The sequence below is a fragment of the Ophidiomyces ophidiicola genome, assembly GCF_022830035.1.
Source record: "Ophidiomyces ophidiicola strain CBS 122913 chromosome Unknown scaffold_1, whole genome shotgun sequence".
NCBI lineage: Eukaryota > Fungi > Ascomycota > Eurotiomycetes > Onygenales > Onygenaceae > Ophidiomyces > Ophidiomyces ophidiicola.
In genome coordinates, this window is record NW_026054641.1 from 1662309 (window position 1) to 1797095 (window position 134787).

At 48.1% G+C, this 134787-nt stretch overlaps 43 protein-coding genes across 43 annotated transcripts in view; 20 read left to right on the top strand and 23 right to left on the bottom strand.

Moving 5' to 3' along the window:
* Positions 1–24636: 24636 nt before the first annotated feature.
* On the bottom strand, positions 24637–26670 carry LOZ57_000570 (uncharacterized protein; the record flags this gene model as incomplete). Its single annotated transcript, XM_049249669.1, has 1 exon — positions 24637–26670. The coding sequence occupies one exon, from the start codon at positions 26668–26670 to the stop codon at positions 24637–24639; it is 2034 nt and encodes a 677-aa protein (XP_049111863.1).
* Positions 26671–27808: 1138 nt separating this feature from the next.
* On the top strand, positions 27809–29407 carry CPY1 (carboxypeptidase C; the record flags this gene model as incomplete). The annotated part of the gene is made up of 2 exons (XM_049249670.1): positions 27809–28199; positions 28257–29407. The coding sequence occupies 2 exons, from the start codon at positions 27809–27811 to the stop codon at positions 29405–29407; spliced, it is 1542 nt and encodes a 513-aa protein (XP_049111864.1).
* Positions 29408–30459: 1052 nt separating this feature from the next.
* Positions 30460–32847, bottom strand: PRT1 (Translation initiation factor 3 subunit b; the record flags this gene model as incomplete). The annotated part of the gene is made up of 4 exons (XM_049249671.1): positions 30460–30876; positions 30935–32474; positions 32535–32727; positions 32778–32847. The coding sequence occupies 4 exons, from the start codon at positions 32845–32847 to the stop codon at positions 30460–30462; spliced, it is 2220 nt and encodes a 739-aa protein (XP_049111865.1).
* Positions 32848–33534: 687 nt separating this feature from the next.
* On the top strand, positions 33535–34595 carry LOZ57_000573 (uncharacterized protein; the record flags this gene model as incomplete). Its single annotated transcript, XM_049249672.1, has 5 exons — positions 33535–33541; positions 33612–33748; positions 33808–34257; positions 34307–34357; positions 34410–34595. The coding sequence occupies 5 exons, from the start codon at positions 33535–33537 to the stop codon at positions 34593–34595; spliced, it is 831 nt and encodes a 276-aa protein (XP_049111866.1).
* Positions 34596–35368: 773 nt separating this feature from the next.
* LOZ57_000574 (uncharacterized protein) lies at positions 35369–36272 on the bottom strand (the record flags this gene model as incomplete). The annotated part of the gene is made up of 4 exons (XM_049249673.1): positions 35369–35571; positions 35651–35741; positions 35809–36128; positions 36185–36272. 4 exons carry the CDS (start codon positions 36270–36272, stop codon positions 35369–35371), a joined length of 702 nt encoding a protein of 233 aa, XP_049111867.1.
* Positions 36273–36616: 344 nt separating this feature from the next.
* LOZ57_000575 (uncharacterized protein) lies at positions 36617–37343 on the bottom strand (the record flags this gene model as incomplete). Its single annotated transcript, XM_049249674.1, has 3 exons — positions 36617–36744; positions 36798–37079; positions 37139–37343. The coding sequence occupies 3 exons, from the start codon at positions 37341–37343 to the stop codon at positions 36617–36619; spliced, it is 615 nt and encodes a 204-aa protein (XP_049111868.1).
* Positions 37344–37488: 145 nt separating this feature from the next.
* Positions 37489–38162, top strand: LOZ57_000576 (uncharacterized protein; the record flags this gene model as incomplete). Its single annotated transcript, XM_049249675.1, has 4 exons — positions 37489–37669; positions 37725–37823; positions 37893–37979; positions 38059–38162. 4 exons carry the CDS (start codon positions 37489–37491, stop codon positions 38160–38162), a joined length of 471 nt encoding a protein of 156 aa, XP_049111869.1.
* A 546-nt stretch (positions 38163–38708) lies between these two features.
* On the top strand, positions 38709–39789 carry LOZ57_000577 (uncharacterized protein; the record flags this gene model as incomplete). Its single annotated transcript, XM_049249676.1, has 3 exons — positions 38709–39029; positions 39091–39185; positions 39243–39789. 3 exons carry the CDS (start codon positions 38709–38711, stop codon positions 39787–39789), a joined length of 963 nt encoding a protein of 320 aa, XP_049111870.1.
* A 769-nt stretch (positions 39790–40558) lies between these two features.
* On the top strand, positions 40559–41941 carry RYP3 (Velvet complex subunit ryp3; the record flags this gene model as incomplete). Its single annotated transcript, XM_049249677.1, has 4 exons — positions 40559–40804; positions 40922–41001; positions 41092–41592; positions 41647–41941. 4 exons carry the CDS (start codon positions 40559–40561, stop codon positions 41939–41941), a joined length of 1122 nt encoding a protein of 373 aa, XP_049111871.1.
* Positions 41942–42426: 485 nt separating this feature from the next.
* On the top strand, positions 42427–44441 carry LOZ57_000579 (uncharacterized protein; the record flags this gene model as incomplete). Its single annotated transcript, XM_049249678.1, has 3 exons — positions 42427–42583; positions 42669–43310; positions 43372–44441. The coding sequence occupies 3 exons, from the start codon at positions 42427–42429 to the stop codon at positions 44439–44441; spliced, it is 1869 nt and encodes a 622-aa protein (XP_049111872.1).
* A 254-nt stretch (positions 44442–44695) lies between these two features.
* LOZ57_000580 (uncharacterized protein) lies at positions 44696–45729 on the bottom strand (the record flags this gene model as incomplete). Its single annotated transcript, XM_049249679.1, has 4 exons — positions 44696–45071; positions 45125–45324; positions 45380–45424; positions 45484–45729. 4 exons carry the CDS (start codon positions 45727–45729, stop codon positions 44696–44698), a joined length of 867 nt encoding a protein of 288 aa, XP_049111873.1.
* Positions 45730–46235: 506 nt separating this feature from the next.
* On the top strand, positions 46236–47265 carry LOZ57_000581 (uncharacterized protein; the record flags this gene model as incomplete). Its single annotated transcript, XM_049249680.1, has 3 exons — positions 46236–46491; positions 46549–47129; positions 47203–47265. The coding sequence occupies 3 exons, from the start codon at positions 46236–46238 to the stop codon at positions 47263–47265; spliced, it is 900 nt and encodes a 299-aa protein (XP_049111874.1).
* Positions 47266–53940: 6675 nt separating this feature from the next.
* Positions 53941–55405, top strand: LOZ57_000582 (uncharacterized protein; the record flags this gene model as incomplete). The annotated part of the gene is made up of 3 exons (XM_049249681.1): positions 53941–54049; positions 54107–54810; positions 54866–55405. 3 exons carry the CDS (start codon positions 53941–53943, stop codon positions 55403–55405), a joined length of 1353 nt encoding a protein of 450 aa, XP_049111875.1.
* A 946-nt stretch (positions 55406–56351) lies between these two features.
* On the bottom strand, positions 56352–57707 carry LOZ57_000583 (uncharacterized protein; the record flags this gene model as incomplete). The annotated part of the gene is made up of 2 exons (XM_049249682.1): positions 56352–57427; positions 57494–57707. The coding sequence occupies 2 exons, from the start codon at positions 57705–57707 to the stop codon at positions 56352–56354; spliced, it is 1290 nt and encodes a 429-aa protein (XP_049111876.1).
* A 3751-nt stretch (positions 57708–61458) lies between these two features.
* On the top strand, positions 61459–62535 carry LOZ57_000584 (uncharacterized protein; the record flags this gene model as incomplete). The annotated part of the gene is made up of 1 exon (XM_049249683.1): positions 61459–62535. One exon carries the CDS (start codon positions 61459–61461, stop codon positions 62533–62535), a length of 1077 nt encoding a protein of 358 aa, XP_049111877.1.
* A 116-nt stretch (positions 62536–62651) lies between these two features.
* LOZ57_000585 (uncharacterized protein) lies at positions 62652–63369 on the top strand (the record flags this gene model as incomplete). The annotated part of the gene is made up of 3 exons (XM_049249684.1): positions 62652–62703; positions 62757–63053; positions 63113–63369. The coding sequence occupies 3 exons, from the start codon at positions 62652–62654 to the stop codon at positions 63367–63369; spliced, it is 606 nt and encodes a 201-aa protein (XP_049111878.1).
* Positions 63370–64196: 827 nt separating this feature from the next.
* INDA1_1 (Amino-acid permease inda1) lies at positions 64197–66195 on the bottom strand (the record flags this gene model as incomplete). The annotated part of the gene is made up of 5 exons (XM_049249685.1): positions 64197–64451; positions 64512–64652; positions 64716–65266; positions 65324–65768; positions 65872–66195. The coding sequence occupies 5 exons, from the start codon at positions 66193–66195 to the stop codon at positions 64197–64199; spliced, it is 1716 nt and encodes a 571-aa protein (XP_049111879.1).
* A 4060-nt stretch (positions 66196–70255) lies between these two features.
* Positions 70256–71248, top strand: LOZ57_000587 (uncharacterized protein; the record flags this gene model as incomplete). Its single annotated transcript, XM_049249686.1, has 1 exon — positions 70256–71248. One exon carries the CDS (start codon positions 70256–70258, stop codon positions 71246–71248), a length of 993 nt encoding a protein of 330 aa, XP_049111880.1.
* Positions 71249–72034: 786 nt separating this feature from the next.
* LOZ57_000588 (uncharacterized protein) lies at positions 72035–74801 on the bottom strand (the record flags this gene model as incomplete). Its single annotated transcript, XM_049249687.1, has 4 exons — positions 72035–73902; positions 73956–74102; positions 74155–74552; positions 74626–74801. The coding sequence occupies 4 exons, from the start codon at positions 74799–74801 to the stop codon at positions 72035–72037; spliced, it is 2589 nt and encodes an 862-aa protein (XP_049111881.1).
* Positions 74802–75560: 759 nt separating this feature from the next.
* On the top strand, positions 75561–79100 carry IRE1 (bifunctional endoribonuclease/protein kinase ire1; the record flags this gene model as incomplete). The annotated part of the gene is made up of 2 exons (XM_049249688.1): positions 75561–78589; positions 78644–79100. The coding sequence occupies 2 exons, from the start codon at positions 75561–75563 to the stop codon at positions 79098–79100; spliced, it is 3486 nt and encodes a 1161-aa protein (XP_049111882.1).
* Positions 79101–79480: 380 nt separating this feature from the next.
* PAM17 (TIM23 complex component) lies at positions 79481–80337 on the top strand (the record flags this gene model as incomplete). The annotated part of the gene is made up of 2 exons (XM_049249689.1): positions 79481–80080; positions 80164–80337. 2 exons carry the CDS (start codon positions 79481–79483, stop codon positions 80335–80337), a joined length of 774 nt encoding a protein of 257 aa, XP_049111883.1.
* Positions 80338–80670: 333 nt separating this feature from the next.
* On the bottom strand, positions 80671–82336 carry CCT2_1 (T-complex protein 1 subunit beta; the record flags this gene model as incomplete). The annotated part of the gene is made up of 2 exons (XM_049249690.1): positions 80671–82176; positions 82232–82336. 2 exons carry the CDS (start codon positions 82334–82336, stop codon positions 80671–80673), a joined length of 1611 nt encoding a protein of 536 aa, XP_049111884.1.
* Positions 82337–83041: 705 nt separating this feature from the next.
* On the bottom strand, positions 83042–84805 carry CCT2_2 (T-complex protein 1 subunit beta; the record flags this gene model as incomplete). Its single annotated transcript, XM_049249691.1, has 4 exons — positions 83042–83101; positions 83158–84532; positions 84602–84756; positions 84803–84805. The coding sequence occupies 4 exons, from the start codon at positions 84803–84805 to the stop codon at positions 83042–83044; spliced, it is 1593 nt and encodes a 530-aa protein (XP_049111885.1).
* Positions 84806–85123: 318 nt separating this feature from the next.
* cyp15 (Peptidyl-prolyl cis-trans isomerase cyp15) lies at positions 85124–87132 on the top strand (the record flags this gene model as incomplete). Its single annotated transcript, XM_049249692.1, has 3 exons — positions 85124–85208; positions 85263–85640; positions 85697–87132. The coding sequence occupies 3 exons, from the start codon at positions 85124–85126 to the stop codon at positions 87130–87132; spliced, it is 1899 nt and encodes a 632-aa protein (XP_049111886.1).
* Positions 87133–87952: 820 nt separating this feature from the next.
* On the bottom strand, positions 87953–89444 carry GAL83 (galactose metabolism- protein; the record flags this gene model as incomplete). Its single annotated transcript, XM_049249693.1, has 3 exons — positions 87953–87994; positions 88055–88664; positions 88714–89444. The coding sequence occupies 3 exons, from the start codon at positions 89442–89444 to the stop codon at positions 87953–87955; spliced, it is 1383 nt and encodes a 460-aa protein (XP_049111887.1).
* Positions 89445–90448: 1004 nt separating this feature from the next.
* Positions 90449–91615, top strand: MNN2_2 (mannosyltransferase; the record flags this gene model as incomplete). Its single annotated transcript, XM_049249694.1, has 1 exon — positions 90449–91615. The coding sequence occupies one exon, from the start codon at positions 90449–90451 to the stop codon at positions 91613–91615; it is 1167 nt and encodes a 388-aa protein (XP_049111888.1).
* A 549-nt stretch (positions 91616–92164) lies between these two features.
* On the bottom strand, positions 92165–94389 carry LOZ57_000596 (uncharacterized protein; the record flags this gene model as incomplete). The annotated part of the gene is made up of 3 exons (XM_049249695.1): positions 92165–93258; positions 93311–93581; positions 93634–94389. 3 exons carry the CDS (start codon positions 94387–94389, stop codon positions 92165–92167), a joined length of 2121 nt encoding a protein of 706 aa, XP_049111889.1.
* A 683-nt stretch (positions 94390–95072) lies between these two features.
* On the top strand, positions 95073–95723 carry LOZ57_000597 (uncharacterized protein; the record flags this gene model as incomplete). Its single annotated transcript, XM_049249696.1, has 1 exon — positions 95073–95723. One exon carries the CDS (start codon positions 95073–95075, stop codon positions 95721–95723), a length of 651 nt encoding a protein of 216 aa, XP_049111890.1.
* Positions 95724–96136: 413 nt separating this feature from the next.
* On the bottom strand, positions 96137–98628 carry BRE1 (E3 ubiquitin-protein ligase bre1; the record flags this gene model as incomplete). The annotated part of the gene is made up of 6 exons (XM_049249697.1): positions 96137–96310; positions 96359–97432; positions 97488–98035; positions 98089–98137; positions 98191–98334; positions 98437–98628. 6 exons carry the CDS (start codon positions 98626–98628, stop codon positions 96137–96139), a joined length of 2181 nt encoding a protein of 726 aa, XP_049111891.1.
* Positions 98629–99026: 398 nt separating this feature from the next.
* Positions 99027–100795, top strand: LOZ57_000599 (uncharacterized protein; the record flags this gene model as incomplete). The annotated part of the gene is made up of 2 exons (XM_049249698.1): positions 99027–99054; positions 99120–100795. The coding sequence occupies 2 exons, from the start codon at positions 99027–99029 to the stop codon at positions 100793–100795; spliced, it is 1704 nt and encodes a 567-aa protein (XP_049111892.1).
* Positions 100796–100961: 166 nt separating this feature from the next.
* On the bottom strand, positions 100962–101855 carry LOZ57_000600 (uncharacterized protein; the record flags this gene model as incomplete). Its single annotated transcript, XM_049249699.1, has 1 exon — positions 100962–101855. One exon carries the CDS (start codon positions 101853–101855, stop codon positions 100962–100964), a length of 894 nt encoding a protein of 297 aa, XP_049111893.1.
* Positions 101856–103655: 1800 nt separating this feature from the next.
* MMM1 (ERMES complex subunit mmm1) lies at positions 103656–105226 on the top strand (the record flags this gene model as incomplete). Its single annotated transcript, XM_049249700.1, has 3 exons — positions 103656–103671; positions 103725–103752; positions 103807–105226. The coding sequence occupies 3 exons, from the start codon at positions 103656–103658 to the stop codon at positions 105224–105226; spliced, it is 1464 nt and encodes a 487-aa protein (XP_049111894.1).
* Positions 105227–105552: 326 nt separating this feature from the next.
* On the bottom strand, positions 105553–106205 carry ADI1_1 (1,2-dihydroxy-3-keto-5-methylthiopentene dioxygenase; the record flags this gene model as incomplete). Its single annotated transcript, XM_049249701.1, has 3 exons — positions 105553–105675; positions 105746–106114; positions 106176–106205. 3 exons carry the CDS (start codon positions 106203–106205, stop codon positions 105553–105555), a joined length of 522 nt encoding a protein of 173 aa, XP_049111895.1.
* An 822-nt stretch (positions 106206–107027) lies between these two features.
* On the bottom strand, positions 107028–108835 carry LOZ57_000603 (uncharacterized protein; the record flags this gene model as incomplete). Its single annotated transcript, XM_049249702.1, has 3 exons — positions 107028–107938; positions 108012–108689; positions 108748–108835. The coding sequence occupies 3 exons, from the start codon at positions 108833–108835 to the stop codon at positions 107028–107030; spliced, it is 1677 nt and encodes a 558-aa protein (XP_049111896.1).
* A 263-nt stretch (positions 108836–109098) lies between these two features.
* On the top strand, positions 109099–111201 carry MTO1 (Mitochondrial Translation Optimization; the record flags this gene model as incomplete). Its single annotated transcript, XM_049249703.1, has 2 exons — positions 109099–109202; positions 109260–111201. The coding sequence occupies 2 exons, from the start codon at positions 109099–109101 to the stop codon at positions 111199–111201; spliced, it is 2046 nt and encodes a 681-aa protein (XP_049111897.1).
* A 2697-nt stretch (positions 111202–113898) lies between these two features.
* On the bottom strand, positions 113899–115094 carry LOZ57_000605 (uncharacterized protein; the record flags this gene model as incomplete). The annotated part of the gene is made up of 3 exons (XM_049249704.1): positions 113899–114001; positions 114406–114670; positions 114749–115094. 3 exons carry the CDS (start codon positions 115092–115094, stop codon positions 113899–113901), a joined length of 714 nt encoding a protein of 237 aa, XP_049111898.1.
* Positions 115095–117163: 2069 nt separating this feature from the next.
* On the bottom strand, positions 117164–118768 carry sge1 (Global transcription regulator sge1; the record flags this gene model as incomplete). Its single annotated transcript, XM_049249705.1, has 1 exon — positions 117164–118768. The coding sequence occupies one exon, from the start codon at positions 118766–118768 to the stop codon at positions 117164–117166; it is 1605 nt and encodes a 534-aa protein (XP_049111899.1).
* A 1593-nt stretch (positions 118769–120361) lies between these two features.
* On the bottom strand, positions 120362–121595 carry LOZ57_000607 (uncharacterized protein; the record flags this gene model as incomplete). The annotated part of the gene is made up of 3 exons (XM_049249706.1): positions 120362–120589; positions 120646–120834; positions 120918–121595. The coding sequence occupies 3 exons, from the start codon at positions 121593–121595 to the stop codon at positions 120362–120364; spliced, it is 1095 nt and encodes a 364-aa protein (XP_049111900.1).
* Positions 121596–125170: 3575 nt separating this feature from the next.
* LOZ57_000608 (uncharacterized protein) lies at positions 125171–126724 on the bottom strand (the record flags this gene model as incomplete). The annotated part of the gene is made up of 4 exons (XM_049249707.1): positions 125171–125335; positions 125387–125851; positions 125905–126160; positions 126213–126724. 4 exons carry the CDS (start codon positions 126722–126724, stop codon positions 125171–125173), a joined length of 1398 nt encoding a protein of 465 aa, XP_049111901.1.
* Positions 126725–127767: 1043 nt separating this feature from the next.
* LOZ57_000609 (uncharacterized protein) lies at positions 127768–128688 on the bottom strand (the record flags this gene model as incomplete). Its single annotated transcript, XM_049249708.1, has 1 exon — positions 127768–128688. One exon carries the CDS (start codon positions 128686–128688, stop codon positions 127768–127770), a length of 921 nt encoding a protein of 306 aa, XP_049111902.1.
* A 1557-nt stretch (positions 128689–130245) lies between these two features.
* On the top strand, positions 130246–131968 carry LOZ57_000610 (uncharacterized protein; the record flags this gene model as incomplete). The annotated part of the gene is made up of 2 exons (XM_049249709.1): positions 130246–130317; positions 130406–131968. 2 exons carry the CDS (start codon positions 130246–130248, stop codon positions 131966–131968), a joined length of 1635 nt encoding a protein of 544 aa, XP_049111903.1.
* Positions 131969–132102: 134 nt separating this feature from the next.
* ADI1_2 (1,2-dihydroxy-3-keto-5-methylthiopentene dioxygenase) lies at positions 132103–133279 on the bottom strand (the record flags this gene model as incomplete). Its single annotated transcript, XM_049249710.1, has 2 exons — positions 132103–133086; positions 133151–133279. 2 exons carry the CDS (start codon positions 133277–133279, stop codon positions 132103–132105), a joined length of 1113 nt encoding a protein of 370 aa, XP_049111904.1.
* Positions 133280–133616: 337 nt separating this feature from the next.
* The window catches only part of VPS45 (vacuolar protein sorting-associated protein 45), a gene marked incomplete at both ends in the record, with an annotated part of 1889 nt that continues 718 nt past the window's right edge, over positions 133617–134787 (bottom strand). Inside the window, 2 exons of the mRNA XM_049249711.1 lie at positions 133617–134255; positions 134311–134787. The exon at positions 134311–134787 is cut by the window's right edge and continues 549 nt beyond it. Coding sequence (XP_049111905.1) covers positions 133617–134255; positions 134311–134787 — 1116 coding nt within the window. The remainder of the gene's footprint in view (positions 134256–134310) is intronic.

Here is a 134787-nt window from a genome sequence, read left to right on the forward strand (position 1 = left end):
TTGAACACTCAATTGACACTTTCAGTAAGTCAATGAATGTTAACACTTCAGAGAGAGTAACTTCAAAAGAACAGACATCAGAAGCTGTCATTTTAAATCAGAAAAAGAACATTACAGTTCAGAATCTTCTTCATGATGCAGACTAAATCATCATGAAGCTTGAGACAAAGCTCAATCTCATCAAGAAAAAACAAGAGATTCAAAGATTGGAAAATCTCATTAAGAATAATGAAATCTTCAACAATTCTTCACTGAAGAAAAGAACTGAATAAAATCAAGAAACAATATCTCCTACATCTTTCTTCAATCTGACACTCAGAACACAATCAATTTCTCCAGAATTAATCACAGAGAATGCCAAAGGCATAACAGATGCATGAGTGACAGCACTGAAAGTGCAACAGAAGAACTCTTTCTGCAACAGAAGTGCAAAAGACATAGATTCTGTGTGTACTCTAATCTGAAAAGTGAAAAAAAGATTCATTGCCTGAACTCTCAAGAATTTAGAAGAGTTTATCACTGCCTCTGAAGTCTTCCATCTCTATCAAGAGAGATACTTCAAGAACAATGATAAACACAAGATATTGAAAGCCATTCAACACTTTGAATCAAAGCTATTGATCAAGTGATCACATAACTTTAAGAACTCTGAGAAAAGAACCTCATGGAAAGACTTAAAAGCATGATTGAAATGTCAAATTGTGAACTCAGAATGTGCTCTTAGAAATGCAGAATGTAAATATCTGACACTGATGCAGAAGAAAAATCAAAAAGTGCATGACTTTGCCATGCAATTAGAAATTCTAGAACACAGACTGAAACACAAATATGATGAACATCAGAGAAAGTCACATCTCTATTTAAAGATGCTCAGTGAAGTATGTGCTGAATATGATAAGTATGCAGATAACTTTGATGCACTTGACTATGACACACTGATATAAAGATTTACCACTGCAGAGAGAAACATCTCAGAAAAGTACAAGAAATTAAAGTCCAAAACATTTTCTTCATTCTTCTTCCATCAGAAAGGTAGTAAGAAAATCTACTACAAAGAAAAGAAAAAGAGCAAGCCATGGAACAATAAAATAGATTAAAACTCAGAGTATGGTAATTTCTTGACAGACAAAAGCAGTGGAAAGTGCAAGTTTGATAACAAATTGGTATCATATTGTACTTTCCACAAGTGAAAAGAACACACAATCAAAGATTGCTTGGTTCTGAAGAAACAGAAATTGACAGACACCATGTCAAAAAATAAATAAAAGAGTTCATTAACACCACAATGATCTTAGATTTATGTAAGAAGCAGCAAAGCCTCATGTCTTTTCTGATCATAGTACAGATTCAATCAGCAACAGAGAAAGAAACAGTTCTGATCTTAATGAACTCAGAAGCAGAAGCAAACTTCATTGATCAATACTAAGTCAAATCAAAAGAACTGATTAATGATGGAAAACTCTCCAAACTAGTCAAAGTAATTGATGGACATAAGATATGCATCTATGGAACTCATCATCTTGCTGTCAGCACAATCAACAGTAATGAGATTACACAGTCAGTGAGTCAAGAGTTTGAAAGTGTTGATCTAATCAATTACAATATGATCTTAGACTACTCTTGGCTCAAAGAAATCAATCCACTGATTAACTGACAGAAGAACAACTGAACATATCAGTAAAACATCTCTGAAGATCTTCAAGAATCAGAGATTATCTCAGCTGAAGAAGCTATGGCAGAAGTTATCACAGAGACTTAAACTTATATGATCTTAATTAATGAACTTCTTACCACAGACAATGATCAAGATATCAGCACACTCTACAGCACAAACATTGTGAACACTACATCAAAATCTCTCAACTACATTATGCCACTCATGCAAAGTTTCTTCAAAGATAATGCTGACATCACAATTAATGGTGCAAACATTGCAGATTTCATGTCAGTATTGTCTGACTACATTACATCATATGTGCACATCTTCTTCAAAGAAAACACTGCCAATTCATTCAGACCACCAAACACTGAACATGTCATAGATCTGAAAAAAGAAAAGAAATCATCATTCATGCCAATCTATAATCTGTCAGAAACAGAGCTTGCAGTACTTCAAAAATACATAATTGATATACTGAAGAAGAAATGAATTCAATTCTCAAAGAGTGCAGCTGAAGCATCTATACTCTTTACATCAAAGAAGAATGGAGGTCTCAGACTCTGTGTAGACTATAGAGATCTTAATTGCATTACACTAAAGAATAGATATTCATTATCATTAGTTAGTGAAATGTTAGACAGATTGTCTGATGCTAAGATCTACACAAAACTTAATCTCAGAGATGCTTATCATTGTATCTCAATACACAAAACTGATAGATGAAAGACTGCATTTCACATCTGTTATGGTCATTATGAATATAGAGTAATGCTCTTTGATCTTATCAATGCATCTGCCACTTTTTAAGCTTACATAAATGAAGCTCTTGCAGATTTACTAGATATGTGCTGTGTAGTCTATTTGAATGACATTCTTATATATTCAAATAGCATGGAAGAACATAAGGTGCACACACATATGATATTAGAGCACTTGAAGCATGCAGTACTGTTTGTCAAACAATCTAAATGCAAGTTTGCAACAGAAAAAGTCTTCTTCTTGAGATTTGTCATAGAATTCAAAAGTATTTCAATGAAAATGAATAGAGTGTTAATCATTCTAGACTAATCAACTTCCAAAAGCATTAAGAAAGTTCAATTCTTTCTTGAATTTGTAAATTTCTATCATCACTTTATTCATGTCTATTCACACATAGTAAATGCACTCTTTGAGCTCATCAAAGAGGATACAAAGAAGAAATGATGCAACTTTGACTGAATAAAAGATATTCAAAGCACATTTGAAGAACTAAAAAGAAGCTTTATCTCAGCATCTTGTCTAGCACACTTTGACAATCAGCAGTGCATTCAGTTAGAACTAGATGCATCTGATTATGCAGTAGCAGCTATTCTTACACAACTTCAAGAAGATGGACTATGGCACCCAGTTGTCTTCTGAAGTAGAAAGCTAATTGACACAAAAATCCACTATGATATTCATGACAAAGAACTTTTAGCTATAGTAGCTGCATTCAAACACTGAAGACACTATCTGAAGAGAAGTCAGAAATCAGTACATGTCTTGTCTGACCATGTCAATCTACAGTTCTTTATAACAATCAAGAGCTTAAACAGACATCAGACAGGATGAGTGGAAGCACTTAGTGCATATGACTTCATATTACTGCACCACTCAGATAAATTAAATCCAGCAGATGCACCAAATTATTGATCAGATTACAAAGACATTTACCATGATGAGACTCTTCTATCTACTCTGCAACAGAAGATCAGGCATGATGTTCAACTAGAATGAAATCTAGAGAACAACAAACAGTTGGCTTCTATAGTAAACTGCATCAGAGTGCATGATTGAATGCTAAAAGCACAAGAAATAAATAAAAACACAGATGTTGATGCAAATTCTTCTCTTGCATTGCACTCAATACAGACAATAACATCATTAGAAGACATTAGAGAATCAATTCTTGTGTCAAGACTCATGATTAATGCTGTCATGAAGTCTGAGACAGTCTACACTGAAATGCCTGAATTCTTAATCTCTCTATTGCTGCAGCTCCAAGGGCTGGACACATTTGTGTCCACTCAAAGAAGAGAGGTGGAGAAGAAAGATGTCTTCATGACTGAAGATGTAACATGAAGACAGCAGAAGCACAGAGTGTGACTACATCAAAATTGATTAGTGAATGTTCACACAAGTCCAAAAACCAAGACACCAAAAACACTGTGAAGGACATAAACAAAAGCAAAAGTGAATATATCACAAAAGATTAATGCTAACAGTGAATAGCATAGATGAGCCAAGAGCCATTAGCAAAATTAAAATAACAGTAGTAAATGCTACTGCACAATAATGTTGTGAATTGATGATCTACAACACACAAAAGCAAAATTCTCATCACACTGCTTAGCATCAATAAGAATGTCAAAGCAGCACAAACAGATCAATTCAGTACTCACACAATGTGAAGAATGACAGACAGTGAGACAGTGTGGCAAGAGAAGTGGTGAGACATAATGATAGTGATGATGTGATGATGCTTGAGTGAAGAAAGAAGAAGAAAAAGCTCACACACTGATGTTATTGATATTCACTAAGCATTAGTGCCACACTAATGCTGATGACTACACAATCATCAACCACACTAATGCTTGTGCTAACACTGGCAGTGTGACACCACTAATTATTCAATTGATGTCAGCACAACAAAACACTGACACTCAATCAGCATCAGTGTAACAAAACACCAACACCCAATTAACATCAGCACAACAAAACACTGACACCACATCTCAACACCACAACACTGCAGACTTCACCCACATCAACACTCAACACTATTGCAAATTATTAATCATATGCTTTAATATTCCAAAATTAGGATGCTGATAGTGCAATCTGATGTCTAATTATATCACTATACTACATTTTAGAGTCTCAAGAACAATGTCTACAAGAAAGAGAGGCAATTGTCATGCCCACTGTAGACTAGATCTGCTCTAAGAGCTAGTATCTTATTAGTTAGCATAGTTCTAACCTCACTAGTACTTAAAGCCATGCTGGCCTTCTCTCACAGAAGGTCAGCAATGAGTTCTTCTCTTACTGCACATATAGCAATACTACTTTGATACTATAAGTGCAACTGTTACCTGGTCTAACTGAGCTACAGAATGTCCATGTGATTTTGATTGTGTAGTAGAAGATGATCTTGTTCTTCCTTCTCCAAGCTTTCTCAATAGGCTCAGAATGCTGACTAACTAACTACTATCTTTATCTAGCTACTTCCATAAATATGTACATGTCAGTTGCCAGAAAATATGTTTTTTTTTTAAAGATCAGTGTTCTCACTGAAAGTGTGTGCACTGAAAGCTTGTAATGTTGCTAGAATTGATAATCATAGTAGAAGAAGTCAAAAAAGAATGACATTCTCTCAATGATGACTTTGTTGATCAATTTTGCATGCATCATTGGATATAGAAATTTTTTCCAAGCTAGAGTGGACATGATCAGCCTCATTAAAGCATATATTTTGATTTGGTGTTGTGGATACCATTCTTCATCTAGTGCAAAGTTTTCCCATAGCTGTAGTATATTCTTTGAGTTCTGTTCTAGTATGTCAGTGTCATCAATTTAAGTCAAGTGTGGATAGTTCTCAGCTGCTGCTTTAAGTGCTCATAGACAAGCTGGATGGGCTTTCCATTGATGATTAGAGAGATGCAGTAGTTTACATCTAATGAAGTCATTTAGAAGAAATCATCATTCTCTGTAGAAATTCTGTTTGTCATTCATGCTCAGAGTGAGTCATTCTTGAATCTCTTCTGTAGTTATAATGTCATCTTCATCTAATGCTGTTCAGGTTTCTGTGTTTATTGTGTTTGGTGGTTGGATCTGAATGAATTCTTCAGAGAATTGACACAGGAAGTGGAGAAGTTCATATTTAGTAGACTTTGTTAATAATGTGAGTTGATAAGATTGAAGTTTATTCAGTGTGTCTTTGAAATAAGAGTTAACAACTGCAATAATAAGTGCTTGAGACACTGGGTGTTGTTTCTTCAGATTTGATAAGTTTATGTGGTGTTGTTCAGAGAAGAATTGAAAGAATTCAAGATGTTGATTCATGATCATTGCATATCAAGTATTCTTGTACTTGATGAGAGTTGCTGTTTGTTCACTTGAAATTGCAGATCATTTAATTATAGCATTCAGTTCATCTGTGATAAGAATGTCATCATCATTTTGCACTGAAAAGTCTGTAAGCAGATAAAATATAGAGAATTGCCTGTTTTGCAGATAGATAATTTAATTTTGATGAGAGTGTTGTGCTATTAGTTCTTGCTTTCAAGAGAAAAGATCAGTGAAGTCAGAGAGATTGTCATTATTGTTTTTGAATGATGATTTCATTTGCATTTGAGACTCTGAGTCTTTGTGCTCTTTGTGTTTTAAAATTTCTATAGCAAAAGCTGTTGCTGTACTTTGTGGTGAGATTGCCATTGCAGTTGGTTCAGAGAATAGATGACTTCATGGTGTATCTCAATCAAGAGAACTATTATTGTGATAGTCTGATAATGTTGGAGATTTCATGTTATCATTGATGAAGACTTCATCAGTGTTAAGTTCTTGTTCAGAGATATCATCTTGTGAATTGGCTTTTTTTACTGATTTTTGTAGATGTTGACTTTTTCAGATTGAAGTTTGTTTAGCCAGAGTTTTCTTTTTGTGTGGGGTGCTTTTCTTTACTGAAGCTTTACATTTGCTGAGCTTTTGCTTTGGGGTGGATGTGAAGGGGACTGTTCATGGACTAGTGTCAGTATTGTCAGATGACAAGTCATCAAGAAATGCTAGAATATTATTTTCAGATTCAGAGAGATCAAAGATGTCTTCTGAAGCTTTCATGTTGTATTTTTTTGTTCAAATTTCTTGTCTTGCTGAACAGTCAATGTATTCAATTGGCAATTTCTTTTGGAAGTTTTCTTCAGAGAGATTTTTCAGATGATTGATTGCTTCATTAATAATGATGTCTGTTGTTTCTGAGACTCAGATTACAGTGTTGTTGTTTTTGAATCATTTGTGTTGAAGAAATTTTTGTTTTCATATAATTTGACTTTCTTGCCACTGAATCATTTCTTCTTCACATTTTCTATTCATTTCTGTTTATATCATTTCAGCTCATGTTTGTAGAGCTAGAGCAGCTGTTGTTCATTGCTGTAATGTGGTAAAGTTCTCATCATATTGAACATTGTCATCATCAATGTTATGTCTGACTGAATCACACTGCTCAAAGAAAGATGCTCTGGCAGATAGATGAATATAAATTTATTCATTGTGGTTTCAAGTGATTGTTTTGTTTTCAGTATGTTTGTTTGTCATAATCTTATCTTTCCATGCATCTGTGGCCATTTCTATCTTAATTTTGATTAGATGGTGTGGTTCAGAGATGATTGATGAAGAGTTTCAAGATGAAGAACTCTGGAAATTCCATTCATTAGCAGAGTGAAGTTGGACTTGAGCATTTTCAGATACAAAATGTAGAATATATTCTGCTTGAAAATCTGTTTTTTTCTCTGATAGTTCATGTTGTTCTTGCAGTTTACATTGTTCTTTGGCACAGAAGAGAATCTTAGCTGCAGACAAGATGATAGATTTTGATGCTCTGATTGAGATTTTTGGAGATGCATTGGTGTTTGGGGGGGTATTCATGTTGGGCTGTTGCTAAGATACAAGAGAATTTTGTGCAATGCTTGAGATATGCTTGTAAGCTGATCAAATGCAATATGAGCTTCTGTGATTCAAGAGAATTCTGTGAAATGCTTGAGATATACTTGTGCTTGTATGCTGGTGAAATACAATATTCTGTGGTTCAAGGGAAGATGTAATATGTTGCTTTGTGGATGAGAGTTGTAGAATGAAGAATGTTTGGGAGGGAAATATATATATTTACTTAGTGTGTGTGGGCTGTTTGTGTTGTTGGTGTTGTTGTTGAATATTATATAGATTTGTCAGCAAGTTGATATTGCTGTAAAAGTTCTTTGATGTTGACTAGTTCTGATTCTTTTAACCAGAAGTCTTCTTGGAATCTGTAGTCTTTTCAGTGAACTAGATATTCTTTTCATGCTTTGATATCTTTGTCTTTTGTATATTCTGCAACAATTTGTTCCAGTTCATATTCTTCATGACCATCAATTTGTATTGGTAGGGGAGGCTGGATTGTTCATTTAAAAAAGTCTGATATGTTTGAAACTGGTTCCAAATGAGTGATGCTGACTGTTTTATGAACTTTTCATGTGTCTGGCAGATTCAGTTCACAAGCTAACTTTTCTACTTTTTTTGTGATGGTGAAAGGTTCTGCATATTAATTGCCAAATTTTTGGAGTTATTTGCTGAGTGCAGTGATATATTCTTTGCAAAGTTGGAGATAAACTTAATTTTCTTTCTTGAATTCTGGGTAGCAATGCTTTTTGTCAAAATAATGCTTTGCTACCATTGTTGCTTCATCAAGAAGTAAAGCTGCATCAGCTCTGACTGTGAATCAAGATTGATCATCTAGTGATCAATTCAATACTGTTAGAGATGATATATCATAGAGAATTTCATATGCTGATGTCTTTGTGCTGATATTCATGGCTGAATTTAGATATCTTTGCAACATAGGCAGAAGTGTGTGCCATTGTAATGAGTCAATGATGCTTAGTAGAAGATGAATGAGTGCAATTTCAACTGTTTAATTAGTTCTTTTGGACTGACCATCTGTTTGTGAGTGATAGACTGTTGAGTATAGTAGCTTGATATCCATTTGAACTAGAAGTAAGCATCATAACTGTGATGTGAATTTTGGATCTCTGTCAGAGATTATCACTTTAGAGATTGCCCAATCTGCTATGCTGAGTCTGATGTAGAAAGCTATAGCCCAGTCATGGACTGTCCATATTGTGTGGTCTGGAATCAAGGCAATTCTTTTGGTGTACTTGTTGATTATTGTCAGAAGCATATTATATTGTTCATCAGATAGCTCTTGTATAAAATTCATGATGATTGTGTGATGGAGAATCTTTAATGTTAATATTGATTGATAGTTACTGAATGATCTGTGACATCTAGAGCAAATGTGATTACATTGTTGACAATGTTGAATATAGATTTGAACATTATGATGCATTTAATGAATGAAAAGTTCATGAAGTCTTGCTAGTGTTTATTTAATGCCAAAGTGAATTGGATCATGTGCTAATTTAATTATCATAGATATACTTACTTTTAAAATGCATAGACTATTGTGTTCATTGTCCCAACACCATATGAGATCATTCTGTATATAGAATGGCAGTTTAACTGTTGTTGATGAGTTGAGTGTTCAGAAGACTTTCATGAAGAATGGATCTTTAATATATTCTTCTATTAGTTCAGCACAGAACTTTGAATTAAGTTCAACAATTGTGGCAGTGTATGAGATGAGAAAGATGTGTACAGATGTATCAAGATTTGATTTCAGTTAAGATAGTGCATCTGATATTATGTGCATTTTTCCAGATTTGTGATATATAATTAGTCAATATTGCTGTATATATGCTGCTGCTTGAATCAGATGTAAATTCAATTTATCTGTGGCTGTGATGTTCATTGAAGTCTGTTTAGCTATAGCTAGAGTGACAGCATGGTCCATGTATACTACTGTTAAGTTGTGATTATTCAGAACTAGATGGTGAGTTTTCTGAAGAGTTCAGACTAGACAAGAAACTTTAAGTTCTGTTGGTCAGTAGTTTCATTCTGCTTTGCTGAGTAGTTTGCTTAGAAACATGATTGGTTCAACTAATGTTGAAGATGGTGGTATAGCAAATTGCTTATTAATTATGTCAGTCCATGTGCTCTTGACATGAAAAATCATAACTTCAAAGCCTCATTTCTTTGAAGTGTCAATGTCCATAAATAATTCATGATTGAGATCATGGTGGGTGAGGAAATTTTCAACAGTGAAATGCTTTTGAATTTTTGCAAAAGCATCAAGTTCTTGTTGCAATGAATTGTCCATATAAGTTTTATTAGTGTAGTTCAGTTGCTTTTTGCTCTTAGTTGGTGTCTTTGTATTGAGTTCCATTTTCCTGATTTGGAGTGGTTCACTGAGTTGTGCATAGTAAGAAATGTATTGGTGTAGCCATTCTGTTAAACCAAGATACATTTTCAGTTGGTGTAAAGTTTTTGGAAATTTCAATTGAGCAATCACTTCAAGTTTTTCTTTTGCTGTGAACATGTCTAGGCTGGTAATCTATTGTTCTAGGAGGTTGATTGATGGGAATCCAATGAAGACTTTCTTTGAATTCAGAGAAATGTTCAGAGAGTCAAGATGATTAAGAATGATGTGAAGATGCTGAATATGCTTCTCTAGTGTTTTGGAGAAAATGACTATGTCATCTATATATATACAGACAAATTTTTTCCAATGTTGAAATTCATAATCCATTTGACATTGAACATAAGAGACACTATTAATGTATTTCATGACTGCAACATTAAAAACTTTCTGTTCTCTGTGTGTTACCACTGTTAGTTTATCTTGGTCATCAGGGTGTACTCACCATTGATAAAAAAAGAATGTGACATCTAAAACTGTAATGTAGAAACAGTCAACTATGGCTGCTATTATATTCTCTTGTTGATATAGTGGATAGATATCTGAGACTGAATGGGCATTTAATGAGTGAATGTCAATCACTGGGCAGTCTTTGGCTATTTGCTGCTCATTTTTCATGATTCATTGATATGCTATAAAGACTGAGTAAGTGTACTTTGCATGATGTAGACTGTGCATCATATGATCTTTGTGGTGAAGTTCATCAAATGTCTTGTCAATTATGATTTCTTCTTATTTGAAAAGAGAATACTTTCTTGCAGATTCTTGTGATTTAGCAGTGTCTTTAATTGAGATTCTCATTCATCTGTGTTGTGAAATGTCCACAAATGTCTCTTTGTCTTTCCATACATTGTGATGAGCCATGACTGCATCAGTCAGTTTTTGGGTGTCTGATGATTTGCTGAATATGATGACTTCATTTGATAGCTTGGTTTTCTCTAGTACTGGCATGATTAATTTTATTATTGATGATTGTTGTGCTGATATGTGAGCTAAAGTTTCTGACATTGAGATGTCAACATGATATGCAAAGCCTTTCTGGGCTTTCTCTAGATATTCAATGCAGGCATGATGTTTAATAGTGTAGAGGGTATTAGTATTGTTTTCTAAAATAGTGAATGAGAGATTAGTCTGCATTACTTGATTATAGTATGTTAAAGTAGAGCATTGAGAGTGAAAAATATAGTCTCTATCTGTTGATAGTGATTGTTTGTTCTGAGTTCTAATTGATAGTTCAATTCAAGAATGTGATGAAATGTTCATGATCAAGATGGTGTACAATGTTTGTTTTGATTGATGATTAGATTTTGGGGTGACAGTCAGTCATGTGTGGGCATTATCTGTTCTTGCAAATATTGCACATCATTGAAGAAGATCAAGAATAATGTCTTCTGATGCCAGATTGTTGACTCTGATGAGTATGTTAACTGACAGGATATTGACAACTCAGACCATTATCATGATGTGAATGATGATTTTATTGTCTTTTGAGTTGAAATCTGAAAAGTGTAGTGGAAAGCATGCTGAGGCATGGAATATCAATTCCTCACCAATTCCACTAACAGACAATGATGTTAAATCTTGGATAATTATCATCAGATTCTGTTTCTGAAGAAATTTACAGTTAACTAATGTAGGGTTGCACTCTGAGTCAAGACAACAGACTGTTAGTTTGGAAGAGTTCTTAATGTAATCTTGTGCTGTTGTGTGTTTTCAGTGATGAAAGTTCCATTGCATGTCTGAAATGAGATCAATGTGTTGTGATGCCACTATATTATATTCAGAACTAGTGAGATAGGCTGATGATTCACAGATATTTAGATGTTCAAAGAGCTGATTTCATGAAGGAAAGACTTCTTCACAATGATAGCAGATAGTGTGAGAATCAGCATTCATCTGATTCATTTTAGATTCTAAAGATGTATTGTCTTCAGAGATAATTGAGTTTTCTTCTGATTCATATGAATAATCTTCATCAACATTTGTTGGGTCTGAATCTGTTATATATGCTTGTTGCAGTCCTACTGTATTATAAGATGGAGATGATGGACTTTGTTCAGTTGACTTGGACTGAAATTTTTGGAACTGATTGTTTGACCACATCTTTCATGATTGATTATTCTGTGGATGACTGAACTGTTCATAGAATCAATCTGTAGTATACTGATGTTTTGTATTTGGTGTCTGGAATGTGACAGCTCTGTACAGAGAGCAGTATGTGGGTGTTATGTTATATTGATCAAATCAATTGATTTCTTTGTGAGTCAGCAGTTCATGAAAGATGTCCATTGTTGTGTCTTCTAGTGATTCATCTATTGTGACTCATAGAGAAGTTTCAAGATAATGCCATGCATGCAGTACAACTGCAAATTCTGAAATGACTAGTTCACATTGATGAGCTACTGTCATGATATCAGTGAGATAGAATGCTGTTGACTTGCTGTTGTGAACATCTGCAACTGTATAGTGAATGCTATTAAATTTAGATTGTGCTTGTGCTGATGATATTCAGAAATGTTTTTCAAGAGCAAAGCATCAATTCTGAATGTTAACTGAATCATGAGCAAGAGCTTTATGTGCTAGATCATTTAATTCAACTGTTCATCAGATCATAACATTTTCATGAAGACATGAGTGCAATTCAGTATTTATCTGCAGTGAGTCTTTAATAGCAGCTGCAGTCTTAATTCTGATGATAAAAAGATATACATCTTTAATTCAGATCTTTTCTTCTTGGTCTGCAATGTCTTGGCCCCAATGATGTGGCATATCTGAGTAGAAATAGCCAATATCAGTGATTTTCCAGCTTTGCTGAGGTGCATAATTACTTGTAGTAGAATGTTGAGCTGATAAAACTGCTGTTGGAAGAGAAGTAGTTGATTCTCTGTGTAAGACTGCTAATTCTGAATGTATAATTGTATGCATATTTACTGTAACTGCATCTATGATCTGTTGCATATTCATGTCATTTGTACAAGATGCATGTTTTCTCAGAACTTTAATTGATGGTTCTGAAGAGTTGTCAGCATTTGAATCTTTAGAGAACATGATTGTAATAGATTGTTGAATGATTATGAGTTGTTGATTTGCTGTAGTTGTCTGGTCTGAAGATGAATCTTCATATGTCATTGAGGTGAGTAGTTCCTGCTGCATTTGATTGAAAGTTATTGATGAGATGTTGTTTAAATTATCACTTTCAGATGAAAGATTCATGATCAAGTTACTTGAGAGATTGCTTGAGAATCTGTCTGACATGACTTGCTTGCTTGATAGTGATGCTCTATAGAAAGTTAGCTTTGTAACTATCATTATGTTCTGAATGAATTTGTGAATTGCCATTCTGATTATAGATGAATTCAGATTTCAGTCTGTGGGGTAAAATATGTCAGAGAGCTCTGATTCTGATCAAGTCAGCTGTGAGTTGTTCAGTGAAAGTACTTTTGAATTCTCTTTTGATATACAAGATTGATAAATGTTAAAGATTCAACTTTGTGATAATGATATTCCATTATTCTTGATGATGAATTCTGCTAAATGCTGGGTGCTGAGTGAAATTACTCAAGAGCTAGGGTTACTTTGACTATAGTTAAGTATGTATTTAGCTATTTGCAATACAGACTTTGAGAGAGACTCAATAATCAATCTGATTTTGTTTGCTGATTCCATTATTTCAGGGAATTTAGTTATTTAGTCATTAAATATGTTTAGAGTTCATGCATAATTTAGCAAGAAATTTTAAAATTTTGGGCTGCCCTCAGAGTCTCTGATCAAGCAAGACATGCTATCAGTTTGTTATCTGGTCTAACTGAGCTATGAAATGTCTGTGCAATTTTGATTGTGTAGTAGAAGATGATCTTGTTCTTCCTCCTCCAAGCTTTCTTGATAGGCTTGGGGTGCTGACTAACTAACTACTATCTTTATCTAGCTACTTTCATAAATATGTACATGTCAGCAACTTAGTTATCTTTCTTACACTGTAGACTTGATACATTGTTCTTTAGCACCTATCTTATAGGCTGCCACCTTACAGTAATGTAGTTGCTGTAGTGACTGTCATTTTTCATAATTCATCTAGTGATACTCAGCAATCTCTTAAATATAAATATCTCTTTCTTGATCTTCTCTCTCTCTCTCTTTCTTTTTCTCTTTCAACAACATTCTTCTTTATTTTGATAAGAGTTTCAGACAAGCATTCTCTTCTTAATGATTATAAATCTTGAGAGACTTCATAAATGACTTTTCTCAGTGCTAACATATTATGTAAAGAGATAATTTTGCTGTGTCTTTCTTCTGTTCAAAATTAAGATGTCAAAATGTGAGCAACAATGACTCAATAAGTTTGGAAGTAAAACTTCAATCAGTCATTGTCTGAGACTCTTTTCAGAAACAATGCAAGAGATGTTTTCAGAATCTTCTGCTTTATCTGAAGCAGAGTTCTCAATCACTGTCATTTCTCAAGAAAATTAAAGTGAAGGGGCATCATTGCCATTGATTTTCATTTATGCAACAGAGAGTTATGTCTCTGAAGACTTTAAAATCTCTTCTTAGACATCACAGTTCAGTCAGTCTGATTTCAATTATGATGATGTAAGTGATATTCTTTCATTTCTTCTTCTTTTAATGCTTTATAATTGCTTTTACAAAGTCTGAAATATTCTTTACAAAGTGTTTCCTCACTCCATAATCCTCTTTTCTGTGTGCATGACTGATGGCATATTCAGAATGCTAATATTTAAGCTTGACAGAAACACTTAATGATGTCTACTGTGTCTAGTAATGATTCTTTTTCAACTACTAGCTCTGTTGCCTCAGTTGATCAGATCTTGAGAGAGGATGGCCATCCATCTTTTAAATCTAAAACTTTTGTTGATAATGTGTTACTTTGTTTTTCTCAGTCTGATTCATTTCTATCACATTCTCATTCTCAGTCTGTGCTCTTTTCTATACTGTGTTCATTCTGAAGCATTGATTCTGTCTTCAATGCACTCAAGATATGTTGAGTTACTTTGTAACATGACTTATAAGACAGTTTCTGCTTCATAAACTTATTTATGAAGTGATATTGAGAGTCTCAGCTAATACTTTTCTTTCTTTAGAAGTCAGTCTCATTAACTTCTTCTCTGTCTACTGTGTCTGCTTCTGCTTCTGCTTCTGCTCTCACTTCTCTGATCTCTGTCTCAGCTGTTAACTTACTGATCAGAACACTGATTACTATGAGCCATCTTTCACTCTTAATTTCAGATCAGAATTCATCTGATTGTGAGAGATGACTTCTTGCTTTTCTCTCTCTTCAGTTTGCAACTCTTACTGATCCAACAGACTCTGTTTGGCTGAGAAATAGAGCCCAGCTCTGGAAAGAAATTCTGATCATCATGACAGATAATTATCTTCAGCAGTCATGTACAGCATGCTGAGATAACTTAAGTCTCTCATTGAGACAGTGTGTTATAAGTCTTCTTGATAGAGACAGATGTAATAACTGTGTCTATCAGACACACAAAATTTATTCTTTCAATTCTTAGAGTTGTCTTCTTGTTTTCTTTCTTTTATTACTGTGAACTTTGATCACTAATAGTCTAGTTTTCTCTTTCTCTTGCAGACTTTGATCATTAATAGTCTAGTTCTTTCTTTTATCTTAGAGTAAATTCACTACTTCTGCTTCATGAATCACTTCTTGACAGTTGTAAATGCTTTTACAGACTGAGTTTTCTTCTAAATCAATTCACTACTCAGATCACTGCTCTTCTGCTTCATGAATCATTTTCTAACTACTTTGTAAATAACTTTATGAATCTAACAAAATCTCTCTAAGTGCACATTCTCAGAATATGATGTAGACTGAGCTTGTCTGAATGTTTTCTATAAAACTTAAACAGCTTCTTCTCTAGATGTCTTACATTCTTTGAAGACTTTCAAGTTCTTTTCTCATATTTCTACCACTGCATAAGATATTCAATCACTTGATCATTTTTATGAGAGTCAACAATCTTCTGTATCTGATACTCTTACTTCACAGAGAATATCTCATAAATTGAATGATGTGATTGACTATTCACTTTCTTCTGTTTCTTGTGTTTAATTAGAAGAGACACATGAAACATATTGTGTACTTTCAGCTCTGATGATAGTTTCAATTGATAGATTTGGAGTCTCAATTTTTTCACAATTTGACATGATCTGTGCTGAAGAACATCTAACTTCTTGCTAGAATGAGCTGTTCTAATGTTATGAAGATCTAATCACATCTGATCATCTTTGTAAAATGATACTGCAGTATGTTTCTTGTCATAGTAGCTCTTTTAATAGACTTATGTCTTTGTAAGACTCTCTCAAGTCATCTTATGCAGCTCTTTCAACTAATCTGTCAGTTTATGAGACTCAATTATGACTGATGCTGATATTTCTGCTTTCAGAAAATTCATTCATGAATGACTTGCTGTCAAAAGCTCAAAGAGACTCTTCTCTGTTGAGAATTGTCTAGAGTTGTTGTAAGTAAACTCTGCATGAGACAATTTTTCAATTCAGTCATCTTGTTCATAATTGATGAAGCTTTATAAGTACTGTTCAAGAGTACTATTCAGTCTTTTAGTCTGATCATCTATTTGAGAATGAAATGCTGTGCTCATTCTTCTATCAACTTTAAGAAGATATAACAGATCTCTTCAGAACTCACTTGTAAATATTAATTCATGATCAGAGACTATACTTGAGAGAAGTTCATGCAATCTGACTAGCTCATGCATAATTAATTCAGCAAGTTGTTCAGATGTCAGCTCTTTTCTGACTGAAACAAAGTGAGACATCTTTGTAAATCAGTTCATAATGATCAGAATACAGTTGAATTTCACTTTCTCAAAATTCTGACTTGATGAAAGATTCATAATCACATTCATTGTGATGTGTTCTCAAGACTTTTCAGAAATTGACAAAGAAGACATCTTCTCTTGTGGTTTTACTCAGATTCATCTGAATTTCAAGCAAACATCACAGACATCAATACATTCTTTCACAAGCTTCTTCATTCTTGGTCAATAGAATCTGTGTGCTAGCAGTTCATAAGTTCTTTCACTCACAAAGTGATCTGCCAGAGATAAATCATGATGTCTTTTAATCAATTCAATTTGCAGAGCTTTACTTATGAGTATATAGAGATGCTCTTTCATAAAGAGATAGTCTTTCTTCTCTGTTTAGTTCATGAACTTAATTGAGTCTAACTGAAGACTCTTTCTAATCTCTATTGTATGATTGTCATCAGCAAGCATCTTAGATAACATTATTATTAGATTCAGAGATGCAGTCTTTTATGAGTCTGTTTCATTCAGAGCATCACTGAGAATGAGCTGCTTGACATCTCATAACTCATTCTCAAATCTTTGAATACTGTGAGTATCATTCAGAAGCAGCTTTGTGTAAGTCTACTCTGATTTATAACATGTCTTTCTGTTCACAGAGTGCACATTTCTATTAGACAAGACATGTTCTGAGTCTTTCTTTTCAGCTTACTGATCAGAATAGATCAGCATGAAATGAAGCTGTTCAGCTGCTTCACACTCTTGAATATTCTCATATCTTAATGCTTCAGCATAGTCTGATCTTCACAAAGAATCATCTGCTGAATTCTTTGATTCTTTCACATAATTAATCTTAAATCAGAAAGCTGACAACTTCTGAGCCCACCACACTTATTGTCTTGACAGCTCTTGTGTGGTTTCAAAATGTCTGAGACTGTCATGATCAGTTAGAACAGAAATGAATTGAATTGATCTCTTTAGTCAGCATCTTCATTGATGAAATGACTCAACTATGATCAGTAACTCTTGATCATAAATGTTATAGTTGTATTCAGCTGAAATCATCTTTCTTGAATAGAATCTCACTGATCTTCACATGTCATCATTCTGTAGCTGAGAGAGAATTCCACACACAGTGAATTCAGATGCATCTGTTTTCAGCTTGATTTTCTTCTTTAAATTAAAGTGATATACCATCACTTGCTTCATAAATGTCTTCTTTAAGTTATAGAAGAATTTATGAGTGTCTTCTGTGAGAAAGCTGAATGAACTGCCCACTTCTTCATCTCTTCTTCTTTTCTTTCTGAATTGCTTCTTCCCTGACTTCCCACCCTTTAACATGCTAGTTAAACCAAGTGTGAGCTTGGAGAACTTGGGAATGAACTGTCAGTAGAAGTTAGTAAATTTCAGAAAGACTTGAATATTTCAGCAATTTTTGAACTCTGATCAAGAAATGATTGTGTTCATCTGGGCTTTTTTCATTGAGACATCTTCTGGCAATATCACATATTTCAGAAAGTCTATCTCTGTAACACTGAACTGACACTTAAATCTCTTGCAATAGAGTTCAGTCTCTTTCAGTGTCTTGAGCACTTTACAAACATATTCAGTGTGTTCTTTCTCATTCTCAGAATACACCACAACATCATTCAGATACACCACCACAAAGACATCTAAGTACTCTCTCAGTGTCTTGTTGATGTATGACTGAAATGTCACTGATGCATTTGTAAGTTCAAATAAAATCATCTGATATTTAAACATTTTCAGTGAAGTCTGAAAGACTGTTTTTCATTCATCTCTCTTTTTTATTTGTAAACAATGATACACATTCTTCACATTCAGCTGAGTATAGATCTTAGCTTTCTCAATCTGATTCAGAATGTCTTCAATCAGTGGAAGTGAATATTGATTCTTTACTGTCTTTGAATTTAAGTTCTGATAATTCACACACATTCATAACTCTCCATTCTTCTTCTTTGCAAACAGAATGAATGACCCAGCTGATGATCTGAAGAGTCTGATGAATTCACTTGACAAGATGAAGTTGACATACTCTTGTAAAGCCTCTGTCTCTGTTTCTGAAAGCTGATAAATAAGATCAAACTTTGACACTGTTTCTGACAACAACTTAATGTCTAGATCATTCTTCTGATGAGAGAGCAAGAAAGCATCTTTTGCATCACTAAATGCATCAATCAAATCTTTATAACTGTCTGATATCTGCAGATTCACATTTATGGTGATAACTTGTTCACTTTTATGAACTCTCATTACATAGAAGAATTTACCACCATTGACAAGTTCATTTAGAGAAACTGACTTGATTTTTGTCATAGAGTCTAATTCACTCTGTTTATGAAACTTAAGTGACAGATTTCTAAATGAAACAACAGAATCATAATAATGTAGTCAGAAGAGATCTAACATTATGTTCTCAGATATATTAGCAATTAATGCTTGCTCATTAAACATCTGTCAATTACTCATAGTATCTTGTGTCTCAAAGAAAATGTTTATAATTTCTTCAGATACTAACTTTAAATGATTCTTTTCTGCAGTCTCCATCTCAACATTCATCTTATGAATCTTCAGATTCAGTCTTACTGCAAGCTTCAGACTTATGATCAGAAAGAAATATAGTGAGTCTGTCACAGCAGTTCACTTAACTTCTTTTTCTACTTCAGAGTTACAAACTCTGACAGACAATGTGATTGAAGAAACAGCTTATAGTTCAAACAACTTCAATTGCTTGATATTTACTTTATCTACAGACTGCTCTTCAAGTCTCTATTTCTTCTTTGATTTGATGCACTTATTCACATAGTGATCAGTTTTGCCACAATTGTAGCAAGCATTCTTATCTGATTTTCCTTCTCACTTTGAATTTGTAAACTGAAAATTGAAGGTTTTCTGATATTGATTTTCTTTCTGTTGCAATGAGATTCAGATCTTGTTTCTATAACTCTGATCTTGTGATCCATGGGCTCAATTTAAATAGAATGGTGTTCCACAATGATTGATATTTGTCTCTGAGATGGATTGTAACTTTGAGTTGGGAGTGAAATTCTTGACACTAGATTGTAATCACATTACAACTGTCTGAATCTCATTCAGTTTCTCTGAGAGATTCTTCTGTTCATTCAGCTTGTTGCACATAGATTTGTCATATTATCATAGAAAAAGATGTTTGATGAACTTATTCACACTCTGTGTCTCTTTACTCACTTGTTGCAAATGTTGTTGAAATTGTTGCAATCAGTCAAAGTCTGATTCATCATCTCTTTTACAAAGGTGAAAAAGATTTCTTCAGACTAATCAGATTTGATTTTCAGAATCATCTAGTTGTAAAAGTAGAAATTGTTTGAGTTCAGTCTAGATGTTCAGAGTAGAGTTCTGAGCTGAGTGTGATTTTCAAAGATCTTTCTTATTATAGTTCAACTCTGTGACTGCATACTTCAGAATTTCATTGTCATTTAGATCACTAGCATCTTGAATGAATTCTATTTGAGAGATAAACTGTTGGTAGGCTGCATAGTTCTTGATCTGATAGTTAATCTTATGTTGTGGAGACTTGATGACTGAGCTCTTCTTTGAAGAATTTAAATTAGAGATCAGAACATCAAGTGATTCTGTTCACTCATGCTTTTTATTCAGAGTTTGTAAACTCTGCTGTAGTTCTTGAATTCTTTTCATGAGATGTATTCACTCTCTTAAGTTCTCAAGAGATTTCATGTTCTCTGAAGATGATTTCTCAGTCTGAGTTATGCTTTCATTCAGATTTATTGTTGCACTTGATGTCTCAGTTAACTCTGATACTGAGAAAAGAGTTGAGAATTCAGTTTGGTCTCAGTTATTCTGTCTTGTGAAAATCATTGTCAGATCATCTGCTTATTTGAGTGGCAAACTGTGAGAATTACATGGTTGCAGATAATGTGACAATGACTTACAGTCTTCATAAATGAGATTAGATTGAGTGAGAGGTGGTTACAAAGAGATCTAAGCATGAGAAAGAGAGAGATAACTTATATTGCTACAACAGTATCTAGAGTCTCTAGATATGTTGCCACTGATCTTCATAAAGAAGTGTCTGTGACAGATTTTGTGTGTTCAGTTTTGCTAGTAAGATTATGTGATCAGTTATGAAGTTTATGAATCTCAGATGTCATGAAGCATGATCATTTAAGCATTAAGAAGATTTTACAAATCTCTTTTAGATGATGAAACAAATGTAAGAAGACTGCAGCATGAAGTCTTACAGCATCTTATTCTAGCACTTCATCTAGAAGATTGCTCTGTGCTTAAGCTCACATCAGCTGAGTCATTCATCACTTTCATGACAAAACAATTGACTGTCAAAATCCCATCATTAGTGCTCACTGTCTCTGCAGCAGAACAATTGACTATTAATTGTCTGTCATTTGTGCTCACTGCCCCCATAGAGCTAGTGGCAGAAAGTGTAGTAGATGTTATAATCTCAGACAGCTCAATTACAACATCACTTACCATCTCCATAGCTTCTGTGACAGAATGATTGACTGTCATTGAAAGTTGATTCAGCATCTCTATTTCAGTCAATGACATTGTTGAGTCATTCAGAAGAGATTGAGTGTAGATGTCTGAAGTCAATAGTTCTGATATTGACTCTGATGTTGACAATGCACATGTCTCTTCTAATTGATTAGTTAATGTCTTGGTCATTGTTTTCATCAATTTTATTGACTGATCAACAGTCTTCTGACTTTTACATAGTGTATTCTTCTCAGAGTCTTCATCTTCACTGTCATGCTCACTTAAGTTTGTCTTGTTAATATCACTTACTTCAACAAAAGATATTGTATCCAGCACAACAAAGCTCTTCTGCAATAAAAGCTTGCTGCTAATCTCTTTAGAGTTGAATAGCATATCTTCATTGAATATAACATCTCTTGTTAATATAATCTTTTGTTGTACTGAAATTCAAATGTGAAAAATATTTATTGATTCATATTCAACAAAATATTCAACTTCTGCTCTAGAAGTCAGCTTCTGATTTCTTTCATATCATGCATTCTTAATTAAAGAATACACTCTACAGCCAAAAACTCTTATATGTCTAATTTCAGTTAAAGAAGTTGCAGTTCAAAGATATTTCTCTAAGAATTCAAGAGAAGTGTTTCAATCAAGATCTTTAACTGAAATTCTGTTTAAAATATACACTGCAGTCTTGACACATTCTGACCACAAATTCTCAGATAAATTAACTTCAATTTACATTGTACACACTACTGTTGTTATTAAAGCTTCTGCATGCTCTGCAGCTTCATTTTGAGCTGATGTGTAGAGTGCCAAACATTGAACAACTATATCATATGTTTGAGTCAATGCTGTCAGTTCTGACTGCATAGAGATTTCTCTGTCAATTTAAATAGTCAAGATAGTCAATTGATATAAATTGAGAATTACCCATATCATTTTTGCTGTGCATGTCAAACTTTTGAATTTTCACTGCATCATTTTCATGTAGTGCAGATGGATATAATCACAATATAAGTGAACTGCTCATCTATCTCCATTATAATCTGAAGTAAACTATATGAGATCAACAAACATCTTCATGAACAGATATATAGATTTTTCTGATGGCATTCTGCATATAATTTGCTTTGCTTTTGAAAGAGTGCAAGATCTGCACTTTACTGTTAGAGAATTCTGAGAAATCTTTTCAAATTTCACATCAGTAGACATTTTTAGAAGATGAGTCAGAGACTTTCTTTCTAGATAATTAAGTCTTAAATGTCAAATATTCATTGTTTCTAACAAACTGAAGATCAACATCATCATCAGTTTTTTAACTGAATCTTCATTCAACAAGACAGTAAAGACACTTTTTGTTATACTGTCTGTTGCAACATTAATAGATCTGTATTCTACAATCATTTTTCTTTCTTTAACAGTCAAATTGAACAAGATATCTCTTGTGCCAGTGTAGTAAATCATAAGAGACTTGTCATTCAAATAACAATTCTTCACAAACAGTAATCTGTGCACTACTAGATTTATATGAAAGTCAGAAATGTAGAGAACATTCTTTAGTAATATCTTATCAGCATCTGTCAGTGTTTGAATATAAACTTCAACATCATCATATTTATGAATTTTACAATAAGTATTTCCAATGAGCACAATATCTGAAGAATCAGCATTTCAGTAGTTTTGAAATCTTGTAAAATCATTGCAAATATGTGCATCTGCATCTTCATCTAATATGAAGCTGTTCTGTAATGAATAGAGTTCATATTTATTGCTCATGTTACTGAAGTTAAAAATCATTACAGAAGCAAAAATAGTTGAATTAGAGAATGTCTTGACAATAGCTTTATTAGCATCATCATCTATCACATCATCTGAAGCACTAACTTCTTCAGTAGTATTTAAATTCTTCAATTTCTTTCAATTTGCAATCTTCTTCTTTAATTTTCTTTCATTCACTGAATTCTTCAATGCTTTCTTGATCTTATTATCAATCTTTGAATCTGATTTTCAGTCTGTTGATTGAATAAGTGAATTAAAATATGAACAGTATGCCCAATCATGATGCTCTTCACAAAAATATGCAGAGTTTGTATTTTCATTATTCTTTCCCAACAGCTTATTTTAAACTATCTTTTTGATGAAATATGCTGACAGCTTATTCTGTTGATCTGACTCAGAATTCTTCTTTAATGTCTGTCAAAATATTTAAATATGTCTATAAACATTCAGCTCATGCTTCTGATTCAAATTCTCTTCAGTTAAAAGCTTTGACAGATATATATAGAAGAACTCTCTGTAATTCTGAGAGATTACTCTCAGAAATTGTTTGAAGATAAAAGACTTGTGAATATATTCACACATATCATACACAGTCATCTGATTTAATGTTTCTTTATAGTTCAGTAAATATGCTTCAATTGCTTGATTCTTTGACTTTTCTTCAAGAGTTTTGAATTTCTCTACTAATCTAGCTTTTAATTAAGAAGCATTCATCACATTTCTAGCATATAAAGTCTTTAGATGTTTTTTTGCAGTAGCTTCTACATCACTCAATTCACTTATTGTAAGAATTCTCAGAGACAGATCTACACAGTCTCTTATTGTTTTCTATAGCTCTTGCATCACTAAGACTCTCTTCTATTAAGTTTTATATCAATCTCTTTGCATATTTCTTGCATGTTTCATATCTGCAGAAGTTGCAGTTTCTTCAGTTTTCTCAGAAGAAAGAAAATTCTCTATAACAGATTCTCAAAGTTTGAAATGCATTTCTTTTGTCAGATCAATATACAGTCACAATCAGTGAAGATTTACTAAATGCTTAATGTCTTTGATTCATTCTTTTCAATCATCAGAACTATTCAGCATAACAACTATTCTAGACAATTCATTTATTTTTAATTAATTATTGAAGTGAGATATTGACTCTAGATTATGATTTTTCATAGACTTAGATTAATAAAAATTATATAGATGCATTAGATCTCTGCAAACTCTGTAATTAAGATTTAAGCTTAAATAGAGAATTCAATGTATGATCTCAAGATACTTAATAGTGATCTCTATTTATATGAGTAATAAGAGTAAAATAAAGTATCTTGAACATATCTTTAGATAATAATCAAATTCTTGAAAGAGTCTGGACTCATAACTATCAGATAACATAGAAGCACATGATGATTATGTAACTGAGCATTTATAATATTGCATCTGATCTTGCTTCTAATAAATGAGACACAGATACTTATAGATGAACATGCTATAATCAAGACTATGAGAAAAACATATGAAAAACCCCTAGCAAACCTTCACCAGCCCAATAGACAAAGATAATGAAATTGGTACTGTGGTTGAGAAGAGGAGGTGGCAAACCTACGGTTCTCTGGTTCCTCCTTCAAAGACCTGGTCACCTGACAAGTCACCTGACTCCTGCTCAACAGGAGGCCTGGCACTCCGCACTCCAAGACCTCACCAGCTCCAGAGATACCCAGCCATACATATCATGCCCCAAAACAGATACTGAATTCTATGGTCTAAGAAATGCTAAAGCCATTCTAACAGCTACTCTATCCTTCCCCATCCTACCTGCCTCAGTGCGCCATCAGATCGACCGTGTTGAACAGTCGGTTGCCCGTATCTGTGCTGCCTTTGCCAGTGAACTTGTTGTCAGAAAGGCGCAGTGCAACAATACTAAAATGCTTGTCTGCGCCCAAAGCCTTGGTGAGGCTGCCCTCTGCAGACACCGCGCTTGCCTGGACGACACCGGCAACCACGACTAGGCGAATAGTGAGGTGCACCGCGCGGATGTGTTGAGCGAACTCCAGGATAGATCGGCCGCTGTTCACCACTGAATCGACTAAAATAACAGTATTCTTCCCTCGCAGATGATCGCTGCTTATATCTGTTGGGTCATGGGCATGGAGAAACATCGCCAGCGGGAACGCATCATGGACGCCCAAAGCCATCGGCTCGCCACCTCGCATGAGTGGCACAATCAGCGTGTCTTTCTCGTGCAGCAACCGATGCCCATTCGTTTGATTCCCTTGAACGTGGCGGATGGGAAACTCCTCGAGGCCGATGAGGTCGGCAACAAGGTCCGTTGCCAGGAATCGCCCTGCTCGCCGGTGGGCGCCCCTTAGCATCGGGCCTGCATTGGCTGCATCTCGCATTGGCGTCATAAGTAACTTTGCCGTACTTTTGTCCGTTGCATGCAGGACCTGAAGACCAGAAGCCTTATCGTAGTGGCGAAATATTGAATTTATCACCTCACTGTCAGTTAGGCTGATTAAAGGGAGCCTAACGAGATCCAGCCGCGGACACACGGTGCTAGGCAGCAGGAGTTGACGTGCCTGAAGGCCTTCGGCGTCAATGGCATGCATTAGAGTTGATTCCATAGACCTGCTCCGGTTACATTTGTCTCCAACAACAACTACTGCTTGGTCAGCCTTGTGCAGCATGCTCAAGTCCATTGGGGAGTCTCCAAACGCCCAAACGTGCAGCCGGTAGACATTTCGCAGCCGGTCAATCAGTGCACCTTTAACGGTGGGTGTGACGACAAATCCGTCGGTAAGGCGTCCGCCGCCAATTACGCTCACCGACCTGGATAGTCCTGCTCTCTCCAAGACGATTTCCCAAACACGTCGCAGCCCGCATGTAACCACCACTGCGCCAGCATGCTTATTATCTGCCAGCCTGTTTAATAGGTCTTTGAATTCAGGATATATCCTGATTGCTGACGCGGCTTCCTGGCAGATAGTTTCAAACGACTGATCATCGGTAGCTTCTTCATAGAGAAGTGTAGCTTGCTGAAATGCAGTGTAAGAGTAGCCGAGCGGGCTTGAAAATAGCAGTTTTAACGGGCATTCTTCACCACTTTTCCTGTGAGCACTAGAAGTCTGCCAAAACAGAGTACTAGCGTCTTCGGCAGCCAATGTCTTGTCTGCGTCTAGGACCAGCATCGTCCCCAACCCGTGCCTAGTACCCATGATGTCATCCAGCTTCTTTTCAGCACAGGAAAGGTTATACTTCTCATTATACCGCTGGAAGTTGTTCAAAAGTGTGGCAACACTGTCGATAGCCACTTGGTGTGCAGACAATAGCATGAACAGGATGCCATGGATCCGGCAGGAATAGCGCAACTGGCTCTTTTCGGCCTGCTGCCATTGTTCTAGATGCAAGACGGATACATTTGGCCGGCTTCTTTCAGCGTCTTGCGAGCGTCTTTGAGCAACAACATTCGCGGGGACATCGAGATACAATATATGGGTGAAGGTATCAAGATCGCGGCTGGTGCAGACGACGGTACCCGTCGAACTGTTCTCTGACCAGAACATGAAGTGGCCAGCGACTACTCCAACTTTCCCAGCATCCGCACATTTCTTCTTGATGCTATCAATAGCACGTTCTCGCCAGCATGCTTTGTCTTCTTCTCCTAGCTTGACGAACGCATCGAGGCCACCAGGAACGATGTCAGCGATCACCTTAGACCCCTCAAAGAACGCGAAAACATCTTGCCCAAGTGCCAGTTCAAGCCGTTTCAGCAGGTATGATTTCCCCGAGCCGGGGACCCCATAGAGACCAACAACAATCGGTTTGCCAGGGCGGGTGCCGGCAACAGCAGCCATTGCTTCCCGTCGCTTTGAGGATAAACGGAATGTAACTGAATCTCGACCCCACCAGTAATATATGTTATGTAGTTATCAGGTAGGAATGCGGTGTATCCATGCCAAACTTTGTGGATGTATACAGCGCCCGCTAATGGAGGGCATATGTGAGGCTTTATAGCAGGTCATTCCTGTGCAGGACCTGCCATTATTATCGCCCGATTGCCTGATCAAACACGAAACGCTTTTCTCGCGTCGAGCGTGGTGATGTATGGAGCAGCTTCTGCTTGCTGACAGGCAAACCAGCGATCGTTGCTTGTCAAACCGTCAAACCCAGCCGTCGTGTGGCTGTTTGCCAAAACAACCACACCCAGCAGGCTCTCTCTCAAGCTTTCAGCCAACCTAGCCATGTGTCGTCTCTATTTCCAGCCCAAAAGCTTGTCTGCACCCCCATGTCTGGATCAAGCCGGCTGCGACGATGCCAGCACGAACGAGGCACGCAACGCTCGGGTGGCTGCTGGCTACAACGTGGGGTCACGGAGCACAGTATGGACGGAGTATCATTATTGATTACGGAGTAAGTCCTGCTGATAGTCGTGCAGCACCGTTGCCGCAGTCGCCTTCGGCCCATCAGAGCGTTTCAGCTTCCCTGCTGATCACGTTTCCCATGGCTCGCCAGATGACCGCCGATGCAACCTGCCAGGATGGCCCATCCTTCACGCCGGCTCCTTTGCGGCGAAGGCCCGACATTTTCCAACTTCCGGGCCTCTCATCTCGCAATTGATTTCCCATGGCTCCCAAGGTCCATGTTTGCCAATACGACGGACTCCGCATAATATATTGCTTCTATAGACAGGCGGCGAGGATTATCCCCAAGATACCCCCGGCTCCACTGTGATATGCTTCTATCAAAGGGCACCAACCCAAAATATGGAGCCACATTACTGCAATTAATCTGCTCTTCCGGCTATGCACGGTACGACCTACGTTCCGCGCCGTCGATCGTCTTGATGAGCGCCCTGCTCGCCGCCTCGCTTACGGGCATGAGAAATGGTATATTACCCTCATTTCCCATGATGGATTGGATTGAAGTTCGGCACACCCAAGATCCTTTCCTCACCTTCAATCTTCTTTCCTATACCCTTCATCGAGGCCAGCTATGAAGGGCTTCCTATCTTCGCTCCTGTTGGGAGTGGCTGCCACGCAAGTTGCTGCCGCTCCAGCCGATGATGTGTGGTCTGCCGACATGCTCGATGAAGCCGGCAAGGCACACTGGGCGGATATCAAGGCGGCGCTCCCAGACGCCAAAATGGCGGACTTCTTCGTCAAACCCCAAGAACATTTCCGCCGCCCCGATAGCGAGTGGAACCACATTGTGCGCGGATCTGAGATGGACGCTGCTTTCGCTGGCAGAAACGGCGCTGAGAATCTCAATGACTATTCGCTCCGTGTGAAAGTTGTTGACCCCAAAAAGCTTGGTGTTGACCCAAATGTCAAACAATACAGTGGTTATCTAGATGATAATGGCAGTGGAAAACATTTGTTCTTCTGTACGTATACCAATTGTCCTTTATCTTGAGTAGTTACTAACGCTGGGCCGGAATAAGGGTTTTTTGAATCTCGAAACGACCCGAAGAATGACCCTGTTGTGATTTGGCTCAACGGTGGCCCTGGATGCTCCTCCATGACCGGCCTCTTTATGGAACTTGGACCCTCGCGCGTGGACAAAAATATTAAGCTCGTATACAACCCACACGCCTGGAACAGCAACGCCTCCGTCATCTTCCTTGATCAACCAGTCAACACTGGTTTCTCGTACAGCACTTCTTCTGTTAGTAACACTGCTGCTGCCTCGAAGGACGTTTATGCCTTCCTGAAGATGTTCTTCCAGCAATTCCCCGAGTACTCCAAGCTGCCCTTCCACATTGCTGGCGAATCCTATGCTGGCCACTACATCCCACAGTTCGGTGCAGATATCCTTGCTCAGGGTGGCATCAACCTCAAGAGTCTTCTCATTGGCAACGGCCTTACAGACGCCAAAACTCAATACGCTGGTTATCAGCCCATGGGCTGCGGTCAAGGAGGTTACAAGGCTGTCCTTAGCCAGAGCACCTGTAACCAGATGCAACAGGCTCTCCCTGGATGCCAACGCGCTGTTCAGGCTTGCTACGACAAGCAGGACACCAGCAGCTGCGTCAACTCAGCCAACACCTGCAACGGGGCCTTCCTCAGTCCATACCCTCGGGGCCGAAATATTTATGATGTCCGTAGCCCTTGCGAAGACCAGGCCAATCTCTGCTACTCTATTGTAGGCTGGATCAGCCGCTGGCTCAACCAGAAGGATGTTCTTGAGGGTATCGGTGCCGAAGTCCGCTCCTTCAGGTCCTGCAATACTGCTGTCAACAGAGCTTTCTTTAACAATGGCGATTGGTCTCTCCCATTCCACCGCAAGATCCCTGGTATCCTGGAGAAAATCCCTGTCCTTGTCTACGCTGGTGATGCAGACTATATTTGCAACTGGGTCGGAAACAAGATGTGGGTCGATGCTCTGGATTGGCCTGGCAAGGCCGAGTTCTCTCGAAAGCCCTTGACCGAGGTGAAACTTCCAAGCACCTCCAAGGCTTACGGCCAGTTGAAGACACACCAGAACTTTGCTTTCTTGAAGATCTTCCAGGCCGGCCACTTGGTTCCATACGATCAACCCGAGGCATCCCTGGAGTTCTTCAACAAATGGCTCGCTGGAAACCTGAAGGAGTAGAGGAAGGCTAGAGCCATTGTTTCTCTACACTTTTTTTAACAAGTTCTCTGTACATATGTATCCCCGGCACATATAGCCTGAATATATTTTATTTGACATGCTTTCACGGGATTTGCTTGAATGATAGCTTGATAGAAGGAAGAGCTCAGACCCCGAAATCCTTTTAGACGTGGCGTCCTGTGCCTTGTGCTGCGCAAGGATGCACATTAATTAATTATGGCCGCCCGTATGTCCGAGCTCCTCTGACCCCCGACATCCAATTATCATGGAATTGGGTCGAACCAGCGCTATTGGCCAGGATGAGTACTGTTTTGCTTTCAAAATGCTACCTGAAACCAGATTCTTCCTTCATTGATTGTCCAAGGCCCGGTGCGGATGCTTGATAAAGAAGTGATATATAAGCCCATGGCTGATGAAATCCTCCAGTTTCCAGCTATATCTGGTTGCATTCTCAGCATGAACATGCAACTGACTAACTTCTCGGCTTAAAAATGTAATATAAAAAGAGGAATACTGCCCTATAGAAGCACAGAAGTATGGATATTTTTAATCGTTGATTTGGAACCCCCCTAAACGTAATGGCACGATCCCTCGTAAACGTGGTTGCTCTGTTTATATCAGCTGTCTCACTGGTAATAGCGATTCCCGCGCCGGACAGCTGGTACTCCCTTAAGGCTCTTCAAATTTACGACAGGTTTCGGCTCCTTATCGACCGAAGGCCAAAGCAGTGGAGACAGGGAAGGCCCTACATATGTTTTGGCAACAAATAAAATGGTTGGAGTTATGCCAAGTCTTTGATGTGTTCCGAGGGCGTTTATGCAGCAGTGGCCGTCCGAATACACGCATATATTGACTGGATTACTCAGAACGCTGGGCACTAAGGGGTGTAGGTGGTGGAATTCGGACAATGGAAGTCTATTATGACATAAAGTCTGAAGAAGTAGCTTCAATTTTCTCTTGCTGATCATCAGTTTATGACATTTCACATTAGCTCTTGGTCTGATAGAAATAACAACAGCGAATAGTCACAGAAAGCCGCTTTTGCACAATTATCATGCCACAATCTCTTCTGACTCCTCAATGATCTCCTCGACAATCTCTTCAACCACGGTGTCATCTTCTGCCCCAGGAGCGGGCTTAGCAGCTGGCTCCTCCTCCACCTCAGGCAGGCCCAAGGCTTCACGTTCTTCTTCGACAATTTCTTTCTCTTTCTGAAGCCAGGCGGTCCATTCACTAAGCAGTCTCTTCCGCATTTCCACAATAGCGGTGTTTGCGATATCAACGGCATACTTGTCTTCTTCGTCAAATTCACGAGAGTATTCGCGGAGGTTTCGGCGGACTTTCTTTTGCTCTTCCTTGGAGAGAAGAGTTGCTGGGCGGGGGCGCCACAATAGCTGCTTAAACTTTTCAATGGAGTGTTCAGCGAGCGTGTTTCCGGAAAATGTGTGAACATGGAACCCGTTTTCAAGCTATGTATTTTATTTTATTAGTTCAAATACTTCAAAAAAAGTTTTAGCTGATACTTACCGAATGAGTCCACGCGCTCGCACTGGAAACTACATATCGGCCGGTAGGGTCCCAGTCAACATCAGTCACGCCAAAATGCTCCGCAGATTTCATAAGCTGCAGGTTCGCACTCAGATCCTTTTCACTTTCTGGTTTCTCGCCTTCGAAGTCGAGATCCCAGAAGTCGAGGTCGAAATTTTGTTGCGAATGTACAGTGGCAACAACAACAAAGCGGCCTTTTGGAGACCAGTAAATGCCATTGCTGGTCTTTTTCTCAATTGTTCGCACAAGTTTGAAGTTTCCTATGGCGCCGCCCTTCGTCTTCTCTGGGGCAAAGAAGGAAACTGCAGTTTTAGGAGCCACGGCAGCACCTGCGGGGGCTTCACCAGTGGTAATGAGCACAAATCGATCGCCCTTAGGTTCCCACGCAAAATTGATAACAGTATCTTTCAGTGAATCAACGACTTCGACTGGAACACCCTTTTCGCGAACACGAAAGATTTCGAGATTTGTAGCCAATGACTTCTTAGATTTTGAGTGTCGATCGACCTTAACACAGACGTATGCCCCTGAGGACTGCCAGTGCAATTTTACATCTGAAACGTTGAACAGGTTTCTTGTTCGGACGATCTCTTTGGACGGCACACTCATTAAACCGACTTTCGCGGGGTTGTTTCCATCTTCAGGGGTCCAAAATGAGAGCAACTGCTCGTAATGTTTGATGCCATCTCGCTGGACCGTAGCCGGGGACCACTCGAAGTCTCTCACGCCTTCAATTTTGACGGATGTCTTATCCAAAAGGTTCATACGAGGTAGCTCATAGATAGAAATCGACTGTCCAGGAAGCATTCGAGCGACAAACTTCTCATCAGGCGACCATTTAAAGGCTGGCCATTGTACCTTTTTCTTAGCCTGTGCGGCATCACCTTCGCTGCTGGGTGCGACGGGAAGATCATGAGAAACGAACGAACGCAAAGGTTTTCCAGTAGCTATGTCCCAAATAATTATATTTTTCCCTTCTTCTTCGTATGAGAGTGCTCCAGGAGGGCCATCTAGCGCGATGGGACGGCTGGACCAAGTGGTCATGTAGCTTTCGCCAGGGGAAAATTCCATCAAGGAGACAAAGGGGTGTGGAAATTGTTTCTGTTTACTGAACTGAGGGCCTCCCCAGAGCTGTACACCTTGGGGATGCACCGAAGAAAGATATGTTCCTTGAGGGGACCATTGTACAAACAGCTGAGTCCAATGATCGCGATCGACGACGTTCTCCGGTGGGTTATTCTTCATGTTCCAGAAAACGCCAACCTTGTCACCGCGGTACATGGCAAACTGGTCGCGCGCACCGTGGTCACCTAACCAGGATCGCAAGTGCTCTTTCTCCTGGAATGGCTCGATTTTGGGTGGGTTGTACTCCTCTTCAATGCGGCCCTCTCGTCCATATCGGTCAATGTCGGTCAATTTGTTGACAGCCAGCGTGTGTTTTTTATCTAACGGTGTGCCATGCAGGTGTTTTGTGGCAGCGATCGCTTGTTCGGGTGTATCATATTCAACAAAGGCAAAGCTAAAGACGAGTAAGCAAAAAGAGTAGCATTAAAAGAAAAACTAAGGAGGGCAGCAGTACCCTTCAGACATGCCCTTCTCATTAAGGGGCATAAAGATGGAATCTTCCCGTGTTCTGCCAACGGTGTTTAATTTTTTCAACAAAAACTTGATCAGTCGTGATTTGTTGTCCTCAGGTACGATGGGGAGCCCGTCGATGACGACGAATGCATCGAGGCCCTCTTCTAGACGGACTTCATATTGCGCTTTGAGATCTATACCAGAATTAGCGAGGGAGCGGCAAGGCGGGCTGCTGGCGACAGACCGGAAAAATCGATTTCAACCTCCTCCTCATGGAGGTCCTGTTCGGACAGGGTGTCGAAGCTGGGCGCCATGCTGGCGACGCGATGGCAGGTAGAAGACGCGGAGGGAATAGTCACCGCAAAGGGACCGTCGTGCCGTATGCTGTCGTCGTCGCCTTCTCGCTATCTCTGCTCTTGCGGTCCCAAAACGAAAATCCCGTGCAGCCCTGTTTCGGGCGCAGTTAGGGCTTAGGGCTGCCGCCAAGGAATCAGCTGACTCAGCAGGTCACCTGCGCGGCTGTTCAGCGCCGCCAAGCCTGCGCGCGCAACGACGAGCAACCGAGATCGAACGGCGAGACCGCGCTGCGATGCTCCTCTGCTGCGCTGCTGCTGCCGCTGCTGTTGCTGGCGACGACCCGGCTACCACTGCAATTGATCTCTTTCTCCGCCATCTTTCAGAATAGATGGTACCTTTCTTTGACCTCCTTTCACTGAGAGTGTCTTGCTCCTTGCCCTTGCTAAAGCAGCCAGCCGCATCTTCCTGCCCAAGCGCCTGTCCCCTTCTATACCCGCTGCGTACCATTCACCTTACAACAGGCTCCACGCCTGATTTTCTTCCTATCAACGGCTGCCAGTTTGTGCTCTCAAACTTCTCGTCGTTAGAAAAGCGATTCTGGCCCCTTTAGAAATCATATAGATAGTCAGCCGCCCGCGGCACTAGACGGGAGCTTCCCTAGACATTCCCTGTCCACAAGACCCCTAACTTTCTTGACTTCCAAGATGGCGTGTAAGCTTATATCTCTCTCTTTCGCTTCCAAGATGTCTGCCTTGGACCCAAAACTGACCCTACTTCTTAGTGTCACAAGATGTCAAGCAATCTTACGTCAAGATTATTGACCAGATTCTTGCCACCAGTGACATCAATACCGTTTCAGAGAAGAGAATCCGAAGAGGCCTCCAAGATGCTACCGGCCATGATCTTGTACCCCATAAGGTGCCACAACCCCACCCGCGCCTCCCTATAAGTTCTCATCGTTAACTCCGAATTGCTAGGCTGAAATTAAGCATTTAATTATGGAGCGATTTGATGTCTTCGCCGCTGAGGCGGATGCACACTCTGCTGTACCTCCTGGCCCCCCAACTACGAATGGCCACACGCCAAACGGAACGGGAGCCCTTCCTTATCAAGGCCCGTCAGCGAATTCACCAAACAAAAGCGTGGAAGCAGAAGGTGGCCCCGATGTCACTGAAACGCCACCTCCAGCTAAGAAACGCAAGTCTGAATTGATCGACGCTGATGCAGCATTCGCGGCTAGGTTACAAGCAGAGGAAAATTCACGCGCAAGGCCGGTGAGGGCCGCCAGAAAAGCCGCCCCCATCAAGAAAAAGAAGCCGGTGAATAAATCGAAGACTTCCAAAAGAGTCAAAGCCTCCGATGACTCCGAAGTTGATGTTTCGGGAACGGAAACTAAGAAAGAAGTGAATAGAACTGGGGGGTTTCATGTGAGTCGTTGCGACTCCTATCCCCTACCTATTTACTCATCTGATCTAGAAACCAATGAACCTGTCGCCCCCTCTTTCTGCGCTCTTGGGTGAAGTGGCGGTAAGTCTACCAAGTAAATTGCCATACATTTCCCCCACCTAATTGATGATAGCTGTCTCGGCCTCAAGCCGTGAAAAAGATATGGCAATATATCCATGCCCATGAGCTTCAGGACCCGGCAGACCGCCGCCAAATTATGTGTGACGATCTCATGCGTGCGGTCTTCAAACAAGACCGCGTGCACATGTTCACAATGACCAAGATTCTCAACCAAAACCTTTACAACCCCGACGAGTGAGATTCTGTTCCTGCATGTTGCCATCTACTGGTATCTGAGCTGCCTTCGCCGTGTCATGCAAACGGAAAAAAATTGCGTTTCGAGCAACGTTTAAATTTTCGGGGGTTGTGGTAAAATCTTTTGGATATCTTTGCCTTCGGGCCTTCGTTTCCAAGCCGCGGTGCGTCCGCCATCTGAGATGCCCTGTGCATCCAAAGCTGCACCTATTTTTGGTCTCTCGTGTATCATTTAAGTACCATTTTGCGAATGTCAATCGCAGTGGCTCTCTTGGATGCATGAGCTATGGTAAGTCCATCTGGCGTTTTGATAAATTTTGGTTATTTTTGTTATTTGCTTTGCATAGCGCCTTAGTTCTGTTGTTGCACTGCCTCATTTTGAGCCGAAGGAGTTGGAGGGATTGATTAGGGTACTACACTCATCCATGGTAATGGGCTGTGCAGGTTGTGTAATTTGCGTCGTTTTGGTTAGGATTCTTTTTTTTGCGACACAGTGATATTGGCGATGCTCCGGCATTTATTTTGGTACTTGCCATTTAGCGCTTGTCTTCACTTGCTCTTGATGTAACCCAGGCATGAACCAGGTAGTTTTTATCAGACGCCTGGTGGTCGGCTCGGAAAATATATAACATTGGAATATGGCCTAGGATGCGAACTCGTAAAGACAGACCTACAGGGGGCAAATTGATGCATGAATAGGTAGTTTAGGCGTCGTTATGAAGAGTTAAGAAACGACTACTCCGTGGGAGCATTGCCTATTGTACGTAGATACAGTGTCTAGAGGTGCCATTTGATCCATGTGGCAGCCTGGGTGAAAGCCTGCTCTCTGGCGAATGTGACCGGCCTGCTGTCCAGGTCGCCGCGAACCGCAAAACCATGCTCCACGCCGCTGAAGAGGTTGATCTGGTAGGGCAGCCCGGTCTTCTGAAGAATTTCCTCGGACTCGTGTCGTTTCTCCGATGGGAAAATGGTGTCGTTTTCTATACGGCCGAGGTTAGTGGGGATCGCCCAAGCAAACTAGGGAATACGTGCCCGCGGCGGAGATGGATAGAGGTCCACCGATGCCGGCAAGTTCCTCGGGATCGACGAAGGATGGATGCGCAGTGTAGCCGACGTCGATCTGGCCTTCCTTTAGGAAGCGGCAAACGTACTACATGGACGCCGGCTGTATATTAGAAGCTAAAGCTCCAGGTACTCTAACGGGGGTGGGAGCTCACCTTGCCACCAAAACAGTAGCCAACGGCGGCGATCTTCTTGATACCCTTCTTCTCACGAAGATATTTGATGGCGGACGCGATGATAGGGTCAACCACGTCCGTGGAATAGCCCTTGATCCAATCCATCAGGCCTTCAAAGCCGGCATTGAGCTTCCACGGCTTGCCGGCGAAGAGATCCGGGATGATGGTCAGGTAGCCGTTAGCGGCAAAGGCGTCGGCCAGGAGCTGGCTGTTGTTGTATATGCCCATGATATCGGTGATGTAGAGGATGGCCTGGTCGGGCTTCACATCGCCCTTGGGAAGGGCGAAATACACCTGAGCTGCCGAGAGTCAGTTTGCGGGGCATGATAAGCGACCGACGATGGGAGTTGCGTACTGCCATCGATGTCCTGGATCTGTCCTGTAGGCTTGCCCTCATGCTTGAAGCCTTGGGCACAGCATGGGCCGGGTTGATGGGAGGCCATTGTGAGTTGATGTTGCGGCAATAATTGTTTGTCCAGCAGCGAACAAGCCCCCTGGCCGCAGCCAGTATATATACCTCAACGGCGGGAGGGGCTGTTCAGCCAGGGTTCCGGCTTTTCCGACGCGTCAGCCAAACAAGAGGCCGCCCTTCGACTGGTCTGGCTAGGCAGCTAGCATAGAAATACACACATATGGGCCGCGGCCGGCCAGCATTCTGTACTACAGGAGGAGCTCTTATGTTTCCCATCGACTGTCGCCCACGTCGCCGCGTCTGAACCGGAAGCTCGACGCTCGTCCGCACACAAAGGGAGCAACACGGCTTTGCAGCGCCCGCGGCTGGCCCGGGCTAGTGTTCCATCCAGTCTTCCGCGTCGTCGTCAAAAGCCTCATCGTAGGCGTTCTTCTCCATCCACTCGCCAGCCGGCGTCACAACGCCACACTCGGCATAGAACGCCGTCAAATGGGCATTCAGCGCTACAGGCAGGGTCAGTTGAGAGGCCGCGATCCAGCTGGGCGTTGGTATCTACCGCTCAAGGACACCGGCTGCGCGGGCTGTAGGGAGAACCGGGCGCTTCGCTCGCGGACGAGGGCCAGAGACGGTGGAATCGGCGTACCTATACGGGTGGAACGTGAGTCTTTGTTTGGTCCCTTTGTTTCCCAGCTCGCAAACTTGCCTTTTGGTATGGTCAGGTAGCATAGAGCGGCCGACAGGCCGCTGGCCTGTGCACGCTCTATGTACTCGTCGAAGGCCGTCCGGGTCAGCTCCTGCATGTAGAAGGTATTGGGCATGAAGACGGCGCCGGGCGATGCTGGACGACAGTTAGCATGAGCAACAACGCCACACGCGGCAGCTGGAGGCAGCGCGTACTTCTAGTCCTCGTCCCGGGTTGCACCAGGCCATCGTGCGAGACGAGCACGGCGTCCAGCGGCAGGTCGGCTGGCGAGCGCAGTTGTTCGTCGTAGAGACGCGACTCGCGGCGGTGCTGCAGGCGGTGCAGCGTTGCTGGGAAGCTCCGCGGCGAGGCCGCAGTCGAGAGCTGGCGGCGTGTCGCTGCGAACAGGGCGCGATGCATCTCGTCGCGGTGGAGTGGTTGGTTGTGGGTGAGGCCGCACGTCGAAGAAGGATCGCATCCTCGCGATGCTCTCGCAACACCAGGCTCCCAACACCAGTTAGTTACATAGTTAACTACTCAACTACGCCGCACCTCCTACGCCAGCATGCGCGTGCGATTCATCCAGGCCTTCGCCACGGTGCCGCGAGAGCTGTTCCGCCTCAACAACGGACCGGCGGTGCGCCTGCGGGCTCGACCAGGCCCGACGCGACCGCAGGGGGTGTTCGACCTGTTGACGCACAACGGCATGGTGCTGCCCAAGGCATTGTCGCCGGAGACATACCAGCGTAAGCGAGAGAGAACAAGCTTCTTATGTGATGCCACTGACGAGAATCGCCACAGCACCCAACGAAGCGTCGCTGCGTCCCAACACACCGCGGCAGCGCGAGCTGGTCGACGATGCCTGGGGAGACGCCGCGTGCGTCTACGCCATTCCTGCCGGTATTAAACTACCTAAGCTACTGATATGAAGATTTCTTGAAGGTGCAAGCTGACTGTGACGGCGCGCAGGGACTCGGCTGCCTGACGATCTGATCCTCGTCCATGAGTTCCGCACGCACTACTCGCTGCAGGCGAAGCGGAAGATGACCGTCGAAGGTATGTAAACTAGTCGACCATGGAGACAACCAGCCAGCGTTGCGCTACTACTCCGGTGCTAATAACCAATGTGGAGCAGAGCTAAACGACACGATCACCCGCTTCCTGCAGTCCGACGCCCGCTGCCTGACGAAGCAGCAGTGGCTGCGGGAATATCCACAACCAACCGAGGACGAGGTGTGAGGTGATAATGACCAGTGATATGGCTGTGGGATGGCAGTCTGTGTTACCTGTACTCCGTATGTATACTAGGAAATCAAGCATCTCTGCTCTACGCTAGGCCTTCGGCTTCCTTCTAGCCCAGAAAGCCAATTTTAAGTTAAGTCAACCCTGCAGTTCGCTTTGATGCTGGCAATGTTCCTCCGACTTTTGTCAGCATGCCGGACACTTTCAACTTGCAAGCGCCGTCGTCGACGACCGCGAGATCAAGACGCCGGGCATCAGGCGTGCCTTGCTGCCCTCCATGGATTTGTCAGGGCAGAGTTATTTGGCTCTGAGCCGGAATATAAGAGTGACGGCTGCCCGCCACACTTGCGGCCTGCAGTTCCGTCCAGCCATCTCAAATTTCAGTCGTGAGGGCGAAGCTGGACTGAGATACGAGCCTACCAACCCCTACTCCATACCGCATGCAGATACGCTGCCGGGCCTGAAGAAATACGGAAGCGAGATCCCGACCGAGCTGTACACCGCCGGCCGCCATTCCGGCCCCGAGAGTCCCTGGCTCCAATAATGTCCAAGGTTCCGTTCCTCGTTTCTGGAGCCAGCTCTGGCCTGGGTGGTGCAGTGCTGGCCACCCTATTCAAACACGTTCCAGATCCAGCACACCTTGCAGCCGCGTCATCCCGCCCCGAGGCCGCCGAGGGTCTGCAGCGCGAATACCCCGGCACTCAATTTCGGGTGCTGGACTATAACGATGCGGAGCAGATGGTGCCGGCACTGACGGGCGTGGAAAAGTTCTTTTTTGTGTCAAGCCCGGAAATCGATACCCTCAAACGGGAGAGACAACATGAGAATGCGGTGGCAGCGGCGAAGCGGGCGGGCGTGGGCCATGTATGTCTTGCGCAGTTGGCGACGGAGAAAAATCCCCCCAGACACTGACTGCGTGGGACAGGTGTACTATGCCAGCCTCGCATTTGGGGGTTATGGATCGGACAGCAAGGTTGGCGTGCAACAGGCGCACCTGACGACGGAGCGTTTGCTGGCAGAGTACGGTCTCGCAGGACTGAGTAGTAGATGTTGCACTCACTAACTAACGATGTGCAGGTCCGGGCTGGCATACACGGCAGTGCGCATGGGCCTGTATACCGAAGCGTTCCCCCTGTTCACGTCGTGGTATCCGGACTCGACGACAATATACGTGTCCAGCGACGGGCCCATGGTGCTGACGTCTCGCGAGGAGCTCGGCGAAGCCACAGCGCAGCTCATGCTCCGCGACGTCCGCTGCTTCCCGCACAACATCGCGCTGCTCACGGCGGCGCGGGCGTACACGCTCCGCGACGTGGTGCGGGCCGCAGCGGCAGCCAGCGGGCAGGCGGTCACGGTGCAAACGGTGGCGCGGGGCGATCTGCCAGCGCTCCTGACGGCGGCGGACGCACGAGCCGGACGCGGGCGCAAGTCGAGGCAGTTTTTCGACGCGTGGGCCGGGGTGCTGGATGCGCTTGCGGCGGGCGAGGCGGCGACGGTGGACGGGCTGATGGCGGAGCTGCTGGGTCGCGCGCCCCGCGATGGGCTGCAGCACGTTGGGCAGCTGGTGAGCGAGGGCGCGGCGGCCGGGGGCTACCGCTGGCACCAGAGCTACATGCGGCGCTGAGAGATTTATCAGTAGTACTAGTTTCGCTGGGCAGTTGTGAATGGCAGATTGGCGGCGTTAAGCTTTGTCGGGGGTTGCAGGCGATGCCAGGTCGCGGGCTACGCGGGGTTTGGTCTCGTCTTCTTCGTCTCTTTGGCCGTTTTTTGTCTCTTTGTTGCGTGTTGTGCGTGCCGCCCGTACAGCCGTATACGGGCTGCGGACGGGCGGTTTGCGCGGTTTGCGCGCGCCGCAAAATTAAGCCTCCGCCGGCGCGCGCTGATTGGCTCAGAACAGCCCCCACCTTCCGTTGTTGGGCTTCCCGGTGCATTGGGACCGGTGCCCGTAACGCGCGCTGATTGGCTGAGAAGCGAGTCCGGTGCTGCGCGCGGTGGGGGCAGCTAGTCCATATGCAGCAACGTAGCCCACTCTCGGCAGCGCATGATTGGCCGGGGGGCGCCCCGACGATCGCGCGGCCAGAGCTTAGCGGCTGACATAAGCGACGGGCGTGCTTAAGAAAGGGTCATTGACGCTGCTCTGCCCGGCTTCGCCCTTACGTTCCTGCGACCACGTCACGTCGACTCGCCCGCTGCTGTGCTGCTCGCCTGCTGCTCTACACTGCTCTCGCTGCTGCACTGCTTGTCGTCTGCGCTGCCGTCGCCCTGCTCCGTCTTGCTGCGCTCCCCCACGCCCCCCTGCCCGCTGCTGCTGGTGCGCTTCCCGCCACCCGCTGCACCCGCTTCCGCAGCCGCTGCCCACGATGTACAGCATCGAGCCCGAACGGCAGCACGCCATGCCGCCGCCGCCGCTGGCCTTTGAGGCCGTGGTGCCCGGCCAGCCTCCACCGCACCCACACGCCTACCACCCCGGGGCCGCCGCGCCGCCGCCCTCCGCCCGCACGCCGCAACTCCCACCCCCGCAGATCCGACATCCGCCGCCGCCGCCCACGCCCGTCACCACGCTCTTCCAGGGCCGCATCTTCGCGCTCGATGTCGTGCAGCAGCCCATCCGCGCCCGCATGTGCGGTTTTGGCGACAAGGTGAGTTGGACCGTGCCCTCCCCCCGCGCCAGTGGCGGGCATGATACCAAGCCCCCCCCCCCGGGTCCTGTTGCAGGTTGTCTCTGCTCGCTGTGCTAACCGCATCCGCCGCTGCAGGATCGTCGCCCCATCACACCACCCCCATGTGTCCGCTTACGGGTGATGGATAGCGAGACGCATAAGGAAATCGACGTTATGTAGGTAGCCCCGCTGACCGGCGAAGGATGAGATAGGATGGGATGGGATGCATGCTGACCGTGCGGGCTGGGGCGCGCCGGGGGTACTAGGGAAATCGACACCTCGTTTTTTGTGCTGACCGTGGATCTATGGAACGCCGACGGCGACCGCGAGGTCAACCTGGTGCGGCACTCGGCCACGTCACCGTCGATCTCGACCGCCAGCGCGTCGTCCTTCCCGCCACCACCACCGATGCCACAATACCCGCCGTACGCGCCGGCCATGTACGCCGCATCGGCGGGCTACGCACCGTACTACACGTCGCCGCCAGCGGCGTATCCGTCGCCCGCTCTGGCGTACTCAGCCGCGCCCGGGCAGGCGTACTACCCAATGGCCGCGGCGCCGGGTTACTACGCGGCGGGCGGGCCGGCGATGGCGCCACCATCGGTGATGGCACCGCCGCTGGCACCGACGCAGCCGACGGGCATGTTCACGCGCAACCTGATCGGGAGTCTGAGCGCCAGTGCGTTCAAGCTGACGGACCCGGACAACAAGCTGGGCATCTGGTTCATTCTGCAGGACCTGAGCGTGCGCACCGAGGGCTCGTTCCGGTATTGCCTGGCTCCCTTTTTTTTCTCGTTATCTGATATACTAACAAACGGCAGGCTGAAGATGAACTTCGTCAACGTGGGCGCGGACCCGGCGGACTCGATGGAGTCGGGCCCGGTGCTGAACCACGGGTCGGCGCCGGTGCTGGCGAGCGTGTTCTCGGAGGTATTCCATGTGTTCTCGGCGAAGAAGTTTCCGGGCGTGATCGAGAGCACGCCGCTGAGCAAGTGCTTTGCGATCCAGGGCATCAAGATCCCGATCCGCAAGGACGGCGTCAAGGGCGCGCGAGGGGCGGCGGCGGCGTTGGCGGCGGTTAAGGACCGCGAGGACCTGGACGACTGGGAGGACTAGTTAGCCGCGGTCTGGCTGTTGTGTTTGCGTACTGCGTGTACTGTCTGCTTGCCTGCTTGTTTGTGTGTTTGCTGGATCGCGGGCGTTGGGCGTCTGAAAAGCGAGTCCGGGCGAGGCAGCCGGGGTTTAGAGAGAGGGTTTTGGGGAGCCAGCGTGCGTGTGAGCCTGGCTGCCGTGGCGTCCGGGAGTCTGTCGTAGCAGGTAGTTAGTTATTAGCTATGTATGTTGTGCCTTGTCCAGGCTGTCCGCATACTTAGCCAGCTAACGAGTTGAGTTCACTAACTATAACTAACCACCCAACTAACCATAACTCTCTCCTCGCTCACTAGCCCGCCCGCCACCCGGGCCTGAGCGCGAGGCTGTCTTTCCTCTCCCCTCTCTACCTCTCTCTCTCCCTTTCTCTCTTTCTCTGTCTGTCGCTCTCTCTGTGAAAATTTCCATCCTGTCTTCTCTGCTGCCTGTTTCTTGCGTGCGGGGCCCGCTGGATGCGCCGCACGCCGCACGATGCCGCGGCCAAGGAAGCCGGGAGCGCCGGAGCCGAAGCGCAGAAGCCGGACAGGCTGCTGGTGAGTGCTGCAGTCCGGGAGAGTGTGCGGGCGCGTGCTGACCGGCCAGGCCGTGCAAGGCGCGCAAAGTCAAGTGGTGAGCGATGCCGTGTTGGAGTCCTGGGAGTTAGTTATGTCTGCATGTCTGACTGACTGACGGCGTAGCGGCGAGGAGAAGCCAGGCTGCGCCAACTGCCAGCGCCAGGGCGAGCGCTGCGACTACAGCATCCGCCTCAACTGGGACGGGCGTGTGACGAAGACGACGGCGGCGAAGAAGAAGAAGATACCCCAGACGAACCGGCATGGCCAGGCAGCGAGCCCGCCCGCGCGCCAGCTGAGCCACACGCCCAACGGCACGCCGTTCTCCATCACCGACTCGTCCGACTCGCCCGACGAGCCCGCCCACGATCTCCTCGATTATGACCCGCTCGACGCCGCGCGCGTGCCCGTGCAGTCGCTGCTGTCGCCGCCGCCGCTGCCGCCCGCGCCGTGTCCGCTGCCGGGCGCTGCCGTCGTGCGTTTCGGCTTTGACGGCGGGCGCGCCGACCTCGACCTGGGCCGCAATGACGACGCCGGCGCGCTGGCCTGCGCCGCACCGCTGGAGCTGCCTGCTGGCCCGCTCGCCCGCCGCGAGTTCACGCGCGGTGGCTACTATGCACAGCCCGTGGCCATCGAGATCCCGCGCGCGCTGGTACCGCTGCCCGCCGGCCTGCAGGGCAACGCCATGAACCTGCTGTACTTCCACCACTTCCTCAACCACACCAGCCGCATCCTGGTGCCGCACGCCTGCGCGCGCAACCCGTTCGCCGCCGTGCTGCCCGCCAGTACGCCCCGTCCCTCAAGCCTACATGGACATGCTGGCTGACTCTGTCTCTCTCTCCACAGTGGCCGTGCAGGACCCTAGCCTGCTGACGCTGCTGCTCGCGTACGCCGCCAGCCACCGCGCGCGCCTGCTCGGCCACCCCAAGCCGTACGTGCGCATCGCCCACTGGACGCGCCACGTCTTCCCGCAGCTGCGCACCGCCCTCGACGATCCGCGCGCCCGCGTCTCCGACACCCACCTGGCCACCGCCATCATGCTTGTCTCGCAGAAGATCATCTCGCCCAGCACCTTCGAGGTGCCCACGCCGTGGGAGAGCCACCTCGCCCTGGCCCGCGGCCTCTTCCGCGCCCGTCGTGCCGTGCCGCGCCGCCCGCCCGCCCCCGCTGTCGACTTCTTCCTGTGTCGCTGGCTGGGCTACCTCGACCTGCTCGGCAGCCTGTCCTCTCGCCGCACGGACGCGCCCCTGTTCGGCGGCACCTACTGGGCCGCCGGCGACGGCCCCGACGACCCCGCCCACGCGCTCGACGTCGACTGCTTTTCCGGCTTCACGCCCGAGACCCGTGCGCTGCTGACCCGCCTCGCCGAGCTGGTGCACCACGTGGAGTCCGCCCCGCCGCCCCACCCCGCCCCGCCTGGCGCTCAGACCACCCCCTCACCACCCTTCCGCCCCGCCCCGCCCCCCACCGCCGCCGCCGCCGCCGCCGCCGCACTACTGGCCGACCTGACAGCCGCGCTCGCCCGCCGCCCCGACGGCCGCACGCACCACGCCGCCGCCGCCGACCTGCTCGCGCTCGACGACGCATACCGCCTAGCGGCGCTCGTGCAGCTGCACCGCCGTGTGCTCGGCGACCCAGCTGGGGCAGCGCCTGTGCGTGCAGCTGTCGCCGCACTGCTGGCTGCGCTGGACCGCGTGCCGCGCGGCGAGGGCTCCGACGTGTGCGCGCTGCTGCCGCTGTTCACCGCCGGCTGCGAGACCACCGACCCCGCCGCGCGCGTGCGCATCCGCGCCCGCCTCAAGGCTCTCGAGCAGGTCGGCATGAAGCAGATCCGCCGCGCGCGCAAGTTGATGCAGCGCTCGTGGAAGGAGCAGCTGCCCTGGACGGCCCTTGCCGATGGGGAGTTCTTGGGCTGATACGTTCCACCTTTCTCTCTTTCTCTCTTTCTCTCTCTCTCTGTCTCCCTCTATCTGTCTATCTATCACTTTACAGCTGTTTTGGCCATGACTCGGAGTATTTATGACGGGCTTGGTGGTATCGGCGCATATTTCCTGGTTCGGAAATTGCCCATGCTTTTAACTTAATGAGAACTTATTGTATATTCAAGTTTCAGTACGCTGTAAATTCTGGTGAAGACATATACACATATATACAGCCATTACGTACCACCCTACTTCGCCTCTTTCATCTGCCCCTCAATCCAGTCAATAAATTTACTAACCCTGGTGAACACGGTTGGATTTCCCGTGACACCGCAATCATCGCCAAACGACACAAGCCCAATCACCTCCCGTGTGGCTTTGTCAAAAAGAGGGCTGCCGCTGTCCCCATTGCATGTGCTCTCGGTTTTCGTGCCTGCGCAAATCATGTCTCTCGTGATGGTTCGTCGTCCTGGAGCCTTGAAATATAGGTCCTGGCAGTCGCTACGCCGAACAATAGAGACATCCACCTTCTTCAACGGCCTGGGCGGGTCAGGGGGAAGCGTAGAGTTTGGAGGTGGCGCAGGGAGTTCAGGGTCTCCCGGTTTAGGCCACGATACGTGCCCCCTATTCCAAGCATCAGCATGACAATTCAACCGCAGAGAGAGAATGACACTGACCAGCCGGCCACCGTCGATCTTAAATGATCGGCCGGTTCGGAATCCTTCTTTGGCAGCTTCGCATAGCGAACGAGCGGGCCTTCTGGGATGGGGTCCTTCAGATGCAGCAGCGCGATGTCGCAATCATTCGTGTACCAGACGTAGCCAGGGTGTTCCACGACCGCGGAGACGTTGACGCGGAGTCCGCCAGACTCGCGCCACTGCAGGCGAGAAGTGAGTGTGGAGCGTCGCGAGTGGAGAGCGTAGGTGCCTTACCAGAGACTTCGTGCGAACCCAGTTTAGATGGACGTCGGGCTGCGGCTATCGGCAAGTAAGCAGGGCGGCAGCAGGGTGGGCTTTCCCAGAGGGCAGCGGCTTACCTTGCCTGGGACCAGGGCGGCGGTGGTCACGCAATGCGCCGCCGTGAGCGCAATTTTGGCGCTCAGCAACACAGCGCCACATCCCCCCTGGTCCTTGAATCCGAGACTGAGCAGCTCAGGCACTTCACCCAGTTGTGCGAGGCCGCCGCCGATGATTCGGGAGTTGCCGTCGCGAGGGGTCACGGCTGCAGCTGCTAGCAGGGCCGGCGTCGCCAGAACGCTTACAAGAGCGGGGAGTCGGGCCATGGTACGGGAGAGGCGTCGCCGTGTTAGTAGCGATTTTGCGGGAGGCGGAGAACAAGGCCGTATCGGGGGGCAGTCGACCGTGGCGCCGTTATTATATAGCCAGCGAGGGCGCCGGTGGCATGGGCGCGTTTCTCACATGTCTGGTACAGCTGGCAGGCCACCACGCTACCCAACAGCGGGTACAAGAATTCTTCAGGGCGTCGAAGGAAGATGACCGCACCGCGGCAGAGAGATTGCAACTGCGTGCTGTGACGCGGCGCCGGCCAGGGACAGGTGTTGCCTGTCTGGGCATGCCCCGCTGTGCCCCGTGCTCGGCGCTCGGCCCGCTGTTTTTCCGGTAATCCTCCACGTGAGTTACCCGTCACCTGACCCCGCTGCTGCGAGCCCGCTTCCCGCTCTCAGCTGGACGTTGACGACGCAAACAAGCCAACTACTACTGCGAGCTGGCTGGCAGGCAATAATCGTCTCGCTCGCCCACCGTTCCCTGCTGTCCTGCCCCGCCGGCCATGGAAGACTCGCTCCTGCTCGTGCAGTCCGCTCCCCCCGGCTGCGAGGCCGCCGCGCCGCTGGTGCTGATCCACGACGGCGGCGGCACCGCTGTCTCCTACTTCTACCTCGAGTCCCTGGACCGCACCGTCTATGCCATCCAGAACCCACGCTTTTATTCGCGCGAGCCGTGGCTGGGTGGCCTGCCCGAGATGGGCCGCGTTTACGCCTGTCTAATTCGCCGTGTGGTAGCATCGGGCCCCCTCATCTTGGGAGGTGAGCTTTCCCCCCCCCTTACCCCTCACGCCCCTCCACGCTGACGACCTTCTGCAGGTTGGTCCCTTGGCGGTATGCTTGCCCTGGAAGTCGCCAACGTTCTGACGCGGTCGTCGGATATTCAGGTGCTCGGAATTGCCATGATCGACAGCGTCCATCCACTGAAGGTCTCGGCCCCGTCCGCCAATGTCGTGCCCTACCAGGTCGAGTACAGTGACTCGTCAAGAGCGGAGACCCGCGAACTCGTGGCCCACTGCATGAACATGGCCGTCGCCATGGCCTCGAGCTGGGTGCTGCCCGTCTGGAAGGGGTGCCCCGACCAGCAGCTACTTCAGGACCGCAAGGAGCTAGAGGCCACCCTCTCTTCTAGAATGCCGGCGGAATACAGTCAGGTCTGTGACGTGACCGAAATGGATGTTCCATGGCGCGACTTACCGCCCCCGCTGCCGCCGACCGTGCTGCTCCGATGCAACGACTATGTGCCTGTGCACCCCGCCGCCGATAACGCCAACCCCATTGCACGAGTCGACGTTGTGCGGGAGCAGGAAAAGCTGGGGTGGGATGATTATGGATATGACTTCATATCTGTCGTGCTTGACATTCCCGGTCATCACTACAATATTTTCCACAAGGACCATGTAAGTAGCCGGATGCCCAGCTTCCTGCCTTTTGAGTTACATTACTTGCTCACATCAATTATTATTCGACTAGCTCGACGACGTTACGTCGCGAGTCAAACTGGCGTGTAAAATCATTGAGCGTGTCGTCGTCTGAAAGTCAAGTAACCCGGACTGTAGCTAGAGGATACACTTTTGGCATACGTACTCCGACTCTTGGACAGGACGATCCGAGCATGGGGTGACTACAGCTGCAGCTTATTCTGCCAATACTCCGCCATCGAATATTTATCCGCCAGCACAGACTTGGGCTCCAGCCAGAAGAACCAGCAGATCACCCATGTAACTCCGACCGTTCGAGTAAAGACCTGCCCCCACCTTGCCGGAGAGTAATTTAAATACCGTGCCCTCCACTTCTGCCATCGCTGCTCCACCCAGCCCTCTACAACGAACGCAACAGGCTGTAGGGCGTAGAACACTACCACCGGCCCCTTTCCACAGCCCGGCATCGTAAAGTGGTAGACCACCGCATGGATGATTCCCGAAATCAAAAACACCAGCAGCCCATGGACCGCGTGTGAGAACGAAGACCGCTGTCGACATCGAAGAACACGACGTAAAATAAATGTTGCGTAACCACACAGGAGCCGCTGCAGTATTAACTGCCAAAACCTTGACCAGTACCCGCGCACCGTATAAACGTGCCGAAGACTACCAAAAAGCGGCGGCCATTCGTCCGTCGTGTCGAATCCTATCCCAACAAAAAAGATGGCAAGGATATCATGAAAGGCTTTCAGGATAATAAGGCTCGGTATGTTATTGGACACGACTATCCAGAGTCGAACCCAGACCTCGCGCATCGTCACCGGGTGGGCGATGTCGCAATGGGTGAGGACATTATTGCATAGGACCCCGGAAATTAGCCTCCGGAGAAACATCTGTTTCTCAGGGATATAATCCGATCCCTGCAAGTAAATGACGCGAGTCGAGTACCGAATCCATACTTGCCACGCCGCATACTTTGCCAGCAAAGCTGCCAGGCGACGAACGCAAAATACCCATCGTGTCTGCCGGCGCGGAGTTGGAAGCGTGCGGACTTGCCATTCGGTGTTGATCCCACGCCCGTTGAAAAGCATTTTCAGGGCGCATCTGCCTCGCGCCCTACAGAGATGGCAGATATAGTTCCGGACCATGGAGATCGTCCGCCAGCGGTGCTGTGGCGAAAGGCGGAGCTCCGGCCATGAAGGCACCGTATGGGTGTGCTTCTGGCCAAACAGGACGTGGCTTGCTGCATCGTAGCCTTGGATGTACACCAGGAACGGCATATACAGCAACCACAGGATAAGGAGCCTGCCGAACATTTCGTTCAGCAAATAGCTGGCCGACAGATCATTTTGACGGACCAAAGCAACGAGTGCAGCCGCGAGAACGAGCGGCAGAGCGCGTTTGGCGCTGTGCGACGGCAGCGTCAGCGTGGCCCAGCCAGCGGCAAACGCCGACGCAGCGAAGAAGATGGGAATGAATGACATTGATAATGACAGTAGGTAAGCATGTCTTTTCCATCAATGCAGAGAATGAGGAAAGGTGAAGTACGTGAGAATATGGGCATTTCCGCGCTTTTCTATCCGTTTCCGGTGTTTCGTCCGTGAAGCGCCCGGTGAGCAGAAAATGCCGCACACACGCTACACTCCTATCGCACACAAGAAGAGCGAATATGTTGGCTTTGCATCGGCGCCTAGCGGAATGGCGGTCGCTTTCCTTTCACTGGAGGTAGATGTGGCGGTGACTTGCCTTGCGGTTGACTTAACCAGAGAAGTATAAAACCCACCCTCCCCTCCCCCAACCTTGCACACACTCGAGCAGCCTTGTATACGTGTATAACAACCCCGCTTTAAGTCTCAAGTTTCTAAGGCTGTTCGCCCTTTTGGTTGAACCGCAGGCACTACAACCATCTGTGTCGACGAAAGGCAATAGGCTCCTGAAGAAAGCTCCATGAGCTCGCATATTCCAAAAACCATCATAAATCAGACGCTGCCTCTTTATTGCTGACCTTATTAGCCGTTGAGGACACTGCTCCGTTGCTCCCTATGGAAAAGTAATGGACACTTCAAGCAAAGTATGAAATTGTGAACCTGAGTCTGAACTCCAAGCAGGCAACACCCTCGAGTTTTATTCCACAAAAAGGCGTAAGTTGCTAAATTTACCAAACGCACATTAAAAAAGAACCCCCCCCCCGCTCGACTACGGGCACTTGAAGCTACAGCAGAGGATCTCCCTGGACTAAACCATATTCGTGACACTAGTCTACTAGGACAACTTTCAGGGTGAGATTCAAATGTGGAAAGACTTTATACTGGGAGGAGGATGGTTTCCCCAGCAGCATACCAAAATTAAAATCTATGCTTTAATTTTAATGCAACCTCTGATGTCCACTGGCCCGCAAGGAATTTCTTTCCCCGGCTTACTTTCTTCGTCAAATCGGGCAACAAGGTCATCCCGGAGATGATAGCCCTTTTTCTGAACTTCCCATATTACAACACCAAGCATAAATAACCAACCAACCAACATTGCAACAAAGTCATTGCCTTTTTTTCAACAACTACGGCAAATGACACGATCTTCAAGCCTCCTCTTATTATGGCCAGATGAACCCAAGAAATAATAGAACTTCGATGGCCCATCTGTACAAAACTCAAATTGCATTGTCTGACCATTTAGCATCTAATATAAATGGAACTCGGAATTTCAATACATGCCTGGAAAGACAAACTGTAGCCAGCAGGCGCACGGAGAACAAAACTATCGCTCGAAATTGCAATGAATACTTACATATCAGACTAACAGTCACTTTCTCCGAAATGCACTTTGCTAGGATACAATAATGATAACAAACGCATCCGTCGTAATGAGAGCTTTCGCCTTTCATGGAAGAGCCAAAGTGGTTAAAGCTGCAACAAAAAACATGAAGATAACTTACCACTAAGCAGGGCGTCCAAATATTTCCTGGAGTACGAGAAGCCCAACGACCCAACAACCAACAGACCCAGTTCAATAAATAAACTCAGGTTAATTCTAAAATGAAAATAGTACCAACAGGTGCTCAATTCCAACTTTACAAAGAAATTCCAACAAGACTTAGCTACCAGCTTTGATACCCTAACAAGATAAACCCGAGAATTTGTATTCAAATTATCACAACCAGAGGATAACGATTATCTAATGAAGCAAACAAACTACATTTCATGAATCATGCCTATCAATCAACGTCTTAGCAATGGATGATGAGAATATTTTATCATCGGATGAGCTCAATACAATGATGAAAAATCAGCAATATGAGCTGACTACTGTCTTCATGAACAGGTGCATGAAGAATCAGGATCCATCATGTTACTCTTGCTCTTGCTGCTTTCCACAAAACTAGCAAGACTGACATCTCTAAGCCAGAAGCTGTCTACTGAAGAAAATACTCATTCTAATTCAGTGATAAATTCTCAAGTTCTCAATGTGCGGCCAGTTAGCAGTGTCTCAGCTCCCTCAATTACAGGTAATCCGTCTTTCATTTTGTCACCCTACTTGTTCCCAATTCCGCAAGTTGCATGCTCCGTTTAAGAAGTGCGCAATAACAGATGGTACTGGGCCAAAGGTTGTGGGTATGTCTGCATTTTCTTGCCAGCAAAGTGGTAATACAAATGAGGACTATGATAAAAATAATTTTTTACGCCATTCTCCTATTGGTTTTTTATGCCCTAGACTTATAATCAAGATCCAAGATTTAACGTGCAGAAAAAGATCAGTGACCTGGCAATAAATGCACTTATAGTTCCTAATTGTTCCGTGTTCATGATTCATTACCCTAGTCATTGTTAAAAAAATTGGCATTGGCTAACCGCCCGATTTTCGAGCAAGAAAAGAATCATTAGCCATTACTGTCAACAACCAGCTGCAGTAGCACCAGTATTAGTGGCTCATATCAAATGATTAGAATTCCGACAGCAGGAACTCTTCCGCCCTGGAGCCGACGCGAGAATACATTCGTCACCAGTCTCCAAACCACTGATTGAAATATCGTTGAGTGGACAGGAGATGGTTGATGTAATAGACACTCTTAAACACCTATAGTCTATCCCTTATAGCATTGAGCATTGGCTCTATTGCTCTACCTTTGTATAACTAGGCGCTATTGACTTCTTTGGTGTAAAGACATTAGTAACGTGGCCTGCATTTTGTGTGTCTACGTATGCTAGCCACCATATTTAGTGGCTACCATTGTCAAACGGAGAGAACAAAATATGGGTAACATTTAAGGCTACATGGTCCTAAGGGTAATCATCCTTTTAGCTAAGTGGCCCACTGGCCAGTACGCAACTCCGACAACAAAACCTCATAGTCTATATAACACTTTGCTGGCGCTGTCTTCTTTCTTCCACAAGTCTACCCACAAGAATCCTATTTCTTCTACCATTCAAGCTAAAAAAAAAGATCATATTATATCTCAAAAGAAGGCTGCAGCCGAATTGTACACCATTCGCACCACTTTGAGCAACAATTGCATTTATAATAACTTATCTCGTGAATATATCCAAGATCTAGATCTAAAATATTCTCTTATTGAGACGACCCATCTTTCTAAAAAAATTCCAATAGTTCACCAGAGGTCCCACGGATCCCTGCCTGGCTAAATAGAAGCTCAAATTTGAAGTGAAGTGCTCAAAACAACACAAAGATGTTTATTTTTGAATGCAGTGTCCTGTCCTTTTTCTGTCTCCACGGACTTTCAATATAAAATTTCAGAATGCCTTTTCTCAGAGGATACTCCGTCCTGATCCTTATAACCCGGGACAACAAGCCTGACTCGTCAACTTGGAAGTTACTGGACTTTAAAAAAGAAGTCGAGAGGAAGGTTCCGCACAAAGATAACGACATGTAGCTTCACATGTAATCAAACTTGCGGGCTATATTAACAATCATTCTGGGGAACAGAATTCAGGGGCAGCCGAGCCACAGGCCATGTAGTTCCAAGTCTCGTTGATAGGTCGAAAACAAGTAGGTAGAAATATTAATACTTCTGCGCTTTGGATACCCCGACAATGGTCCTAGACTTCCAGGCCTCTTCCTCGGTAGAATAACAATGACGGCTCTCTGAAGGAAGCCATGTAACTATACCCTAGATACAGTTCCTGACACTTGAGTAGGCCTGTACATTGAATTGGTATTTGCAAAACTTGAAATTTAAACAGTCAGCGTTGAGGGAGGGATGAAAAATTATTAAAGTTCCCTAGATTCTGGAGCCATTTGTCTTCCAGCAGACATCCAAGAGGCTACTAGTATCTGTCGAAGACTTCCACTAGAGAGATTTGGACCAAGTAAGGGAATGGAAGGACTCTCACTCAACCATCCGCAGGGAGAATAGAGGTGTCAAGGCACTTATCCTCCACTACTGCGTCACAAATCAGCTTCTGCTGATATATTCATGTTATCCCGACCGAGTCGTCGAACATAACTTTAACGATATATTTTTTGGGCTCAAGAAGATCACAAGCCTCTAAACAGTTGAACAGCCACCACGGCCAAGGTTAGGCTCCACAATACACCACTTGGCCAACATTTCTCCAAGACAGACAAGTTAAAACCTGAGATTGCGATTTGCGCTAAAATCTGAAGGGATCTGGGTGTTCTACCGCAAATGATTATAGAGTCGCTATAGTTGTGGGTGCCAGACCCCAGAAAATCGCCGGAGTTGTGCAAAGTATGTCTTTATGGGAGTTACTTACTCCGTGCACCTACTGCTTGGTAACTGGTTTGGCGATCAAGAGCGGTTCCAGTGACCTATAAACAACCTTCGCCCGATCATAACAATTTTGCAGCCCATGGTGTACGGAGTACGAGTGCTCCGTGCGCTTGCAGATACCAAGGCCATCCATCACAGGCCTCGAGCTCAGTGTGGCCTTGGCAGGGTCTCCTTCAGGTAGTTAACTATGGGCATTGTTATTGGTCGTAAATCTGGCATGGAGGCGCCAGATGGCAGTTTTGTCAGGGGTAAGCAGAGCAAAGGGAGCACTTAAGACAGAATTGGTGAATGCAGGCGGCACAAGGGCTGAAATGCATCCAGGATGCTCCGGGTAGGCGCTGATGATCTCATTATTCACTCTCTCATCAGCTTGGTTGGCGAACCGGACAGGTCCGGCGCCAATCCCGGAAGCAGATATCTGCCGTTCCGGCTTGGCATCCGCTGCCCCAACTTCACCACAGCGCTCCTTCATTCCGATTTCTACCTTCAAGGCTTCAACGTGGAGTGGAAACGGACACGGAGATCGGGAGCTGTCGAAAACACCACAGAGCAGCCGATCTTGTCTCGCTGAGTGATGACTTCTGGCTTGTCTGTTGCGTCCACTACAGGAGTGGTACACCCCAACCGTTGTAGCAATGTGGTCGAACCCTGAAACTTCATCGCCAGCCGGCATTCATCCAGAGTGTTGTCGGTGCTGCTGATAATAATATTAATAGATGGCGCCCCAGCTCCATCTACAAAGCCCAGACTATCCAAGGCGTATTGCGTATGCGCCAAGCGCTCCCTTCTGCTCCGCCCCCCCCCAGAAGCCGACGCGGCAAATGTCCTTATATGTCCTAGGATCGTCTACACAGAGTAGCCAATATATTCTAAAATACTTTTTGCTTTGTTTCTTATCGCACCCTGAGCACTCGATATTTGACGATTTCCTGAGTGCCAGCGAGTTATCGCGGATACCTTAAAACGCACAATTCGGATTTAGTGCATTTTGGCCCACCGCATGTTCCCCACGCTTTTTTCCTCTCTCTCAGATGGTCAGCTATGATACTGGCCTTTGGTTGTACAAGATCTCCACTAGGTGTGGTTTTCTTGATAATCTCGCTGGCCATTCAGAGAATTCATGCTCTTCAATTAGATCTCGATAACCCACGTGAGTCAGAGTCGTCCGTTACTTCTGGAAAGGAGATCTGATTGTCTATTATTGCAGAGTCAATTAAAGATGCGGCGAAAATCATTGTCGAAGGGCTAGTTAAGCACTATCCAGGAACCCAACCTGGTCAGGTACCGGGGTTGTTGCCTAAACCCCCATACTACTGGTGGTTATCAGGCGCCATGTTTGGTAGCCTTATTGACTACTGGCACTTCACGGGCGACACCCAATATAATAACATGACCATGGAAGCCATGCTTTTTCAAGTTGGGGAAGACAACAACTATATGCCTAGAAACCAAACATTAGGTCTTGGAAATGATGATCAATGCTTCTGGGCGCTCACTGCCATGACTGCTGCTGAATCTAAATTCCCAAACCCCCCTAGTGATAAACCACAGTGGCTAGCACTTGTTCAAGCAGTGCTAAACTCCCAAATACCTCGGTGGGATGACAAGACTTGTGGTGGTGGACTTAGGTGGCAGGCCTACTCATTCAACAAGGGTTATGACTACAAAAACTCCATTACCAATGGTTGTTTTACCAATATTGCTGCTCGCCTTGCACTCTACACGAAAAACAATACCTATGCTGAGCTGGCAGAAAAGCACTGGAACTGGTTGGATTCAGCTGGCCTGATTAGTAACTCATATCAGGTTTTTGATGGCACCTGGGTGACAAACTGCTCCAGATTCGACCACATACAATGGTCATACAATAGTGGCGTAGTCTTGGCCGCTGCTGCCGCAATGTATAATTTCGTAAGTATCAGCACTGTTGCCGCGTATTGTATATTTACTAAAAGGATATTGATAGACAGGAAGTGATGTTTGGAAAAAGCGTGTGGAGGGGCTTATCAAGGGCGGTGATATCTTTTTCCCAAATGGCGTGATGGCCGAAGTAGCATGCGAGAGCAATGGAAAGTGCAACAGTGACCAGCGTTCTTTCAAGGCGTATTTGGCCCGATGGATGGCTTACACGATCAAGCTCGCCCCCTTCACGCGCGAGACCTTGTTACAGAGGCTGAGAACGTCTGCCAAGGCCGCGGCAGCGCAATGCAACGGGCCTGGCAATGTGTGTGGGATCCGCTGGACTGAAGGAACGTACGATGGCCAGCCGGGCGTTGGCCAGCAAATGTCTGCTCTGGAGGTCATCCAGTCGAACCTCATTGATCATGTGGCCGGGCCTGCGAACAACGCGACTGGTATCAGCAAAGGCAATCCGGGCGCGGGGACAGGCAAGCAGCGTGTTGTGAAGGTTAATGCTATTACTACGGCGGACAGGGTCGGGGCTGGGTTTCTAACGGCCGGCATTCTTCTGGCGACCCTGGGCGCAGGTTGGTGGATGATCTCTTAGTTCATTCTTTCTTGAAGAGCGTACGGAGTAAATATGTGGGTATTGTATCAACAGCCGCGGTGTCAAGCCAGCCTGTAGTTTTATCCTGGTGTCGTTCGAATAACTAACTACTATTTTCCTAACTATAAGTTTTGTAGCCTGGCTACTTCGTGGCCGTGGTGTGCGCCTGTGGAAGTGCGCGATGAGCCTGGGTAGTAGTAGTTACATAGCACGACACAGATAATAAACATGTAGACAGCATCCAGGCCGCCTGCAAACCCTATTGAATCAGTGCTTGAATTAACAGCCAGGATGAGAGTTTCAACTAGGTTTCCAGGTCTTACTGAACCCTTTTATTAAGGAAATCGGCCCGAGTTCCAGCTCTGCGCGGGCCGACAGCGGGTTGAAAAAGACGCATCTGCGCATTCTTTACTCCCGTACTTCTCACAGCTCTAATAACCAGCATCACAAACTAGTTACCTGCTCAACCGTCCCTCATCTTTTCAGTTTAACTTGGAGGCCAAGCGTTTTCAGGTTTTTCGGCCGTGGGATAAACAGGTCGTGCTTCACGTCAATATCATCGCGCGTCGTCCCGTGCAATTCCATGTCGAATCGCCGCACAAGTTCTGCTACTGTGGTATACATCGCTGCTTGTGCGAGGCTGCAGAGCTCCAGTCAGCCAAATTGCTTCTGTGGAATAGACGTGAATTCTCTACGGATGACTCACTTCATCCCAATGCACCGTCGCGAGCCCTTGCTGAACGTTACCAGGTATTTATCTAGTCGCTTTCGTTCCACCGGGTCAAGCCATCTCTCTGGAAGAAAATCATGCGAGTTTGGGAAGATGTGTTCGTCGTGGTGTTGAAGTACAGATGTCATCCCGACAGCAGTCTAACCGGAAACCCTATCAGCCAACTCCTTGATGTCGAGCCAAAATATACATACCCCGGGGGGAATACTAAATTCCTTATATTGGATCGCTGTATTCGATTTGCGTTGCAGTCGCGTACTGACGCCATAAGACAATCTGGTACGTCCAAGCGTTAGCAGCTCTTGACCCCGATAGTCTTTGACCCAGACAACCTACCGCAATCCCTCCAAGATGCATGATGACTGGATTTATGGCAATGTCAGTATGAGTATCGATTGTGTGAGCGATTGACCTCGAACATACCAAGTACGGCAGCTTTTCTAGATCACAAAGATTTGTTAGAGCGTCTAAGTCAGGCTCGAGCTCCTGAAGCTCCCTCTGAAGCCTGCGGAGCGTTTCTGGGTTGCTGAGCACATGGAACATCGTCACAGTGAGCGCGTTGGACGTTGTTTCGGTGCCTGCTCCGATCGCCGAACGAATCTCTTGTGCGAGTCTCTCTGATGATTTTTCCTCTGCTGCTAACTTGGAGTCTAACACTTGGTCTATCAATGTCTGCCTTTTTTCAAATCTTAATTCCCCCTTTTCCATGGAGTCTCTCTCTTTTTGTGTTTCTGATATTCGGTCTTGGGTCCGCCTGGTTAACGTGAAAAACAGGCAAAGTCCAGGGTTCAGAGCCTCCGCCCAAACTTGTGGGATGCTTTTGAGAATCGGTAGCACCCACGTTACTTGTCTGGCTAGCATCCCAAACTCCGAAGCATCTCGGAGAGTCTGGCCCCAGTGAGGGTGCCAATCTGGCTGGTCAATATAATGATATGACCGGCCCATAACGTACGATGTGATCAAGTCTGTGATAAGGCATGTGAATCCGAGAGAGAGAGGAATTACTGCCCCAGGCTTTCCGAAATTCTCGACTCTCTTGCAAAACTTGAATACTAGCTCCTGGATAAGTGACTCTTGTTTCAGGACTTTACCCCGGGAAAAGAAGGGGTTAATTGCACCTCTGCGGAGACGGTGGAGCCTGGCGTCTATAGTCCCGAAAGAGGACTGAGGAAAGTCGAATGGTTTGACATAATATGCACATTTGTCTCGCGGCGAACTATGCGAGTACAGAGTGCCATAAAATTCTGGGTCGCTAATATGTAGTTCATAGGGACTAATTCGAACGATTGGGCCTATAAAACAATCAACATCACTCTCTTGAAACGTGCATCTACCACTACCAGAAACAATATACTGACCATACTTTTGATGCAGACTTTTTATCTTAAAGGTATATTGCCCCTTCAGTACAACATCATAATAGAATTCGTACCACAATGTTGCAGCTGCCAGCTTGGGGCCTGGAAACTTTGACAATGGCGAGAAATACAAGCGATGAATTACTCCCCCAATAGCATAGAGAAGACTGAAAAGCAAAAGACTGCCCAGAGTACAAGCAAAAAGAAGTGACATTGCTGCTTGATAGATTGATATGGTAAATCCCTATCAGCTCCTACCAGATATTCTCTTGGAAGATTCAGTCATACCCGACGTATAAGTATTTTGAATATTGAAAATTGTCTGTGTTGGCCTAAGCCCAATAGGACATAAGCTCTTCTGTTTTGTACCCCGTGCGGTACTCATTGGTTTGATCTCTTTGTAGGTGCAAGCTCTGAAACTTTCCTCGTGGATCCACTGTTAGGATCGTTAGCTCATGTCAATTCTGATATCAAGTCGTTGTACTCCGTACAACATCACCCTTGGCAATCCGTCTTAAACTCGACAGATATACACTTAAGTACTGCATTCGGACTGGAGCGGTCACCGTATTCCGGGAACAACAATCACAAGGACCTTCCACCAGCCCGCATACCACTTCGCAGGTGCGCCAAACAGCCACAGGAGAGCCCCTTTACAAGTGCTAGGGGGCTAAAATGCCGGTGCTGCAACTGCTGAGCTACGACCAAACCGTTCTAATGATATTCGTATGATTAACCCATTTTAATCTGCTTTTGTTTAAAGTTGCTTTGTTTTCTTCGATTTCGAGACACAGAACATGGCTACAGAGTAAATCGACGACATTCATTGATCGCCTGGGACGATCTGCTGAAAAAAGCAACGATTTGCCGCCTAGCCTCTCACACCTACTAGTTTTATTTTCATCTCAGATATGGTCATTATTTAACTAACTAACTAGCTAGTTATAGCTACCGTCGCGGGGTCTCCGCTCCTCGTACTTGATAACTTCATGTAAAGAAATAGCACCCTCAATACCTTGAAGAGTATTACTAAAAGCACCTAAAAGATAAACAGAAAAACACTCCAATTGATACTGGCGTCTCCGCGAAAATGGAGGGGTCGCCTCAGCTTGCAGCCAGACAGGGGAAAACTGGGGTATCCATTAGTTCATTGAAGCTCTTCTGCTAACTTTACCTTTGTCCAAAGCAAAGCACAGCCCAAATATGTATGGATGTACGCACAGCACTCCGTAGTACGGAGTACATGCTCACAAATACGTTCATACATCATTAGCCTTGTCATGTTTCTTTTTAGCCACGCCTTGACTGTTCCACTAACTAGTTCACTGTTTCCCACCACAGGGGTGGCTAAACTGTCAGCGGCAGCGGCAGTTGAACGGCAACCAGTAGCGCCCGCTCTAGGGCCATCTCTACGTGAATCCTGAATGATTCTAGGTTTTCTAGCGCTCGAAATGGTCGGCGCCATTGGCTTGCTAGGCGCTCTTTGAACACTCTTTGTCCTCAATTCATTTGGATCGACGTGCTCAATACTTCAGTCTAATTTCTTATCTAAAAATAAACGGAGGATTCACCAGCAATTCTCAAGGCCCCTGAACTTCTCAGGTGCAGCAAAGTAAGGCCCACTGTCCGGAGTATTGTTTAACTTGATACCAGACTCGAGTTACGCCGAAAAGGGTGACATGGGCATGACTAGTGAATAAAGGGTGCGCTGGCAACCTGCCGTCCTATTGCTTAGCATTGGGTCGTCCTTTCGGAGTATTAATGTTGATGCTCTCGTTGGTGTTACCATCCGGCAGGAATAGGGCCCTGATTCATGATGAGACTAGAAACAATGGTACTTGACATTCCCAAAGAGCATGCCATTCACAGCAGCCAAGAGGGCGACAAACGTACCAGACGATAGTTAATCAACCAGCTCTGCCAATAAGAATACTCAGAAAATTCCATTCGAATGGGTTCTCCGCTAATTGGACACCAGGTGCTGATCCACGCCAACTCCATCCGATGGTACCAGCAACTCGGTGCCTCCGATGAAGGGACGAATACAAATAACGCCTCACAGAGTGCTTTGATAGGCTACCTGAAGCTTTTTTCGATGTGTCATGGAAGATGGGGCGTTTGCGCAGGAAATGCCACACACCCTGAAGATCATCGAAACTTAGGAATACCGCTGGAACGGTTGCGGCAGCCGCCAGTGTTGGTGGCCGCATTTACTCCGTACACCGCTGCTTGCTATTGACTAGTGCAGAGTTCATTCCGGTAAGTTTATGGATACAAATGCTCCTGAATACTTGAATTGGCCAGGTTGCGATAAAGAGGTAGGTAACTTGGAAAGTGTGATGCTGAGCGAGACTTTTTGGTCCAATGCTGTTTCTTTTGGAAAGAAATCGAGTACAGAATAGCATTGGTTTTGTGCACATGTGGCTGGTCCAGTGGTAACTAACTAGCAGTACTGGCATTGTCGCCTGGTTGCTAGTTACTTGGGGATCACTGTACGGAGTATACCCCGTTGCTTGAGGTCTGCTCACCGCCACTTGGTGTACTCTAGCTTTTCCCTGCAGAAAAAGAAAAATAGGAGAAGGAGAGAAAAAGAAAAAGAAAAAGAAAGAAAGAATATGGGGTACAAGCACTGCGGGTCAGCGCGCGGCATGAATAACAGGCTGAATGGTTGTCAGATCCTACCAGACAGGCGACAAACAACTCGTTGACCGACTCCGGGGTGTGACCGTGGGATAGGCCGATTGTACCCCGTAGTTATAACTACAGTCTAGGCTCCCTGCCGGCGGAAATTAGAACACAGCAGCATCGTACTAAAACAATACCTACTGTATGACCTTGCTTCTCTGCACTCAGCGCCCAGCTACTTTCGGCCGTTGGTACCAGCGCACTGCGTGGTGGCTCGGATTTGTCGGTCAAGTGGAAATTAAACGGGCCTGCTTGACGGGAACAGATTTTAACCTGCATCAAATACATAACTAACTCCTTTGTCATTCGCACATGGACAATGTCCGTTGCAAATCACCAGAGTGGCAGCTGCTGCTCTTCGCTACATTATCACACGGCACATGTTCTCTTGGTACCCCCCTGCTGGAATTCAGGAACAGAATCTGCTATGCTGCAAGAGCCTGCTATCAGCTAACTAACCGGAGAAAAGCGGCGCAATTCTTTGTTCTCCCGGCGAAATTCTCGGCCGCGGGGGAGGATCGGAGATGGTATGTATAGTCAGAATTAACGGAAGCATATCGATAGCAAGCTATGGGTGTATACCACCGGCTGTTGCTTTGTGAGTCTCGTGAAGTGTTCCAAGGGTTCGTGTGGCGGCCGGGCTGTCATGATGCTCTCAGGCTGAACGGTAACTAGTTAACTACCAAAGCCACAGCGTTGCTATGTAGTTAGGTGAGAGCAGACTAACCATCTACATAACAAGCTGGCGGCTACGGGCTCCAACTGAACAGATAGGATGCCTGCTAGCGAGCCTTGATGCTATTTCTCCGTGTCTTTCACATTTCAAGCGTCGAGAAAACTCTTCCTGTTGAGTTTGTATCGTCAGGAGATCACCCGCATTTAGGGAACTCTTCCGTTGGCTCCGCGGGTGGGACGGCACACTGTGAAGCTGTGGTGCCAGATCTGATGTTGATCTGGCGACAGGACTGCCGAGAGACACGGCCAGGGTTTGCGGGAGATGAGCAGAGTGGAACACGGAGAAGACCGTACATAACTAGACGACACGACAGTGCCAGGACCAGAGGCACCCGCCTAGCCATGCTGTCTCGACTCGAGATGTCTCATGCTGGGCGTCGTTCTCGTGCTCGTCGACTAGACTCAGCTTGCCTGACGGCCAGTTGGCGTGCAGCTGCACGACCTGCATCCCCCGCAGGGCTTCGCCCGCCCGCCAGCGCCCGCCGACTCGTCGGGTGCATTTCCTCCCAGGACGACTCCCGCATCTCCCCACGACGACACAGGCAATGGCTGCCTTTGGATTCTCTGTCGGCGATGTGATCTCCGGCTTGCGGGTCATCTACGTGTCATGCGAGGCGCTGCGAGACGCTTCCTCCGCTCACCGCGAGTACACTGCCCTGCGAAGCGAGGTTGAATCGCTCCTCCACGCCCTCGAGTCGATCGCCGATCTGGCCCTGGAAGAGAACGGCACAGAAAAGCAACGCAGCGCCATCAAGGCCTCCGTGGCGTCGTGCAAGGCGTGTATCGATGACTTTCTGGCCAGCGCGGCGAAGTACGAGCCTCATCTGCGGCAAGGCGGCGTAAAGCACGGCTGGGCGGCGGGCTACAGGCGGATCAAGTGGGCACTATGCAAGAAAGAGGACGTTATGCAGTTTCGCGCCCAGTTGGAATGTCATTCGTCGTGCATCAACATGCTGCTTATTACCTTCCAGGCCCAGAGCCAAATGGCCGCCAACAGGCATGTGGCAGTGCGTACAGAGGAAGATATCATGACTGCTTTGCTGCAGGGACTATCTGTAGAGCAGAGACAGTGCTTTAGGCTTCTGATGTCTCAAAATCACCAGTTGCAAAGACGCTTGGATGATGTGCGTCAGCTCTTACATCTCCAAGGTGCAATCCCTCCACAGGTCATACTCCAACGGCCAGTCATTTTGCTCGATGCTTTTGGCAAGGTGGCGCCGTTCCACCTCGATTTCATTGACTCGCTTGATGCATTTGTGGCCGTGCTCAAAATTAGATCAGAGCAGGCAGGCGTTCAGGATGGTGGCCTGCAAAAGCTAGACAAGAAGGAATTTTGTATACGAGACACGCCTAGGAGGCGGAACCTCGACCTAAGCCGCCCATGGGCTACCGTGTTTCGACCTGGTCAGAACGTGGATATGAGCATGGTCTTCAGGAGGCGCCTGGCTCCGACTACATGCCCCGACTGTTGCTGTCAGAATGCCCCATGTGAAGAGGATGGTGAAGTTGAATGGTATGAAATGCTCGCCTGCCCTGTTTCCCGGCGAAGTATCAATTCTAACATCCCAGTAGTGACTTCTGCGGACTGTGGTATCATCACGTTCGAGAACAATCAGAAGTAAAAGAAGCGTCTCCACAACATGTCGACCATCACATACAGGGTACAGCGCCAAGTATCGGTGATCCAAGTTCGCAGGTACCTAATTTTGATGGATTTCGGCGAGTACGCATCATAGCAATGGTTGTCAACACTCCAGCATTGGCCGGTACCCCTCCTGTGCTTCGCCGACGTGCGTTTGAGTGATGCAACATATCATATCGTATAATAATTAACCAGTCTTAGGCCCGGATCAGCCTCTTGAAAGCGTCGATGCGGAACTGTCTCATCTATTTGGAGTTTCAAACGGCCAGAATGGAAATTCGACGTCGACCAACACGCGACCACTGCTCAGTCCCAAGGTCTTGAACTTGAAGACTGCAAATAGAGATCCTCCGGCGACCGGTGGTATGTATTGCATGCGTAATGAAAAAGCCAGACCTATGTCAAAGAAGACAGGCTCCCCGGAGACGCGTGTGCAGCTTCCTTCACCCACTAGCCAGCCAGAGCAGCAAGACAGCCTGAAACGCTACTCCAGCCAATGTTTGTGAAACTTTTGCATCTACAAACCAGTTAATCAGGTGTGGCTGACATATCCATAGCCTATTCGGGAAGTGGTGTGATAAAACAAGACCTTAACGGTACTCTGCCCTGTGATGCATCTATCCACTGCCCATTGCCGGACTGGCGGGGGTATGACGCTCCTATCGCAGTTTCAGATACCAACCAAATAGAAGGCTTGGAAAAGGTCTCTGGATCAATGGCACATTCACAAAGCTATAGTACAATATACCAAAGAAGGTCGAAGAGAGTTCGTGAAGAGATTCAATGGACGCTGATAGATTCTTTAAGACGATGAGGTGATCATGAAATACGTCCAATTTCAAACTTTGAGGTTCGAATAACTACCTGTTAATTACCTGCCATGCAAGGGTTTTTTATTTTTTTTTTTTTTTTTTTTTTTTTTTTTTTTTTTTTTTTTTTTTTTTTTTGCAAGAGACTTGAGAGAAAACCCGCTCGATTGCTTTGTAATTGGCTATATAGGGGGCAGCCGCAAGACGATTTATTACTGTTGTAAAGGGAAGGTAGTTCGCATTTTCAACCACCTAGCCTAGTTACAGAATCATCCCCTCTCTATATATACATACATACAATTACCTTTGCAAAACACGTTGACAGGCCCACGAGAGGGTTACGCCTTATGATTGAGCTTTGTTTGAATATCGCAAACGCAGGGACTGAACTGACGGCAGTGAGTTAATATAACTAGTTAACTTAAGTAGCTAGCCAGCTATCCTCCACTTAACCGTCAGCCAACCGCTTGCTCACTGGCCACCGGGCACGGTAGTGCTTATAATGCCAAAGGGCGTAGTTGAAGGGCGTACAGTAGTCCGGCCCCTAATCGACATAAGCACAATTTAAAAGCAGCCCTGCACCCAGGCCCTCTTAGAACAATGCGTGGGAAGGGACATATGGGCGTAAGGCGCACATCAAGAGCAAAATGAATTATACGTATATACATTAAATGTGAGTATTGCGTCTATAACAACATGTACGGAGGTATCTCGAAGCTGAGTGAAGAAATCTGCGCAATAGAAACCCAGAAACCATGTTGCCTGCAAAGGAAACAGCGCACGCTGATCACTACAACAGTAACACCGTTGGCAGTCTCGAACTTCGCTGTCCCTAAAAGAGCCAGTAAAAAATGCGCTTAATGGGACCAGAGTTTCGGATCTTCTCCTGCTGGGCGTGGTGCGCCTCCCAATCTATCTCGCGACGACCAGAGTCAACGTCAATTTGGCTCAGTTTGAGCCAACCCTCACGTTTCCAGAAATAACCACAGACCCAGAAAAACAGGACAACAGGCATGGCGAGATACTGCTTGAAAAAACCCTTGGCATCGTTCACACCGCCAGACAGAGGCCAGACAGCAATATAAAACTAAAAAAGCGCTGAGTTAGCCTGTTATTCATAGACAGGAAAGAATAAGGATCCACTAACCTGTGCGACAAGGACCATGACAATGAGACCAAGGCCAATCCAGGAACCAGTAACTCCCAATGCAGCTTTGAAGGGCAGTTCATCAACGGTATGGCCATGGTATTTCCAGGCAGATCGGAAGCGAATGTGAGCAACGCAGATCTATGAAATACCTGGTGTTAGTCGAAATTCATCATCAGATTAAAAGGAGTCAAAGAAACTTACACTGCCCCAGGTGAACAAAGCCGCAAGGCCAGACAATGCAAGAAGCCAGTCAAATACTTCTTGTCCGTCGGCGCTAAGGTTAATGTACGCAAGCAAAGAGAAAGAAATGACGGTAATGGTTGAGAAGAGTGGACGTCCAGCACGGTCAACATAGGTGAAAAATTTTGGTGCATATCCCTGCTCAGCAAGGGCTGTCAGGGTACGTGATCCACCATAAACGCCAGAGTTGCCAATGGAAAGGACAGAGACAAGAATGATAACATTCATGAAGCTATCAAAGCCATTAAGACCAGCATCTTTGGCAGCAATGACAAATGGAGATGCCTTAACATCAATAAATCCGGCGGTACCGAGGAGACGGCGGTCATCAGATCGGACGAGAAGGCCCACGAAGAAGAGACCAAGAATGTAGAACAAGGTAATACGCCAAAAGACCTGCTTGACCGCGGAGGGAAGAGATTTAACAGGGTTCTTAGATTCGGCAGCAGCTAATCCGACAAGTTCGGTTCCAGAGAAGGCAAAGGCGGCAGTAACAAAAACGGCACACACTCCTACATAGATTGTTAGAAACCAAGCCAATTGTGCTGGGGGTATCAAGACATGCTAACCTTTAAAGCCATTTTTAAATGCTCCTGGGTCATACCAAAGACGCGCACCCCAGTATTCGGAATATATGCCGTTCTTTGGACCGCCGCCTAACGTGCAGACAAGGGCAATGATCATGAAGATTACGACAGCGGCAAGCTTCAGGATACTGGACCAAAATTCTTCTTCGCCATATCCAAGGACACCAAAAACATTGATCAAGACAATGGCAACGGCAAATACTGTGATCCAAACACCAACGCTAACTTGTATTTGCCAATAGCCAATTGTCAAGGCAGCAACTGTGAGCTCAAGTGGTAGAACAATTGCCCATTGGAAGACATAGTTCCATCCCATAGCGAAACCCCAGGAAGGATCAATGAAGCGAGTCGAATAGGTGTAGAAGCCACCAGAGATAGGATACATGATGGCCAATTCACCAAGGGCAAAGACGACGTTGAAGATCATCTGAATTCGCACGCATCAGGGTTAGCAGACGCTAGTTAAAGGCGAATTGAACGAAAAAAAAGGGAGTAATGCCCCCCGCGAACAAGGCGACAAAGGAACTCACCACACCGATCAGTGCGAAGTCAATGATCAAAGTTGCGGGACCACCGCGGGAGAGAGCACTACCAGAACCAACAAACAAGCCAGCACCAATACTGCCTCCAATCGAAATCATGTGCAGATGTCGGCCCTTGAGCGTTTGATTCAGCTGGTTGTGCTTGTCAGCAAGCGTTCGTCGCTTGAAAGACTCTGGTGTGCAGCCCATTCGCGTCCAGAAGCCGAGCGGCCGTTCAGCAGTTTCTTGATGGGCATCGTCGCTCGATGCATAGGGTGGCAGGTTGGAGGCATTCTCTCCCGTCACAACGGGGCCCTTCTCGCTTTTCTCCATGGCAGCCGTCTGTGGGCGCAGCAAACGACACCCGTCAAGACTTCAGATATTTGCCAATATTCCCTCCCCGGGATAAAGGAAGAATGGGGAGTTTTGAGACACAGGGGGAGGCAAAGGAAGAGCCGTGCAGCGGGGGGAGGGGGAGGAGAAAAACCAGGACGTTCCGCGGCAGCTGGGTGGTAGATATAATAATAATAATAGCACTGCATCAGCGGACGGGAGGCTAATAGTAGCGGGCAAATTTCAGAAACAAGAAAGCCGCGGGCGATGGCGCCGGGGTGGGAGTTCAGGTTGCGCGTGTGGATCCCCAGCAGCCAGACAGACCCCGGCAGCAGCATAACAACGACGACGCCAGCCGGGGGGCGCACAAGCGCAGAAAATGGAAGGGAATTGCCAAGCATCGCGTGCTGAACCCTGATCCTGAGCTACCGGGGAAAGTGGAAGGCGGGAATGAGTGCCAATGTGGTGCGCTGCAACCCAAGGCGCTGTGCAAACGGGGCAAGCCGGCGCAATGTCAGCGCACTCGCGATACTGCGCCGCCCGACAACACCAGGCCGGTGAGCGAGAGACCGATACGGGCAGCAGCGCGAGGCGGGCGCAGACACAGGCGAAGGACAGGTGGTTAGGTGGCGGCGGCGGCGCCGTCTTCTTTTTTTCGCAGCCATGGAAGAGGGGGGTGGGGCAGGCTGTTCCTGTGGAGAAGAGCGAGTCTCAGAACCGCTCAAATCTTGGATGCTCAAGGCCACTGGATATTGTGATTTGGCGGGTGCTGGTTAGTGGAGGAAATTAACCTCGTCTGGGAGCGAGAGAATTCATGGCACGGCGATCCCTTCTCGAAGGCTTGGCTCCGGCTTGGGCCTTGGCCGCCACGCCTGCGAGCAGCGCGAGACCAACAGCAGCGCCGCCCGCCAGTGCAAGCGCACAGCTTGCGTGTTGCCGGGCCTCAGGGGTTGTTGCAGGCGGCGAGTCGGGAGATCGCGATATTTCCCAATCGGGCCAGGCCGCTCAGGGCAGTCACCTGACGGGCGCGCGACGGGGCAGCACGTGGTTGGCTGCGCCCGGTGGCGGAGAAAGTTGGGCAGCGGCGCGCTGATTGGCCGGTAGCAGCCGATTCCACGGCACCCCGCCAACTCTAACGGCGCTAAGGTTCTTCTGGAATCCTTCTGCGCTAGCCCCAATCCGTCAGCCGTCTCGAGGTCTCGAGGATTCTGCGCGCCCGCGAATCAGCGCCCGATCAATCACATCGACGGAACTGAACTCTCCCCCTCACGCCCGCCTCGCCGCTGCTGTTGGCTGGCGGTTCGTACCATTGATAGCGTTCCGCCCGGCCATCGGATTTCCCCAAGCTGGGCTCTCTCGATAGACGGCCACTTTTCAGCCCTAGTGTGGCGTGGCCGGACATTTTCACCTCACGCGGAGCCAAATCGTCGCGCCAGTGCCCGTGTTTGGGCCGTATTCGTAATCCCCGGTTCTCTCCCTCGACCGCGCGATTATTTTTCTTCATGGCGGTTGTGATCTGTCGTCGTGGGTTGGGCCTGACTCGTAAAAATACCCGCCTGCCCCCCCGCCGCTACCCGGCCCACGCGGGTGCTGCCCATCACATGCAGGGGGTGACGTGCTGCGTCTGCGTCGTCGACGAGGTGTCCCGATGTTGGTGAGCAGTGTGGGACATACCAGTCATCGCGGTGATACGAGCATTATTATTATTATTTATCATCATTAGCTGATTGCTTGACGGAGGCATTATTACATACCCCAGCGCAATGGGTCCAGGCCGGCGAATGACCGTAATGTCAACTACAACTCGCTGGGGACAAATAATGTCCGCTAGCATAATCAAAACCTTGGGTTACATGGAAGATCGGTTAGTTAGTTCGAAAGCCAAGAGGCCCTGTGGGCTTCGCCGTTCTCCAACATCCATGGCAGCTATCGCGGAGCAGGGGACCGGGTTTTGCGGGGAGGACCACCCGGCGCATCCCCCTACATACATCTATGTAGGTATGTAGGGTACGTAGTACCTGTCTCGAAGTCTTCCCTACAAGCGCGTGATTGTGTGCGACTTGAACTCCGGTCCGCCATCGATGTCCTTAGCTCCGCCCGACCCTGCGTCCGCCTTTATTCGTGTTCGGAGCGGGACGCCAGGCGGCGGTATGTTCGGTGCAGGGCTTCTTCCCAACATGTTGGGGCCCCCCAACCCGGCAATCTCCCGCCAGGAGGAGGGGGAGGCGGGCGGGAGACAAGTTTAGGTACGGAGTACGGAGTAGTGCCTGATTATTTTTTTACCCCCCATCCCGCCTCCAACCGTGGGGAAGCCTGGAGGCGAAAAAGCATCAAGCGGCGCCCTTGGCACTCGACGAAGATTCGCGGAACTGGTGAATGCCCAGACTTGGTTGTCCGGGGTTGGATTGGAGGCGGAGACACCCCAGCAGTAGTGAGAGCATGTACGAAGTGCATCTTTCGATGCTGGCTCCACTCCTTGAGCGCTGACCCAAGTCAGTTAGTTAGATGATAGTTGTCCTCGTTAGTTTAAGTGCTGCGAAGTTGGTCGCGGAGGCCCATCGAGATATTAAGACAGCCAGAGCCAACCACATATCATCAGCTGGCCCACGGTGAAATCCACCATCGTCGTCGCCCTCTCTTCATTTCTCGTTTCCGACATTGTAACTAGCAGATGGGGCTCTCCGCACCCGTCGTTCGTGTTCCCCAGGCCCCAAATCTCAGGATGGCTCTTTCAAAAGCGGGGAACAGTGTCTGTCGACGCCAGATGTCTCTCGCTAACGGGTTGGAGGTTCGTTCGTACGCGAAGCCGGGTTGTTTCGAGGGGCCTCGATCTGTGGCTGCCATCCAAGCCGGATCGCAGTGGCGGCCGTGAACGCGCGACTGAGCGTTTGCCATGGCCTGCTAGCAGCGCGCACTCACCAGTGCGCTGGTTAAGCGACGACGTTCGATATTGGACCGCAAAACTGACCCGGAACGGGCAAATACTGACGGCTGGGTTAGTTAACCCTCTCTCGCCGTTGCGGTCTGGCGAATCGATTCTTCCGCTTCGATCCTTGCCGGTGTCGACAGGGTTGCCGTCGGCTCGCTGCTGGGAGAGCGCTGCTCGTGCTGGCGACCGAACAATCCTCCGTGCTCCCTCAGGCGGCGGCTTCTCGCGGCGCGCGCTGGCAGCACCGCTGGTCGCTGGCTGTCTGCGTGAAACGGCGGCGTAGGCGCGGCACGACGGGCCATGGCGCGACGGGTTGGGCTGGCGGCGGACCGGGCTCTCTGTGCTGAAACAAGCTGCTGTTTCACCGCTTTAATTGCCGGCAAGCAGCCCGTGTTTCCCTCTCTGTGAGCGTGAGCGTGAGAGTGAGCGTGAGAGCGAGGACACGAGGGTGTTTCTGGTGCGAAGGTTGCGAGCGATATCAGCCGCTCGGCCGTCGGCCTGCGATGTCGGCGCCGTCGCCACCCAGCCCGTCACCGCCCGCCATCAGCATCGCATCGCATCGCATCGCATCGCCAGCTTCACCAGTGTCTTCGTCTCGATCGCTCTCCCGCGCCCATCCTCCCTAGCTGCTCCGCCGCCGTCGCCTCCATCCGCATCCTGCTCCATTATTGTGGCAAGCTCCCCTGCCAATTTCCCCCACCCTTTCTTTCGCTGACGGCCCGCCTCCACCCCCGGTAGATCCCCCGCAAGCTTCCTTTCGCCGCCCTTCCTGATGGCGACGCCGCCCGCTTTTCCTCCTCCGCCGGCCTCCACCATTGGTAAATATCCCTGCCCGGGCGGAATGGCGAGCGAGGCCTGCTGGCGCGCGGTGTACTCGTCGTTGTGGCTGCTGGAGTGCTGTTGCTGATCTCGCCTTCGCCTCGTCTAGATTGGGACAACATCGGCTTCAAGGTCTGGGAGGGTATGTAACTCTTCCTCTCTCAATCTTTTGCTGCGTCTCGCAAGCTCACTGCGTTGTTTGTCCGTCGGTCTGCAGTCCACGGCCATGTCCAGTCTCACTTCTCCCGCTCCGCCAGTCCGAAATGGTCGCTGCCGCAGTTCGTCGCCTCGCCCTACCTCCCCATCCACGGCATGGCTCCCGGCCTCAATTACGGCCAGCAGGCCTATGAAGGCATGAAGGCCTTCCGCCATGCGCCCAGCGAGTCCCATCCCAACGGCCGCATCACGATCTTCCGGCCCCACAACAACGCAAAGCGCATGCAGCACTCCGCTGAATTCGTGTCCATCCCGCCCGTGCCGGACTCCCACTTCCTCGAGTGTGTCAAGCTCGCTGTGTCCGCCAATGCTGCCTTTGTACCGCCGCATGCCACCGGTGCTGCCATGTACATCCGACCCCTTGTCTTCGGCTCGTCGGCTCAATTGGGCCTTAACCCGCCCGATGAATACACTTTCGTCGTGTTCGTCATGCCCACTGGTGTCTATCATGGCGTCCACGCCGTCGACGCTCTAGTTCTCGAAGATTTTGATCGCGCTGCGCCTGAAGGCACCGGCTCCGCGAAGGTGGGTGGTAACTATGCCCCGGTCCTCCGGCACAGTGAGAAGGCGCGCAACCACGGATACGGGATCACCCTGCATTTGGATAGCAAAACCCGCTCTGAAATCGACGAGTTCTCCACGTCAGCGTTCATTGGTGTTCGCAAGGATTCTTCTGGCCACGTCACACTCGTCGTACCAGATAGCAAGAATGTAATCGAATCCGTCACCGCTGCCTCAATTACAGCAATTGGCACCGACATGTTCGGCTACAGTGTGGAAAAGCGCCGGATCCCGTACGAGGAGCTGCATCAATTCTCAGAGGTCATGGCCGCAGGAACTGCTGCGGCCTTGGTTCCCATCAAGAGCATCACAATGGTTTCCCGTAGCGACAAGTTTTCTTATGAGTCTGGGCAGAATGATGAAGGGGGCGAGGTGTATAAGAAGCTCATCCAAGCCCTCAAAGGCATTCAGCGAGGAGAAATCCCTGACCCACAAGGCTGGTTGGTGGATATCGAGCCGGTGCCTCACGGCTGGATGGAAGTTACGCACGAAGAGGACCCTGAGGCCAATGGCACCAATGTGCCATAATATTGCTATGTTCGGTTGCATGGGCTGCTGTATGTAAGCGTTTTGTTTTCGGGGACTGTTACGTTGCAAGGGGACGGCATTCAACATTGATGGATACGGCGCATCATCTATAACAGTGGATGGGAACACAAAAGTCTAAGTGCGGAGTATCAACGTGTCTGCTGCTGGCGTTGGTATTGAGGAAATAAAGCTAGGTGTTCAACATCATACACTTAAAAAGCAATTTTCATACAAATTTGGGCTTCGAATACATACTCAATAACACATACTGGCCAATTTTATTATTGTACATTTGAAACACCACCTAGAATCCCATTTTTTATGATATGCCTGTCATCAGTCTAACCGTGAATGACGGATGGGGAATATTAATCATAGTCGGTGAAATCGGGTGAATAGCCCCAGGGTAAAACGGCCTGAGGAAAAGAAGAAAATTAATACGTAGAAATAAGAAACGAAGTCACTCAAGTCACCTTGGAAAAACACCAAACAACGTGTATTCGTACAAAAATCCGTAGCAAAACTGTCAAAGGTACGGAGGAGTGAACAAAGGACCAAGCTCACGTCATCGAAAATAATAGGAGGTGGATGGAATCCTTCAAACAAAAATATGGAGATTGAGGGTCCAGAGGATTTTGGATGAGAGAAGGATGGCGTTAGGGCACGCACAACAAAATTCGGGTCAGGAAAAGCATTCTCGTACGTATGTACTCCGTACTATTAAACAGCTATTTCGCAGGCAGTTGGCGGTGGTTTTATTAGTTAATTGATACAGCCTAAGCTTAGTTATAGTTTTCGGGAGAATGACCGTTTTGCGGTAGCACTAAGGGTGTCCAAGCTCTGTCGTAGGAATGTTTTAGGTTGTTTTACGGGGCGGGCGGATTTGCTAGGGGCGGCGCCTCCTTTCTCTAAACCCTTTGGCTTTTGCTCCTCAAGGAGTGACTTGAGAGTCGGTCGAGTGGTCTTTCGGTGTTTGGTGGAAGAGCTAGCCTTAACAAACTCCGGCGTCAAATTGTCAGTAGCGGGTACTGGTTGGGATAGTGACAATGAAGTAGAATTTCGTTTGTCAAAAGGAGTAGAAAACGCAGTTCTTGTCTTTACTGAGGTCTTCTCCACTGGCAGTGGTTTATTTGGAGATTTGTAAATATGGCTATGGCAATCCGAATCAGAATCGATGCTCATATCTGACCCAAAATTCGCGAATGACATGCCCTTCGCAACATATTCGGGCTCTGAGCTTTGGTCATTGCGAGTAGGCTGTTCTTTCTCCAAGTCGATATCTTGATCTGAATCAGAGCCGCTGTGAGAGCTGGGGTTGTTGATATCTTGTGACGGAACTCTTTGAGGAGTAGAAGCGCCGCGGCTAGATATATCGCTTCCAGGTACATCATGGTCTGGAATTTCATTTGCCACTAAGCTACTTTTACTCGACTCGGATCTTTCAATACTCTTAGTGGTCAAGTTTGTTTTCGAATCAAGACTAGCAGTGCGCATACTTTTATCTTCACTAGCTGACGAACGGCGGCCCTTGGTATTGGACTTAAGTTCGCTCGCAGTAAGCGAATTTGCAGAAGGTGATTGGTTTCCTGATGTGTCATCTTTTGGAGTTTTGGAATCACCCTCTTTTGGGCTATATCCGGAAGACAAGGTAGGACTGGGGCTGCGATAAGAAGACGGGTGGTCATTATTATGTTCATTTTCTACTCCTTCTTCGCCCATTTCGATCATTATTTTCTCTAAATCGACTTCGGCATTTTTGACTTGAGCTTGAAGCCGAGTAACTTTGGGGAGCTCACCAAGTTGTTCAGTAGTGTGAAGTTGCTCAGTTAGGCCTAGGAGGAGCGCACGTTGGTCAATCTCTTTCATCGAGCATCGTCGCTCTCGTGCCTTTTCCAGCTTTCGTTCCAAGAGCTTTTCCTGGGCGATATCGTCGAGTGGCATCCGGTGAACCCGGTCTGGGACATGGCTAGCTCCGTCATGCGTGACTACCTCGGAATCAATGGAGCCTTTGAGACTGTCAGATCTCCGTGTATTTAGCTTGTGCTTTCTGCTAGGCGTTACGATATCGGTTGTTGGCGTGGGAATGGATGGCCCGGCCGGTGGGCTCTGTTGACCAGACTTGGGTGAGCGCAAACATGACTGGTTGTCGGGAGAACTAGGAACTGTAGTAGTTAAATCAACCACGTTAGGCTTGGATATGTCTTTGGCATAATCCTGGTTCACTTCATTTTTTTGGAGGTTTGTTATAGAGCGCTTTCTTGATTGGTCTTTGATCGGGCTTGTTTTGGAATTTTTAGTGTATATATCTTCAGTTATCTCTGCTTCATCTGAATTTGCGAATAAAGTGGTTAGGTCTTGAATACTTTCCGTATCAGGATCGTCGCCTTGTCTAGAAATTAGCCCAAGGCCCTCTGTCTGTTCCTTGACGGCAGAGATATTTCTTCTTGAGGTTGTGTTACGACGTTTTGGCAAAGGCTCATCATTATCTGATGCAGACAGATGGGTAGCATCCATAGGACAGCTGCGGCGTGGCCTTTTTGTGAGGGACGAATCACTCTGGCGCGACTCAATCAGATAACGATCGGTTACGCTCAGCCTTCCTCTCTTCGAAGTTGCGTTGATGTTGTTTCTCGGGGGTACTCTCATTTTGGCTCCTGGTATAATTGCTAAGCCAGCGGTAAGAGTATTTGGGCAACAGTTTACCAACCTTGGCTGCTAGCTGTTTTAATTTCAACTGCGACTTTGGGATATTTCTTTACGTTGCTAGCAGAACGGGTATGTTCTGCTTTATTCTCTTCATTTCGAAACGTCGCCCCCTGCTTAGAATGTTTAGAGGAGATAGCGACTGACTCAACTATATTTAACCGTAAGCGGCCGCAATGAACGGGAGGCAGGATGTCAGCTACCTGGTCTCTTTGATGTCTTTTCAGGCTTTTCAGTAGATAATGAATGTCTGGTTAGATCGTATTGTTCTATAGATGCCCTCACCTGCCCAGGCTGAACGGGTGGTTTTTGATTCGCTAGAGAAGGTTGGCTGCAGGCAAATAGGGGGACCGGTGGGCGGGTTTTTGTGAAACGAGCATTTTTACTGTAGTACTCTGCAGCACTGTTCCAGTCTTGAGCAACAGATTGATACCTGAGAGGTTCTTGGGCTGGCTCCTGCACAACGCGAATGGTTGCTCGTTGATCACAACTGTCTATTCGCGCTTTGCCAAAGTCCACAAAAGCATCGGCAACGGTTAGCTCCAAATCAAGTTCAACGCCATCATATTCATCGTCGAGCAATTTTTTTATTTTCAGCGGTCTAGGGACATGCCATAGAAGCCATTAGACTGTTTCTCAGGACAGGACAGGGGACTGTTGTTACGCTTGCTTACGGTGCATCTGGACAGAGTTTCCTCCATTGTTCAGTGATTCGCCACGCGAGTTCCCCTAATTTCATCTTTTCTGGCTCATAGACAGGCAGCATGAAAGTGGTGGATTTCGGCGGGGATGCAGTCTTTCCCGCAACCTCCGCCGGAGGAATTTTGACAGTGAGGCGGAGAACAACCATCGTAGATCACTGCAAAGACTGCTTGGATATGGAAGCCCCGGTGACACGTTCTGGGTATAGAAGAAGCCTATTCAACAAGTGGTGCATGTATCCGGTTAGAGAGGAGGCACGTCTGATAAAGCTTGACAGGGGATGTAGAGCTATAGGAAGCTTAGTACGGGGGCGGAGAGGGCAGGAAAGAGTGGGAAGTGAAAGGGGCAGCAACAGGCCGCGTCCGCAGGTCTTGTATGCAGACAGACGACGCCGACGGAGCGTATGTTGTTGCTGGTACTTCTGTTGTGTTGTCCCACGCGCCGATTGCTGGATGGCCGAAACAGGCAGAAACGAAGCTCAGCAACAGCCGATCAGATGCGACTATCACCACGACCCAGTCACCAATTGCCACCCCCGGTCGGCGGCGGCTGTGGGGTTGCCGGGCCGTGGTGCTAGGTGCAGGCTGTGCGCGTAGCTAGGTGCTGAAACAGGATCCATCGCCGAGACGTGCACACAAACAGCCACATCGCCAGCAAATCCTCCAACCTCACGTCTCTCGTTCCCTCAGATCCTGCTGTTCGCCATCGCTGTTTGCGGCCTTGAAAACTCTTTACGCTCCCTGCATCTGGCACGCCTTTATATGCGCCCCTCTGACTTATCCGGCGCCCCTCGACGGCTTCCCCTGACCATCCCGATCCAGCGCCGAGTATCTAATGCCACCCAACCCTCTTTTACACCTGGGCTTTCAATAGACCTGTTCTCCGCCCACGTTGTAGGTCGCGCACCATGGTGTGGCGCCTTCGGGGGGCCCGCACCTCACTCCCAGCTGGAATCGCCCTTTTACTTCCGTTCTTCGCAGCTCAGCAGCAGTTGCTCTTCTCCTCCGCCGCCCGCAATGGCGACATTTCCGCTTCATCTCTTGAGAGAGCTCATCTCAGCATCCCCGATTCCCAAGCCGACCGTGTAGAGTCTTCCCTCACCGATGCGAGCGCCCTCGCAACTTTGGCTCTGGCTGGGTCAGACCCAGCCGTTCGAGCACCGCCTGTTCAGATTCGTAGCCGGACACAGTCGGCTCTGCAGCTCCAAGCGCGGTCTTTACAGGACTGGGAAGTTGAGGACTTTGTCCTTTTGGCGACCGTCGACGGAACAATTCATGCGCGAGATCGGAAGACTGGTGCTCCTCGCTGGGCCTTGGAAGTGCCCAGTAGCCCAATGGTTGAGACTATCGATCATAGAGCCAATTGGTCAGACCCGAAAGGTACTCCCAGAGAAGACCATCTTCTTTGGATTGTTGAGCCCAGTCGCGACGGTAACCTGTTCATCTACAACTTGGCTCCAAAGGGAGGGCTGCACCGTTTGGGCTTAACCGTTAAAATGCTAGTGGACGAAACGCCCTATTCCGGTGCTGATCCGCCCGTCACATACACCGCAAGAAAAGAAACAACCCTCTATACAGTCGACGCACGAACTGGCGCGATCCTTCGTGTTTTCAGCTCCCGTGGTTCCACCCCTCCAGACCAAACATGCCGCAGGCTGAATGAATTTGGGATTGTTGCTGATGGAGAATGTGAATCCATGGGCACACTTACCCTTGGCCGCATCGAATATACCGTCACCATTCAAAATACACAGACTGGTACGCCTATCTGCACCATCAAGTATGCAGAGTGGGCCCCGAACAACCGCGATGCCGACCTTCAGAGCCAGTATTCCCAAACCATGGACGAACGACATATATACAGTATGCATGATGGCGTGATCTTCGGCTTTGACCATTCCAAAATTGATGGACGCCGATATACACAAAAGTTTTCCTCGCCTGTTGCTCGAGTCTTTGACGTTGCCCGACCCACGACTATGGAAACGCCGGATACTCCCTTAGTTCTTCTCGCACAACCCCTGCCGAATGAGGACTACAGTGTGACTGGAATTGAAGGTCGGGAATCTCGTGTTTTCCTCAATTGCACAGAATCTGGTGGTTGGTATGCCATGTCGGAAATTTCATACCCCCTAGTCACTGGTCGTGCCAGGCGAGCTGGATGTTACGAGAAAGACTTTGAAATGAAAAAGAAGCCGTTGGCATCCCTGACTCTTCCCCAGCAGAAGAAAGCATTGGTCGGGGTTCATCTACTTGCTGAGTCCTCGAATCGTTTCCACAACACTGTACCCAGCATCTCCGGCCCACCCTCGGATCACACCAACGATACCCCTCGAGATATTATCGAGGAACCGCAAAAATTGCCTACGCCAGCACCCGCGCGGATTAATAGCGTTATTATACAAAAGGGCTGGGATAATGTGCTTGACATTTTTGTCACTATTATTCTCGTACTTATCGGAGCATTTGTGTATCTCAATAGCCGCAACATTCAAGAACTTGCTAAACAAAAACTCGATCTAAAAAACATCATCTCTCTGGATACTCCGACCTCGGCACCTCCAACTCCTATGGTTACCTCCAACAGCCAATCAGACATTTTGAAAGATTTATCTGTAGGACCTACCGAGCCCCCAACCATAAAAATTCAACCGGAAAGCGAAGCTCAGGAAACCCCACTACCTGAACGTCCGGTCACTCCGCGCCCTAGTACACCCTTCAATGACAGCGGTATCGTAGAACCGGCAGACGATGCATCCACTGCGCCAGACCAGAATGGCACCCCCCGTGTCAGGATACAAGAAAACCCCAAGGAAGAGATCGAAGAAGTCGACAATTTGGCACCCAGAACACCCGAAAAAAAGAAGAAAGCCAGGCGTGGCCGTCGAGGTGGCCAGGCTCATAAACGTGGCAAAAAACCCATGGCTGACGACGACGAGGACCAGAGTCCAGGCAATGAAGCAACAAGTCGTGATACAAAAGTGCCGTCTCCTCCATTGCTACATCCCGAGCTGTCTAGAACCAAGGCTCCATCTGCTGAATTGATTGAGACAGATGGCTCAATCCGAATTGGCCAGCTTAAGGTTTATACTGACACCGTGCTTGGCCATGGGAGCCACGGCACAGTTGTTTACAAAGGGACATTCGATGGCCGTCATGTTGCCATTAAACGAATGTTGGTTGAGTTCTATGACGTGGCTGCTCATGAGGTGGGGCTGCTGCAGGAAAGCGACGACCATAATAACGTCATCCGATATTTTTGCCGTGAACAAACAGCTGGATTTCTGTACATCGCCTTGGAACTTTGCCCTGCTTCTCTTCAAGATATTGTTGAACGACCATGGGATTATCCCTCTCTTATTACGGGCGATTTGGCTTTGCCAGACGTTCTCCGGCAGATCACCGCTGGGGTTCGGTACCTCCATTCCCTAAAAATTGTTCATCGTGATCTCAAGCCTCAGAATATTCTCGTAGCTACACCTAAAGCTCGAAAGGGATCAGGCTCACTGCGTTTACTAATCTCTGATTTTGGTCTTTGCAAGAAGTTGGAAGACAACCAAAGTTCATTCAGAGCCACTACCGCTCATGCAGCCGGTACATCTGGTTGGCGTGCTCCCGAACTTTTGGTCGATGACGAAGGCCCAGCGAACCCAGCAATGTGGTCCAACAACAGTATGGACTCATCCGAGCCCGCTGTAGTAGACCCTCAGACTAACCGCAGAGCTACACGAGCCATCGATATCTTCTCTCTTGGCTGCGTTTTCTACTACGTTCTTACCCGCGGTGGCCATCCGTTCGACAAAGATGGCAAGTTTATGCGCGAGGCAAATATTGTGAAAGGGTATCATAATTTAGACGAACTGAGGAGACTAGGTGATTATGCTTTCGAAGCTGACGACTTGATTAAAAGAATGTTATCGCTTGACCCGCGTAGTCGGTATGTTCAAGCCCATTTGTTTTCTAAAAGTTTACGTACTCACATCTACTTTAGACCTGACGCTACAACTGTTATGATGCACCCATTCTTCTGGTCGCCCGCCGAGCGTCTTAGTTTTCTCTGTGACGTCTCAGACCATTTCGAATTCGAACCACGCGACCCGCCTTCACCCGCTCTTCAATGCCTTGAGTCCATCGGTCCCAACGTCCTTTTCCCGGATATGGACTTTCTCAGGGCTCTCCCAAAAGACTTTAAAGACAGTCTTGGGAAGCAACGAAAATACACGGGCAGCAAGATGCTCGATTTACTGCGTGCGTTGCGCAACAAACGCAATCACTACAACGATATGCCTGAACATCTCAAAGCCAACATTGGCGGGTTACCAGATGGATATCTGCAGTTCTGGACCGTAAAATTTCCGAGCTTATTGATAAATTGTCATTGGGTAGTGACAGAGCTTGGTTTGACGACGTTGGAGAGATTTAAACGATATTTCACTCCCCCAGAGTAAATATTTCCGAGAAATACACCTTGGGAGTTAGTATACGGAGTAGACTCTTCCCCGTGTACCTTATGTAAATAAAAAATGTTTATGGACAAGTTGCCTTTGAGTTCTAATGTAAAGATTTGTCTTGATCTTATAAAGATAACTTGCTAGCATTCTCTGCCGCTGGCGTTTACTCCAGTTGTCAGGCACCTGAGCATCTGTCGCGAGATGCGTAAGTTGCGGCTCCAAACCCAGCGCTTAGCTCGACTCTTGGCCAATCACGGCTGCTGCTTATCTCAGCATTCCAACCCCAGGCTTCAGGCCGGCCTTCATGCCCTTCTCAGCATCGCAACAGCACGCCAGACCTGCGCTTCTTGCCTAATATCATCTTCGTCCAGTTCAAAATGAATCTCGCCGTTATTGGCTGTCCAATACGCGCTGCCACTCTGGCCAGTCGCTCGTCGACCTGTGTTTGGCAATCTCTCATTTCTACCCCATCGCACTCCGCTCACAGATGTCGGACATACAAATCGATGACCTGCCGGCAGCAGCAGAGCACAACAAAATATTCCATTATCCAGGCCCAATTTTATCAAAAGTCCCTCACCCAAGCTTCTGTCGCTGCTAGATCCCCATATATTCGTTATTCGTCGACTTCCACGACCTCTGCCCCTTCTCATGACTCTGTTTCAACACCGCATTCCTCTTCGAAGAGCCCCGTGAACCTAGATTGGAACTCATTTTTTACCCTCCGCGCCTCTCGCCGAAAATATTCCTTAGTATCTTCCATCCTCGCGTCCCTCACTACCACCGCTGTGGGGGCTCAAGTTATTGCCTCGCAGAATTTTGAGACTATGGGCACGCAGATAATGGGATTTGATCCCTTTATTGTTTTGGGATTAACCACAATTGCCTGTGGAGCGGTAGGCTGGCTGGCTGGGCCTGTTCTGGGAAATGGGGTTTGGGGCCTGGTATATCGAAAATATAAAGGTGCCGTTGCAGTGGTATGCATGCTTTCAGTTCACTCCTCTACTTTCCTTTAGTCTCCTCATTATCTAGCTCCCAATATTAACTAAGACAAATTCAGAAGGAAAAGGAGTTCTTTGACAGAATAAAACGCTTCCGAGTCGACCCATCGGCGAACTCCTTTGCAAACCCAGTCCCCGATTACTACGGCGAAAAAATCGGTAGCGTGCAGGGGTATCGCCAGTGGCTAAAGGATCAGAGGGCGTATAATAGAAAGAAGCGGAATTTTGTTTAAATGGGTTTAGTGAAATGTGTCCGGTTTTCTACAACGGCGTGCTTTCTTCTGTTCTCAATCATGGAGCTTCGATTTCTTTCTATTTTAACTTCTTCTTAAAATATCAAAATAAAAAACAGTAGGCTAGGTTTTGCAGAATATTTTAAGAGGATTGTTCATTGTATCGATTGTTTTTCTCAATTTAAACATTACTACTAGCTACCATTGTGTAGTTTGTTAAAGGTTATAAGATCCCGACGCCCCAGCGGATATCTCGAAAAGAGCAGAAACAGAAGCAAAAGCAGAGTTGCCCATTTAACAGCGTCCTATGAAAGCGATCTTGGCCCTCAGAAGCTAGCCCTCTACGTCCTGGGCCCCAATATTCGGAAGGGGGTCAGCACAGGGGTCATCATCGAAGTCAAGCTCACAACGATCAAGCAGAGGGAAGCTCTTTAGTTTCGACATTGCGGCACCGGCTGCTTGTATTGAATTGAACCTGATGACTATCTCTGTTTCAGTGTCATTCTCCAGCATGCAGTCGCCGAGGTCAAAGTACATGCAAAGATGATCCATGATAAATTTGGAGACCACGCTAAACCGTTCAGTATTTGACTCTCCTCGAATGGACAAGCAGCGGGTATGTCCAAGTTCGAATATATTTCTTTCCATAGATTCTGTAATCGGGTACGTAGGAGTTTTATACAACATAACTCGGGCGCGTTTGTGGTTGAAATAAACACCATTCTTAAGGGCAAACTCCGTATATGCGATAGCATCATTCTGATAGAGAAAGGTGACAATTCCTGTGTGTGACCCGGAAATATATAAAGTATTATGCAAGTGAGCCGAAAAAACTATTCCTCCACGTATCCCCTTTAAAAATGTCTTCATATTGATATTGTCCGGGAGATTAAAGAGAGCAACTGTGCGATATATATTGAGATCGCCCTTGCGTGGGGTATAGACCAGTCCATCCTCAAGAAGTGCGGGCAAAGAGAATGAATACTGATCACGGAACATGTTTAATTCATGCACATTGTCAAACGCAGATTGTGTCACCCAATGAATCTTTCCGTCCCATTCCGTCGGGTCTGATGGCTCACGGTGATTCGATGGACAGTCTACAGACAAGCAAAATTCCGAACTAGGGCTGCGTCGATGGGAGCTGCTACCCATATCGATAAGAAGGTCACTCTCTACCGTGGACGTGCTGTGAATTCTTCGATGATGGATGAGCTCAGTCGGAGAGCCAATCCCTTCAACTAATGTCTTGCATTGTTTGGCGGTTTTCAAATGTTCTTCTTGGGGAAGTTTTGCCTCCTGCTTGAAAACACTTTCGAAATTGACAAATTCGGCATTGGAAATAACAAATGGAGTTGGTTCCGTCAGTGTTAAAGCCCTCATGTGATATTCGTTCTTCGGGTTACTTGGAAGCTGGACAAGCTCCGCATCATCTTCGATATTGAGCAAATCAGTCTGGATGCAGTTTTCCCTCTCGACTGTTTCGATAGGGGAAAAGCGGGGCTGTTGGTGTTGTCGAAGCCTCTCCTCCAGCTCTTGAACGCGCTGTTCAGTTTTGGCTAGTCGGGCTTCGAGTACGGTCAAAACGTCCTTCTGAACACATGATTCGCCTGCTGCTAGGTCTTTAACAGAACGTCTTGAAAGGGTGAGTTCTTTTCCTGAACTGTCGCCTATATCGGGGGGATTTTGGCATTTTTGAGAAGAGCGACTAATAGGAGCCTTGGGCGTGAACGATGCGTTCTCAAGCTGTGTTGCAGAAAGAGCAGATAAATTGAACAGATTTCTGTCCTTCAAATTTTGAGTGACAGGCGTTGGGGTGAGATTCGCGGCGGGGGCTTGCTATCGGCAGGTAAGGGTCTTGCGGGTAAGGGGAAACTGGGGGAGGAGTCCTCACCATTCTGACCGGGCGAGGGGCTGAAAACGTAAAAAAGCTGGAGTCAGGGGGGTATTCTGTAGGTGGGATATATGAAGGAAAAGCATGGTTCCAGAAACTAGACATTCTCTGCAAGATCCTTGCAGAAAACCAGAATACCGAGAAGTGTTTAGGTATTACCAAATGCAAGAGTATAAAAAGATGAGCGCGTTTAGAAAGACTGAAGCTAAAGAGCAAACAAGAGAAGATGAGGATGAGGGTCATGTGAAGTTGAAGCCAGCGCCCCCACAGGCAACCGTAGTCTGTTTGCCCGATCGGGGAGCTCAGGCTGACAGAGAAGCAAAAACACAGCGAGGTCAAAAGAACCAAAGGAAAATGTTAGGAGTATTCAAGTCGGTAGGCCTGTGTTGACCCTGATCCCGGGAGCTCAAATAATTTTAAGGTGAAGATAACTTGAGGAGGCAATGTAATGATAGATAGTGGCTCTGCCACTTGTGCTGGTCAACACAATCAATAATCCCATGAAGCAATTGCTTCATGCACCACCACATCTGGAGAAGGCAGAACACTCTTCAGTAGCAAAGAGGAAGAAAAGATGTAAGTAGCTGGTCTGCTAAGTACTTTGCTCAATGTGGCGTAACCACTAAACAAATTGCCATCTGGATGCCCAGGCCGCATGTACATAATGAATTTGTCTTTTTGTGTCTAATATCTGTCATATTGCATGTACATCAGCCATGCTTTCCAGCGGCACAACAGCTGCGAATTACACTATGTTGTCCCCGCCGGTTCAACTTTTGCCCTCAAACAACATTCCGCTCTGCTACAAGTCTATACCCGTTCCCTCTTCCGGGGCGCACTGCGAATGATATTATCCACGCGAAGAAGAAGCTATGGAGGTATTAGTATTTGTCGAAGAATGCTCAGGAAGAAGGACAGATGCTTACCTCTGCGGCTTCCGATGCCGAGGACACAACGGCTTTCTTCAGCTTATAACTCTCAACTACTCCCAGGTCGCGCATATTTGCAATTCCACCACCAGGAGTTAGTAGGTCAAGGCCTGAACTGGTCAAGCCTTTGTTAATAGCCTGTCTTAGTCGAGTTACCAAATCGCTAGAATCTAGACCAGCGTTGTCCGCGAGTATCGTAGGCAGCTGCTTAAGCGCCAGCGCAAAGGCGTCTACCGCGAGTTGTTTTTTGCCGGTAGTGTTCTGGGCGACCTGTTCAACAGCCTTGGCCATGATCATTTCTGCACAACCACCTCCAAGGGTCACCCGTGGCTCTTTGACGGTTTGGGACAAGACAGCCAAGGCATCATGTAAAGACCGCTCTGCTTCATCTAAAAGTTGTTCCGTTGCACCGCGTAAGACGATTGTGCAGGCTTGTCCGGCGGCAACACCAGAGAATTTTATTAAAGTATCTTCGCCAATAATAACTTCTTCAATTAGATCGCAGTGGCCTAATTTTACTTGTTCGGGGTGTTCGAAGGTAGATGCAATCTCGCCACCGGTGACAAGAGCTAACCGTTCAATGCCGTCGAAGTCAGCGTGTTCAATCGACATAATTCCAGCATCAGTAAATAACTGTTCTGGCCAGTTGTAAATAAGTTGCCGGTTGACAAAACAGTTGATTCCATGAGCTTTAATTCTATCAACCTTGGCTTTCATTTTTTCTTTCTCGGCTTTCTCAAGCTCCGCAAGCTTCCCTGTTGAGTCAACCTTTACCCTTGCGCCGAAAATCTTGACCTTGTCGGTATCCATCGCTGTATTCGCAACCAAAATTTTGGCCTTTTCAAGTCTCTTTGGCTGATTAACCCCAATTTTCTTATCAAGAATGAATCCCTCGTCGAGGTAGGAATCTGAGAGCTTGCCACCAGCCTTTTTAATAATTTGAATATGGCTTAGATCGGTTGAGCCTTTTAATCTTAAAACTGCATCGCAAGCTAAACTCGCAAACTGATCTCGGTCTTGCGCGAGAACTTTAGAGCTAAGGGTCGTTCGGGCAATGCAGTGTAGGTCTTTTCGGAAAGCAATTGGATCGGAACTATTATCTACCGCTGCGTGGTGCAGGGCGCCCAGAGCGGCTTTACTAGCTATTCTGTAGCCATCAATGATGACTTGGGGATGGATCTTTTTCTCGACGAGCTTTTCTGCTTCACGAAGTAGCTCCGCAGCGAGGACGGTCACAGAAGTAGTGCCATCTCCCACCTCGTCGTCCTGGACCTTGGAAATATTCACCAAAACTTTGGCGGCGGCGTTGTCCAGAGCTATCGCTTTTAATATCGTTGCTCCATCATTCGTAACCATTATCTCACCAGTCGAACTAACTCGGTAGGAGAAGGGAAGATAATTAGCCCATGCTGCGGCGGGGTTAGGGAAGGCGTCTACCTACGCTGACTGAAGAATCTTGTCCATTCCCTTAGGTCCTAATGTACTCTTAACCAAATCTCCGACAGCAATGGCGCCGACGAAGGCGGACAGACGAGCATGTTCGCCCTTTTCTTCAGTCACGTCGTCTGCGAAAATCTGGGTGGGGTTGTTGAACGACTTGCCAGGAGTTAGATCGAGGAGAAAAATGGACAAGGAAGCATACCATATTGAAGAGGTCTTGAGAATGCCTCAAGCGGCGAGACAAGAACAGCTGCAGCGGGAAAAATAAGGGACTGCGCAGGAGCTCTGCTGCTATTGTCTGCGAATGTGTGTTGCTCAAGCTTCTAGTCTCGACTCGCTGAGCCCAGAACTGCTGCAGCAGTCTGGCACGTGACCCAATAGTTAACTAGCTATGAACAGGTGCGCCGCAAACCAACGACAAGTGCTATGGGCCTGGAGACAAATTGACGGCAATAGCCTATTGCTGTTTGCCATTTACTGCTTTTCTATCCAATCTTGAGTACTGTGCTTCTACGAATCCGCTATGGCCGATATGGAAACAGAGGATGCGGTGCGCAATCCAGGCAAAAGATCTCGTTCAGAGGCGGATCCGGAGTCTCATGACAATAGTTCGTATAGCTGGATACAATGGTTCTATATAGCAGTATACTGACTTCGTATAGATGGCTCTATATCATCCTCTGAAGATGATTTTGGCCCTGCTCTGCCCACCGCCCAGCCAAAAAAAAAGCGAAGAAAGCTACCATACGAAAAGCTGTATATCAGTGCTCTACCCAACTCTACGAGGTATTCCAAATCATTGATGCACAAGGAACAGCTCTCCTTTACTACTATAACACCACATACCGACTTCCTTATCACAAGTTCCGTTGATGGGGTAGTCAAGTTCTGGAAGAAAATGGCCGTTGGAGTGGAGTTTGTCAAGGAATATCGTGCTCACGCGGGCGATATTCTCAGTGTCAGCGTTAGTGCTGACGGTCGGAGCTTTGCTACTACCGGCGCAGACCAGACCGTAAAGATATTCGATGTGGTCACTTTCGGTGCGTTTCATCCTATTCCGTATAGGTGGTCGAGCAGGACTTCTAATGATATATAGACCTGCTAGCGGCCCTAAGCCCTGATTTCACGCCTTCATGTGTATGTTGGGTGCACCCAAGAGGCGCATCCTTGCCACTGCTGGCAGTTGCTGGCGAATCCAATAATACTATTTGTATATTTGATGGGCGGGGAGAAAATCAAGTACCACTTCACACTTTGTCACATATACACCGCACTTCTGTTGTCACAATGGCATATAATAATACATATGACTGTGTCGTATCGGCAGATAATGGAGGCATGCTGGAGTACTGGCGGCCAAGCGAAAATTTCGAAAAGCCGGACGGGCTATTTGATCTCAAATCATCTACCGATCTATTTGCATTCAAAAAGGCAAAATCATCGCCGGTTTCTCTTGTATTCTCACCATCTGGCCACCAGTTCGCAACGTTCTCTTTTCCTGACCGCCAAATCCGAATATTTGATTTTCAAACAGGAAAGCTGTATCGGTCATATGATGAGTCTCTCACGACCCTTACCGATATGCAGCAGGCAGGAACAGCGTTACAGAAGTTAGAAGAAGTGGAATTTGGCCGTCGGATGGCTGTCGAGCGAGATTTGCAAAACCCTGTCATTGCCCCAAAAATCAATGTTGTTTTCGATGAATCAGGCCACTTTGTCCTGTACGGCTCTATATTGGGTATTAAATGCATAAATACCTATACCAACCGTGTTGTTAAAGTTTACGGAAAAGATGAGCCTTTTCGCGCTCTTAACCTCGCAGTTTATCAAGGTCAGCCACAGAAGAAAGGCGTGGTAACAGTCTCGATGGCGGCGAGCGCAAATCCTCTTCTCCAAGAAGCCGAGGAGCGAGATCCGGTTCTTATATGTACAGGATTCGCGAAACCGCGTTTCTACATATTTTCAAATGAAACCGATATTTCAAAATCAACTCGTGATGTGCAAAACGAAAAACCGCGGCATGACCGCGATGTTGCTCGGGCCGGAGCCAGTGAGAAGCAAGTAAATACCGGTACCTCTGCCATCCTGCACACTACCATGGGAGATATCCACCTTCGACTTTTTCCTTCCGTGGCCCCAAAAGCGGTAGAGAATTTCGTCACACACGCTCGTAACGGTTATTATAACAATACCATCTTCCACAGAGTGATCCGTAAATTCATGATCCAGGGTGGCGACCCTCTCGGCGATGGAACTGGTGGGGAATCAATCTGGGGTAAGGAATTTGAAGACGAATTCTCGTCCTTATCGCATGACAGCCCATTTACATTGTCAATGGCCAATGCTGGCTCAAACACAAATGGGAGCCAGTTTTTCATTACGACTGAGAAAACCCCTTGGCTAGACGGGCATCATACAATATTCGGGAGGGCAATAAAAGGCTTGGATGTCGTACACCAAATTGAAAATGTCAAGACGTATAAGGAGAAGCCAGAGGTTGATGTGAAAATTATTAGCATAAGCACAGCGTAGCTGCCTAAAACATACCAGATCGATGTTGCAGCCTCTATCCCTGTCATCCTCTTTCCGCTAGGCAGCGCATGTGGTCGTTTGGTCTCTTGAACTACATAGATAAAAGTAAATCTACATATTAGCTATATTTGGCTCTGTATCTTCATAGAAATTTAGAGTTAACTATACAATAAGTTTCAACTTAACACATCAGAGAACTACATAGGTGGATTTAAAAACAAAGTCCAGCAAACGACTGTGTCGAACCATCAGACTAGCTGTATAAAGTATCGATAAAAACGCGAGACATTGAGTCGTTTGCCTAATTTGGATGCTGTCCAATCATATATGCAAACCATCTATCCCTAACTAATAGAACCCATTTACTCCAGTCATTGGACTAAAAAATGACTGCATATTCAGAACAAGGGTCAGAACATATTCTTTTCCCTAAGTCTCAATTTGCCCCCTTTTATTGGAAGAGCAGTAACCATATGGACACCACAGTTGTAACCGCAAATCTCTAGGTTGCCTTATGGAAGGAGATCCAAATCTAAAACCATTCGGCTTGATAGAAGATAGTCTCAGAGATTCCATTGGACGCTGAACTCGAAAAGATTTAAGAGGCGATTCTAGGGGGAAATGAGTTCATCCATAGGGCGTGTAATCTGGACGGCGACGCATGCTTATTTCGCGATGTTTTCGACAGCCCAAGAAGACGTCAAACACAGCTTCGAGTTAAAGTCTTTTCCGTTCCGTCATAAGAGTCTTTGATAAATGAATATTTACTCTTAGCGACGCCTTTTTAGCGACGCAAGGATGGGAGGGCGAGAATATGCTGTCACCCGTGCCCTGTTGGCTTGTATAAAATTGTGGTCACATACTGCCGAAATGTTTCATTAGTAAAGATATAGGGAGGAAGATAAAGTAGAGGTGCACAAACCTTCCTCTTGTATCTTGTTGTGACACTTGTTGCCAGCACGCCATTCTTGATGCTGCTGGTAGCGAGATGGTTTAATACGGTATGATTAGGGTAATTTAAGACGCTGTTATCATCTTTCATGGGTGTGGAGCTGTTCAGTATGGACCGACCGAGAAACATTGGTAGCATTGGTGGCGTGGGAAAATCGTGGATGATACTTGCAGCTTGCGTGTAGCTTGAAGTATTCTCCTCTCCCTCAATATCTATGAGAACTGGTGGAATAATCGTACGAAAGTCACCAATCGGTATCTCCTCCTCTACCTCCTTCTCAGGTTCTTCTATAAGTAGGGAATCAGGAAGAACTTGGGGAGGATAGAGTCCTGGTGGGATCACAATCTTCGGCGGCTTCTCACTTCCTCGAGAAGCTGGCATTTCCTCAGGGCCTATTTCAATGTAGTTGACGAGGTGGTTAGTAAAGTCAACAGCAGTTGGAAGGCTGTCAGATGTCCGCATAACGCCGTCGACGATGAATTTAAGATGGTGTGTGCCGGGCCGGAGCTTGAGAGTAGTTGAGAAAACGCCATTATCATCACTATCAGAGCAGATACCAGGTAAGTGTGCTATTTCGACCCTGAACAGAAAGAGTACCAATCGGGAGGTTAAAAAAAACGGGCCAATACCTCTTAGAAAGTCTAAACTTCCTAGACCAATTCACAAAGGTACCTGTCACGTATACTTTCTCTCCACCCCCTTTCCATTCCAGAAAAGTAGACACGGCCTTGCTAAGATCGGCTGTAGCAAAAGGTTCAAGCTCATCTACTACTTCGTCGTCGTCTTCGATGGCATCGCCCAGCGCCGATTTCATTTCGGCCCTATCAAATGCGGCTGTGGCACCTAGCGAACCGGTTGCCGTTATAGGCGACCCAGGAATTGACAGTGCGTCACCAATCGGTAGTGGCAGGCGAGGCGGTCGCGAGAGGTGCGAGGGAGCAGCATAGTAGGTGTTCATTGACGGGCCATAACCGCCAACATAGGGATACTGCTGTGGGGCAGGAGTGGGCACCTGCACGGCTCTTGCAGGTTCAGACGCATCGGATGGTCTCGTACGAATGGGAATATCTCGAGCTTCCTCGTCACGGCTTTGTCTCGATACACGTCTTTCCAACTTATCAACTCCTCGGCCCACCGAGTCCGCGATACTGCGCGATTGTAGTCTCTGGTGAACGGGAGTCTGTTGTCGCTGGGTATATTGTCCGGTCGCGCTCTCCTTCGATGCTGAGGGGTCCACCGCAGCAGACTTGCTGCCAGACAACGCCTGGATGGACGTCCTACGGTTCACCTTCTTGTCGTTCCACTGCGTTGATGAGCCTTGGGCGGCCTGGCCAGGGGTCTTCGAGGGGGTGTTTCCCATCTTCTTCTGGCAGCCAATGACGCAGGCGGGCGGGTTATAGACGCCCACAATCCGGGATCCAGTCCTGCAACGGGTATCCGTGCCTCGTATAGTGTGATGTGTGCCTGTGCTGATCGCGTGCGGCCCGGCGAGTCCGTCGTCCTCGTCGTCGTTGTTGCGGCCGCAATGTCGACCAAAGAGGGGCAGTTAGGGCTTAGGGCTTGACGTCACGTCAGACAGTCACGTGCCTGCCTTCTTTCCAACCTCGCATTGGCGGCCTCGACGAAACGGCCGCGGAACTAGGAGATAACGATATGAAGGGCGATCTGGACCAGCGTGCCGCCTGTGCTGCCTCGGGGTTTGCGCCAAAAATATGCCCCATAACTTGGAAGCCCACAGCGGAGCCGAAGCCCAAGTCCGAGAGACCCATGCGTGGAGAAAAAGGGGTTTTTGCTGCTTGACAGCAACACCCCAATAATGTGTCACCAACCAACTCAAATTTATAAATAATTCTAATTCCCCTGTTCTTGCACATACTATTGACAGCCCGAAAATTGCAATGGTTTTCCATTATCTTCCTGTTAGTTCGGGGATCAGTCGGCTCGAAGCCATCTCCTGGTCAGATTAATCGGTGAGTGAGCCCATGCCGCACGTCTTGGTCCGCTCAGAACTCTTCTTACCGTGCACAGGATGGGGATACTGTCCCTTACAAAGTGTGAGAAATGCTGAGATTATCCTCTCACTTTGTGGTTCGCCCAAAACTCCTCGTTATCCTCATCCTCTTCCTTCTCCTCATCGTTTACCTTCCCTCAAAATGGCGCCGTTTAGAAACGCCGGACTATTCTGGACGTAGCAACTTCCGCTCGAATCATGGTTTTTACAAAGAGCATACAAAATTCTGGCGATCCTTTCATCCTATCCTCATCACGAACGCCCCCAACTGCACTTCTCCGAAGCGTTCGACAACAGCAGGCTCAGTCCGTTTTAACCCAAACCGCGGCGTACATCGCCCGGACTTCATGTCAATGCCCCCCGAGGACGTGAATAGAATGCAGCAGATGCACAATCGCTTTTTGAGCTCTTTAAAGGACCTCCCAGTACGCCCTTTCTACGTTCCTGGCACGCGCGGGCTCGTTTCGACTGCAGGAGGCTCATTTTTGCCCATTCTTACTATCTCCCTCCGCATGCTTCGACGGTACGGCTCTGCATTACCGATGGAAGTATTTCTTGCGTCCGAAAAAGAGTACGAGCCATATATATGTGAGCACGTGTTTCCGAAGTTGAACGCTAGGTGCTTAATTCTAGACAAGATATTGAACCAGCTGCCTGGGCCGGTGGATATCAAACAATATCAGTACAAGCCTTTTGCCATGCTTTTTTCTTCATTTGAAGAGATGCTGTTTTTAGATGCAGATGCATTCCCTTTACGTGATCCCAAAAATCTATTTTCTGCCGAGCCTTTTCGTACTTTTAACATGGTTACCTGGCCCGACTTTTGGGCTTCGAGCGCTTCTCCTCTATATTACACAATAGCGTCACAGCCTATTCCTTCAACGACCATTAGGGCGTCCACTGAATCCGGCGAAATTCTTATTTCGAAGAAAACACACCAGAAAACCCTATTGCTCTCTATCTACTATAATTTTTATGGCCCGTCCCATTATTATCCTCTTTTCTCACAAGGTGCTCCTGGAGAAGGAGATAAGGAAACCTTTATTGCCGCAGCTACTGCAGCCGGTGAGCTTTTCTACCAAGTTAGTGAGCCAGTGCAAGCGATTGGACACCGGACTGCCGATGGTGGGATCGACGGTTCTGCGATGGTGCAGTATGATCCGGTGGAAGACTATAGACTAACTAAAAAGGGCGTATTTCGTGTTTCGAACCCTGCGGCGGCCGCTTCGCCGAAGCCATTCTTCATTCACGCCAATGTGCCAAAGTTTGATCCCGCTACTATCTTTGAAAGACATCCCACCGACCCTATCAGGGACTCTCAAGGGAAGTATATACGCCAGTGGACGATTCCTGAAGCAATAATCAAGGAGCTCGGTGGAGATGTCGTGAAACAGTTTTGGACTGAGATTAGATGGGTAGCTTGTGAGCTCGAAACCAAATTTGAAAGTTGGAAAAAGAAGAAGGGGGTTTGCGATGGTGTCAAGCATTACTGGCATGCTGTCTTTGACGGAAAACCTTGATTTATGCGACCTTGCGTGAATAAAAACTATCAACACACGCCCAGTAACACTGCTGCTGGTGATTATCATGTCATCTGACCTCGGGATTTACAAAATCTCAGGTTAATACTTGGTGTAAGGTTTCGTTGTCGTGTCCTGGACACTCAACGATCCAAAATTCATTCCATGACAAATGAATGTATGCAAAATATTATCCGGTCCTAGAACCTTGTCGATATTGTTTTAATATCAAGGTGACTTTCAAGACCTAACTGATGCTGAAGGGCTATGATCGTATTACTTCCCTAGAGATAGCTAGAGGTGCCTGATATCGATGATATAAATCAAGAAACTAAATTATCGAGGAGTTCTATAAATGCCCTTATACCAAGAGAGTAATATACATAATGTCTACACATACTGTACATGCACGCTGGGATAGATTGAAAGGATTTCTTAGCTTTTATATACGGAGTATTCCGTGAGTCCGTACAGCTCGTACACTTTAAATAGTACCGGACAACAGAATGGCTGACTGCTCTTTTGACATGGCTGCCAATTCCGTCCGGTTTATTCATCCCACTGGACCCTTTTTAACGCGTTCTCAAATAATTCTCTGCATGGAACTCGGCTACCTAGTCTCGCGCATAGTAGGAATGCGCCACTTAGTTTTCTATGCAATGAATACGTCTCTTCCGGTGGCGGTGATAGCCTTTCGTTTAACATTAGCGGGATGAGGTGCCTCACACGGTCCGTTATCGTCTGATTACTGAAATCATAGATATAAGGAGAGCTTTGTCTAAATGGTTCCGCAATGGTGAGTATGGACTCGAGGTGTGCGTTAGTCATAGCTTGAGATTCAAAGCCAGTTAGATAACCAAGTTTGGTAGAAAGCTCTTGTAATAATTTCCTGTCGTTGCGAGATGCCGCGACAAGAGTACGGATATAGGTTTTGATGAACGAACTAGGATATTCACGCGAGGCGCCAAAGTCCAGGAGTTCAAGACGGTTGGTCTTAGCGTTGTAAAGGAAATTAGTCCAGTTTGGATCCGTTTGCATGTACCTGAATTCGCAAATCTCACGAAGGCAAAGGCGAAGAATTTGAGTACCAATCCAGTCACGCTGAGCTTGGGTGAAGTTTTGAATTTTTGTCACTGCTACCCCATCCAGACGTTCCATGGTTAGAACCTGTCTTCCAGATGCAAATGGAATTATCTCGGGCACGGTGAAGGTAGATGTTTCGTCTTGCAGAAGGTCTTTGAATTTTCGACCACAGTCGGCCTCGCGGATATAGTCGCACTCCCAAGCAAGTTCAGTGCGTGCATTGGCTATGGTCTTATCAAGATACAAGCCTTTAGGAAGTAGCCGAGAGGCTGTCAAAAGGATCGAAAGATTATTCAGGTCTGAATCAATGGAGTTAGCGACTCCTGGATACTGCACTTTGACCGCCACTCGCTGGCCGGTCTCCCGCAAGATAGCAGCGTGTACTTGGCCGATAGATGCGGCAGCGATTGGAACTTCGTCAAATGTGTCAAATAGATCCCTCCATTTCGGCCCCAGATTATCGCTAAGGACTTTATCACGTTGGAAAGCAGGCATGTAATCTGCCCTATCCTGAACACGCTGAAGAACTTCCTGGATTGTCGAGGGAAGCATTTTTGAATCTGCGGTACGAGTTAACATCGATATTAACATAAAAATAGGAGGAGAAAGTACCTTGAAAACTCATCATTTGCCCAAGCTTGAGAGCAGCACCTCTCATCTTGGATAGCTTTGCCACTAGTCGTTCAACATTGGCGGGACTCAATAACAATGAGCCTGAGTTTGTATCATTACTGCGGGCGACCCGACGTATGCTCTCACCCATTACCCCAATAGCCATTGATGTTGCAAGACCACCATATTCCCAAAGCCGCCCTAAGCGAGAAGAAGGCACCCGAGACTCTGCCATTCGATACTCCCTTTTTTGTGTTTTTTCCGTTTCCGCCTAGGTTTGTAATTAGTCCATTCAAAGTTCGTTACAAAGGTATATCTCTTACATTTAAAATTGTCTCAGTCTGTTCCAATACTTCTGGTGGGGAAAATTTCTCTGATACTGGTGCAGCAAGGGTGGTAGGAGTGGAGATACCTGCTGCCTCAATTGGAACAGCAACCCCCTGTGCGCGTACGGATGTATTCTCAAGCATATCAATGGGGTTATGGGGCTTAGAAGGAAAGCCTGCGAGTGACATTTTGTGGCTGCGAAAAAGCTGCTTCATCATGTGGTCTGGAAGGTCATCTTGACCATCAACCCCATTGCATTGTGTAGACCCCGAGGTTGGGCCAGTTTGACAATCTTCCGAGATCTGAGTCGTCTCCTGTATTCTTTGTGTTATTTCCGGTAGTTCCACTTGTCCCGACGACACTATGTTGTTTGTGTGCTGTTGTTCGAAGGCCCCAGTCGCTGCTGAAGTGGTATTCGCAGGTGCAGCGCTATTCACAGATTTGGCACCAGAGGTGTCATCCCGTGATTCTCGTATGGAAGGGCTTTGCTTCTCATCTTCTGTTGAATTTGTTGTGTTCGCAACATTCTCTCTCAGTTCCACGGTCGGCGTGCCGTCTAGTCTTTGCGCTAGGTCCGCCGCAGCTTTGATCGCACGGCTGATTTGGTGAGCCTGAGATTTTGCACCTTTCGTTAATGATGACGTGCGCGAGTGTATATCGAGGTATTTTCCTTGCAGGGAGATGTGTTTTGTAGCAACGTTGCGCGTGACATTAACGACCGTAATGATGTCGAGAAGGCGGCGCCCCGACATTGCGGAAGACGGGTAACTTTTAGAAATTACCGCGAAGTCCACATCATTAGTCTAAATATGCCCAGCACGCTTTATGTTACTCCGCGTCCCCTCACAAGCTGGAGAAAGATGATGTTTTCTGCCAACAGCTAATAAATTGGCTGATACGCAGTACGGAGAAGTTAGGTAGCTAAAAAAAAGCGGACTCATTAACCTGCTTAGTAATGGTCTTATCAGTAACTAGTTTAGTATCAGATTAGATAACCAATCCTATCAGTATCTGGCATCCATCGTCAAAGAAAAGAACCCGCTGCTCATGAGCAAGATGACCATTCGACATCAACATTCCTATCCACCAAGAATGGATTATTCGCGAGAACAGCTTGAAAAAAAGATAAGTCACCTAGAAGGCCAACTAGAAGAGGCCAAAACCCTGCTTCATAGAAATAGCATTAGTCAACCCTTGACTCCCATTAATGGTTAATATTCCAACCCACCCCATGTACTTATCCTATTACTAAAGTAAAATAGCCTTCTTTCGTTCGCCGGAGATATCTCATGCTCTTTTACTACTCTCTGATTCTGCCCTTCCGCTTGGTTCATTCGCTTACTCCAGCGGCTTAGAATCATACATTTTACACAATCGTCCCCTTCCTTCGGATACTACCCCATTAACTTCCTTCCTCAGGTTTCTAAGCCTCTCAATGGCCTCAATTGCAAGCTCAACGCTACCCTATGTTATTCAAGGTCATAGAGAGCCGAGTCGGTTGGGTGATCTGGATAATGATATTGATGCCTCTACCCCTTGCTCTGTCAGTCGCAGGGCAAGCGTGGCTCAGGGTATGGCGTTGTTAACTGTCTGGGAACGGTCATTGAGGGCCTCATATAGCGCAAAATCTGGTTTCAATAACAGGGATAAAAAGGAGACGGCCGAGAATATTCATAATACTAGTTCACAATCAGCTGTTGCGGCCCTTCAATCGTTCTCCGAGTCAGTAAAACATGATTCAGGCGAGGACGAAAGCACCACCCTATTAGATGGCACTGTGAATGGCCATTTTGGGCCACTTTGGGGAACGGTCTGCCTCGCCATGGGGGTCAATCTACAGCAAACATCATATGTGTTTATTTTGAATCACGCCAAAGCGGTACTGAGCGCTGCTGTGAGATCGTCAGTTATGGGTCCCTACCAAGCCCAAGAAATACTGGCTAGCGAAGTTCTACAAGATCTGATTTGGCAGTTGATCGAAAAGGAATGGTATACGAAACCAGAAGATGCCGGTCAGATCGCACCAGTGATTGATTTGTGGATGGGGCGACATGAACTTCTCTACAGCAGAATATTCAATTCATGAATAAAGCAGGGAGGGAGTGACTGCAAAAGGATACAGGACCGCTAAAAGTCAGCGAATAGCCCAAATTCTTATAATAGAATAAGGCACATATTGCTATCACACCAAAATACGTCAAACAACCCAGTCAACACAAACCTTTAGCCCAAAGCGAAACCGCCTGACCCAATAGAGGAACGCCATTTCAGCTTCTTGGCTGTGCAAAACCACTGGTATCAAGAAAACCAACCCATGCTAAAACCGACAAGAAGCCGCCCACCATCTCCGGCGCCACCCATTTCGAGATCTTGACCGTGACAAAAGAGTCAAGTGCCCGTCCAACACTCTAAAATGCAAAAAAGCGCCACGAAAACCAGGGATAAGACCGTACATATTGTACAAAACAGGATCATGAATTATAACAAAAATGAAAATCATTAAAGGGTGATATGCATATAGTCGTTGTTGCCGAAAGACTTATTGCAGTTTGGGCATTTTCTGGACCGTGAAGTAAGTCTTTCTTCAACACATTCTTTGCAGAACACATGCCCACAAGTTTTAATTGCAGTGTCCTTCCAGGTCCTGCGACATACAGTACAAAGTGCGAGAGTCTAAGTTCTGTTAGAGGATGCCTCATATAATTACCTAGAAACACTTACCCTGAGCATTTCATACTCCGAAGATGAGTTTCCTACTCCTTTAGCTTTCCAAGATTCCAGGCTTTTTTTAGTGTCAGCGAGCGTCGCCTTGAGGCCTTCTGCTGCGCTTTCGGCCTTTCGACAATTACTATTTGCAAAGGCGAGGGTGGCATCTCTGTTTGCAACAAGAGCTTTCAGCTCTGCAACTTGCAACCTTAAACCTTGAATGGCAAGGTTTGCCTCTGTAACTTGCTGCTGCGAAGCTCGATTCTGGGTTAGAACGCCGTTCAGCGCATCCTTCGTCTCAGAAAGCTGTTTTTCAACATTGGATACCAAATTTCGAGTGGTGCTTTCGGATTCTTTAAGTTGAGATATGATGTCGGAACTCTTCATGTTTTGAACGCGTAAAGTTCGAAGCTCCTGGTCACGCGCTTCTTTACTTTTCATAGCTGCGAAGTATTTTTGATCGGCTTTAGATTTTTCTGCTACCAGCCGTTGAGCCTTCTCTTCCAGAGCAATAAAGTCGGCTATTTTTTGAGAAGCAATTTTTGATGTGCGCTTGAAGGCAGCCTGCATGGATGAAAGCTCTGCATTCAATAAATCATATTGCTTATCCAAAACTTCATATTTCGTCTTCAATTCTGACAAGGATAGATCGGAAGTAGTCGAGCTTGTGCTTTCGATTTCACTTGCTTTGAGTTTTGAACGTTCCACTTCTGATTCAAGGGAGACAATACGAGCTTCTTTGGCCTCCAGTAATTCTTTCATCTGCGTTACGGAGTGTCTCTCTTGTTCTTGGGACGCTTTTCTCATTTGTTGGTCAGCTAGAAGTTCGTCGCGGGCATTCCTAATACGAGTCAAGTCTGATTCCACTTTTGAAAGATATGCTTCTTTTTCATTGATAGAAAGCTGGGCCTCGTTTTCAATTTGAACCTGATACGCCGTCCTTTCCGCTTGAAGTTTCTTTGCCTCCTCACGTAGCTGTACGTTCGTCGCTTCAAGATGGTTTATTCGTTTGATAACGTCCTCGTGCTGAGATTTTAGTTGTTTAAAGAGATCGGTTTGGGCATAATCCTCATCGGAAAGTTTTGAGAGCTAAGCTGTTAGACATTATACACCAGATAACAGGGAATTGATGACGATAGCTTACTTTCACGTTGAACTCTGTGATCTGGGACAACAGTTTGGTATTTTCCGTCTCTAGTTTCTCTAGTTGATCCCTTTGAATTTCAGACACTGCAAGTGTCTTATTGTAGGACATTTCAAGTTCAGATAGCTTTTCCGATGAATCACCTGTGCCATTGGTAGTGGAGCTCTCCTCTCGTGCTGCCGACGAATTCTCTACTACAGGCTTTTGCGCGCCAAGAATATATTGCTTTTCCAAGCGAGCAACAGTCAAACTTTTTGCTCTATCGATTTTTTTTTCAGCTACCATATATCGTAGAGAGGCGGCCTCCAGGCGTTCTTCGAGTTGTAGTTTTTCAGCCAATGCCTTTTCAAGTTCCATGATTGTAACCTTGTGCTCTGCCAGCGCTTTAGTAAGTTGAGATTTCAGCTCAACAATGTCTTGAGGTATTTTTGATCCACCATTGGATGATAGTCGTGAAACGGTAGATTTGATCGATTCGGCACGTTCTTTTAGATGCTTTTCAAAATCCTCATGTCCAATGAATAACAGAGCGCTCTGCGGTGTATATTCTTTCAGGACAAATTAGTAAGGCATTGCGCGGTATAATATGGATTGAACCTACCTTCCAATTTATCAGAAGGGCCCGCTAAGATTATAATCTCATCGATCAACTAAAGAAAAACATTAGATCCCGATCCAACTTAAGACGAATGGAGACACATACCTGTTTCAGCCAGGTATCAATAATTCGAAGATGATCATCGTGGTAAGCCGCTGATTTAGTCAATTCCTTCAGACGAGTCTCAAGAGTAGCCTTCTCCCGTTTATATTCTTGCATCTGGCGCCAAATGGCATCTTTTTGGAAGCGCTATACACAGCGAGGTAAACGTCAGCATTTCAATCTTCGCGTCATAATACAAGCGAAAGAGGTTGAATTCGAGTGATAGCTAAAATAAGTATGGTAACCCACCTCCAAATCATCCTTCCATGGCATGTCAGAGTCAGGATGAGGTTTCCCTCCGCCATTAACAGACGTAGCTTGTTTCTTCAGTGGTGGAGTGAAATCATTTGGATCATGTGAGGCGGGTCGTTTCCGGTCTTCCATTTTGACAACGAGACCAGGTTTGGTTAAGGGGACCGGGGAAGCCTCGATGACCGTCATTAGGGGAATGGCGGTGCATATACTGCGAGGCAATCGCCTGGTACGGAAAAACAATATCAAACCCTAACACCAGAGAAGATCTAATCCGACTAATGAAACGTACGCTGGGAGAGAAAAGGAGAAATCGGCACTCAGGTGGGAAGAGGTTCAGGAAGGCGAGAGTGAAGTTCAAAGGGAGGATTTTCCATTCCGTCCTGGGCCTAGCGCGCCTTGGATGAGGCACGTGAGGATTAACTAGTTAGCTAAATACTGACTAAGCCTTGGCGACGCGATCAAGATTCCCCTCAACTCAAGGTATGTATCGAAGGAATCTTCGGAGAAAAGCATCGCGACTCAGCTGACCTTGGACTCTCCTCCTGCATCAACTAGCTGCCAGATGCAGCCACAGCCCCGAAGCCATGTCCTCCTTTTCGAGCTCCGTTATCAGTGAGTAACATCTGCATTACCCCGTCCTGCCGCTCAACGCGGTCCGTGCTCACGGCCTTGGATAGACAAATCCGGGAAGAAATTCGCCCCTAAGGCTCCTGTACGCCGTGCGAATGCCCCTACCCTCACATCCGCTCCCTCTTCCAGGGCTGCAACCTCTACACCAGCTCCACAAATACTTCAACCCCTCCCATCACCACGATTGTCACCACTACCTACTCCCCCCGAAGTTCCGCAGTCGCCACCTGCCAATTCTCCGGCTTCCATACAATCTTCTTGCCCTGACTCCCCCGCGACGTTTCAATTCCGCTCTTTGCGCGATATTGCCTCCGGTCCCGTTCGAATTCTCCCTCCCGAACGCCGTTCCTCGAATCCGATTACCGCCCCGACCGATACTCCCTTCCCTGATCTCGCCGAACCTTTGAAACCGACCTTTTCAGGCTCGGAAATTCCCACCGCGATAACTTTACCCACTCCCAGAGCTCGGAGTTCCGAATCTACAAAATCTCCTTCGCCCCCACGGAGTCCTATAGTCAGCCTAACTCCCCCGTCAACAGACCTAAATACAGATGTGCGGCCGTCAAAACGAATCAGGATTTCGGAGCCTGAAGCTGATACACAGCAATTATCACTGTCTAATGACCAAAGTGTCACATTAAGGGACGGCGTCAGCCAGGCTGCCGAGAAGCCGGCTCGGCAAAGTGGCGTCAATATCATCAACAATCCTGTCTCTAAACCAAAAAAAACAAGAAGTAAACGAAAGGTCGCGGAGGACTCAGAGATTGCTGATGGGACGGATGCTCCGTTACGGTCAAAAGTATCTCGTGGTGGGAGGAAACGCGAGGAAACACCGGAAGATGCGGAATCTGTTGAAATAGTATCGGCGGTTGTTACAATGGCGGATCTATGTAAGGATCTCCGCACAGGAAGACGTTCAAGGCGGGAGATGGAATTGAGAAACATGGAAACGGCAGAGCTTGCAAGAAAGCAGGAAGCGAAGGAAAATAAGAGGAAAGCCTGCAGTCAAGACGCATCAAATGAAGCTGTGAAGCAATCAGACCAAAGTGACAGACCCCAAAATCGCGAAACATCTCCGACCAGTGGTCCTCAAATGCGCATCGTCAATGGGGAGATTGTTTTGGACACATCCACGTTGCAGATTGACCGTCACGCAGATGCCGCACGCAACGCCGAAGACATGGAAGAGGTGGTTGAAAATACATTGACGCGGCGGATTAATCAAGCGACGTTTGGAAAGCGGACTAAATACGAGCCTTGGGATGAAGAGTTGACGGATCTTTTCTATAAGGGCTTACGAATGTTTGGGACAGATTTCATGATGATTAGCAAGATGTTCCCGAGTCGTACGCGCAGGCATATTAAACTCAAGTTCTGCAATGAAGAGAGAAAGGATCCAGAAAGAATCAAGATGACGTTACTTGGTCCTCGCGAACCAGTCAATTTAGAAGCGTACTCGGAATGGACAAACACAGTCTACGATGACCCTAAAATTCTGGAGCGGGAGCTTGAAGAAGAGAAGACGAGAATTGAACAGGAACATGCGAAGGAGAAAGAAGCACGCGAACAGCAACTTCGAAACCCTGGCGATGGAGGCGTCTTACCCAGCATAGAAAATGGAGCAGATACAAAACGAAACCGAGGCCAAAAGAAGAAGGCGACGAAGTCAGCCAAGTTAGGCGGTGGCACAGAAGAAATATTGGGTACTATTGACGATATCTAAGCCAGCTGTCTACGGAGAAGATCTAAGTAGCCCGATTAGAATATATGTACTTCTGCGAATACACTTGCAGTTTTACAGATATGCAGTTCTTTCCTCATAAGGAGTAGATCTAGATGTATGCGTACTTCACTCATGTTACATATATAAAGCACCCAGTGCCTGCGCATCAACGACGCCTTGTGCCCCCGAATCCGGTGCTTTCTCTCGTCGTGCCTGACAGGCCCGCACTGCTGCTACTCGAGCTTGGAGTAAACGTGTTGAATCTTCGTTCAGAAGATCCTCGATTCCCTCGATTTCCAAGCCCATAGCCAGCTAGGCCCCCGGCAAGTGCCCCGGACCAAAAGCCCGGCTGCCAGGTTTCTGTCTTGGTATACCTCCCAGTCTGATAATCATACGGCGGTGGAGGGCCGGGAGGACCCCATCCACCGCCTCCACCTCCGCCTCCGCCGAACCAGCTGCTTGTGCCACGCCTATTTCCGTTGGACAGGCGATTGCAGTAGCTTAGCAGCGCAATAAAACTTCCCATAACGATGAATATCGTTCCTAGACCTTTAAAGAGATCCCACAAAAACTCACCCCAACTTCGATCATCAAGGATTCCTCCTGTATTCAGATAGCCGAACTTCCTTTCGCCTTCTTCTGTCAGTAGCATGCGATATTCCACTCCGCAGCTTCCTTTCAGTATCCACGGGTCATTGGCATCTCTGTACCCTTCACAGACGACCTCTGTGCTCCCCAGCTTAAACTCCGGTGGCAATTCGGCAGTGCATGTCCATTGAACATCATTTTCATCGTAGTCAAAGCCCTGGTTTGTGCAGCGCATCACGTCGGGCGTGTAGAGTGAGCATATTCGTTTGGAGGGGCCGACACATGTCAGCTGCGGAATAGCGGACACACGACGGTGGCTAGTTTTGCGGTTTGAATAAAGGGTAAGAGTCTGAATGTTCGAGAGCAGCACGGCATTGCGGGAGGGCGATTTATTTGAATTGTAAGCCGCCACGGGGTGGGAGAGGAGAGGGAGGAGGAGCAAGGCAACGCTGGAGGCGAGGTGCATACTCATGAATGCTCTCTTAGGTGCAGCCCGCAAAGGACTTGGATCAGGGCCAAATGCGGCGGCAGTTGCTCTGTAGATTTAACTATGTTTGTGATCGAGGTTCGGAGCAGCAACTTCAGCCTTGAGCTTGCTTGCTTGCTTGGCCGCGGCTCGTGGTGACCAAAGAGGGAGCTTAAATACGCCGCCGCCCAACTAGCCACGTAGTTATAAGAAACGAACACTGCTGCCTGTTGACGAGGCTTACATGCACTCAAGAAGCTAGGTTTTAGGACTAGATCGCTTATTTGTATACTATTGTGCGCTATTCTTTGAGCATTCCAGTACATATTCAACATTCACATAACTAGCCTGGTTACACTCAGATATGCAAGTAAGCCTACATCATCAACGAGCCAATGCAATAGCAGAGAGTCGTCATATACTAGGTCTTTGGTTTTGTGTATGCGCACCAGCAATCCGGGCACCTCCGCGAAAAGTTCGCCCCCCAAGAACTAATCATGTTCGACCAGGCCTCCACGGAAATCCATTTCGCCCGTTTTCTCCTCCAGTATGTACCTTTGGTGGGCCGATACTTGAAACAATCAAGGCACAGACACCAGTCACGACTTGGTTTCCCATATTCATTGAGTGGCCCAATGCGCTGCAGAAGGTCGTGTGTCATCCCACAGTATTTCGGCACGTTCGGGCAAGGAGCCATTATTGTGACAGCCGACGATAAGTAGAGAAGGCGTCTGCACGTTAAAGCAAAGGGTATTCGGTCCTCCCCATCGCTGACCCGGTAGATTTCGATAAGGAGCTCATTCGGCAGAGCAAGCAGCGGAGAGCAACTTTGCGTGGAAATATAGGAAAGCTAAGCAACACTCAGAGAACAGGCCTGCCGGGGCTTGGATATGTGGCTCAGGGCTTACACCTTCAGGGATGGTGAAAATCTTCCAGGCGTGGCATGCTTCCATGCTGGAAGGGGACACTTGAACTCCAGCAGTTGCATTCAGCGGAGCAGGCGTTTCAATAATGACTACGCCTAGATCTTCAGGCAATAGAGGCTTTCTCTGTGGAATACGGAGTACTCCGTATGTTTTCACCTAGTGATGTAGTTATCCGACATGGGCTAGCTCCGCAACCTTGAAGCTCGAGCCAACCAGCTTCCAGGCAGCAGAAGGCCATTCCTTGACCAGCTTTCAAGTAAAATGGCTGGCCAGATTGGTTATCCCACAGCTATGCAAGACCTGCAAGGGTAACTGTTTAGGTTGGTGGATTTCGCCCGATTATTCCGAAAATACTGGTTGATAAGTGGCTGCTGGCCACACTTTTAATCCATTCTCGACCAGGTAACCGGTTGAAGGTCCTTGTTTTTTCATAGCAGGCTCCTCTGGCAGGTAATTATTAAAGGCAATGATATTGTTTCCTAGAGCGCCTGTGGTAGCTAGTAGTTTGCTTCTGCTAGACTGATTATGGGCTTCAAAATTGCGGATGTCGGGTTGCGGGTGACGATTCGCTGACGGGCAGAGTGCGTGAAGGCTTGTAACAGGCACTTCGGCTTAGCAAATGGTCCAGATCAAGCGGTATTCTCCCGCACTCCGTGGTATGGCTCTTAGAGTTAGGAGGGATAATGCTTAGCTGGTCAAAACAAAGGAGGAAGAAGTACATAAGTACGTAGTTAGTTACCTAGCTAGTCAGTTAACTAACCTCCAATGAAGCGATGTAGTTAAGGTTTGGAAGGCCAACCTCACGCTTCCACCAGCCATTTTATTGAAGGCCTCCTTGCCATGGAATTCGTCATTTCCGCCCCTCTTCTATATGGCCGCAATGGCTGATGCTCGTAGTCTGTTGATACTCCCCTTAAGGCTCATGCTTCTTCTTGCTGACCACTTCTAGACGAGACTGCTTTGCACACGCCATCATCGTGAGCTCCCACTACCACTCTGGACTCCGTGTTGCCATGCTAACAAGTGCCCAGCCTCTCCTTCACACAAGGCCTACTGGTCGGCCAGCTCTCCGTTGTTCTCTTAATCGGCGCGTTTATCAAGTTCTTTATCTTCGGCGAGGCTCCGCCATCCTCTTTCCGCGGACAAGCTCGTCGAGCGAGCCCCTACAAGCGGTCCTACTCGATGAGCGGCGGGAGAGACTTCAATCCTCGAACATTAAAGGAGAAGCCATCATCCAACATCCTGCGGCCTATTCCATCCTCTTCCACAAACACCCGGTCGATCCTCCGGAAGACATATTACAGCGCCACTCCCACGAATTTCACTTCAAAACATGGCCGTCACAGACCCCACCATTCGACACATCAACCCGAGTCTTTGGATTGGTTTAACGTGCTGATAGCGCAGACCATCGCACAATACCGAGAAACTGCGTATATCCTGAAGGACTCCCCAACATCGTCTATACTCGATTCTCTTACTACTGTACTAAACAACCCAGATAAGAAACCTTCTTTCATCGATAAAATTACAGTGACGGATATCTCTCTAGGGGAAGAATTTCCAATATTTAGCAACTGTAGGGTTATTTCTATCGATGATCCAAATACTGATGGAGGCCGGCTCCAGGCTCTCATGGATGTCGATCTCAGCGACGATAACCTCTCTCTAGCCATTGAAACCAGCTTCGTGCTGAATTATCCCAAGCCTTATTCAGCAATATTACCCGTCGCTCTCTCAGTATCCGTCGTTCGATTCTCAGGAACACTATGTATCTCCTTTGTCCCGGGAACGACAGAGACCCCTGCCGATACCTCCGCCCCCTCGGCCAGTCGCCGGCCAGATAGTCAACCCCATAGTTTATCTCGTGAAAATATTAACAGTCCTTTTCGCCAGGGCCTCTTAAATCCCATCGAGCAGGGCCAATCTGCCAGCCCAGGTACCACGGGAATCCCGAAAACCAGCCTTGCTTTCTCCTTTCTTCCAGATTATAGACTGGAACTTTCAGTTAGCTCGCTCATTGGCTCTCGTAGCCGTCTCCAGGACGTGCCCAAAGTTGCTCAACTGGTGGAAGCACGGGTACAGGCTTGGTTCGAGGAGAGGGTCGTTGAGCCAAGGGTTCAAGTAGTCGCGCTCCCAAATATTTGGCCCAGAATGGGCAGAACAGGGGTTAGAGGCCAAGAGGAGCAGCAAGAGGTTTCCTCCGGTGACAGCAGTGGAATACCTGTGACCAACCTCAGCATGCTTGGGACCAGGGATACCGTATCCGAATCGCGTCAAGGAACAAGAGACGCTAGTGATGGCCTTAGGTACCGACGGAATGTATTGCCAAATAATGGAGAAACGCCAAATGAGATGTATCGCCAGGACCAGACTGGTCAAGAACAATCGCAAATAGAAGATCCATTTCAGATACCAGGGTCTTTACCTGACGCAGTTCCTGTGACATAGATGTTATATACACCAAGATTCAATTACTCCTCGATTACGTACTGTTGTTTGCCGTCAGCCTGGAGAATCTGGAAATGGTTATATACGCCTTTCCCCTATTCACCAAGATATCATAGATTCAGAAAAATGTCATGAGCTTAGCTCAGCACTTAAATACATGTACATTACATATATCATTTCATAACTGAATAGTAGTTGGATACTAAACAGCGGGCCTGTCATTCCTATTCTTGGCCCAGTGGTCTCACAATTACTTCTCCAATGAGAGTATATTTATTGGAAATTCCTTTGTTCTGTTACGCCCTGCACAAACACGCTCGAAATCCCTACGCAGCAAGGGGCAGAGATTCAACGTATTTCTTGCGATACTCATTATCGTCGACCTGAGGGCTCCGGTTCAAGGGTGTCCACTTTGGTTCATCCTGGAACAATCGCAGGGCTTTAATATACTATTATTATAGCCAGCTTGTTAGCAGTCCGACGCCTTACTGATGGGAAAGGCCGAATGGAGTTACTTACATTGCTTTCTTTAGTCGTGAAGCGATGATAGATGCCGGCTGGCAAGATGAGTAGATCGTCCTTTTCCACCAAGATTCGCACCCACTCATCACCCCGGCTTCGCACATCAAAGTAGCCCTCGCCATCAAGAATATATCTAATCTCTTCGTCTTCATGCAGATGTTCGTTGAAGAACATCTTGACTTTCTCCTCAAAAACATCACCCATTTTTTCTGGGGAAACAGTGATCTCGTCTCTGTTTTTATAGCCCCGCGACCCCGCTATGGCGTTCACTTCGGGTAGATCGCATTTGTAGTACAGAACACCAATATTCTCGAGATAAGACGGATCGACTGCGCGGCCGGAGTCGTGGGCGGCGCGTTGGTCGCCCTAGAGGGCAAGTTAGCGGACGGGAGCGGGGTAAAGAAGTAGTAGAGGGATGGATAGCTACCTGCTTGTTGTCATACCAGTAGGCCCTCATTTTGTCTTCCTGCAGGCTTGGAACAGAATACGAAGGTGAAGTGCGCCGGCAAACGAGCGATCAATGTTAAGGTGAATTTGACTTGTTTGTTGACGTCAAGAAAGTTGCTGGAATTCTGCTAATGGAAAACGAACTACGAATACAGCCTATGGAGTATTCCCATCCAGACCGGTCATGTTATGTACAACAGCTTCCAATCAAGCAAACAGGCCGCCGGTGCCTACAAGCTTGCGTGATAAGAGCACTCTACATCACATCTACAGAGCGAAATGGACCCCCTTCGGTTTCCGTGCGGGGCAGGCGTCCTGTATGTATGTACACGCCTCATAGTATGTACCTAATTACCATTACCAGTGCCAGTGCCAGTGCCCACTCGGAGCTGAATAGTAGCCCATAGTCCCCCAACTGACTGGGAGTCAGATGGATGCGAGGAGCTAACAAGGGAATAAGGGTTGTATTGTATCATTGGATTTTCAGCTGGTACGTAACAGATTAGGCATCTAGGGCGAGGGTTTCCGGAATCATAATCCTGCCATTTTCGAAAACCTTCATTCGCATAGTAAATTACTTACCTGGAATGGCTCGGGCATCTTAAAACAATGAGACTCAAACGGTTGATATCAGTTTTAGGCAGCGCCCTATCGGCGCTTGACAGTTTTAACATATATTATGTTGCCACCAACTCATAAGAATAGTCTTTTAACGAAGAGGGTGTCGATCAAACGGATGGAAGGATATGTATGCAAAGGATGAAATCCGAACTCATGTATAGAGAACTTTTCCAAACTAACCTGTGAGGGGATGTTTGCTCGGATTATAGATCTAATCATCAAATGGCCAAAGACGCTCAAATATTACCGGATCCCAGCCAGGATAGCTTTTGTACTCATTGATGAGGTTTTCTTTGATCTCCCGAAGTGCTGACTTGGTGTCATTGTAATTCTCAGCTTCTATGAGGCCTTTTTCAGGCCAAAGATCCCCTAGACGTTGTTGGATCATCTTTATGATCGTGGCACCCACCTCAGCTTTCTTCACATCCTCTTCTATTGTCATAACCTGTTCTTCAGAGAACTCTATGGGAAAATGAGATATACCGGTATTTTTCCACTCATCCCGTAAATCCAGCAGAAGTGCGCAGAAATGCGCCTCGCCGACCTCGAAAATGCGTCTGGAGAGATGGAGGATATTTCCGCATGCTGACTGTTGGAACCTGATGGCTCGATGCTGTGCTGGATTCTTATCTCGAGCAAGGATGCGCCATGCGATCATAAGTACTTTATCAGTGAAATATTTTAATGCCGCTGTTCTCTCCTCGCCTTGGAGAAATTTCATATCAGCTGGGACCTCTGGTCGCTCAAGATTATCGCCAACATCGGGACCTTCATAGTCCAGAAAACTAGGGTCCAGACAGTGGTCTGTAAGAGGAGTGATTTGAACAGATTGCCAATCGATTATGCCTAAAATCTGCAGACTATGCGGGTCGATAAATATGTTTTCATGATGAAGATCGTTATGCCAAACATGGGATGTCAAAAGCGACGGATCAGATGGCAACAAGAGCTCCACAATTTGCGTGTACCAACGCAGAGCCTGGAGTTTTTTTGCTACTGTAGGTTCATATAGTGGTGGAGGACCATAAAGCATCGCCAGTTGTTTTGGTATATGACGTATATTTTTGACGGCTAGCATCTCACGATTGTAAATCGCTTTCCGGTAATCCAAAACGGACATCCCTACGCAGGATAAAAAAGCATGTTAGCAGAACTCTCGGGAAGGGCGTAAAAAATCGAAAGTAGGGCGGCGGACATGGACCCTTGTCACATTGAATGTCTCGTCGACCCTCATCACTCCAATCACGATTGCTACTGGGACCAACAGCAAAGCGAGAATTCCTCACAGAATCGTTCCCATCAAAGTATAATGAGTTCTTAGAGGATTTACTGATAGTTTCCGCGTAGTAAAGACTACCAATGGCCGGAAAATGTACATTTGTCCATCTCTTCATGAAACCGATGATCTGAACACACACTTTGACTTTTTGGTCGGGTTTTAAGTCACACCATACATCAGACAAGGGAACACCGGCCATCTTTTCCATGACGATGAATTCGGCTCCGACTGGATTTTTCTTTGGATCAATAGAAGCATTCCATGCATATATCTGTGGAGCGGGAGTCTGGAGCACATTCCGCGCAAAGTCCATCGTAGCAACTTCGCTTGCGGTAGTGTAGTAAGGAACGCCGACGTTGGGATATGGGATTTTAGCGACGACTTGCGTCTCATCATCCATGGTAAGGATAAGGGCTTTGCTGTACAGGCCGTCGGGACATTCTTCCACGTCAATGCATCTCATCGCACCAACTGACTTTGCCGCCGTGCGCAGAAGCTCCTGCATATTGACTCGTACACGGTGATTATGCGCTTGCTCTTTTTCACCGAGTACAAAACGCCCGCGAGCATATTCAAAAAGCCTGGTGCCAGGAGCTATGTAAGGCCGTGAGCAAGCTTGAGCATCGATCCTTTACTGGAATTGCAAACAAACAGGCAGCCTTAGTGGTAAAAGATCGCAAAAATGCGGGTTTGAATTTTATCTTAAGGGCACAAAGTGCCCGGGAAAGTGACACGCTCATGTTGGATCCGTCGCCGTGGCAGAGAAGAGGTCATCTCAAGTCAGGTTGAGTAGAGGTCCCATATGGATTCCCAGAGATCAAGGTTGCTCATAGGCCAGGTGTTGCACCTGACCTTCGTTAGGTTACTTCTAACTAATTACATAAGCTCGTTACGTAACTAATGGGGTTATATATCCCCCAAGTTTAAAAAAATTGAGAGCGATTTCCAATTGAGTGAGAATCATTTTCTGGGCAGCAAAAGCTCCTGAGATGCAGAGCTACCTATGGCTAGCATCAGGCTTCTAACGCCAAGTGTGAGGCCATGTTTTCCGTGCAGGAAGTCGGCGTGGGGCCGTAGGACCTTTGCCACCATCACAGATGGCCCGCGGTATATATGAATGAGAGCCTGGTTACACTTGCTTCTCCTTAACTAATTATCATACAGACCCTTTGATGTCGTGGTCATTGGGGGTGGACATGCTGGCTCGGAAGCGTGTGCTGCAGCCTCTCGGGCCGGTGCTCGAACGGCACTCGTCACGCCCTCCCGTTCTAATATCGGCGTTTGCTCATGCAACCCAAGTTTCGGCGGGATCGGAAAGGGAACGATGATTCGGGAGATCGACGCTTTAGACGGTGTTGCGGGAAGGGTTGTGGACAAGGCTGGGATTCAGTTTCGAATGCTGAATAGATCCAAGGGCCCGGCCGTCTGGGGCCCGCGGGCGCAAATTGATCGTGATTTATACAAAAGATTCATGCTCGATGAACTATCCAACTACCCTGGGTTAAGCATTGTGGAAGGAAAAGTGGCCGACATTATCGTCTCGAAGGATGGCCTAGACAGCTTTCCTGGCGCCAAGGGCAAGATTGTCGGAGTGAAGCTAGAATCAGGGGAGATCATACCTACCGGACGGGTGGTAATTACAACGGGAACGTTTCTTGGAGGTGAAATTCACATTGGCCTCAAAGTCTTCCCGTCTGGTCGAATGGGAGAAGCGGCGACCTTTGGGCTGAGCAAGTCGCTGCGGGACGCGGGCTTTCAGCTTGGACGCTTGAAGACCGGAACACCACCTCGGCTGGACGGAAAGACCATCGATTTTTCTGCTCTCGAGGTTCAACCTGGTGATTCTCCTCCAAGCCCTTTCTCTTATCTCAATGACACGGTGGCTGTGGGCGACGAAGGCCAGCTATCCTGCTGGTCGACTTATACGAACGAGAACGCCCATGAGATTGTGCGACAGAATTTGCATAATTCGGTACATATCCGCGAGACGGTTAAGGGTCCCCGATACTGTCCCTCCTTGGAGTCCAAGATAATACGGTTCCAAGATAAATCGAGACATATGATCTGGCTTGAGCCTGAAGGGTTTGCCCCCAACGACGTGATATATCCCAATGGTATCTCTATGACGATTCCAGCCGATGCGCAGTACGAAATGCTTCGGACGATACAAGGCCTAGAGAACGTCAAGATGCTTCAGCCGGGCTACGGGGTGGAGTACGACTACGTTGACCCTCGATCCCTGCGACCTACTCTCGAGACAAAACTTATAGGCGGCCTCTACCTTGCTGGCCAGATTAATGGTACAACGGGCTACGAAGAAGCAGCAGGGCAGGGCATTCTAGCTGGGATCAATGCCGGTCTAGCCTCTCAATCCAAGCCTCCCATGACCCTTTCCCGTTCTGACGGCTTCATTGGCATCATGGTAGACGACCTGATAACGAAAGGCGTCACAGAACCATACCGCATGTTTACAACTCGCAGTGAATATCGCATCTCTACCCGATCTGACAATGCCGATCTGCGGCTCACCGAAAAGGGACGTGCAGCAGGAGTGATTTCCGATACACGTTGGGAACATTTCAGTGATACTAAAAACGAGTTGACTGAGTTACAGACGCTGCTCGAAAACACCAAATACCCTTCGTCGATGTGGTCTAGGAAGGGCTTTCAGGTTCATATGGATTCGAGTCTACGCTCCGCATTTGATCTTCTGTGTCTGAGCAACGCGGATATCAACAACATTATTCCCCATATCAATTCCCCAAGTGGCATAGCTTACACCCCTAACTCGTTCAGCCCCAAGATCAAGGCCCGTCTTACGATCGAAGGGATTTATGCTCCGCATGTCAAACGACAAGCGAACAGTGCGCGACTCTTCGCTCGTGACGAGGCTCTCCTTCTCCCGTCTGAGCTAGATTACTCTAAGGTCCACGGTTTGAGCAGTGAGGAACGCCATGCGCTAGAGAAAGTACGGCCTGAGAGCGTGGGCATGGCCCGGCGCATCGAAGGTGTTACCCCCACAGGCGCTCTTCGACTCCTCATGTATGTGCGCAAAAGTGGTGTTTGGGGAAGCAGGGAAGACGCCAAAGTGGAAGGCAGTGGGTGAGGGAGTCACTAGGCGTGCTTGACTCACCTCGTCACAGCGTCATTGATATGCTGTGGCTCATTAAGCCAATGTCACTGGCAGGTGGCTTTGTGATCTCAATCTGTGCTCTTTCGGTTTACTCCCGCCGATAAGAAGCACCAAAGGGATACAGCTGCCAAGAAGCTTATTGGCATCCTCTGCCGGCCGTGACAATCGTCTATTATACCCAGAAACGTTGTCTTGAAACAATACGGGCACAGACGCGATGGTTGCCTAACACTGGAGCCGGATGGCATCGAACTCCCATCTCCTACGGATCTGGATCTTCAACTCCTCTACTTCTGGGTTTGGTAGAATTCGTTGAATTGGAAGCATGTATATAACATACGGAGTACCGTGGTCTGAATAAGCAATAAGGGATGGATTCCGTGTGTCGTGCAGTTATGGGCTTTGCCTAACTGTCGATACGAAAGGAGTCTAAACGGAAGTATAAAATAGTTGGGTTACCGACCCCACAGGCTTTAACTATGAAATAGTTTAGTTGGCTAGTTTTCAGTTCTTCAAGGCGGGTCAGTTCTTATCCGGTCGCACGTGTTGAAGTTGCGCAGAACAACCAGCAGTGGTGATGATGGCCGTATACCAGCCCAAGCACCGATTGGCAGCGCCCAGACATGTGCAGCGTTGCTTCCCATGCGCCGCCCCGGAGGGGACTGTGGCATCGTGGGCCGTGAAGAATTTTCACCGCCATCTTCCCACCCCTGTATGCATGTAACCAAGCAGCTAGTTAGGCTAACTAGTTAGCCGTGAAGTGATCACAAGATTTAACCAGTCGACTAGCCAACTAGCCCCCCCCAGCCAAGGGGAGCCCTGTAACAGGTACGTGGAAGCTGCGCATCTACCCCCCGTTTCGAGCCAAGCGCGCTCCAGCGGCAGCCTTGACAGCAAATCCTCCTTTCCATTATTGCATCTCGTGGCTCGCGGGAGGAAGCCCGGGGGCTTCCAGGGCCACCCAAGGTCCTTTCGAGCAGCACCAGCGCTGCTTCTGGCACACGTATGTAGCAGCAGCCGGGGTTGGGCTGTCCCTGCGCCGTGCCTATTAGTTATTCGTCCAGCGGGCCCCCCCCCCCCCCCCCCCCCCCCCCCCCCCCCCCCCCCCCCCCCCCCGTCACTACTGGCGAGTGCCGTGCTGACGTGGACCGAATAATCATCGTGGGCGTCGGAATTAGCTCTGCTGGATCTCTTTGAGACCGCGATCGATAGTGAAAGGGTGGAGGGCTGTTTTATTTGCCTTGCTTGACGTCTGCCGTTGATGTGGCCGTGGCGACTTTCCTGCCACCCCCCGGTGTGTCGGCCAGAGACATGGGGGACGTACTCCGTAGCTTATTATTCTTCCTGCAGAAAGAAGCTGCTGTGCTATTCGTCCGCAGGTAAGACCGGGATTGTCGCTGCTATAGGTTCCATCACAAGACATCAGTAGTGGTGGTGTACATGGCGCCCAAGCGAGCGAAAATAAACGAAGCCGTCGAGTAGAATGGACAGGATAATCCTTCGGGCCCGCACTGGAGAGGCCTCATGACCGCCAGCAAAGAGATCCTATCTGCAGCCATAAAAATACTCAGGCGTCAGCATCGACGACGATTTATAGATCAATATGATGTTCTGTTAACTATATTATATAACCTTTTTGTCTACTCCGTATAGTTACAACTACCGCATAGTCTAAATCCCCTGCAGACCCAACGGCCAGAAGCAACGGCCGGACCCGAGTTTTGGGGAAAAACTTGTTGTGATTTAGCCCGCTAGGCCCGAGCGACATGAACGGGGGCCTCCATCCTTTATTATTTGAGTGTGAAAACGCCATCCGGGAACTGGAACGGCGGCCAGCTGGGGCTGAAGCATAAACAGAGGAAAAGAAAAAAAAAACAATCATCCGAAGCTGATACATACAACAAACCCCAGCTCGGTCATGGTCGCGGTGGTGGGGCCGGCCGTGAATGACAGGCAACCTTAACGAAAAAAAAAAAAGCGTATGATTTTAACTGCAGCGGCGGGGGAACGATCTACAGAGCTGCCCAAATTCAATTGCAGCAGAGTTTCTGGGAAATTGTCCGATCTCCAGGTAGGTTCGCAAGTAGTGCGAAACTTTGGGGGGACGCAGCTTGTGAGGCAGAATTTCAGTTTTATGGCGAGAAGGAATGTGGGCCTTCGCAACCCAATATCAGAAACGAAACGCTTGTTGCGCTCAGCCTCAAGGTTTCCGAGTGGGGAACAACAAAGGTAGTTAGGTTCATTCAGCCTTGCGTTTTGGAACTCTGTCGAGCCCGATTAGATTCACGAACGGACAATGCGTTTGGGTTGGATGCAGCGGGAGCAAAGCCTGAGGCTATCTCGGACGGTGCGTTGCACATCAACTAGCTAATTAGGCTACGGCAGCTTCTCCTGAATACAGTTCACGACGCCAAAAGGTACCAAGGCGTGTGTGTGTGGGTGGGTGTGTGCGTGGCATTTACCAGCGGACTCCTGCAACGCCATGCGGTCGCAAGCGCACATCCGTGCACACCGGCCACGGCGGGCGGGCGCAGGCGGTGAGGAAAGGGCTTAGGACAGATGGGCGGCAGGCGAGCTCCGGGGCGCCGATGATGAGGACATCACCCTGCGCCTTCGGTGCGAAAGCCCACGCACGCGCGCGCGGTGGCGTAATCGGGCGGGCGGAAAGCGTCATCGAGGCCGGCCGGACTCGCCGCGGTGGAGGATCTTGACCGTATCTTTGGACAGGACGTAGCCCAGGCCCGACCAGCAGGTGGTGAGCGCGACGAGGTACCTAATGAGAAGACGCGATGGGGGTTGGTTAGCGCGCAATAATCGCGGTCGGTGCGACGGAGTGGAGAGCTGGGTTTGGTAGGGCAGGGTTGGAGGCTAATAACAAAATAAAAGAAAATAAGAATAAAACAAAATATAATAAGAATAAAAATAAAAAACATACAACAGCCGGGATTCGCTGGTGGTCACCCACCCAACTACTAGCCGGCCGGCAAGTGGCTTAAGTACGGCTGAGCGGACGGGAAGCCCTGTATTCCACTTCCTGTGGTCGTATGTGCTGGACCGTCGGCGCAGCGGAGAGTTATGCCGGGCAGCCCGCCGGCCAACGCACAATCGAACACGTCTGACGGGGAGGAGGAGAAGCAGAAGGGCAAGACAAAAAAGAAACAACGGGGCCACACGTACTGCAGGCCCACCATGGCCTCATGCACACTCCAGGCGGCCAGGATCGGCTCGGGCACGACGGGCATGGCCAGGGCCGATCCGACAAGCAGCAGCTGCAGCGCGGTGTTGATCTTGGAGATCTGCGTGGGCTTGACCTCGGCGGAGGGCAGCGAGAAGTCCCAGTAGCGCGCCATGGTCTTGGGCGGCGGCAGCGAGATCCAGCGGTAGTACACGGCGGCCAGCGCGAGGCCGACGTCGCGCGCGAGGATGCAGCCGGCGAGCCAGACTAGAATGAGTCGAGTAGAAGAGTTAGCACAGGTGGGTGCAGATGGGGAAGAGGACTGCAAGAATGAATGGGGCGTACGCGGGATGGCCGACTCCAGCGCCAGGCACACGACGCCGACGGTCATCAGGGCCTTGTCGGCCATGGGATCGAGGATGGTGCCGACGACGGTCTGCAGGCCAAAGCGGCGCGCGATGTAGCCGTCCACCAGGTCGGTGACGCCCGCGTACACGAACAGCGCCAGCGCCAGCCCGTGGTGCGCGTGCAGGATGCTGTAGCCCACCAGCGGCGCCGCCACCAGCCGCGACACCGTCAGCAGGTTGGGCAGCGTGTAGATGTTCTCGTGCCGCCCGGTGGCCACCGCACTCGTCTTCTTCTTCTTCGCCGGTTCGTGCAGCCGTCGCGCGCTCCCCAGCGCAGCAGCCATCGGTGACGGCGACGACGGCGACCTGGCATCCCCACGTCAGCGCCCGCCCATTTCCACTCCTCCAGCCAGCCATCTACCACACTCACCTGCAGCTCCCGCCGCCGCCACGCACCAGCATCATCATCCCCTCCGGCCTTCGTCCAAGACGCACCACGCGCCCGTCGCCCGCGCCCCCGCACAGCGGCAGCGACCGTCGCTGGCCGCAGAGGCCCTGCAGCCGCGGCGGCGATGACAAGGACGCGCGCGCCGTCCGCAGCTGCCAGACGGCCGGAGGCACGCATCGGGCGCCCGCCATGCTGGTGTGGCGGGAAGGAGGCGGCACTCGGTGCTTGCAACAGGGCGCGCACTCGATCGTCTTGCTGTTCGCGCGCGCCTGGGTTCTCTGGGCCCTTTAGCGGCGCCCTTTGTTTTCTTTGGTGTCTTTGTCTTTGTCCAGGTAGCGGTGGTGAGAGATGGATTGGGGGTATCAGGAGAGAAGAAGTCCGTAGAAAGAAAAAACTACGTAAAAAACAAAACAGCCAGAAAGCCCAAAGTCAGCAACCCCGCGGTACTCCGCACAGACAATGCAACTGGCAGGGTCTAAAGCTAGACAGGAAGGTAACTCTCCATCTCGCAGCGCGATTCGCGAGCCCACACGCGCAGTGGGAAATAAAAAACCTTTTTTCGGCGGCGAGTCACGAGCGCGGTTGCTGCGCCGCGCTAAGCACAGGCGCTAGCCGCGCGGCTGGTTTACTAGGTAACGAGGTAGGCACGGTCAGCGGCGTTGCGATATACGAGCCGAAGAAGTAGTATTATGCATTCTCTCTTGTTGCTAATGCGCGCGATAAGTACAATTTTATGCAGGATGCGAGCGACGCAAAACGAACTCTCGGAATAGACAAAAGAATAAAATAAAACCAAAAAAAAACCAAAACCAAGACGCAACACAGAGAGAAAGAGAGGGGGGGAGGGAAAGAGAGCGCAAGACAGACAAGAGGTACACGCGTATGTATGGATGATGTCGATATGTACAGCACGCACTGGACATACATATGTACATATTCGATCGAAAGCGCTCGCAAGTCCGGGGCCTGTATAAACTCCATTCTGAAGCCGCATTGCATGTCTGAGCCGCCCAGGAAGAGAGAAGACAACCAGCAAAGAGAAATGAGCCAAACAGACAACACCCAGGTTCATATTGTGATCGCGCCGAAGAGGGAGTCTTTTTTTTTTTTCTTTTTCTTGCATCTCAATATCTTCCTCTTTGTGTTTTTTTTTTTGTTTCTTGTCAGCATTACCAAGCTATGATTACTGCGTGTACCTGTTGGAAAAAGAAAAGTAAAACCAAGAGCAATAATCAAAAAACACAGCGCACTCGCACAACTACACTCGTAGGTATCAAATCGAGAGCCTCGGGGGAAAAAAGAAAGTAGACAAAAAAAAGAGACAAGAGTGAGAAAAAAAAAAAGAGCATCAACCACCCTTCCCAAAAAAACACTCCGGAACTCTCTTTTTTTTTTTGCAGTGCTGCACTCGAGATGGGGGTAGGGGGGGGAGGAACAAGACGACGATTATGAAAGCGACAGGCGGGGGGGGGAGAAGAATGCAGTGTGCGGGGGGGGGGAAAGGCTTTAGATACACAGGAAGTGGTGGCAAATATCGGGCGGCTGTATGTAACAATAATAATAGCCAAAAACGAGGATTAAGGGAAAAAAACAGCCGCCAAAGCAAACGCATAGACAGGGGAGGTCAGCCAGGGAGTGAGCAACGAAGGAAATCCATCCACCAGGTGGAGATCGGGCGGATTAGTCATTTGGCCATGTGCTAAAAGTGCGAGTTTGGTAAAATCAAAGAAAAAAGTCAAGAGGCAAAACAAGAGTTTCAGAAACAATAAACATGAGAAGCTCTCGGCAGGCTGCCGAAAGGGTTTAAAAAGCAAAAGAAGAAAAGCCAACAAAATGCTTAACCTGGCGTTCAAAGTTAAAAACCAACACCACATTCCCCGTTCATGCCAAATTAAGTTTTTTATCCATCGAAAGCCCCTCTCTCTAAAAAGAAGATATTTGGGTTTGCCCATCTTGACCCAAGGTTTATACTTGGGTTGGGCCCGACGCGCTGGAGCCCCAGGGCGGCATGGGTTGCGCCTGCGCGGACTGTGGGGGCGCCTGGCTGCTCTGGTAGGACGGCGCGGCCTGCCCGCCATAGTAGGGCGACTGCTGCGACTGCTGCTGCGGCGAGTGGTGCGGCGCGGACAGCTGTCGCTGGTGCTGCTGCGACGACGGCGGCTGCGGCGGTGGCTGCTGCTGCGCTTGCTGCGGGGGCGCCTGCGACCGATCGCCGTTGTAGTACGCGGTGCTGGAGTTGCGGCGGGCGGCGGCGGCTGCGGCGGCGGCCTCGTACGGGGACTGATTGAGGCTGCGCTGGTCCAGCGGCGGGTTGCCGTCCATCTGCGCGGGCACGCTGAAGCTGCCGCGCGGGTCGGTGGGCATGTCGGGCACGGCGCGCGTGGCCAGCGTGGGCGTGCGGTAGAGCGGCTGGTTGGGCGCGTGCTGCGGCGGCTGTTGCTGCTGCTGCTGCGGTGGGGGCGGCGGACGACCCATGCCGGGCTGCTGCAGATGGGACAGCGGCTGGTGGTTGTCGTAGGCGGCGGCATAGCCGGGCGGGCCGCGGAAGGCGCCGTACTCCTCGGTCTTGGGCGGCATGTCTTGGGCGGCGGACGGCGGCTGCATGTAGGGGGCGTGGCCGGGCATGGGCGCGTAGCCCTGCATGGGACCGGGCTGCTGGGGGTGCGGGACGTAGCCGCCGCCGGGCAAAGGGTAGTAGTTGGGGCTGGGCATCTGGTAGGCCTGGTTGACGAGCGGCGGGCGGTAGCCGTACAGGGCCTGATTGGGATCGTTGTCGTCGAGGTTGGCGGACTCGAGGTCGTCGATGGGGGCGCGGAAGCTCTGCTTGGTGGTGAGCTCGGGGCGCGGGCGGATGTACTTGAGCGACTCGACCATGGACGGCGGGTTGAGGACGCCGCGCATGACGTCCTCGACGCTGTAGTAGGAGACGAGGTGGTGGGTGACGCCGGAGACGGTGACGCTCATGGTCTTCTTGACGAGGCCGGAGTCCTTGAAGCCGTACGAGTCGACAAGCGAGCCGACGAGGGCGCGCTCCAGCTCGGACTGGGCGGAGCGCTCGCCGTAGCCGGGGCCGGCGGCGGCGGCCGCAGCGGAGGCATTGGCAGCGTTGGCCGCAGCGGCAGCAGCAGCGGCGGCGGCGGCGGCGGAGGCGGAGACGGCGGTGGGCGAGTAGGCGGGCTGGCCGTTGGGTTCGGCCTGCGGGCGCGGATAGGGCTCGCCGGGGCGGGCAGGCTGGGTGGTGGGCCGGCGGGCGCCCTTCTTCATGGCGCGCTTCTTCTCGCCGGGCGGGAAGGGCTTGTCGAGCTCGCGGTAGACGAGGAAGTTGCCGAGGATGCGGCTGGGGCTCCAGGTGACGCCGTCGGTCCAGCGCTTGATGCCGGAGGCATTCTCCTCGTAGATGAAGACGGAGCCGGAGCGCACGAGCTGGGCGCGCTCGCGGTCGTGGGGGCGGCGGGGGACGTGGTGCAGCACGCCGGTGAGACAGGCCTCGAAGAGGATGAGGGCGTCGTGGGTGGAGGCGACGTAGCCGTTGAAGGTCGGCTCGAGCACGGCGGCGGTGCCGTTGCCCATGACGGCGGCGGAGGAGGCGGAGGCGGGTCGACGACGCAAGAGACGGCGAGAAGAGGAGGGAGGGAGAAGGGTGACGAGACGACGACGAAGACGAGGCAGAAGAAGCGGTGGGCAGAGAGCGAGGCTGCAAGGGCAAGGTTTGCGGGTTGCACGCTACGTCGCGGTGCGAGAGCTGGGCGGGCGACTAACGTAACTCTCTCTCGCGATCACCGCGGGCGAGAAGGTTTGGGGCGGGGAGAGGCGAAGGCAGCGGGCAGGGAGTTAAGTTAGGCGAGGCGAAGCACAGACGATAGACGGGCAGAGCGAGTTGGCGAGGGGAAGCAGCGCGCGCGCACGAGACGGGGCGAGCAGACGGGGGTGGGCGAGGGCGGAGAGGAGGAGGAGAGGAGGAAGAAGAGAAGGAGAAGGAGAAGAAGAAGAAGAAGAGAAGCGAGAGAGAGAGAAGAGAGTGGGCGGGCGGGCGGCGGGCGAGCGAGCGAGCGAGCGAGAGAAAGAGGATCGGGGGTGGCGCGGCTGAGTCAGCGGCGTGGCGGTAGTGCAGTCGGGCGTGGGCGGTGGCAGTAGGAAATACAGTAGTAGTAGTAGTAGTAGTAGTAGTAGTAGTAGTAGTAGTAGTACTAGTACTAGTAACTAGCTAGGTCTAATAGTCCAGACCGATCGCCCGGATCCAGCATCGCCCAGCCCTGGCGCGCACGTGAGGCCACTACGGAGTACGACGCACCCACGGCCCTGCCTCGCCGTACACCGCGCCCGGCAGCACCAGCGGCACCGGCACCACCGCGCCCGCCTCGCGCACCACCACCCCGCTCTCCCAGTTGCGGCAGTTCAGCACCACCCCTCCACCGCCACGCCGCGCCACCAGCCGGCCCCTATCGCGAGTCAGTAGTCATAGTCATAGACGGGCACTACACTCACCACGCGCTCTCCGACAGGTTCGCGCTGCCCACGTACGCCCACCCCGCCGTCGCCCCCGCCCCCGCCCGCCGCACAAACACCACCTTGCTGTGCATCAGCACCCCCGCCCGCCGGCTGCAGCTGTCGCGCATCACCCGCCGCGGGAACGTCGCCCGCTCATACCACTGCGCCTGGAAGCAGATCGTGCCCGCCCCCGCCGCCCCCCGCCGCGACCCCGCCACCGTCGCCTGCGACGGAAAGCACACCGCAAACCGCTCCGCCCACTCCGCCCCCTCCGTGCCCTGCACCTCCACCCCCCACCGCTGGCTGGGGAACGACGCCGCCGTGCGCAGCGCCAGCCCCGTCAGCCCGCTGTCGCCTAGTCCTCCGTCGTCCGTACGTCAGCCCGCCGTAGAACCAGCCATTCATGTCTGCCTGCCTACCTTGCATCGCCAGGTACATGCTGCACATGAACGCCTCCGTCAGACACCCCACCGATGACGTCTACGCGTGTGTCTGCCCGTCAGTACCACTACCCATCAACCCCCCCCCCTCCCGCTCCTCGCACTTACCACGTAGTCCACCTGCAATGCCTCCGTCGTCTGCAGCCCCAGCTGCTGCACCGCCCGCCCCAGCCCGCACAACCCCGTGCGCTGCCACTCGGGCCCCATATGCGACCCGCCGCTGCACACCACCTCGTTAGCCACGTAGAACCACACTGCCCACCCCGCAATGCATGCATACATACATGGTATGCACGAACGCGTAGTTCGCCGTCTTGCTGAAATCAAACTCGTCCAACCGCGCCACAATGTTCGCGTGGATCGTCTGCGCCCGGAGGAAGTACACCAGCTCCGTGAAGAAGAACGTCGGTGTGCTGTTCGCGCCCGCTTGCTGCTTGCGCGGAAGGTCGATCAGAAACACCATCTGCACCCCGCAGTTAGTTACCATCACCATCTTCATCATCATCAGCGTCCGCGTACATTCTCCAGCACCGCATCTTCCCCCCAGTCGTAAGGCACCAGATTCGCGCTCGGCACCACGATGCGCATCGAGTCCGCGTAGAACAGCAGCATCAGCTTCGAATGCATGCACATCACCTGCCTCGCCATCGGAACAAAGCACAGCCGGACGCTGGGGATCCCTTCAAAATCCTGCGTCATCTCCTGCTTCTATCCCAATCCCATCAGCTTGGCCGCGACAGCAAGAAAAGCAAAAAACAAAAAAAAAAAAAAAACACTCCAGCAGTCTGTACCATGTTCTCATCTTTGCCCCCCATCACCAATAAAAACCGAGTCTTCTGTACATCGAACTTGGTGAAGAGCCAGTCCATGTTCCATTGGAACGAGCTGAGCACCGCGAGCTGGAGATGCTCTTTGAGCACCACTTCCTCGAATTTAATGTCATCCTCTCGCGCACACCCATGCACCCAAGTTTTCTTCACCGCGCCGTCGGGGTATTGTAGCGTAGGATGCGACGCCGCTGGGCGAGCAGTGGCGGCATCGTCCTTGTTCGGCGGCGCCACAGAAGAACTGACGCTCTTGAGCCGCGCGATTTTGGAATGCAGCTCAGACGAAGTGTCTGAGACGTCGCCCTCTGCTTTCCGCTTCTTGGCCAGCCGCGCCAACCTTTCCTCTTCTTGTTTTCTGCGATCGAGGCCGAGCAGCGACGTAGCTGGAGCCTGACTGACACCCGCTCTTGGTGATGGAGAAGGCGATTTATTATCAATATCAATAGCGTTCAGTCTCGCCCCCCCTGCCGGTCGCCCTTCCAGTCGCAAAGTAGGGGGCGAAATAGAGGACTGGCAGCGCAGGGACAGCTCAATGGCCTCCTGTAGATCCGGATCATGGAACACACCCGAACGTTCTGCCTTCTCCGCTGCAACTGGGCTCTCCTCGGAGTCCGAGATGAGGTCAACAATGTTCTGGTCCATCGCGAGACTAGACCCCGAAGGACGCGCTGCGGTGCCTCGCAGTGAAGGTGCAAGTGCAGATCTGCCTGTATCAGACGGCTCAACTGTGATATGACGGTCGGATTGAGAAGGTAAAAGCGAACGTGTTCTGCAAGAAGAACGCGTTCTGAGAATGAAGGGAAGAGAGCGCGGGAAAGAGCGCATCAGCGAGCTAACTAGTATGTGTTGTTGATGTTCAACACAGATACGTCAGAATCGGTAAAATTACCGCGCTGTCATGTGTATAGGAAAGCCACGAAGTTGATTCGAGAGCGCAACCGGCTCTCTCCCCAAGGCAACAACTGGGAGAGCCGCCCCAACCTGCGATGAGACGCCTTTCAACGACTCTCGCCGCATGTAGTCGCGCTTACGTAACATCGTCAACTATTTGCGTCACGTGAATTTTACGCGCTAGGAGCTGGCTGGTTCCTTGGCGCCGCTCGCTAAAGCTAAGACGCGCCAGCCGCCCATCACGAGTTGTCTCGGAACCTTAGCGGGACCTAGCTACTACTTCGTACAGTACACGGAGAACTTAACTATCTCTCAAGGAGCTACTATAGTTACTCTACGCGAATTCTCACCATAGCCATTGTCTTCCTCACTCTCAGTGCATAGCTTGCGCTGGGACTCGCCCATCGAATCGAGCACGCCGTACCCCGCCAACAGTGATCTGCTGTTTCTTTTCGCTCCCTAGCAACAAACATGGAAGACCCTGGCTGGTTTAAAAGACCTAGTTATCTCCGATTCCCCTATTGGTGGTTTTTATACCCCGGCCATGTGGCCAATAGGACCACAATATTCGATTCTGCAGTTGAGGAATCATCGCCGAAGCATATGATTTTTTTCGGGAAATCATGGTGCTCAGATCAGCTGCTTTTCTGAGCTATCTGCGACTTGTTCGCCATGGCTGTGTCGGCTTGTCCGTTCCCGTTGGCAATTAGCTGGAGTGTCGGCTTCTTTAGCTATATGCACGCTTTTGTAACTCGGCTTGCCTTACCGGCCGGACTAAACATATATGGTTGACCGCAAATTCAAAGACACATAAAAGAATAACTAGCTATATTTTTCTAAATTGTGATATTGTCTACTGCTTGATGTTGGAACTTAATTGATAGTGAGATGGATTTACAAAATGGCTTTTTGGTGTCCTCAGAAGTGCGCTGCTGTAGACCCCACATCCGGCCGCCGCGCACTACAAACAGATGATTAATTAAAATAAGATCAATCCTGACGGACCGACGGTTTGCTTGACAGTTGATAAGAAACGCACAATCTTCCCGCCAGAAACTTTCAGCATTCCTCCATATAGCGGGGAGAGAGATTGAGCGGAGACAACGGGGGGATCTTGGCGGGATTTCAACAAATGAAGATCCTCACCAAAAAAAAAAAAAAGGCCCCCAAGAGGATGAGCCCGCCTAAGCGTAAATAATTCTGACTCTGGGAGAACACCAGCCAACCCTTTGAGAGGGTGGAGCGAGCAGAAAGGGTTCAACTCCCCTGCCCAGCAATCTGGTGGCAGTGCACCTCCACTCTCGTCAACCTAATAATTGCGATCTGAAACAAATACAACGTTTCGCGGGAACACCGCACAAGGAGTGGAACTCGTCCCAAGAATCGACAGGATGCTTCGGATGCTGATCCGGCGGCGTGCCGCGTGCATGAAGCAAGCGCGCTGTTTGTTGTTTGTTTGCCTTCCGGAAGCTTTTACCAGAGACATCTTCATGGCTGCCTGGATTTTGCGGGCCAATGTACCGTCCGGACTCCGCACCTCGTTCATGATTTGAACCATTATTGGCACATCTTTGGCGACCCAGTCTTAAATGTCCAATCTGTGCGAGACGATACGTGCGCAAGCAAGTCCTCCATCACAATAACAATCCAATCGGACATCTAACTTGGGATGTACTGATGTGTTGAAGAGGCACGGGGAAACCTTCCTCGATTCTCTGCTCCCACAACGAGCTCTAGCCTCATTTCCTTCTTGCTAGCAACGAACGGTTACCTGCAATGATAGTCTATCTTGTTGGTCGTGGCTCCGTACTTCTGCTCAGAGTGATCCGGTAATTCCAAGCCAGGATATCAGTGAAAGCTTAAAATCAAGAACCATTCACACGCCGCCCAGATTTCTGTTCTATTATTACCTGGCAGCATGAGCTCCTGGGCGGAAATGGCAAATGCCGTGGAATCAGATTTTTCAGCTATAAACCTGGAAAGTTTCTTGTCTATACCCGATGAAATACGGTGCAAGTAATTTTGACTTTTCAGAGGATAAAGATACCCATGACGAGTGTAGGCTATCCCACTCGATACGTTCTCAATGCTCCTGCGGGGAATATTGCCTCCTAAATCTACACGGTTACCTTGGGAAAGACACAGAAATTACCAGCAGGCTTGCAATTTTTTGCCGAGATCCATTCATTTCGGTCAATCTCACATGCACCACCGTTTGATGTAACTGTCCTGGATATCCTACTAGAAACGATGATTGTGCTTGCTAGTTGAGGGCACTCGTGAACATGCCAACCTGACTGCTCTGGTATTCGAAGGTGTTTGTGCTATTCAGCATTTATGATAATCGCGTATATTGGGATGTATTTCTAGTAAAGAAAACCCTCTTTGCATGTTTACTGTATACAAGCTGTTGTCTCGTACGTATTTGGGGCGGAGGACATGCGATTATAATATGAATTCCATTCATAACTAACCTCCATTTAGGTGTGGAGGGGATGGAGTGGAGGGCTCTTCGCCCCCAGTGCTTGCTCGATTTCTCGTTATCTCGGCGTGTTTAACGGCCAACTCGACTACAAATATGAAGTCTGTGCCAGATGAACTAACTTCAACATCAACAGCACCGCCGCCGCCGCCGGGTCAGCAACTTGACTTGCCACTTTGTCTTATACTTTACCAGCGGACTGCCGTTTGGAATGCCGTCTAGCTCTCTGGTAATCCCAAATGGGCTGCTTATCTTTTGCCCACCCACTTGACCTTGCTGCAGTCTTTGAAACTACCGACCCGAAATTACTAAAATGGAAAAGCTTCAAGATGGCTTACCTATTCGGAAATCAGGCGGAAGGTCAGTGTGCTAATATAATTTAGCAGCTCCGTCAAAATTGTCAGAAGATTTGCTACCACGCGACAATGATGCAGAAATAGTTCAATCTTAATTCAGCGTGTCGAATAGATTCCAGTTGTGCCAATCAATGATAGATATATGACTAGATTTTATGTACCTCAAATAAGACCCAATATGGAATGGAGATTCAAATAACGGTGATACTATGTACTAGGGTACTAGGTCCCTTCAACCCCATGTGCTTCCACCGAGAAGGCCAAAGGTGCTGAGTTCATGGCATAACTGATGAAGGAGCGCCAGTGAAGTATCTCCTCAATCCGAAGTCCCAGTGTATACCACGTAAGTATGTATATGAATATAAATATACAACTTCATTCATCTAAACAGATTCCAACGCTAAGAAGGGTTAATGAACAAAAGCACAAACGAATAGGGAGTCGCAATTCTATATATATAGTCACCAGGATAACAAAAGGGTGAGTATCTAAATCGTTTCTGTCAGTCTACGAACCATCATATCATCAAGAAACTTCAACGCGTCTTCTAGAGACCCCTCAAGAAGAGACTTTCCCGCAGTCATGATTAACCGCTCAGGGGCCTCTTCTTTCAAATACGGCACAACTCGGGTTCTATGAGCTGTTCTAAAAAGCTATTTAGGTCAGACTTTGAGTCGATGATCACTAAGAGTATAAAATCTCACCTTTAAGTGGTTTAAAATCTTCTTAAACTCATCTTTAAGTCTTTGGTTACTATCTCCCCCTCCCTCTTTGTCTAGTTTTGCGCGGAAGGAATGTTTTTTCAGCGCTAGGCAAAACTTTCTCTGGTTTATGGGAATATATCTATCCATATTCTCATCGGTAAGATAGCGGTTCATACCCAGAAAGGCATCGAGGGCTTGAAAGAACAAAATATGGTTGCCAGAAACCCCATCATACTTGACAAACTCTCCATTCACAAGCTTTCCAATGCCCCAGCCCTGGAAGCCTTGAACGTAGCTTAGCCACACGGAGCGGGATATACGGGACTCTGTCAGATTTTGGTAGAAAATCAGAAGAAGATCGCGAACCCCAGAAACAACATTTTCAAGATAATTTAGGCAACTGGCTTTGTTGTTTTCTTCAAAGGAGATAATTGCATGGACGATGTTGCAATAGACTGGAAAGGCCTTCTAAGTTGTTAGCAACCTTGAAACGGTCAAATAATAGAAGCTCTTATTACCAAAATCTCCAGATGATAAAACATACGAAAGAAGGCTTCCTCCGATGATTGTATTGTATTAGACAACCCAACATTAATTTTATACACTCTCTCGCCTCTCTCATCAAAGTTAAGTAGAACATTCGATGTGTTATTCCCGCTCTCTGCAGAGACGCCAAAATGTCGCTGGAAAAAGGGCCAAGGGATATCTAATTCTGGTGGAAAGTCAATAACGGTTTCCAACTGAGCGACCCTGACAACTGGGATTGTTGCCCATCTGAGTTACTAGTCAGCATTCGTCCCTTTATCTGTTGTCAAGATGAGAGTACCTGTAGGCGTGACGGCATACGGCAACGCAACAATGAAACCCATTGTAGACATCTCGCGGGCAGAGATCCCAGCTCCCTGCTTCAACGGAAGCTAGCAGTATTTCAACTTCAAAAATATTGACTCTTTCTGAAAGGAGTTTCCGCATTATAGAGCGGTATTTGTTGCGCCGTTCGTTGTTGATGTCGTCGTCAAGGGAAGGCCGAGCTGTCGGCAATAGTGATATAAGCTCTAGATATATATTTTTATAGGGACGAAGAGCATGCGGCCAGGAGTCATGATTTGCTCTTGGTGGCCAAGTCCCAGCACCATCCTCCCTTACCAAAGTTGATAGAACTGAAGCGACTTCGTGGTGGCGGCTAAGAGCCCTCAGCTTGTGCAATCTCTCAGCATCTCCTGTATGGTCAGCTTTGATAGGTGCTGGTTGTTTTCTCTGTATTAGCCTGTGCAGGATGGCAGCGAGTGTGATGATGAACATCAGAAAGAAGAAAACAGAGAGTAAATCGGGGGCCATGTTTCTCTATAGATTGGAACATATCCTATTGTATTTTGCCTATAGTATTTCGCTTATGAGAAGTGGGAATTCAGCTCCTAATAAAATATATTAAGCAGGCCTGGCCACACCCAGTTCTAAACGCTATCGCCGATAGCAGATCCCAGATCTTGAACCTCTTCACACAGAACCGCGGGGAAAGTCGCGCCATCGCGGGGCGTGGAGCTGCGAAAAAAAATATATAATATACGAGGTATACATGTGCTTCTTTTGGATTTAGATAAAGCCGCTGTACCCACCAGCTGACGTTGCGATGTGGGATGTGGGTTATGGGAAATGCAAGATGGCGATTCCGCAGCATGTATTCCCACATACAAGCCAATATTTTTGCGGCTGATGACAATAGTGATTGGCAATGTCCAGCTAAGAAGAACAATGAATGATCGTAGGTACCCAGTATTGAAGGACCTATACATTTGTCGCAGTTATCTGCCACCAGGAACAAGAGTCACAAGATTTCAATTGGCTCACACAGGGAGAGTATCGAGGGTATGGGTCAACTAACTAGCGGAAATGGCAATGCTACTTTGAGGTGGTACGGGATTGTCACCGTGGCGCAAGCCCCATGGTTGACGCAGCAAATGGGTTTGAAACAGATATGCCATCAACGCAACATGCAGAGCATAGTTGCCCCCCCCCCCCTCTCCGGAATAATCGGGCTTGCTATTTTTCAGTGCCCCGGGTGCATGGACCAGAGTCGAACGCGTTAACCACGGCGCCGCAGAGACGGCAATGGGAGTCGCAGCTGGCGCGGGGTCTCTGGGCATCAACAGTGGAACAGCGGGCTGCCAGGCCGTCTGCAGTCTTAGGCTGCGAGTCAAGTTGCCCTGGCACGGGGCTGCAGAGCCAGTATGGAGCTCGTCTTCGGGCTAGTTTGCTTGCTCGAAGGGCGTGGATGGCGTGGAAGGCGTTCGTGGTTGCTAGTTGTTGGTCTCACATGGTTTACCTGAGAGAGATTTATGGATAAAATATTACCCGAGGTCCGGGCTTAGTCATGCATTCATCTACGGCTTCCGCGCAAGAGTCACTACATATTTCTGGTGCAATCCCTCCTCAGACCCAATATCGAGCAGGCATTGTGCAGTCATCCTTTCAAGCTCCTCCCATCCAATGCCACTGGATCCCAACATCTTGCGGAGTAGCTCTGGGTAGTTCGGCACGAGCTTCTTCTGTACGTATCTCCCCATTGCCTGGCTGTTAGGCGTTTTGCTGGAGGGAACAAATGAAAATTCAAATGTTTGGACATCAATCACCTCCAATCCTGCTGCTTTCATCAGCGCCGCGGCGCCAGACCCGGAATGCACCGCCAGACCTGATTGTGCCGCCGCCGCAATAACAGTTTTGTGCCACTCCCACTTGTCGCTCAGACACTCAGACGAACCAGCGCGGTAGAATTCCCAGTCCAAGTCCTGATGCTCTATGATCCCACCAGGCGCTAGCGAATGAGATGCAATAGAAAAATATCGCGCCCAGTCATTGATCCCCAAGAAGAGCATTCGGCCAAATATGTAGTCGAGCCCGCCAGCTGTGAAAATATCGCGGCTGGCTGGATCATTTGCGCCGTCATCACGCTCCATGTCTAGTACATTGCCCACCATCCAGACGGTATTTTCTGGTGCCATCTCTCGTGCTGTTTTTGGCACGGGCGAAATGTCGAGGCCGTAGACTTTGGCGTGTGGAAACATCGCAGCAAGTTGCATTGTTGCGACACCCGTACCACAGCCGACGTCAACTGCTCTTGACACTGCCATGGCTCTCTGGCTAGGGGCAAGGAAGGGGACGCCCCCAATCATTTCAACAATGGCTGCTGCTTGGGCGTCCAGTCTCTCTTGCTCAATGGCACCATAATCTTCATTAGTTTCAGTATTCATCAAGAAAGGAAATAGCTTACTCATTTGGAAGCACATAGGCGGAGGTAGTGCCATGGTATTGACGTTCGTTAGATCCCTCTCTCTCAGCCATCACTGCCTTTGCCCGCTTGACCTCCGCTATTGATATTAATAAAATACAATATTCCGCTTTGAAAATGGGGGAAAAAATACTTGGGCTGAATTGATGTTTGGGGTTTAATAGCTACGGGGTACAAGAATCTCCGGGGTCGCTTCTGAGGACGATCCACAGAACACACCACCCATGATGCATAAACATGAACAAAGCAAAATCAGAAAAAGCACACAAGGTGTCTTCTGCCTTATGCCTCGGCTGAGAACCTGTCTTCTTACTTCTGATACTCCGCCTTCATACGACGTATCTAAGTCAAGTCTCAAGGCTGTGGGCTTTTCGGGTATGTGGGATTCCCATGCAGAGTTCTTGGTTGACGTATAATAGGAAAAAGATTGTTGAATGGAACCCACAGAATACTGGGCATGCAGCTTTCTTTCACGCGATGCTATGGGCGTTGTTCTTTTGGAGCCTTTTGCTGTCCCGTGCAGTTACAAGTGGGTTAATGTGGTATGACCCAGAAGTAACTAAAACCGGCCATAGGGGAGGTAGAAGTTGCAGACGTCGTTATCCTGACCTAGCACGGCCGTGAAAAATGGAGCTGACGTCGGGCTTTGACAGAGAGTTAACCCACGCCAATTCTTACCGGGAGCACCCCTTCGGAAACTGTCGTCTTCTGCATCTCTATCCGTACAAACACGAAATCAAGGTGCCATGGGTATTGGGTACTTGACTTACTGCTGTCGTAATGACGAGACCCCCATTCTCGGTGGAAGAATTCTCCAGTCTCCAGCCAAGGCGAATAGTTAAAAAGCACGAGAGCAATAGGCGACGGGTCAGCGTGTCGTGTATGTGGGTGCAACACGCCCAGGCAAAACTGATTGATCTGCACGGGCCCATTATTGTTCTTACACGACTCATGCCCACAGCGGTGCGGAGAGGTTTGGGGTGACATTTGATGGCTGCTTCGCTCCACACGGCAAAGGAGGCACGTGGTGGCCCGCCAAGCCCGCCATGCTGTCGCGGCTCTGGCGGGGCGATCTGACTAGCCCGATAAGCGCAAGTGCGGGGATCGACGCCTCCGTGGACCCACCCAGCCAAGAAGTGGCCGAGTTGTGCTGTTCTCTGTATCCTCTATAGAAGCCAACGCCTTCAGACGGCGCTCAAGGCTGATATCGCACGCAGTCGGGATAGCTGTGGTGCGCGGACTACTCTGTGTTAATACCTAGAAGCATGAGTAAGGGGTGCTCAGGCTAGAGAAGCTATCCACGTCTGGCCATCGCCGCCGCGTAGCCTACATTTATACGACCATCTCCTTTTCTAGGTCAACAAAAAGTCTAGCCATGTTACTAAGCTTTGGAAGTTAACATGCGGTTTTAATTACGTCATTTTGGGTTTACAACCATGATGGAAACAGCGAGCAACTGCGATGAGTGTTATATCCGCCAATACATACAATTGCCAACACTCGCAAACTGAAACATTTCGGCAAGCAAGAAAAACCGAGATTTCTTCCGGAGGCTTCTAGGACCCAATGAACGATGGGGCGGTCCACGAGCGCGAAGTTTCGCAAGCAGAAAGTCCTCATCATTGGCGGTGGCGTTGCCGGAATGGTATGTATGAGTGTTATCTCTTCCTGACTCCAGCTGCACCAGCAATTGATATTTCCAGCTCATATGAAGAATAACGTTTTCTTGCTAGTCATGTGCTGCTACTCTTGCGAAGGAGCCTGATAAATTCGAAGTCACACTGTTAGAAAGGAGTGCTTTTGCTGGTGGGCAAGCAATGTCCATGGACATCGACAGTCAACAATACGGGGCTGATTGGATGAATATTGGGACGCAAGGTGGAAATCGCATGTTCCGGCACACCTATAAGTTCTTCCGTGAGTACGGTTACGAGCCGAGAGAAGTGAGAGTGCAATTCTCATTCGGAAAGGGCACTGACGGATTTTGGACAAACATGTTTCCGACACCAATGATACAGAGGCATCGGGATGAGATCAAGAAATTTGGAAATACCTTGAAGCTCATTCGCCATTTTCCAATTCCACTATGGATAGTCCCTTTGAAAAAGGTGTTAAAAATTTTTGGCTTCAGTACAGAATTCGCCCATGGAATCCTATATCCGACAACATCCCTTCTTTTGGGGGTTGGAAACGAACCAGAGGATATCCCGTGCGGCATCCTTCAGCAATTGTTCGAGCACCCCCAGTTGAAGCTATGGGATTATGACCCCTCTGATTTTATGCCCCCTCGTCCAGTAATGTTTGCGTTTCCCAACCTGTCTAGATTTTATGCAGACTGGACTGCTGGCCTCCGAGAAAAGGGCATCATGATACGGTTGAATACACAGGCACTCAGAATCATTCAGCGGGACAATCACGGCATCATTGTGGAAACACGACATATAGACGAGGATTCTCGGCTGACCGAGGAAGCCTACCGAGAGCGATTAATAACGGAAGAATTCGACAAACTTGTGCTTTGTGTGCCGGGCGATGAAGCTAGGAGGCTGCTGGGTGACAGAGCAACCTGGAAAGAAAAGGCTATTCTCAATGGCGTGAAGTATCACGACGATGTCACCATAACACACTCTGACCACAATTACGTCGAGAATAAATATGAGCCTGCATTCAAGCAGGAACTGTGCGGCAAGCCCCACACAAAAGCCCAGGAAGAGCGGATCGCGTTTTCCAAGGGAGAGGCTGGAATTCAGTCAGGCTTCCATCCGTCATACTATTCCATCTCCTACCCAACAATGCCGAGTCGAAATGAGTTGACGTTTGATTACTCAAATTTCCAGTATCAGTTTCAACAAGGACCCGGAGAGCCGCCAGTACCATTTGAACGCCATATATTCCAGACGAGATTCATGGGAGCGAAGCTAAAAGATATTTGGACCATAGATTCAATAGCCGAAAAGGAAGTGATTCAGAGAAGGTGGATACACCAACCATCACAAGGCTGGAAAAATTTCTTCAGAGTAATGCCGTACTTGAGATATATTAACGGAAAAAACAACACATTGTTTGCAGGTGCTTGGGCTTTTGCGGTACGTGTTCCATTCGTTCACAGCAACACCGAGCATCATATTGACATCGTCCAGAATATGTATGAAGCCGCTTCAATATCTGGGATTGCGGCTGCTGTTAGACTAGGCGTGCCGTATGAGTCGATCGATGATTTTGCCGACAAATATTTTGGGTATTATATGCAAGTGGCGTACGGTCAAAGTATTAAAAAGACGAAAACCAAGGCGTAGGTGTGAATCCTGAATTAAAGCAGAGACATCTTAGTCCAATACGTCAGTCGAGCCGCATAAAGTGGAATAAATGTATATGCATAAGGGTGGTTCCTTTGTAGAGTAGACCCAAAGATAAACGAAGAGAGGATTAATCAACCCCCCATCCCAACATCGGAGGTAAGGGTGTGGCTTTCCGCAACAGAAGTGCTTGAATCTGCATTTTCGCCCCTATTGTGCGATGGGTCCATTTGATGTAGCTCACTAGGTGGAAAGCTCAGATGCTTCCAATCCTCAATTTCTTCAGTGATGCACTTCAACCGATCCCTAATGCTTTCCACGGCGTAACTGCCAAGAAGCAATCTTAGTGGGGGATATGAGCAATGGCCTAGCTGCCATACCAGCTCTGCTGCCTTCACAGCACTTGTAGGCTGCTTATCTCCCAGCCATTGTATGACCCTCTTTGCATGAGCGGCTGGGGCATTCTGGCCATTATATGCAGGGCCGGCTGGCTTGACCAAAAAGTGTCCAAACGCAGGGAGTGGAGAAGATAAATAGTTCTCCGGAACAGGAATTCCAGGAAGATTATCGAAATCGTCGCGGCGAATATGGCCTGGTTCCACCAAAGTTCCTTTGATATTAAAGCAGTCGATTTCATAGAGCATACTCTCTATAAGACCCTCAACAGCATACTTAGACGCACAGTATGGCCCAAGGCCAGGAACACCCAATGCGCCGGATGTCGAACTAAATATAAGATAACGTCCAGCAGTCCGCTGCCTGAAATGCGGCAGCGAGCACTGTACGATATTCAACGTTCCCATAAAATTCGTCTCGAACTGATTCCTAATATCGTACTCTTCTTGGTCTTCACACGCCCCGATGACACCATATCCAGAGCAATTGGCAATAATGTCAATCCGGCCGAAATGGCTTATTGTTCTGTCAATCGCTGCTTGCACTGTTTCTCGGACCCGGACATCGCAAAGAAGACCGAGGCTATTTTTATTTTCACTCTGAAGACGCTCCATACTCGCAGCAGAATTTTCGAAAGTGCGGCCGACGGCAGCAACAAGGTCATTGTGGACGAGGGCGGATTTCACGAGAGAGCGACCCATATGACCTGTTGCGCCGAATATCTACCGATTGCAATACACACAGAGAGTTAGCAGACGTAGAGCAGCCATTTTAAACCCGACTCACCAGCCAGACCAGCTGCTGCGGCGGGTTCTGGGGGCCCGGAGGGTTTGTGGTCGCTGGCAGCCGAAGAATGGCATCTCGCGCAGCGCCTGGAGATGAGACGAGCACCGGTTCTAACTGGTGGTAGTCCATGGATGATGGCGGGCAAGCCCCAGGGCTCGGACCGCCCACGCGGTCGCTGCACTGAAGAAAAGGGAGGTGGTGGTCGTGAGGCGCTCCAGGCTTTGTATTTGATTAGAAGGCTGGACGGAGAACTAAACTACAGAAACTACAGCGAAGATTCCATTATGATACCCGTAAACACGCTAGCTAACTAACTAAACCACATAGTTACATACTCCATGCGCTCCGTAGCTTGTTCTCCGTATAGAAAATTAAAAAAAATATGAAAGTATGTCCCGAAGAAACAAAAAGTCGCTCCATACACCAAGGCCGTCTACATATGTGAAAGAACGCCATTTGCTAATTACTACCGATTGACCTCTCTCCTTAACCTTCCAGCCGCTGTAGCAGGAGCTTGTTCTGGCCAATTTCCAACAGCATCGTCAACTTCCTCTAGGAAAGTCGCGCTGTTATGTACGCACGTTCCAGCAAGCACAACACGGACGCCGGGCGTAGTGGCGTTTACCTGTGCTACCATTTTCGCCTCCTCATATGTCACCCCTCCGACCATAAAGATAATAATATCCTGCGGTTTGTCACGGGTATGTCCGCCGCCCTCGAGGAAAGGGTATTGCAGTTCTTTTAGTCTGCCTTTGATGAGATTTTGAAGGGTTGCTTCGAGCCGGGGGGAGTGCTGCGTGTAGACATTTTCTACTCCTTTAAGACCTTTGAAACGATCTCGAGCTCCTGTCAAGAAGGAAGCAGACTCAAACAAGTCAGAAAAGCCCCCGGCAACTGGAGGTGCTTGGAGCGAATGGTGGTACGCTAGGAGTTCCGGAATCAAGTTGATCCTGTGAGGAGGAACATCGCCGGCGGCAGCGAGCAAGTCGATCAGAACCGGGAGGGCGTTGGAAGGCTGTTTCTCATATCGGATGGCATAAAGAGCAACTAAACGTAGCTTATTCTCAACCGTCACAGTTGGAGACTGAATAAATCGTTGAAGTGCCTGGGAAGATTGTTAGTGTACATTTTCGTTGATACGGAACAGTGTTATTTCTGACTTTAAGATCGTTAGAATGATGGTCGTTACATGCGAGACTTTGTTCTAACTCGCTGACATCTAATAGATTATATTCCCCGACCTTCCTGCTCAGCTCTCCAACAAGTGCCACATGCTTGCTAACGTTTCCAGAAAGTTTTCTAAATTCAGGATACTCTTCGACAAATCGTTTCATATCGGCGATGGATTCAATACTCATGCTGTTCTTTGTTTTTGACTGGTATTGTTCAACGTATTCTTTGATGCTTCCTCCTAGATCACCAAAGTTTGAGTACATATTCTTCTTGAAAAATGGATCTTGATCTTGAGAAACAACAATTTCCTTTAATTCAGGACGAATATCTGGCACATCACTTAGGTCAACTCTCCCATTTCTGATGCCCAGAAGTTCGTGTACCATCGCTTGATATGTCCATTGATTTAACAGAGGAGTGATTGGGTCATCTCGTCTGTCTAAAATAAGTAAAATTGGGGGCGT